The sequence below is a fragment of the Balaenoptera borealis genome (genome assembly GCF_965194805.1).
Source record: "Balaenoptera borealis genome assembly, chromosome: 8".
Taxonomy (NCBI): domain Eukaryota; kingdom Metazoa; phylum Chordata; class Mammalia; order Artiodactyla; family Balaenopteridae; genus Balaenoptera; species Balaenoptera borealis.
This window is the reverse complement of record NC_138865.1, coordinates 121,043,476-121,181,351: the sequence shown is the minus strand read 5'-3', so window position 1 is coordinate 121,181,351 and position 137,876 is coordinate 121,043,476. Positions and strand designations below refer to the sequence as shown.

General features: G+C 57.3%; 3 protein-coding genes and 1 long non-coding RNA gene across 7 annotated transcripts; all 4 read left to right on the top strand.

Moving 5' to 3' along the window:
• Window positions 1-42,592: 42,592 nt before the first annotated feature.
• NACC2 (NACC family member 2) lies at window positions 42,593-75,893 on the top strand (the record flags this gene model as incomplete). The annotated part of the gene is made up of 5 exons (XM_082401852.1): window positions 42,593-43,478; window positions 67,700-67,864; window positions 68,966-69,071; window positions 69,370-69,467; window positions 70,936-75,893. 5 exons carry the CDS (start codon window positions 42,593-42,595, stop codon window positions 71,439-71,441), a joined length of 1,761 nt encoding a protein of 586 aa, XP_082257978.1. The 3' UTR covers window positions 71,442-75,893.
• Window positions 75,894-106,088: 30,195 nt separating this feature from the next.
• Window positions 106,089-126,053, top strand: UBAC1 (UBA domain containing 1). Of its 3 annotated transcripts, none has more exons than XM_082401804.1 (11): window positions 106,089-106,397; window positions 110,474-110,594; window positions 111,446-111,519; window positions 115,263-115,370; window positions 116,340-116,442; window positions 116,719-116,827; window positions 117,809-118,028; window positions 120,983-121,069; window positions 121,813-121,951; window positions 125,106-125,135; window positions 125,483-126,053. In XM_082401804.1, exons 1-11 carry the CDS (start codon window positions 106,260-106,262, stop codon window positions 125,596-125,598), a joined length of 1,245 nt encoding a protein of 414 aa, XP_082257930.1. In that variant the 5' UTR covers window positions 106,089-106,259; the 3' UTR covers window positions 125,599-126,053. The 3 variants fall into 3 exon arrangements, with proteins under 3 accessions (XP_082257930.1, XP_082257931.1, XP_082257929.1); XM_082401803.1 differs by having other exon boundaries at window positions 106,116-106,397; window positions 125,460-126,053; XM_082401805.1 differs by lacking the exon at window positions 125,106-125,135 and having other exon boundaries at window positions 106,093-106,397.
• On the top strand, window positions 111,527-115,176 carry LOC309633256. Its single transcript, XR_014247401.1, has 2 exons — window positions 111,527-112,074; window positions 112,136-115,176. It is a non-coding gene; the product is annotated as an uncharacterized lncRNA (long non-coding RNA).
• Window positions 126,054-127,375: 1,322 nt separating the features above from the next.
• On the top strand, window positions 127,376-135,838 carry LOC309633253 (uncharacterized protein). 2 transcript variants are annotated; one of them, XM_082401813.1, is made up of 6 exons: window positions 127,376-130,003; window positions 131,343-131,414; window positions 131,563-134,402; window positions 134,590-134,740; window positions 134,851-135,056; window positions 135,394-135,838. In XM_082401813.1, exons 3-6 carry the CDS (start codon window positions 134,096-134,098, stop codon window positions 135,402-135,404), a joined length of 675 nt encoding a protein of 224 aa, XP_082257939.1. In that variant the 5' UTR covers window positions 127,376-130,003; window positions 131,343-131,414; window positions 131,563-134,095; the 3' UTR covers window positions 135,405-135,838. The 2 variants fall into 2 exon arrangements, with proteins under 2 accessions (XP_082257939.1, XP_082257940.1); XM_082401814.1 differs by lacking the exon at window positions 134,851-135,056 and having other exon boundaries at window positions 135,363-135,838.
• The last annotated feature ends 2,038 nt before the right edge of the window (window positions 135,839-137,876 follow it).

Here is a 137,876-nt window from a genome sequence, read left to right as displayed (position 1 = left end):
TTGAAAATGTGCAAGTGTGGTTTACATGCACACACGTGCACGCTGAAACTGCACCGAAGCCCCTTATCCCTGGGGACGGGTTTCTGGTTATCTGTTGTCTTCTAAAAACTTATCAACGCTTTCCAAACGTCCCTCATGAAAGAAGAAAGAATCTCTTTAATAGTTAGAAAACACAAGTGAGGAAAACAACCCGAATGTGCGAATTTGCAACCAGCTCACCGGGCGAGTAGGTTCCCACCGGCAGCGTGTACAACAGCCAGCACCCCGGCCCCTCTTCACCTCTAGACCCCATCCACACGGTGACCCCAGCCCTGGGCAGGGGAGGACCCTGGCGCCTAGTGGAGCGCTTCTTGAGTCCTGACCCCTTGCCTGGAAGCAGCTAGACGTTCTGCTCACAGGTGTTGTTTGCAGAACCCCGGTTTCCCAGGGCCCCGAGATCCTAAATAACACTTAGTAGCTAGCTGCAACCCTGGGGCTGCTGAGCTGCCCTAGGCCAAGGCATGGCCTCCCTCCCGGCCCAGGGCCTCAGCTGGTCCCCAAGCTGAGCGGGTGGCAGTTACCTGTCACTCTCTCCGTGCACCTCTTGGGCTGGGACCTCACGCCAATCCACGTGACTGTGCCGGCAACCGGTAGAGGCCCCTCAGGACAGTCAGACCGCCCTGCAGGCTGGGGCATGTGCTGGGCTGGGGGTGGGGGGTGGGACCTGGGACAAGCTTAGATCTAAGTGGGGTTCTGGGGGTGTGCCCAGAGAGTCTTCGAGGGTTCATACCCATCGCCCAGAGGGCAAGGCAGGAGTGAGCTGGTGGGGGGAAGCTTTCTGTGCAGACCCTCAAGTTGGGGGTCAGGGGTCAGTCCACGACCAAGGTCAAGGACCTACCATGAGACTGGGGACAGAAGTACTTAGACCAGGCTTCTGACCACTGCCCTAGGAGTGACCATGGCCAACTGTCCTGCAGGGCTTTAGCCCCAGCCTCTGACCCCCAAGTGGCCCAAAATGTGCTCAGCGGGGGTGGAAGTGGGGGTGGGCATCTTGCTCTTCACATCAACCCCGTCCTCCTGGTGACGCTATGTTCAGGGCCACTGTCCTGGTGCCACCCCCATTTTCCTGCCAGGACCCTGTAGGGGTGAGGGAGCCAGGAGGTCTCTAGTCTTGGAGGACCATTGCAGCCTGTCCTGACCCCGGGCCTCAGGTTAGGGTGGGGCGACTGAGGGGGACTTCTGTGAGTCCTTTCCGGTCTGTGGCTGATTTTATTTCTGCGCACTTGTTTTAAAACCTCACCTCTGTCCACAGGAGGGTGACCTCGAGCAAACCGGGAGCCACGGGGGGGCGGGGGGGCGGGGGGTGGCAGTCACTAACGGCCAGTGCACCCAGATCACTCCGGGCCTGAAGCCAGACCCCGCCGCGTCTACGCAGCTCGCAGTTACCGGGATCCGCGCAGGAGGCGCCGCGACGCGCGGTTCGCCCAAGGGCGCTCCCACGTCCCCGCTTTCCGGCCTCCGGAGCGTCGGTGGAGCCGAGGCCGCGCACCCGCTCCCGCCGGCGGCCCCACTTGGCCCAGCATCCCGGAGGCTGCCCCGTGCAAGCGCGGCCGCCGCGGGGAGGGGCCGCCCCAGGACCGGGGGCTCCACACCTCGAGAGGGTGTGGGTCGGCGCCCCTATCCTTCCCGCGTCCGGCCCCGGCTCAGTGCCCGGCGCAGAGTCGCACGCCAGGAGTTTGCGGAGGGGGTGCACGGAGGGGTCGTGGAGCGGCCGCCCCCGCCCCCGCCCCCGCCCCGGACCCCTGGGCCGGGGATCCCGCCGCCCCCGCCCCTCCCAGGGCGCCCACCTGGCGGCGGGGCGGCGCGCCCCAGGGCGGCGAGTGCGCGCGCGCGGCCGGCGCGCTGTCCCTTTAAACGGCCCGCGGCGCCTCCCCCGCGCGCCCCGCCCGCCGCGGTGCGGCCCGGTGCTGGGCGCGGCCGGAGAAAGTCCATGTGAGCCGGAGCGCCGGGCCGCCGGAGCACTTCCTGCTGCAGGCCGGACCGGGCCGGCGCCCGCAGGTACCCCAACTTCGCGCCGCCCGCGGGTCCCACCGCCGCACTTCCCGCGAACTCCGCGGCGCGCCCGCCCTCGCCTGCCGCAGTGCCCAAGTTCGCGCCGCGCGCCGCCCGCGGAGCTGGCCGGCGGCGCCCGGGCCTGGGGAGGCGCTCGCCCGGGCCGGGCCGCGCCCCGCCCCGCCGAGCGGGGACCCGGGCTCCGGGCGTCTCCTCTCCTGCCGGGTTTCTCGGGGCGCTCGGGACACTCGGTCTCCCCCGACCGGACGGACGGAGCCCAGCCCTCTGGGTGGGGAACCCGCGCGGGCTCGGCCTGGGGACACGGCCCCGGGGACACGCCCCTCCCTCCCGGGCCGTCCGAGGGAGGGACCTGTTGGGCACCCAGCCATGTGTCCCCTGGCTGTGTGTTGTAGCTGAGCCTGTCCTGTGTGGTGGGGGGCTGGGCGGGGGGAGAGCGCCCTGCGTGGGCTGGCCGTCAGGTAGAGCTGGTTTTCTGAGTACGCTGCACGCCCACCCCTGTACCCGTCTGGTCTGGTCCGGGTCTCTCTCCAGGTCTCCCCTTCCCATCCCCCCACCTTCCCCTCCGCTTCCCTCTTGAGCGCCAGACTCCTCTTCCCTCGCTCCCCCCAGTTTGCCCTGATGACAAAGGACGAGGTTCTCCTGGTCTCGGCACAGGTGCTTCTCAGCACTCCGTGCGGGGTGTCGTCTAAGCCCCCCACAGACCCCAGGAGAGGTATCTTCGAGTGTTGGCTCCATTTTAGAGATGAGAAAACAAGGAGTTAGGTGAAGGATCAAGCAGCGGGCACTGCCGTCCACCTTCCAACAAACCCCCTTCCCCTTCTCCCTGTGGCCCTCTGTGGTGTCCGCCCCTCCCAGGAGGCCGCTGGCATTCTCCCGTGGGACAAGCCACTGTTTGTTGGTACCTTGGCTGGAGCCTGAGTGAAGGAGATGGGAGGGGGCGAGACCCAGGGTGGTTGGCCCCCTGCTGTTTCGGTGAGCTGGCTGGAAGGGGCACAGCAGTAGAACAGGATATCACTCGTCCCCTCTCAGTGGCAGAGATGGGTTCTCGGTGGTCACACCCAGGCGGGGTGGGCGCCGGCCGTGGTGTCTCATACCGCGCTGACTCCGAGCTGGCTTCGTCCGGCCTCTGCCCTGCAGCTGTTCCGAGCCTCCTGCAGAATCTTGGACCAGGAGAAAAAGCTTGTGCATTTTCTGACACGGGGACACCAGGCCACCCTGGCTGCCCGCGGTGCCCTGGGTTCTTTGTCCTGGGTGTGCTGGGACGCTCAGAGAGGCTGCCTTTGGGAGGTGGGCTCGTGGGTGACTTTTAACAGAACCCTTAAAGCCTCTCTCTGTTTTCCAACTAAAACGTGAGATGCATTATTCATATAAGAGAGACGGTGGTGATGGCAAGTGCTGAGCTGGCATTTACAGCCTAGGTTCCTCGGGCACCTCTGCCTCTAGGGCTCAGAGTGCTTGACTTGCAGCCTGGGCTGGGGTGGGCCTGGGACCCCTCCTGGGACAGAAAGTAAGAAATGTGGCTTTGACCCTTTCAAGGATGTTCCCAGGGCTCCACCCCACGCCCCTTCCTCTGAGGTCTGTGCTCCCAGGAATGCAGAGCCAGGTGTGGGCTGCACCGGACACGCACTCCCTCCAGACCCCGGGCCTCCCGCTGCCATCCACGGCGCTCCCCCCCGGGGAAGCAAGTCCTGTCCCTGCAGCCCACGCTCAGTCTGCCCCCTTCCAGGTTACCCTGTCCCGTCTCGCCTGGCTCTGCTCCGGCCTGGTCCCTCCCTGGGTTCTGTTGTCCTGCTGGGGTGTGGGGGGTGAGATGAGATGCCCTGGCTGGGGGCAGGGTGGGGAACGTCTGCTGAGCCGTTTGAGCGGGAACTGCAGCCCAGATCACGGCCCTTCGCTCCTGATTCTCCAGCGTGTTTCTCCCAAGAGCCTGCAGACCCCCGTGTAACAGGCGCACCTGGGGAGCTTGACCCGGGCTGGGTTCTTGGGACGAGACAAGCTGCCTTCCAGCTGAGGATCTATCGTGTTAGCTGGCCTGGGCCTGGCTCCTTCCCGTGGCCGGTGTCCCCGAGCGGTGTCCCGGCCCAAGGAACCTGGCCTTCAGGCCCGGTCTTTTGAAGGGGAGCAACGTCTTTGGTACAGTTGGAGGGGTGTCTCCCTACACAGGGACAGGGGCCGCCAGTCCCTGGCTGGACCCAGAGCTGTTCCTGGCTGTGGGCAGCCCCACTTCGGGAGCTCGTAAAGTCTGGTTGGGTCTGGGGTCCGACTGGGGGCTGGTGAGGGGCTTCAGGGCCTCTCACTGCCTGCCTGCCTGCAGGGTCTGCAGAGAGCACTGCCCAGCCCGTCCACGTTCTGGACGCTGCCCAGGCCTCTGCGAATGCCTCATTTGCGTCCAGCACGCTTTCCCAGGCGCCCCCTTGGTCCCCCCCGAGGTGCCAGTCTGGCCCTCGGGTACTTCCAGGTGGGGCCGGGATTTAGGATCAGAGACAGCATCTTCACTGGTGTCCTCACCCCAATTCAGAGATAAGAGTGACCCCCTCACACCGTGGCCCTGGGCAAAGCCTGTGTGTCCTCCCCTGCCCTCCACACCCACGTTCCCTCTCTCTTTCCTTGTGTCCCGAGCCACTGAGGTTGTGCCTGGGAGGCTACATCCCGCCCCCCCCGCACCCCCCCCGCCCACCATCCTGGGCTCCAGGGACCCAGGCCACTGGCCGGGGAAAGCAGTCCCCTTAGCGAGGCCCGAGGCGCCACTGCCGCCCACCCTGCCTCCTGAGCAGCCAGGGATCCTGGCGACCTCTGTTTCTCTTTTAGCAAATCCTTGCTCTCACCAGGCCTGGCTCTCGATGAGATCATTTGCAAAGTATGCTTCCCGGCTGGCCCGGGCTCCCTCATTGTGTCACCTGCAGCTGCTTGCTCACTGGGAGCTGGCCTTCCTCTGCCCTGGCCTCTGGCCTTTGTCATTTAAAGTTCAGGTTTTGGAAGAAGGCGCCCTGTGGGTGAGGGTCTCAGCAGGTGGGGCAGGCACAGAGGTGTTTGGGACGTGAACTTGGGAGCCGGGCTCCCTGGGGGCCGCCTTTGTGGTTGGCATCCTCAGAGTGGGGCAGCCCCCATGAGGACACGGACAGTGGGGGACACTCATCCCTGCCCGGGCCTGGGAGCGTGTCTGAGCAGGAGGAACGGAGCTGGGATCTGATGCGACGCTGGGCTCCCTGGGGCCTGCCCCGCCCCCAGCTTCCGCTGGCTGGACCTGCGTCCAGGCAAGGAGGCACTTAGGAGCAGGATCTCTGAGGTCTCTCTCAGGTCACATCCAGCTCAAGGCTTTGTGACCTTGGGTGGGTAACTTACCCCCTCTGAGCCCCACCCTGGCCTGTGTGTTACTGCTGAGACACCAAAGGTGAGCAGGCCCGGCCTGGGGGCCCTGTGGAGATGCCCCCTCCCTGGAAGTGGACCAGAGCCAGTGAGGGGTTCGTGCCCCTTTAAGGGGAGGCTGCTTCTCCGTCTCCAGGGCGGATGGAGGCTTACTTTTCTCTGAGGTGTTGGTCTCTGGTCCCAGGGAAAGGAGAGGCTGGCTCTGGGTCTCTCTGAAGGAATCTTACCCCACCCCCTTGGCCCTGGGCCCTGGCATCCAGGAGGGCACATGGCCATGGATGGGCCGGGAGCTCCTGGGCCCCGCCCCGTGTCTGCCCGTGTGCCTGGGAAGCAGCAGGGCCGGGGGCGGGGACCGCAGGGGCCTGAAAGTGCCCATATATAGTCACTGGGGTGAGCAGTGAGCCCGGCCGGCCGTGGGGCTGTGTCCCAGGCCCAGGGCTGGCTGGCCCCCAGGTCCTCGAGGGCGGGCTGGCCCTGGGTGAGGGCCGTGCTGAGGGGAGCTGGATTTGGGGCGAAGCATCAGATATAGCAGCAGGCACAGGTTTGGTGCTCCAGGAGTGTTTGTTGATTGAAAATAAAAATCTCCTGGGCACTTGGTAGTCTGGGCCAAGTGTATTTCTTGAGACACCATTTTTGAAAGTTGGAGGCCGTAACATGTGGCTTGCCCTGTCGGCCAGAGTCACCGAGGGCCCCTCACTGTGGGCTGGGGGCGGGATGCCTGCTCGCCTTCACCCACAGCCCTTGCCCCACAGAATGCCCCCTTCATTATGGTGACACCCCTAGATGTCCCCTCCCCATCCCCACAGATGGCTGGCATTTTCCGGAAGAGGGCCTCCCTCCCTCCGCCTCCTGGACACAGCCTGGAGTCCAGCTAGTGGTGAAGGGGCAGGGCCTGCCCGCGCTGCTGGTGGTCTTTGCAGGAAGTCTGCTCCCTGTGCCCCCGGCTTGTCCTGGGTTGTCCTGGGTCCCGCGGGTGGGGGGGGGGGCCTCCCTACCCTAGCCCTGGGCATCTGCCTGTCTTCCTAACTCGCCCGTCCCAGTCTCTGCGCCAAGAAAGGAGAAGCAGCCGCCTCTGCTACATTCCGACTTTTGTGCTGTTAAAAATCACAGTGTTAACATAGTTTTGCTCCTTTAGTTTAGTTTCCTTTGCACTGCTAAGTGCCTTTGTTAAATTTTGTATATTGATACTTTTTGTTGTTGTCAGCAGTTTTTTTTTTTTTTTTTGGGGCCATATAAAGCCATTAGGGTGAGAGAAGATTAAAAAGATACATTACAATTAAAATGTTAATGAAATCTGCATCATACAACTTTTGAAACCCTTTAGGCATTAATCTTGCCTGTGTCATGTCCATTAACTTTGGCTATTCTTATTCCACACTGACCCCTGCTGAGAGATTTGTGCTATAATTGGATTTTTTTTTTTTTTTAATAAAAAAGAAAAGAAAGCTTTTAAGAAAATAGAGATTGAGTGGTGGCCCCGGCTCCTGCATGAAGAGAAAAGGAGAGAAGGGGCTCCCCTTGGGGGCGGCCGTGGGCCCCCTGCCTCCTCCAGGTCCTGGCCTCGGTCCTCTCTGCATCCCTGTGGGTGACCGGCTGCCCCGTCCACGCAGGCCCTGCCCCTGCTGCTCCCCCAGGGGGACCGGGTGTGGCCGTGTGCTCAGACCTGTGTCCACACCAGGACTGGCTCACCCGTGGCGGGAGGGTGTGCCGTGGCCGCAGTCGGGCTGTGGGTGTGCAGGGGTCAGGGATGAGCTCGCCTTCCTGGGCTGGGTCCCCGAGTCCAGGTGCTGGGTGAGGGGCTGCAATGGGCAAGTTCTGGAAGTGCCGATGGTTTTGGTTTTGAGTTCTCAGGATCCCGCGTCCGCCACACGACACGCGCCTGGAAGTCTGGTGGCGTGGGCACTGGAGTCTCCAGCACGAGGCAGGGGCTGGGGGCTGTGGGGATGGGGAGCGCCCCCCCTGGCCTACCCCCAGGGGAGTTGGGACCCCCGACGAGAGCGTGCCCTAGGTGCTCTGTTAAATTCTCTGCACGGACTCACCCTTGACCGTGGCCGGAGCCCGTGGTGGTTCAGATCTGGGCAGTGCCCCTGCTGGGACACACCCTTGGCCCGGGTGAGGCCCGGGCAGTGTGGGGCACGGGGCTGGCCCGGGCAGTCTGGGTCTCGCCTGCCCCCGTGCCGCAGTGACAGCCGTGGCGCTGGGAATCTGGTCGGGTGGTTGGCAGGGGGCTGCAACAGATTTCATGTCTGTGTGTTTTTGCAACACCTTTCTATAAAGGGAAACATAATTTAAAATATGATTACTTAGTGTTGTAACAGCCGCCTCGGCAGCTCCAGCTATGCCGAGATCATTATCAGAGGCTGATATTAACTTGCAAAGAATATTATGCAAATTGCCCGCTGGCTTCTCCGGGAAACCTTCTGCCCGGATGGGGATGTGCGTGGGGTGTGGGGCACGGGCGGGTCCCTCCGGGGCGACACCCCTGCATCGCCGGCCCATCAGCCGTCGTCGGTTCCTGGCCGTGTCTCAGGACACTGGGCCGGGTCTGTCCCCTTTCTCCACACCCGCCCTCGCCCCTTGTCTGCGTTGGGAGGAGGTGTGGGGGGGACATAGGGAGCGGTGGGGCAGGCTGGACCCAGTGGAGGCTTCGGGGCAGGGTAGGGGCTGGAGACTCACGTCCCCCAGGCTCGCCACCGGGCCCTGTGCTGTTTGTTGAGTGAGTGTTGCCGCTATGTCAGGCCCTGGCAGACGCGTGGGAAAGTGGTGGTGGGATTGGCGTGTGGCCCTGACTGCCCACTCACACCTGCCCCCTCCTCGAGTCTGAAGGTGGCTCCCTCCCTTAGCAAGGGTGGTGCATCCCCCCTATTTTGTGAACGCTGCTCTGCGGGTTCCCCGTGGGGTCCCTCAGCTTCAGGAGGGCAGCGATGTTTGTTTGCCGGTGGAGAGGACAGGCTGGAAGGGGCGTGAGCCTTGCGGTCACCCTGGGGTGTAACGGGGGTGGGGGTGAGATCAGTTTCCTGGGGTTGGGTAACAAATGACCGTAAACCTGGGGGCTTAAAGCAACAGAAATTTACTCTCTCACAGTCTAGAGGCCAGAGGTCCAGAATCAACGTGTGGGCAGGGCTGGTTCCGTCTGGAGGCCGTAGGGGAGAATCCTGGCCTCTTCCAGCATCTGGCGGTGCTGGCAATCCTCGACGTTCCTTGGCCTGTAGACGCATCACTCCCATCTCAAGATCTTAACTAATTACATCTGCAAAGACCCTGTTTGCAAATAAGGTCACATTCTGAGGTTCCAGATGGACATGAATTTTGGTGGGACCCTAGTCAACCCGGTGTGGCCAGGTGGGCGCAGAAACCCTTTAGTGCCTGGAGGGGAGGGGCGGTCTCAGAAGTAGGGGCGGCCTTGCTGGCCGTCTGGGTCCGCCCTGTGCTTGCCCAGGAGGGTGGGCAGCCAGACGCATGGGCAGTAGCCACTGCTCCGACGAGCACCTGAACCGCGGGCATGAAGGGCCAGCGCAGGCTGGGAAGTCTGGAAGGACCTTTGGCTCAGGAGCTAAGCCGGGGTCGAGGGCGGGAAATGGGGCCACTGACGGAGGAGGACTTTCCTGAGACAAGAGTGTCTGCGGTTACATAAGTTTGGGGACAGGAGGCAGAATTTGTGTTAATTGTCATAACCCAGTTTAGCGGCCCATCCTTGTCCCGGGAAGCAGCCTGGAAAGGAGAGGGAGGTGGGTCTCAGTGGAGTCCTTGGGGCTGGACCCCAAACTGCAGTGCAGACGCGGGCCACCGCGGCCCTCCAGGTCCTTCCTCGCTGTGTCTCTTCCGTCCCGCAGAAGAAAAATAACGTCATGAAGTGAGAGGAAATGGCCAAGAAATGGAGGCAAAGAGAAAGTAAGAGCAGAGATGCCTCGGGAGGAGGTGGGTGCCCAGGATGGGTCTGGAGGGGCCACGGCGTCCAGGCAGTGAGGCGGGGCACCCAGGCCTTGTGCCTCTACACCTCGGGGGCCCTGCCATTCCTGGACCGTGACCTCAGGCAGCTGTGGCGAGCCTGAGAGGGGGCACGTTGGCAGGGGGCTCATGGCATGGGCCTCAGGGTCTCTCCTGGAGGAGGAGCAGGGTCCTTGGGTCCCCCTCACTCCTCTTCCCGCCCGGCTCTGCCAGCCCAGCGGCCCCAGCTTGGTCCCAGTGCAGGTGACCGCCCGGCCGGGCGAGGGCCTGAGGGCCTGGGAGGCTCTCGTGCAGTTTTGCGCTGGGCCTTTCTTTACGTTCCCAGTAACCCAGGAGAAGTGGAAAGTCCCCCCACCAGGCCTCCTTGGGAGTTGGCCCCCAGCTCTGCTTGGGGAGCTCCTCTGTCCCTCCCCCACCCCACCCCACCAGCTGCCTGGCATGGGGCTTCTCTCCTGGGAGGACAGGCGACGTGATTTGCTACTCAAGCTCAGAAGGAGGGTCCCCGCCACGTTCAGAGACTCGTTTCTGGGGGTTTTCAGGACGTCTGGCCAGGACTTGGGGTGGACCCCAGGGGGCGGGCGTTCCCCAGGACCAGGCACCCCTTCTCCGGGGTGGGGGCACGGTGACTTGGCTTCCTCCAGCCTCCTGGCCCCGCTGTCACTGTCACAGGTCTTGAGTGTGGTGGAGGAGCCCCTACCCTGTGCCCAGCGCTGGCAGCTGGGGCCGCTAGTTCTGATGCCTGAGGAAAGGGTTAAAAGATGCACAGTGTTAAACTTACAGAGAAACTGCACGTACCGAACACAGAACTTCTTCCAGACCGTTTGAGAGTAGTGGCCCCTTATTGCTGGGTGACCCACTGAAACAAGGGCTGCCCGCTGCCCGCCTCACCGCAGCTCCAGCGGTCACTGAACGGCCCCAATGGCGCCCACGCCTGGGCCCTTTACAGCCAGAGGGTCACCGTGGAGTTCCTGTCCCAGGCACCTGTCAGGTCTGCTTTTAAAATTTTAATTAAAAAAAATTCTAGTTACTTACACGTAAAACCTACCATCTTAACCACTTTCAAGCACACAGTTCAGGGGTATTGAGTCCATTCACATTGTTGTGTAGCCGTCACCACATCCGTCTCCAGGACTCTTTCATCTTCCCAAACTGACACTCTGTCCCCATTAAACACTCACTCCCCTCCCCCCCGCCAGCCCCGGGCCCCGCCGTCCACTTTGTGTCTCTGTGGGTTTGACTCCTCTAGGGCCTCACATGGGTGGCATCACACAGAATTTGTCCTCTGCGTCTGGCTTTTGGTCAGCATGATGTCTGTGAGGCTTGTCCCTGCTGTGGCCTGTGTCAGGATTTCCTTCCTTTTTAAGGCTGAGTTTAGTCCGCTGTGTGGACGGACCCCGTTGGGTTTATCCTTCCTCCGTCCGAGGACACGTGGCTGTTTCCACGGTTGGCTGTTGTGAATGGCGCTGTGTGAACACGGATGTGCTCGTGTCTGTCCAAGTTTTGTTGTGTCTGTTAGGCTTTTTCAGCCTGCAAGATCTGAGGTCTTTTCCTTGGCTCTTGTGACCTTGCCCCCAGAGCCCAGCCCTGTTTTGCAGAATGCCCCCGGTCTGGGCACGTCTCGGACAGCGGTGCTGCGGCCGTGCCACTGTCCTGCCGGCTGGAGGTGGCCCGTGGTAGATTTTGTCCAGTCACTTGGGGGAATTTGGTGTGTGTGTTTCTAAAGCAACCCCAGCATGGGGGTCACGGCCAGGGGTGTGCGTGGGAGCAGGGCAGGATACGGGGTGTGGGGCAGGGGTGAGTAGTGGGCCGCACAGGACCCTGTGTGCGGGGAGGCGTTGGGTCTTTGGCCCTGGAACGGGAGGCTCTTGAGTGGTGAGGGGTGTCGGGTCTTATCAGCACCAGCTGCTCCCAGAAAGGTGGGTGCCGTCCTGGCTGTCAGTGGCCACGTCCCTCCAGTGTCCCCCATGGAGAAGCTCTGAGCTGGGCTCTGGGCTGCTGCTGTCACAGCCCCTGGCCCCCGGCCCACTCTTCCTCTGGGCTGTGGGGCTCTGCGAGGATGAAGTAGGAGGTGTACCCAAGCCTGGCCCCCTCCTGCCCACGAGGAGCCCTGGGGAGAAGCGGGGTCGGGGAGAAGCGGCTTCCCTAGCACCATTTCCCGTGTCTCCTCCATCTCCCGACCTGGGGCTGCACCGGGGCCATCCTGGTACTTGGCAGATGTTGTCTGAGTCTGAGCAGATCTGTCCGAAACCAGCAGGTCCCCTTTCCCTCAGATCCCGGGTCAAGGTCAGCGTCAGCGGGGCGGGGGTTGTGAGTTTCCTAGGACTGTTGAGACACAGCCCTGCCTACTGGGCCGTCTGAACCAGCAGAGGTGTACGCTCCCCCGTTCCGAGGCCAGAAGCCCCCCATCAAGGCATTGCAGGGCCGAGCTCCCTCCCGCCTCTCCCAGCCCCTGGCCACACGGCTTCTCCTGTGTCCAGATTTCCCTCTTCTTAGGACACCAGTCGTTGGTTTCAGGGCCCACCCTAAATCCTCTAAGACCTCATCTTAACTAATTGCTCCTGCAGAGACCTTGGTCTACTTATGGTCACATTCTGAGGTTCCAGGCGGACATGAATTTGGGGAACCCTATTCACCCCAGCAGAGTGGTGAAGGCCGAAGTGTCTACCTGCCCCTGTTCCCTTTTCTCCATGGCTGCTCTCCCTCCCCAGTCTTGGAAGGAACTGCCGTACTGTCCCCGTGTCTCCTGATCTCAGGCTGGGCCCCCCGCCCTCTGACCTCCTGTCCAGCTCCTCTGTTTGGCCTCTGGCTCCGCTCTCTTGGGGATGGCTGGAGTGCCCAGGCCTCCTGTCTGGTGGGATGGCCCCATTTCTGCAGCTCAGAGGGTTGTGAGGTTTCCAGCCCAGTGCCAGAAAGGCTGTTTGCCCGCACGGAGTTCTCCGTTGGAAAGAGGGCGTGGAGGGGGGTTCGGTCTGATGACTTTCATGTCAGCGTGCACGTCTAATGGAGTAGGAGTTAGGAGTAGTAGGAGTTTCGCAGCCTCAAAACACACAGGATCAGCCCTCTCGCTCCGAGGTTTGACAGGGTTGAGGCAGTCGGCATGAAACCCTGGTCAGAAGTGGTCCGTATGTGAGGGTAAAGTTACCAAGATAAAATCGGCTGCTTCTGGCAAACATGTCTGTTTTTCCTTTCGGGGAGGACAGAAGGAAACACCTGGAGGTTGGGAGTGGCCAGTGGGACCGCCCTGGCTGCAGCCAGCCTCACCTGCACGAGGATGGTGGGACCAGGGCTGGCCGCTGACAGGTGTTGGACGTAGCAGGCCGGGACCCCTCCACCCGCCGGCCTGTCTCTAGGGGTGTGGGCAGGGCCCGGCCTTCCTCCCACCGGGGGCTCCAGGAGTGGGGTTTTGTGCCAGAAGGGGAGGCACTGCGTGGGGGGCAGGTGGGGCCTCCACGCACGGAGGGCCTTGCTCTGCAGCACCCACGAGGCCTCACCTTGGCTCCTTTATGCGTCGCTCGGTGTGACTCCGAGGGCCCTGCCCCATGCTTTTTGGGTGAGGGCACCCCACGGGCACCAGGGAGAAGGCAGGTCTAGCCACGGGCACAAGGCCACAAGGTGGAGGCTTGGGATGGCCCCTCTGGCTGCTCCCTTTTATCAGACCCCCACGGCCCTTTGGGAGAAACCCCTCCACGGCCCCGCCCTCTGCAGGGAATACCAGGCGGTCATGGTCTTGCCTTGGTGGTGAGCTGGCCCAGAGCTGCTGTCAGGCCACGCCCAGGCCGAGTGTCTTTGGAGTGTCTTGTGCCCGCTCATTTCATGGGAGGAAACAAGGGCCCGAGGGGTGAGTCACAGAGCAGAGCCGGGGGTGGTGATAGCTGTGCCCGCTCATGGGTTTCTTGGGGTTCCGGGGTGCTGCCCTGGTGGGCTGTGGTGGGGCAAAGACAGCCGGAGCCCCCGGGCAGCAGCGGCTACCTGGGCCAGGTGCATCCGGGTGGACGGAGCTGGGTCAGGACAGACTGCCCCTGGGTGAGGATGGCCGCACGAGGGACCAGCAGGAAGGGGCAGCGTGTCCTCGTCCTGGGTGGGGTGGGGGTGAGGGGCCGCCCCCTCCCCTGGCTCTCGGGTATTCCTGAAGGTTTCAGTTCTTCCTCAGTGTTTCTTAACTGCGCTTTCGTAATAACTATAACTGCACAGAGCCCCCGAGCGGGCTCGTTCCGAGCCCCGGCAGCTGTGATTACATTGCAGCCACTGATTTCCAAGAAACCTCGCGAGGGAGTTTGTTATAGCCGCAGTGGACGCGGGTGCCCGGCACCGCCTTCCCGGACGGCTTGTAGCCGGGGGAGCACTTGCCCGGCCTGGGCAGGAGGAGGGGCTGGTGCTGGCCTGTTGCCCTGGCCTCGGCTGGCCTGGGTGGCCAGGGCAGTGATGCTTGCAGGGCGTTGGTTAACAAGGTGGGCCAAGGTAGTCCCTTGGGAGCTGGCCGGCCTGTGTCCACCCGGCCGCCCTTCCCTCTGGGTTTCCAGCGGCCTGGGAGCCTGGTGGGTCCCGAGGTGGCCATCCCAGTTCTGAGTTTCATTTGATCTCTCTTCTAGGGAACTCTTTCCTGTGTCCCTCGTTGGTTCCAGAACATACGAACACGTGTGAACAGACTGTTTCTTTTCCCCAAAACTATTGGAGACCCTTGACCCCGGGCTGCAGTGTTCCTAGGTCAGCCTCTTCCAGCACCTCTCTTCATCCCCGTGCCTCCTGGAGGGGCTGCTGGCGCCCAGGCCGGCCCCGCTGCCCCCAGGCAGCTGGAGGAGCAGTGCACTGGCTCCTGTCCAGGCTCACATGGAGACGGGGCCTTCCTGGGGCCACGGTCACAGCTGCTTGTGACGGAGAGGGACCAGTGGGACCTCCGGTGCCGGCCGGGACCCGGAAGTGCTGTCGTCATGGTGATGAACAGCACAGGTGTGGTTACTTAGCCTCAAAGTCATCTTAACACTAGTGCTGGGAGCTGGTCTGTTTCTCTCACTGCCTTCCAGCCCCCTCGCCCCAAAGTGCACCGTCTGGAAACGTGTGACACCCCAGATGTGGAGGGTGCTTGGCGGGTCCCGGGGGTGCTGGAGGGTCTGTGCCACCCACAGGCCTCCCCGCTCAGGCGTCTGGCTGGCGTCCTCTCCCCGAGCGCTTTCTGCTTTGGGGTATTGGAGGGCACCCCCTCCCGGGTGCCTGGAGAGGAGAGCCCCCACCTGCGCCACGCCCGGAAAAATACGACGAGCAAGGGCACCAGTGTCCTTTGTCAGCTGATTCCGTGCAGTCTGGGCCGGGCCACTTCTGCACCGACCGTGACCTTAACGACACTGTCTAAGACCCCACTCGGTGGGCTGACCCGTGGGCCGCTGTAGAGCCCACAGGGCTGGAGATGGAGGTGAGGTGGGCGGGCCTGGGGGTCCCGCAGGCCACGGGCCGGGTCCTGCTTCCAGGCTGTGCCTTGACGTGGTCACGGGCTGAGGAATCAGGGAGCTGGGCCCTCCCAGGGGTCCTGGGCAGCCCGGGGTCTGCAGACCCTGCTCCACCTGCCCGGCCCCGGCCGTCGGGCCTCTTGCTGGTAGGGAGCGTCCTCTGCCTGGAAGCTGAGGGGCGGCACCCCTGGCTGATGCCACCGGGCTCAGCCTCCGAGGCTCAGGCCCCCGCCGCGGCTCGCGTTTGGGGATCCGGCGGGTGGGCCTCCCTCTTGGCACCCTGCCCCCTTGGCCCCCTCACGTTCGGGGTCCCCCTTGCCCAGGACGGGAGGCTCAGACACACGCGTGAGTAGTGTTCAGGTTCTGTGCCCTAAATTAATATAGCGTGCACTTTGTTTTAAAAAGCCATGATTGAAGTCAAATTAACATATTTACCTTCGGTGCTCCCAGGGGAACCGTTAGGGAATCGCAGAGGTGCAACAGCAGCTGCCGCGTGCGGTGACAGTGCCGGCTGCTGGCGAGGGTGGCACCCGGCTCTCCAGGCCTCCCGGGCAGGTGGTCCTCACGAGCGCTCACCCCCAGCCTCCCCTGCAGCTCCCTTGACGCTCGCAGGGGCCCCGGGGCCCTCCTCCCCAGATGAGGCAGAGGAAACCAGGCAGGGGACTGTGCTGTGGCCCTGAGGACTCGTGACCCCACCCACCCCACCCACCTTGGTGGCTCTTTCCTCTGGGCTTTGCTCAGCCCTTGTGGCCAACGCCCAGGGCCTTCGTCCTCCTCTCTCTGGTGTCTGCTTTTGGCCCAGGAGCATTTTGTCCTGAGTCCTGTCTGTGGATGAAGAGGTCTCATGTCCACTCTCAAGATCCAGGCTCCAGTTCTCAGGCCAGTGAGCGAGTTCCTTCCCCACCCAGAGCCTCAGTTTCCCCATCTGTAAAATGGGGTAATGGTATTTATTCTGAACTTGAATTAAAAGAGGACACAGGACTTGGGAATTTAGGCCATTGAAACCAGCCCTGGGATTATTTAGGGAGCCTCCCCTCCCCCGCCCCACCCCACGCACATGTCTGCTCTTCTCAAGGAAACTGGATTCTGAGGTCAAAGGACCTGAGGTTTTCTGGATTCGGGGCTTAGGGGAGTGAGGGTCCTGGGGAGGCCCGGGCTGCCCCGCCGCAGGGTGGGGCACATGCCTGGGCCTTGGGCCTGTGGACACAGTGTCTGTGGGTAGGCGTTGCCCCCTCTGCCCCCGACACTATATTTTTAAAAACTTGTGCATGGATTTTTTTATATGCAGCACTGAAAATTTTATGATGGAAAAACTATTAAGAGTGATCGTATTTATCTGATTTTCTCCTTTGAAAAACACACCTTTGTGTAACAAAGTACAAACAAATATTTAAATTCATTGTTCAGTTCTCAAACTGCTTCTGCCTACCTTTTATTACCATGTAAGTGGATATCTTAAGCACACTTGGCCGTGTAGCCTACAGAAAAGGGCAAAGATCTCAAGCGCACAGTTTGATGTATTTTTTTTCTTAATTTATTTTTGGCTGCGTTGGGTCTTCGTTGCTGCACGCGGGCTTTCTCCAGTTGCGGTGAGCGGGGGCTACTCTTCGTTGCGGTGCGCGGGCTTCTCATTGCAGTGGCTTCTCTTGTTGCGGAGCACGGGCTCTAGGCGCATGGGCTTCAGTAGTTGTAGCACGCGGGCTCAGTCGTTGTGGCTCGCGGGCTTTAGAGCTTTAGAGCGCAGGCTCAGTAGTTGTGGCACACAGGCTTATTAGTTGCTCCGCGGCATGTGGGATCTTCCCGGACCAGGGCTCGAACCCGTGTCCCCTGCATTGGCAGGCGGGCTCTTAACCACTGCGCCACCAGGGAAGCCCCAGTTTGATGAATTTTTATGCAGCCAACACACCTGTGTGACGAGGGTGAAGGTGAAGGCTCGGCTCCCAGTCCCCCACGCCCCGAATCCTGAACCTCTAGTGGCTGGATGAGTTTACTTTTCTTGAACCTCCCGGAGACGAGTGGGCCCGGCTTCTGCTCAGAACTGAGACTTTCAGATGCGTCCCGTGGAACGAATTTGGAGGGGTCCTGGTGGGAGGTGTTGCCGGGGACTCTTCCACGATTTCAGTATCTAATCTGTTGTGGGCTGTGGGTCCTTTCCGCTTTGGGGCTATTATGAACACCCTCTGCTAGGAAGGTTACAGGTGCAGATGCTGGGTGAACACCTGGGGGAACGAGGAAGCTCCGGGGCGCAGGTGCATGCAGCTGACCCCCGCCCCCCGCAGACCCTGCCCAGGACAGGTGCGTGACCTGCCTAGAGTCTGTTTGCGTCCCCGGTGACTGGTGCCCTGCCTGCCTTCTTTGGCATTCTTTTTGTGAGCCCCCTCCCCCCTTTCAAGTCTTCGCCTCCCTCCCCCCTTTCTGAGCCTCCCTTTCTTTGACTGACTTGTAGAATTCTTTAAATATTCTGACCACACCGCCTTTGTTTTATAGGCACCACATCCCTGTGGTCTTTTCACTGTTAATGGTGGACTCTTTGAATTCTTGATTTGAATGAAATACAGTTTATCAACAATTTCCTTTACGATTAGGGCTGTTTGTGTCCTCTTGGGGACCCTTCTACCAAAGGTCACATTTTTCTTTTATTCTTGAAGTTTGATTCTTACGCTTTTCACATGTAGTTCTGATGAAGTATAACTTAAAGTTTTTTTTAATTGTGGTAAAGTATACATGACATAAAATTTACCATCTGAACCATTTTTAAGTGTATAGTTCAGTGTGGCATTAAGTACATTCACGTCGTTGTGCAACCATCACCACGTCCATCTCCAGAATTTTCTCATCTTCTCAAACTGAAACTCTGTCCCCACAAAACTCGCACTCCCCCTCCTCTACTCCAGCCGCTGGCCCCCACTGTCTCCATGAAGCTGACTTCTCTAGGTCCTCCCATGGGTGGAATCCTACAGGATTTGTCTTCTGGTGACCGGCTTATTTCACTGGACATGATGTTCTCCAGGGTCATCCATGTCGTACCCCATGTCAGGATTCCCTTCTTTTTTAAGGCTGAGTAATATTTCATGGTCTGAGCAGGAAAGCTCGATCAAAGAGCATTTGAGGAACTGAGTGTATTTATAGTCACTGAAGAAAGAACGTTGCACTCAGACTGTTCAGTTAGTTACGCAATTGCTGAGTGTCCCCCAGGCAAGAGCACCATCCCCCTTTGGGCAGTGTTCTTTGCTCCTGGGCAGAAATCATCATTTGCATCTCTTCTGGGCACAGCCTTGTTTAAGAGTTAACAGGTCACAGGCTCTGGGACATAATCAATATCAGATAGCAAACCAAGCAGAGGTACCCACAGTCCCCTGGAGAATGAAACAGTCCTGGTGGCCTCGTTGGCCGGTCCCTCCTGTGACATGGAAAGGGCACAGTCATTCTTTACCATATTTCCAAGTTTTTGATAATCATTCAGCATCCCTCTGTGATCATAATTTCCAAGTATAGTGTTCAGAAGCGGGTTTTGTGTTCTGATCCATCACACGCCGTGGTAAGAGGGCACCCTGTGGAGGGCAACACCAGAGCTGTCCGGCGCGGGGGGCAGCTGCTAAAGCTGGTCAGTTTCTCTGCATTTCACAAGGAGGCTCAGGTCCGTTTTCAAGAAGCTCACTAACCGCAGAGGTGGGTTTTTGCTCTTACTGATCTCCCCCCAGAGCCTGGGAGCCCATGCGTGTTGCCAGCGGTGGCCCCGGGTTCCGGCTCGGCTGCAGGATCGGCTTCTCCAGCTCCATCAGGGAATAAAAGAGACCAGATTCCCATGGAACTGCTGCAGATAGCTACATTGCCATGAAAGGTAAAGGGACTCTGGAAAAGTATTTGTTTCTGAATTCTGAGGCCTTGGGGAGAAAGGCACACAGTGTACAGAACGTTTTGTGTAGTTTGCAGAAGTGAATCTATTGCCTGGAGGGCTCGAGCTGCATTGGGATGGAAGAGGAGGGTTTCCTTCCCCAATATTCCAAGACCAGCCCCACAGTTAGATCTTTCTCACTGTGGTCAGCATGGACCTTGGTCAGCAGCCCATCACTTCGTGGACCTAAAGACATCTGGAGACCTGGCCCCCTTCCATGGTCGGGTAAGAGCCGTCTCAGGGCGAGCCCATGCAGGGCGCCTCCTTGGGAGATGCGCAGGTGGGCAAGTATGTCCCTCTTTGTGGACAGCCCCCTTCTGGCCTGCAGCTTCCAGGGGGCAGAAGCCGCCTGTGGGTGACCAGATGGGATCGGCTCCTTTCACAGGGCAGCCAGCAGTGCCAGCCTGGAGGAGGGGACATCCTGCAGGAGCATCGAGCGGAACCGTAGCATGAGGGTTTGCTGGCTGTTTCCCAGAGTAAGAGCATAAGTGGACGGTGAGGATGGAGACCAGCGTGGAGCTCCTGGAAGGAAACACGTGAGGATTCTGTTCCCACGGGCGGCACTGGATGGGCCAAGCTGAGCCCGGGAAGGCTGGCTCTGGATTTGACACCTCTTCCTGGGCAGTTCTTCCTGTGGAGTTGAGAATTACAGGACATCAAATCCAGCATTCCCCAATTCATCAGCTGAAAACAGTAGTTTATGATTGACTCTGGGAAACTACAGAGAACAGTCAGATGTAAAGTCTGACTTCATTTACTTCAGGGTCTGATTTGGGGAAGATGAAATCGGTATCGTTATCAGAAGAGATGTGGGTATTCGATCAAGTAGAACACTGAATGGTTTCAGCCTGGCTGTCTATTAATCAAAGGGACAACACATTAAAAAAAATAATCTTAGAAATCAGTAACACCTTTCTAAGGAACCTTAACTGCTTGGGGAGAGAAGAACGTTAATTTTTAAAAAAATATCAAGGATGTGACTAGTGCAAAGTACTGAAAGTTACTCTGGGGCAGTCGGATGAGCGGTCAGGGTGGCGGTGGCACCCGGGTCTCCTCGTCCTGCGGTGACGCAGATTCTACACGCCAGCAGCGGTCACCATTTTCACACAACACCAGGTTCTTGTTTTACAGAATATAATGCTTGGCAGTAAAGGATCCATAAGCACCTTTAAAAAATTGTCTTATGAATAAGCCCATCAAAACCAAGCAAATTTTGCCCAGATTTTAACATTTCATGGCTTCTTTTCAGACTCGTCATGTCCAGGTATTATAAAGCCAAGGAAATAAAGATTCCTCTCTGTGAACCTCCCACAGTGCTCCCTGTGTCCATCCTAGTTTTTATCTTCTCCACCCCCTTTCACGTGCTGGGGCAACCAGACATTTCACATTGGGGCAGAATGCCTCTTTTCCCCGCGATAAGGAAACACACCCTTCCGTGTGCTTGGATGTGAGCCGCGCTGCTAGTAGCCCCGTTTTATTAGTTGCGCCTTTTAACTCCCGTAACTAACTTCTCCCTGATCAAGAGGGCTGCAGGTGATAGGAGGGACATGATAGGGACCTGCTTGTCTTACGTAAACGTCTTAGCACATCAGGCAAACCCAGAGCACACCTCTCAGCACCCCCCCAACACACACACGTGCCTCTCACACCTTGTTAAAGTGGCCGGGAACGTGGACATGGAATCTGGTGAACACGCATAAGAAACAGAGTGTGTGTGTTAAAGCTCGGCTTACTGACCAGTGTTTGGATCCTATACTTACAAATTATCCATCTATCTAAACAGTAGTAGTTAATTAAATTTAATAGTAGTATAGGGTGTTAAAGTGAATGAGGATTTTGGGAATTTTAGGTTGATACACCACACAGTTGCTTTTTTTTTTTAACTTTGTATTTTGAGATAATTATAGATTCACGTGCTGCTGTGAATAGCACAGAATGGATGGATAAACAGAAGTGGTCCATCCCTATGATGGAGTATTGTTTGACCATAGAAAGGAGTGAAGTACCCTTGAAATGGGTGAATTTTATAGTGTATGAGTTATATCTTATTACAGCTGGTATTAAGAAAGATAACACTGAGAGACGCAGTGGACCCTTTGCAGGAACCCCCTGGGGCTGCCCTTTCGTAGCCCCCCACCTTCTCCCTCCCTCCCCTTTTACCCTCTGACAGTCATTAACTGCCCAGGTCTGTTTCTGTAAGCGGTCCTTCTCCCCTACACTTGCCAGCATGTGGTGTGTTGCTGTTTTTTCGTTTCAGCCATTCTGATAAGTCTGTAGTGCATCTGTTTGTAGTAATTTGCATTTCCTAGATGGCTAAAGGTGGTGGACATCTTTCATTTGCTAATTTGTCATCTGTGTGTCCTCTTTCATGAGCAGTTTCCATGACTTTAGCCAATTTTCTCTTTTTTTTCAACACGTGTATGTATATCATTTATTTTAAAAACTGGGTTCTGAGCATACATTCGGTTTTACAGTTTGGTGTCTTCACTTAACATACTGCAAATTTTTTTCATGTTATCAATATTCTCCTGTGATTTTTCTTTAATTGAAGTATAGTTGATTTATGATGTTGTGTTAGTTTCTGGTGTACAGCAAAGTGATATATATATATATATATAATTTTCCATTATGGCTTATTACAAGATACTATAATAATAGTCTTTTTCATATTCTTTTCCATTATGGCTTATTACAAGATACTGAATATAGTTCCCTGTGCTATATAGTAGAATCTTGTTGTTTATCTATTTTATATATAGTAGTTTGTATCTGCTAATCCCGAACTCCTAATTTATCCCTCCCTACCTACTTTCTCCTTTGGTAACCATAAATTTGTTTTCTATGTCTGTGAGTCTGTTTCTGTTTTGTAAATAAGTTTATTTGTATCACATTTTAGATTCCACATATAAGTGATATCATACGGTATTTGTCTTTGTCTGACTTACTTCACTTAGTGTGATAATTTCTAGGTCCATCCATGTTGCTGCAAATGAAGAATTATTTCATTCTTTTTTTTGGCTGAGTAGTATTCCATTGTATATATATACCACATCTTCTTTATCCATTCATCTGTCGATGGACATTTAGGTTGCTTCCATGTCTTGGCTATTGTGAATAGTACTGCTATGAACATTGGGTGCATTTATCTTTTTGAATTATAGTTTTGTCTGGATATATGCCCAGGAGTGGGATTGCTGGATCATATGGCAACTCTATTTTTAGTTTTTAAAGAAACTTCCCTACTGTTTTCCACAGTGGTTGCACCAATTTATATTCCCACCAACAGTGTAGGAGCGTTCCCTTCTCTCCACACCCTCTCCAGCATTTATTATTTGTAGACTTTTTAATGATGGCCATTCTGACCAGTGTGAGGTGATACCTCATGGTAGTTTTGATTTGCATTGCTCTCATAATTAGTGATGTTGAGCCTCTTTTCATGTGCCTGTTGACCATCTGTGTATCTTCTTTGGAGAAATGTCTATGTAGGTCTTTGCCTACTTTTTGATTGTTTTTTGTTTGTTTTTTTGTTATTGAGTTATATGAGCTGATTGTGTGTTTTGGAAATTAATCCCCTGTAGGTCGCATTGTTTGCACATATTTTCTCCCATTCTGTAGGTCGTCTTTTCATTTTTTTAATGGTTTCCTTTGCTGTGCAAAAGCTTATAAATTTGATTAGGTCCCATTTGCTTATTTTTCCTTTTTTTGGGAGACTGACCTAAGAAAATATTGCTATGATTTATGTCGGAGAATGTTTTGCCTATGTCCTCTTTTAGGAGTTTTATGGTATCATGTCTTATATTTAAGTCTTTAAGCCATTTTGAGTTTTGTGTGTGTGTGTGTATGGTGTGAGGGAGTGTTCTAACTTCATTGATTTACATGCAGCTGTCCAGCTTTTCCAATGCCACTTGCTGAAGAGACTGTCTTTTCTCTAATGTATATTCTTGCCTCCTTTGTTGAAGATTAATTGAGTGTAGGTGTATGGGTTTATTTTGGGGCTCTCTATTCTGTTCCATTGATCCATATGTCTGTTTTTTGTGCCAGCACCTTACGGTAGCTTTGTAGTATTGTGTGCAGTCTGGGAGGGTTATACCTCCAGCTTTGTTCTTTTTCCTAAGGATTGCTTTGGCAATTCTGAGTCTTTTATGGTTCCATATAAACTTTAGGATTATTTGTTCTAGTTCTGTGAAAAATGTCATGTTATGGGTAATTTGTTAGGGATTGCATTGAATCTGTTTATTGCTTTGGGTAGTAAGGCCATTTTAACAATATTAATTCTTCCAATCCAAGAGCATGGGATATCTTTCCATTTCTTTGAATCATCTTCAGTTTCCTTTGTCAGTGTTTTATAGTTCTCAGCATATAAACCTTTCAGGTTTATTCTAAAGTATATTATTTTTTTGATGTGATTTTCAAAGGGATTGTTTTTTTACTTTCCCTTTCTGATACTTCATTGTTACTGTAAAGAAATGCAACAGATTTTTGTATGTTAATCTTGTATCCTGCTACCTTGCTGAATTAGTTTATCAGTTCTAGTAGTTTTTGTGTGGAGTCTTTAGGGTTATCTATATATAGTATCATGTAATCTGCATACAGTTTTACCTCTTTCCTTCCAATTTGGATGCCTTTCATTTCTTTTTCTTGTCTGATTGCTGTGGCTAGGACTTCCAATACTATGTTGAATAGAATTGGTAAGACTGGGCATCCTTGTCTTATTCCAGATTCTTTTTTTTTTTTTTTTTAAACATTATTGCATTGGGGGGGTTCCAAGCAGAGGTTTTAAATTTGGATAAAGTAGTCAAGTTTATCAGTTTTTCCTTATGGAAGAATTCTTTGCATAGTCCTAGATCCCCAAAATATTCTCCTATGCTTTCTTCTAGTTTTAACTTATTTTTTTTTTCTTAAACTCTTTTAAAATTTATTTATTTATTTATTTATGGCTGTGTTGGGTCTTCGTTTCTGTGCGAGGGCTTTCTCTAGTTGTGGCAAGCGGGGGCCACTCTTCATCGCGGTGCGCGGGGCTCTCACTATCGCGGCCTCTCTTGTTGCGGAGCACAAGCTCCAGATGCGCAGGCTCAGTAGTTGTGGCTCACGGGCCCAGTTGCTCCGTGGCATGTGGGATCTTCCCAGACCAGGGCTCGAACCCGTGTCCCCTGCATTGGCAGGCAGATTCTCAACCACTGAGCCACCAGGGAAGCCCCTAGTTTTAACTTATACATTTAGGTTCTGATCCATTCTGGGTTAATTTTTGTATCAGCATGAGGTTTAGCTTGATGGTAACTTTTTTTGCCTCTGGATGTGCCGTTGCTCCACCACCACTTGCTGAAAAGGCAATCCTCCACTGATGGCTCTGCATCTTTGTAAAACATCAGTTAGGCATATTTGTGGGTCTGTTTTAGGGTTATCTATTCTGTTCATTAGCCTGTCTGTCTATCCCTATGCAGTCTTTTTTTTTTTTTTAATTACCATTTCTTCCTTATTTATTTATTTATGGCTGTGTTGGGTCTGCGTTGCTGTGCACAGGCTTTCTCTAGTTGCGGCAAGTGGGGGCTACTCTTTGTTGCAGTGCATGGGCTTCTCATTGCGGTGGCTTCTCTTGTTGCGGAGCCCAGGCTCTAGGTGCACGGGCTTCAGTAGTTGTGGCTCGCGGGCTCAGTCGTTGTGGCTCGCGGGCTCTAGAGCATAGGCTCAGTAGTTGTGGCACATGGGCTTAGCTGCTCCACGGCATGTGGGATCTTCCCGGACCAGGGCTCGAACCCGTGTCCCCTGCATTGGCAGGCAGATTCTTAACCACTGCCCCACCAGGGAAGTCCCCCCCCCTACAGTCTTGATTACTGTAACTATATAATAAGTCTTGAAATCAGGTAGACTGATTCTTCCCATGTAATTCTTTTCCAAAATGATCTTAATTATTCTAGTTTTGTTGCCCTTCTGTATAAATTTTAGAATAATCTTGTCTGTGGTTACAAAAAAATCTTGCTGGAATTTTGAAAGGAATTGTGTTAAACCTATATATCAATTTGGGGAGAATTGACATCTTTACTTTGTTGAGTCTTTCAATCCATGAACATGGTATGTCTCTCCATTTAGTTAGACCTAGATTTCTTTCAATAGTAATTTGTAGTTTTCAGCATGTAAGTCCTGTACGTGTTTTGTTAGATTTACATGTAGGTATATTTTTTTTGAGTGATTATAGATGATATTGTATTCTTAATTTTAGTAATTGCTAGTTCATAGAAATACAGTTTATCTTATATCCTGTGACGTTGTCTACGAAGACAACCCTGTCATCTGCAAACGGGGACAGCTTTATTTCTTCTTCCAATCTGTGTGCATTTTCTTGCCTCATTACACTGTGTTGAGTACGAGTGGTGAGCAGACATCCTTGCTGTGTTCCCCATCTTGAGGAGAAAGCATTAACTGTAAGATTTTTGTAGATGCTCTGTATCAAGTTGAGGAAATTCTCTGAGAGTTTTTATCTTGGATGGATGTTGAATATTGTCAAATCCTTCTAATGCGTTGAATGATACTTTCATGTGGTTTCACTGATTTTCAGATATTGTACCAGCTTGCATCCCTGGAATAAATCCCACTTGGTCATGGTATATATTTCCTTTTAAATGTTGTTAAAATATGTTTGTTAATATTTTGCTGAGGATTTTTGCATCTATATCATGAAGGGCCCTGGTAGTTTTCTTTCTTTGTATCATCTTTGGTTTTGGTATTGGGATAAATCATAAAATGAATTGGAAAGTGTTCCTTTCTCATCTATTTTCTGGAAAAGATTGTATATATGTGGTGCTAGTTCTCCTTTAAATGTTTGGTAGCGTTCTCCAGGGAAACCATCTGTGCTTAGAGATTTCTTTTTTGAGAATTTTGAAATTAAAAATTCAATTTTTAAAATAGTTATAAGACTATTTGAATGCTCTGTTCATTTTGGTAGTCCCCCGCCCCCGCCTTAGGAATTGGTTCATTTAATTTAGATTGTCAAGTTTATGTGTTAAAGTTGTCCCTATCATTGCCTTATTATTCTTTTGACATCTGCAGGGTCTGTAGTGATACCCCCAATACCTTTCTGATATTGGTAATTAATTTGTCTTTTCTCTCTTTTTTCTTCTGTCAGTCTTGCTAGAGGCTTGTCAATTTTATTGATCTCAGAGAACCAGCTCTTCATTTCATTGATTTTCCCCTGTATTGATTTTCTGTTTTCAGTCTTACTGATTTCTGCTCTTACTATTTTTCTTCCTTCAGCTCATTTGGGTTTATTTTGTTCTTTTTCTGGGTTCTTGAGATGAGAGCTTAGGTTATTGATCTGAAACTTTTCCTTCTTTCTAGTACATGTACTTAGTGCTGTAAATTCTCCTCACAGCTCTTAAGTGGTGTCCCACAAGTTTTGATATATTGTATTTTCATTTTTTTTGAATCCGATTTCCTTGAGACTTCCTCTCTGACACATGGATGAGTTAGAGGAATGTTGCTTGTTTCCAAGTGTTTGGAGATTTCCCTGTTACTTTTCTGTTATTGATTTCCAGTTTGATCCCACTGTGGTTGGAGAACACATTCTGTATGATTTCAGTTCTTTTAAATTTCTTGAAGTTTGTTTCCTGGCCCAGGATCTTGGTGTAGGTTTCATAGGCACTTGAAAAGAATGTGTATTTTGCTATTTTGTGGTGGATGGTTCTGTAAATGTCAATTAGATCCTGTTAGTTGATGTTTAGCTCTCTGTATCTTTGTTGATTAACTTTCTAGTTCTTTCAGTTGTTCAAGAGAGGGTTTTGAAGTCCCCAATTCTCTTTTCTCTTGCTACTGGTTTGTGCTTCATATATTTTACTGTTCTGTTGTCTGGTACATACACAAGATTGCTATGTCTTCTTGGTGATTGACCCCTTGACCATTGTGAAATGTCCCTCTCTGTCTCTGATAATTTTCTTTGCTCTGAGATCTGCTTTATTTGATATTAATATAGAAACCCTTGTTTTCTTTTAAGTTTGCATGATTTATCTTTTTCTATCCTTTTTTATATTTTAATTTTTCAAAGTTTTATTGAGTATAGTTGATTTAAATCAAGTTAGTTTCAGGTGTACAGCAAAGTGTATAGTTAGTTTCAGGTGTACAGCAAAGTGATTCAGCCATATATGTATGTATATATGTATTTTTTTAACTTGCCTTTATCATATTCGAAGTGAGTTTCTTGTTGACAGCATATAATTGAGTCTTTAAAAAAAAATCTATTCTGCCAATCTCTGTCTTTTAATTGGTCCATTTAGGCCATTTACATTTAATGGAATTATTGATATGTAAGGGCTTAAATCTGCCATTTTATTTTTTGATTCTGTTTTTTCTTCTTGATTGTTTGTTTCTCTGTTTTTTTCCCCTTGCCTTCCTGTGGGTCACTTGAACATTTTAAAAAATTTTATTTTGATGTATCTGTGTTTTTTGTTTTTTCTTTTAAGAAGGGTACAAGTCCTCCTTTTAAAAAAAAATTTATTTATTTTATTTATTTTTGTCTGCATTGGGTCTTCATTGCAGCACGTGGGCTTCCTCTAGTTGCGGCGAGCAGGGGCTGCTCTTCGTTGTGGTGCGCAGGCTTCTCATTGCTCTGGCTTCTCTTGCTGCGGAGCATGGGCTCTAGACATGCAGGCTTCAGTAGTTGTGGCTTGTGGGCTGTAGAGCACAGGCTCAGTAGTTGTGGCACACAGGTTTAGTTCCTCTGCGGCATGTGGGATCTTCCCGGACCAGGGCTCGAACCTGTGTCCCCTGCATTGGCAGGCAGATTCTTAACCACTGCGCCACCAGGGAAGCCCTGTGTCTGTGTCTTTTATTTTGTTATTATTATTTTTAAACATCTTTATTGGAGTATAATTGCTTTACAATAGTGTGTTAGTTTCTGCTTTATATCAAAGTGAGTCAGCTATACATATACATATATTCTCATATCTCCTCTCTCTTGCGTCTCCTTCCCACCCTCCCTATCCCACCCCTCTAGGTGGTCATAAAGCACGAGTGTGTTTTTTAAAAGTAACAGCTCTATTGAGATATAATTCTATACCATATAATTTACCCATACAGTGTACAAGTCAGTAGTTTTTAGTCTATTCAGAGTTGTGTAACCATCACCGCAATCAGTTTTAGAACATTTTCATCACTCTGAAAGAAACCCCCTGTCTTTCGTCAGTCACTCTCATTTCCTCCATCCCTCCCTAACTTCACTATTCCTAGTTTTAGGCAATCACTGGTCTACTTTATGTCTCTATAAACTGTTCTGGACATTTCATATAAATCGAATCATACAACATGTAACCTTTTTGTCTAGCTTTTTTCAGTTAGCATCATATTTTTGAGGTTCACCCATGTTGTAGCATGACAGTACTTCATTCTTTTTCAGGGCTAAACAATATTTCATTGTATGGATAGACCACATTTTGTTTATCCATTCTTCCACTGATGGACATTTGGGTTGTTTCCACTTTTTGGCTATTATGAGTAATGGTGCTATGAGCATTCAGACACAAGTTTTTGTGTGAGTATACGTATTCACTTCTCCTGGGTAGATACCTAGGAGTGGAATTGCTGGGTCATGTAGTAACTCTGTATTTAACCGTTTGAAGAGCTGGCAGACTGTTTTCCAAAAACGGCTACACCATTTTACAATCCCACCAGATCTTCACCTGCATTTTTAATGTGATTTTTATTATAGCCATTCTAGTGAGTGTGAAATGCTATTTCATTGTGGTTTTAATTTGCATTTCCCTAATGGTTAACGATGTTCAGTATCTTTTCATATGCATATTGGACGTTTATGTATTTTCTTTGGAGAAATGTCTCTTTACATGCTTTACCCATTTTAAAATTGGGTTATTTGTCTTACTGTTGAGTTGTCAGAGTTTTTTTTATATATTCTACATACAAGTCTCTGGTCAGAAATATGATTTACAGATATTCCTTCCCATTTTTTGTTTTTTCACTTTCTTTGTGGTATTCTTTGAACCACAAAAGTGTTTAATTTTTGTGAATTCTAATTTATCTTTTTTTTTTTTTTTCTTGTGCTTTTGGTGTTTAAGAATCTACTGCCTAGTCTAAGGTCACAAAGATTTAGTGTTTTACAGTTTTAGCTCTTAACATTAAGGTCTTTGATTCACTTTAAGTTCTGTGTATGGTGTGAGGTAAGGGTCCAACTTCATTCTTTAACATGTGAATATCCAGTTGTCCCAGCACCATATGTTGAAACACAGTTTTTCCCCCACTGGATGGTCTTGGCACCCTTGTTGGCCATAGACACATGGATTTATTTCTAGACTCTCAATTCTGTTTCATTGATCTATATGTCTATCCTCATACCAATACCACACTCTCTTGATTACTGTAGCTTTGTAGTAAGTTTTGAAATTGGGAGGTACTAGTGTTCTTTGTTCTTCCTTTTCAGTATTGTTTTGGCTATTCTGGGTCCCTTGCATTTCCATATGAATTTTAGAACTGGCTTGTCAATTTCTACAAAGATGTCAGCTGGGATTTTGATTAGGTTTGCATTTGCTCTGTAGATCAATTTGGGGAGTAGTCCCATCTTAGCAATATTAGATCTAATCCATGAACATGGATACCTTTCTATTTATTTAGATCTTTAGTTTCTTTCAACAAAGTTTTATAGTTTTCAAAGTATAAGTTTTACACTACTTTTGTTAAATTTTTTCTTAGGTATTGTGTGCTTTTTGTTGTCATTATAAATGGAATTTCTTACTGAATTTCATTTTCAGATTGTTCATCGTAAGTGTATAGAAATACATTTGATTTTTGTCTATTGATCTTATATCCTGCAACCTTGCTGAACTTGTTTCTTAGTTTTAATAGTCTTTTGGTTGATTCCTTAGAACTTTCTTTGTACAAGATCATGTCATCTGTGAATAGAGATAGTTTTTCTTTTCCAACTATATGTCTTTTATTTTATTGTCTTGCCTAATTTCCCTCACTCAAATGTAGAACTTGTACAATGTTGACCTCCTTGCCTTGTCCTTGAGATTAGTGGGACAGCATCCAGTCTTTCACCATGGGCTATGATGTTACTTGTGGGTTTTCCACACATGTCCTTTATCAGATTGAGGAAGTTCCCCCCATTCCTAGCTGGTTGAGTATTTTTTAGGTGCTGAGTGTTTTTATGTGTTATTTATGTGCTGTGCGTTTTTAGATGACAGATGTTAGAATCATCTGACAGGTTTTTTTTGTCTTGTTTTGTTTGTATTGTTGTTGTTTTGTGTTGTTTATCTGACAGAGGTTTTCAAGCAACACTGCAGTATTCCAGTATTACATAGTCACAATTAATTTTGATATCAGCTTGTCAGAATTCTTCAATATAGTTGACTTTATAATTTTATAGTTTCCATGATCTTGAGCATCATGTAAAAGAGATGCCAGCTTCTCTGGTTGAAACAGTATATGGAGTTTAGGAAATTCAGATTAACTCCTTTCCTCATGAGAAAACACATCTAGATCTTGAAAATAAAGTATGCGCTGGATTTACAAATCAGGGAAAAGACATTGTGTTGTCTTTTTAACCCATTATCAAAGCAGTCTGATTTGCCCAGGATTCCCCTTGATTGCAGGAATTTGGGGTATTACATGGAAGTGCTTTTTGGTCTAGTGGTTTCTCTGAAAAGGGTCCCCTCCCCTTTACATGCTAGCCCATTTAAAATATTAGAAGTTACGTTTATGTTCTGGGAATTCGGAAAATATTAGCTTATAAAACTGCTCGTCTATTAGCCCGCGAGGACACAGCTCTTAAGAGTCTGTAATTCATGGATACCCTTCAGAGGGAGGAAAAAATTCCACCCTCAGTGTGAAGGTAGGGCTTCCTTCGAGTCTAGACACAGGGAACCCTCCGCTTCAGCCATGGGTCAGAAATAAACATGGAAAATGTCTCTTCTTCATGTCTCCGAGAGATGTTTTCCTTTGCAGGGGACATGAGCTATTTCTTTGATTGACAAATAGACAAATAGATGACCGGTAGGGACAGACAGGACCCCATCATCCTCCCTACAGAGTCTCCCCATGGTCAGAGCCAGCCCCCCCTCGCTGCCGCCCCCTTGGGGTGCTCTGGACAGCGTGGCTGAGACCAGCCTAGAGGTCCCAGTAACTGCTCATCCCTGGTCCTCACCGCAGAAGAGGGGCGTGGCCCGAACCACACGTTAGGATACAGGTGGACTGACAGACTTTGCCACCAGCCAGCTCGGACCGCTCCTGCAGGCGAGTCCACCTGCGTACCTGTCAGGTGTAGTTGTTTAAAGGTTGTAAACAGGACCCTCGTACAGATATAGAGAGAGTGCATGTCAGGGCTGTGTCTACGTCGACGTGAAGGAGCCGGCAGGGTGGGTCCCCCAGGGAGGGGGAGGGACGTCCTGGACCTGCCGGGCCTGACCCTAAACTGGCTAATGTCCTGCAGGGCAGAATCCGTAGAGATATCTACGGGTTCTGTGTATGGTGTGAGGTAAGGGTCCAACTTCCTTCTTTAACATGTGAATATCCAGTTGTCCCAGCACCATATGTTGAAACACAGTTTCATCATACTTTGATATCTCTCTCTACCTGGAGAGATATCTTTGCATCTTTCCTGGACAAAAAACTGAATGAGTGTGCACGTCACCGGACGGAGCCTGGGCAGAGCACGAGCAGTAGGGTGGTCCTTGTCCTCGGATCATCCCCTGGGCAGCCCCTGTGATGGTGAAGGGTCGAGCAGTCGATAGTTTGCTTAATTTTCAAGTTTTTAATAATCTGTGACCCGTCGCCCACCCACCTGGAACTGATGTTCGCCTGTCCCGTGAGCTTGCCCCCCACCCGGCTGCCTGCCCGTCATGGGGCAGGTAGAGCCTCTCCATCCGGCCTTTCCTGACCTGGTGGCGTCGGGGCCAGGGGCCGGGGTGGTCTTGCTGGAGCGGGTGCTGCAGGGGCTCTGCCCGTCTCTCTGCCCCCAGCCTCTCCTGCAGGCTGGGCTCCCAGGTGGCGCCTCCACGGCCAGGTCCCCGTGAGGACCAGCCTCGTGCTCTGTAGAGCGGGGGAAGCATCTGAGTGAGGCGCGTTCCCAGTACCCAGCGGTGTCGGTCGCAGGGCCCTCACTGTGGTCCCAGTGGCTGGGGGGACCTGTGACCCACTTCAGTGTGCCTGGCGTATCGGGAGCACCTCCCACCCCGCCAGGCAGCAGGAGACCACCCAGCGTCCGGCGGGATATGAGTGTGTGGCTGCGGCTTCCCGCACCTCCAGAGCGGTCAGGGGAGCAGGCCTGGGGCGGAGCTGACCCACCTGGCATTGCTTCCTCTTCCCGAGCCCCCCAGGGGAGGGGCTGTTCCATCCTAGAATGTGGTGGGACCGGTGGGCCTTGTCCCAACCCAGTGACAGCTCAGGATGAACCGTGTGACCTCTGGCCAAGGGATCAGGGACATCTCTCTCTCTCTCTCTCTCACACACACACAGATGCACACACGCACCTCCCCATCCCGGGCTCCCCTTCCACCTGTGCACACCCCCCGACACCCACAGCCTCTCAGGGCGCCCAGTGTGTCTGGGGCTGGCGGGCTTCAGGATGTAGAGGGGGAGGTTCTGGTGAAGGCGGCTGGATAGCGGATACCTGCATACCTGGCAGGCGGAACGAGCAGGGGAGGGCTGGGGAGGACACGCCCGGGGCTCCTGAGGGTCTGCAGGGGCTTGGTGCCCACCCAGACGCGTCTTTGATGCTTTTTACCCAGGAGCGATCTGGCTGTTTGTCCTCTGTCCTGATCACATCTTTGAGGCCTTGGCGAGCCTGTGAGCCTACAGGACGGCCCTCGACCTTGGAGGCCAGGAGGCCTGGGCCTGACCCTGGTGGACCACACGTGAGGCCTTTCAACCTCTCACCTCAGCCAACCAGCTTGTCCTGGGGGGACTGGCCCTTCCCGGGGTGCCCACGGAGCCCCCCCCCCCCCGTTCCCGGGCAAACCCAGTTGGCTGGTCCCCTCCCTGGGCCTCGGTTTCTGGAGATCTGGGTCTCCATGGCCCCCACCTCCTGGCTTGTCTTGGGAACCACATGAAACTCGGGGCGAGGCAGGGAAACGACAGAGCTGTGGCCGTGGCCAGGTGCTGGGAGAGAGGCCCCCGGTCCCCGCCTGGCGCCCCCCAGCCTGCCCCGCAGAGGAGCCGCCTCCACGGGAGGGGGAGAGGGGGATCCTGCCCCCAGCCTGGACCCACCTCTAGCAAAGAGCACGCCACCCAACGTGCTGTCAGTAGCTGCCGGTGATCGGCATTCCCCGGCTGTAAAGTCGGGTGTTTGTATTTATGGTCTTTATTTTTCATATCGGTAACTGCCTTTTATGGCCCTGCTGTCGGCCTCAGCCTGGGCGCTGGACTTCCCTCCTCACCCAGGACGCGTCCGCGTCGCAGGGCTGCTTCGGGGAGATCTGGTTTTGTGGTTGAGATTCTCACGCTGGAGCACGAGAACAATTATGTGTAGCTTTTGTTTGGCCCCCAGGATTCTTACTGCATTATCCGTATTTCCTTTAATTTGTGGGATTTCTAGCAAATGGGCTTAAAAATAGGTCTGGGCGTGATGCCAGGCAGATGCGGGCAGCAGGCATCTCTGCGTCTCTCTGTAAAGGCAGAGTGGGGCAACCCCCGTGTCACTCGGGCCTGTGTCTCCTGCGGGTCCCTCTGGGGGCCCCGCCTCTGCACCCCAGGACAGGCAGAGGTGCACCAGCCCAGGGGCCCCGACTCCAGGCTGCGTTTGGGGGGGCCGGGGCCAGGGCTGGGCAGGGTGTGTGCCGAGCGCTGGTGCTCGGGGCTGCCCGGGAACGTGGGGGCCGGGGGTGCTGGGGTCTGTTTGAAGGAAGGGAGACAGACGTGTGCTCTGACGCAGGCGGGTCACCTGTTGTTGGCTCCGCACCTCCTGGGCAGCAGCTGTGCCCCCAGGTGCCCTCAGTGCCCCAGCTGCACCTCAGCCCCCAGGGACCCTGAGACCTGGTGTCAGTGCCGCCCACCAGGGCCCCGGATGCCCCTCTGGCGCCCACCCGTGGGGACTGGTGCTGTGTTGGGCTCTGCGTTGCCCGGAGCCTTCAGTTCTGTAGCCCCTACGCTGTGTCTCCCCGCAGACAGGGGGACTGGGCCCCGAGGGCAGAGCCGAGGCCCACGTGGGCCTCTCCTGCGCGTGCAGGGCTGGAGCCCCCTCGGGGGTCAGGGGGCCCACTGTCACGTCCAGTCCTGTCCCCACGCCCTTCAGTGGCTTGGTGCTCTGGCTGTGCCTCCTGCCTGCCAAATTCCATCCCCAGAGTGGGGCACTGCCTGGGGCTGGGGGGCACATCTGCTCTGATTCTCCTCTGCTGTGGACTCAGATCCCTCTGGAGAGCTGATTAAATGTGGATGCAGGGAGCCCAGGAACTGGGCCCCTGGGTGGGGGGGGTGGCTGGGTGTCCCCCAGTGGGGAGGGTAAGGAGGCGTGGTGGTGGGAGCCCCTCGGGAGAAGGTGGGACAGGCTGGCCGGCCCCAGGGGAGGAGCGGCGGGGTCCCTGAGGTGCCGCGGGCGTATCCCCTGCCCCACGCTTGTCTCTTTCTTTAGGGCCGCCGGGGGTGAGGCTGGCTAGGGAGTGGCCTGGGGCACTGCCGCCCAGCGCCAGGCCGGGGTGGGCGGGGGCCTGGGCCAGCGCCCGCCAGCAGCCACCTTGGCGGGAGCGTGGAGGTGGGAGCCGGTGCGCCGTGACCCCGTCTCAGCCTGTTTGCCCCCCCCTCACCCCAGCAGCTGATTTAGTATTTCTGTGTCGGTCTGATTTACATTAGATTTTTAAGCATAATTAGAAATGCAGGGGAGCTTTGTGTCTTACCTCGACTATTTATGGCATGATATGCAGATGAGGAGAGCTATGAATATTAAAGATGGGAGTGCGTGCAGAGGCGCTGTCGTTAATGAGTTGGGTGACCGGCCCGGGCCTGGCACGCGCCCCCTCCACCTGCCGCCCGGGACCCCCGTCAGCCCTCGGAGGGGACAGCAAGGTGCTGTAAGGCCGAGGGGGGCGAGTCTGGCCCCAGGGGCCCAGCTGCCCAGCCCGGGCAGCCCCTGCTCTCAGTGCCGGCCCCCGAGTGCCCCCAGCCTGGGTGCGGGGTCGGGGGGAGACCCAGCTTCAGCCTACGAGGGAGGAGTAGGGTGCTGTCTGCAGGCGCATATCTGGCTTTTTAAGTTACTAAATGATTCCCGAGGGGCACACTCTTCAAGCTTATGGTATTGAAGTTACAAATACGGGTGAGAGAGATTGTCGGCTCTGTTCAAAACACTGCTTAATTCGTCTCAAGCCTTCTGGAACCATTTGATGGCTAGTCCATGGACTTGGTGGGTGCAGGGTGGGCGGGTGGGCTCATGGGGGCCACTGCCCTCCCTCTGGGCCGGCCGCTGCTGTTTCTTTAGGTTCACGCCCTGTTTGTTTGGCTCCGACCCCCTCTCCGCACGAAATATCTGAGCGGAGGGTCAGAGGCTGGCGTGTTGGTGGCAGGCAGTCATGCCTGGTAGGCGGTGGCATGTCGGAAGGAGCCCCAGCTGCATTGTCCCCCCGCACATGGGATGAGCTGGGCCACCCAGACCCCTAGGCTGGACCCTCTTCAGAGCCCACCGCATGGGCCACGTGCTGTGTGACGCAGGGCCCGCTGTCCCATCTGGGAGGGCGTCCACCCAGCCCCCGCCCAGCCCCTGTGGTCCTGCAGCCAGTGGGGCTGATAGGGCCTGGCTGTGGGTGCCACACCCAGTGCCCTGGGCCCTCGGGGGGCTGGGGGTGCTGTCTGGAGGGCCGGCAGGGAACTTAGGTGTGTGCTCCGTCTCTCTGAGGACCAGCCCTGCATCTGTGGCTCTCTCCTTGGGGCGGCAGGGGACGGACTGATAAGCACGTTTTTGAATTTGCAGATTCTGGCAGGCTGCCCTTCTCTGGTTGAAAGAAAAAAGCTTCTAGGCAAACATTTGTTAGTGCAGTTAAAACCGGCTTTTATGCCTGATGCCGGTCCAGGCTGTGGTCTGGGTAGGGCTGCCCAGGTGCCTGGCTGAACACAGGAGGCCTGTTGCCTCTGCCTGTCAGGCTGGGGCTCAGCGAGCTGCGAGGGGCGGGGTGTACTGGAGGTGTGGCCGCAGCCCGGGGCCCGAGTGGCCCTGAGGTTTCGAAGGCCTGTGCGCCCCCTGCCCTGGGCACAGGGGACTCCAGGACAGCCAGGCGCAGAGGCCGAGGTGGAGTTCTCATCTCTGCAGCAGAGGCCTGGAGGCCCGGGGCAAGTCCAGGCCTCAGCGTCCCTCTGTCCAGCAGGGTCAGTCCCCACCCTCTTGATGACCTCGGTTGCCCGGGATCGTGGGTGTTGAAAGCAGGCAGCTGGGCAGGGTGGTGACTGGCCGGGAAGCTCACCCTCTGGGTACCTCAGCCTCCTCGTCTGTACCCACCTGGAGGGGGTGGGGCTGGGAGGCGAGCACACAAGTCGGGACCGTGGGGAGGGGCTCCGAGCAGCTGAGACCCTACCCTGGAGCCCTGGTTCCCTGCCCGGGGCCTTCCATTAGCAGCCTGGCCCCCTGACAGCCCAGCCCTGCTTTGTGGTGTATTAAAAGTTTCATGCAAACCTGAGGCTCAAGCAGGCCGGTGCCTCGCCCGGCTTTCAGGGGGCCTGGCACGCCCGAGCCGGGCAGCCTTGCTTCAAACAGCCGCCTGGACCTCCGAAGGGTCAGCCCCCAGGCCTCTTGCCCCTTGCCCCTCGGGGGAGCAGAGCTCACAGCCGAGCCAGAGCATCCACGGGGGGCTGCAGGTGGGGGTGCCAGAGAGCCTGGTAACGAGCCTGCGCCGCGATCGGAAAGCAAGGCCATGGCTCTGATGGCTGCTGTCCGGAGTGACACCCCGCCCCGCCCACGCTCTCCTGAGAGCCTCCGCGGGGCCGCCTGGGCGGTATTCCTGATGCCCCGACGCGCCCACGTGTGTTCATGCCGACTCGGTAACCTGCCCACCTCCCTGCAGGACACGGCCCTGGGGGATGTGGCCGCTGGGGCCTGGCCCCAACTCCGGAGTGCCCTGCCTTTTAGGAGGTGGCCTTGCTGCCCGGCCGGCTTCTCCCGAGGTCCTGAGATGGCAGGGCTTGGCGGCCGGGCAGCGGGGCTGCCACGGGGATGGGCCCCCGGCTGGGGGCTAGGTGCTGGGGGTGAGAGGGTCTCCTTTTTCTGCTGCCAGAATGTTCCCTGGCACACCTGCCCCCTTCTTCCCCTGCGGTGGCTGTGTTTAATGGCTGTGCGTTTGCCGAGGTCCAGGCCGCTTATTAGATTGGTAAAATTAAATCCTGCAAAATAATTTAATTTAATTTAATTTGTCTCGCCTCCCTTTCCCTCGCTGGTGGTGCTCCTGCAGAAATTAGACGCTGCGTTCCCGCGCGGCGCCGTGCCCCTGCCGTAGCAGGCCCTTTAGGATCTGGGGTGGCGGGGGGAGGCTGGGCTCTGACGCCCCCTGGTCCCCTGTGCGCGCGCGTGTCTGCCCCTCTTGGGGCTCGTAGCCCCACATCCTTCTCTCGGCCACCTGTGGGTGTGCGGCCCGCCGGGGGCTGGGAGGCATTCTGGTGGACAACCCATAATCCCAGCTGTCCCCAAGGGAGGGTCCACAGAGAAGAGACCCCCCCCTCCACTTGTTCCTGGGGAGGTCTTAGAGTCTGTGTGGAACGGGCCTCCCCTGAGGCTGGCACAGATGCAGGGGCTGGACTTTGGCTTTGTTATGTCCCAAAGCGGGTTCCATTCTGAAGGGCGTTATGAGGGGGAGGGTTCCGTGGTGCAGTGGCTTTGAGGATGGCCAGGATGAACAAAGATAGGATCTCGGATGTTCCTCCCGGCTCTCCAGGACTTTCTGTGAGTGGACGGCACAGGAGTCTTGCTGTGGCGGGAAACAGAAGAGGTGGTGCTGCTTGGGTAGCAGGGGGTGGGCAAACAGAGGCACAGAAGGGGAAGGAGGTCGTGTAGGGCTGGGCAGGGGAGGCCAGCTCAGGCCCCTGGCCCCTCTCCTCTCCGGCCACTGCCCACGGATCGGCCCTCGGCACGTCCTGCTTTCACAGCCCTGGGTGTGTAAGCCAAGCCTTTATTTTATTCTTTTCTCCTAAAGTTCAGCTTTGTTCTCGCTCCGGCCGAGGCTTCTAAGAAAGCAACCTGAAACCAGCTCGTGCCGGGCTGTCCTGGGCTGGCTGTGGGGTGGTGGCCTCAACCCACACAGGTGGCTTGAGGACACGGCAACAACAGGGCTGGTTGTCCCCATCCCCGGGGCCAGACGGCCCCGTCACCTTCCAGGGGGAGGATGGTCCCCTCTCTGGGTGAACGGTCTGGCCACAGCCCCAGGGGGCAGGCCCGTGAAGCGCGGACGGGGCCTAGGCGGGCGCCGGTCTCTAGCCGTGTGCCAGTCTCTAGCCGAGCGCTTTCCTAATAACATCGTCTGCCTCGACCCTGTGGTCACCATCGGAGGGTGAACGTGACCCCCCTCCCAGGCGGGCATCCCAGACGTGGAGTCCTCTGCTGGAGGCCATAGGACCTGCATTTGAGGTGGCTGGCGCTGGGCCTGGCGTGGGGGGTGGTACCCAGCGGAAGCCAGGAGCCGCTCTTGGAAGGGTCGGCTCCGCAGACCTCGCTGTGCCCTGCTCTCAGTTCAGAACCTGGCTGCTCCCTGCCCAGCCCTGGGCAGTTGGGACCCTCTGGGGGCCAGTGCACTCTGCGCCTTTGCCGCTTCCGCCCACCCCAGCCAGGCTTGGTCACCCCCTCCCCTCTCACGGCCCGAGAGCCCCCATGTGGCTCAGGAGGCCCCACCTCACTCTCTGGGAGGCTCCCGGTGGTGGGTGAAGGGGCCCTCCCCACTGTGCTGTGTGTCCCTGGGCCGCACAGCTCCTCTCTTGCGGCCCTCCCTGGCTGTGCCCAGCATTGGGTGAAACGGCCATCAGGCATCGGACAGACTTTCCCAGCCTCGGCAAGCTCCCGTGTGGCACCTGGGGGACTTCCCTGCAGAGCTGGCAATGAAGCAGGGGCCTGACGGTGGCAGCTCTTCTCCACCCAGGGAGGGCCTGGGTGTAGCACAGCGGAAGGGAGAGCTCGTGTAGGGCAGTGGAAGGCTGGGTGTCCTGCACCCAGGCCAGGGTTGGCCCCTGCCCTTCCCTACCCATCACGGGTCCCACTGTCCTTGGGCCTCTGAGTGTCCCTCTGTTTCTCCACGTTGGCTCCATGTGTGTGCAGTGTGCCCCCCTTTGTGGCTGGGCAGGGACACGAGGCTGTTCCTGCACCCCCCCCCCCGCCCCCCAAGGCCCCAGTCGCTCATCTTGGGGCTAGTGGGCTTCTCCGGGGCCCCAGGAAAGGGGGACCACCAGGATGGCACAGCCCAGTCTGGGGGGCCTGGCAAGGCTACCCAGTGGGGGTGAGGGGAGGTGTGCAGACCCGGGCGTCCATGTGGACCCGAGAGTGCGGTGCGTTAAGGGCCCTCGGTCCGTCACCTGGTGGCCGAGGCCAAGCCAGGACGTGAAACCTGGCTGGTGCTGAGATGGTGGCCACCCCACATAGGCCTCAAGCAGGAGGAGGCCCAGCCAAGCCCCGCTCTCTCTCCCCACACAGCCCCCGGGTCCCCAGAGCACCGCGCGGGGACCATTCTGTTAACGCTGCACGTGCGGGCCTGTACTGCCATCACCCCTCGAGTTGTCAGCAGCCCCATGCAGGAGGCACCAAGCCGCCTCTGCTGGCTGGCCGCTGCTCGCTGGGCGGCTTCCCTACACCTGGACTTCTTCCCTCTCTCCATTCAGCAGCTTTTTATCTGGTCTCGGAAGCTGAGCCCACGGTGTGTGAATGGGGAGGCGCCAGATGGCTCTTTCTTTCTCTCCGGATGCCTCGGAAGGGACGGTGGGAGGGGTGCTGCCTGTCGCCCCCCCCCGCCTTGCCCCAACATCACCTGATAGTGGCGATGCTGGGCGCTGCAGGAGACAGACCTCCCCTGGCCCTCTCCACTCTCAGCCCTGCCCCTCTCCACTCTCAACCCGGCCCCTCTCCACTCTCAGCCCTGGCCCTCTCCACTCTCAGCCCTGCCCCTCTCCACTCTCCTCAACCCTGCCCCTTCTTGCAGGCTGCCACAGTTGGTGACAAGCAGGGAAACTGAGGCTGGGCAGGCCAGTGATTTGCCCCAGGGCCCACGCGGTCCAGCAGGTGGGGGCTTGAGCCTGGAACAAGGTGCCATCCTCTGCAGCAAAACAGGCAGTGCACACAGCACGGCCGCCCCTGCCCAGGAGAGGCTCAGTAGACGGCGGACACTGTGGGCCCCGCACCGCTGGCCCGGCCACGCGGGTAACCTGGGGGCAGTGCCTTTGCTGCCACCTCTCCGGGGCAGGTCCATCAGGGACTAGGGCAGGTCCTTCGGGGGCTCCTGGCTGATGGCCACCACGGGCTTGGCCCCCGGTTGTAATCACAAAGTTGTACTCCTTTAAGAGAGCTGCCCCGGCTGGGGAGTTGGGGGACAGGGTGAATACCTGGGGTTTTGGGGCCAGACTAGCTGGGCCTGCTGCTGTGGGACCCCAAGAATGGGGGAAGGCGGGCACTGGGGCCTGCAGGGCGCTGGGGGAAGGGGGGCTGGGTCTCTTCCTCCCTGGCCCCTTGCTCTCACCTCTTTCTGCCTCATTTTCTCATCTCCCTTCTTTTCCTCCCCTGCTCACCCAGCTTCTGCCCTGTCTGCCCCGACCCCCTGGCCTCCCTGCCCCCCTCGCCGGCCCCCACCCGACACCCCGCCGCCTGCCCTGCAGGAGTTAGGCTGCTCTGCCAGCCCTGCAGACTGTTTGGCATAGTTTAAATGCTTTGACACTCGGGCTGTACTGGATGGCAGGGTGGCAGTTTACTGGGTAATTCATATGCAAAACTGCACTATAAATTTCCAGGCTGTCTCAGTTGCCGTGGCACCACGAAGCGTCTCTCCACGTACAGTACAGTATTTCTGCCATCTTTGTTTGCATTGCAGTGAGTCATCAAAAGTCTGTCTTGTACCAACACCCGGAGCCCTGCATTCCTCTGGCACCAACACTCCACTGTTTTTAAAGCCGGGGCTGGGAGCTGGCATTTACTTCGGCTCCCAAATCAAAGGCGGCTATTCATTCCCGAGAGCTGCCTGAATGTCCGTCTGCATCCGGCCTCTTCATTTAGATGCTGTGCGCTGCCCCGGAGAGCCGGGCTGGGTGCAGCTGAGCCGAGGCCCAGCCCAGCCGAGACTCTCTGTCCCCCTCCTCCCCCCATCCTCCTCCTCCCCCTCCTCCTCCTCCTCCTCCTCCCCCTCCCCCCGCAGCTCCTCTCGCCCTCCCCACCCCAAGGGCTCCCGCTCCGTTTGCTGCATTCCCGGAGCAGCTGGCGGCTGCGGGCGGCCGGCGTGCGGGCGAGCCTGCCCCTGCCAGGCTGAGCGGGCAGTGCCGGGGCCACGGCGGCAGCGGCCAAAGGTAGGTCTCCCCTGCCGCCGGTGCCACCCGCCAGGCCGGCAACTTCTCCGCAGCAGGGGCACTGCGGGCCCTCCCCCCGAGCGGCCGCCCACCTGCTCAACTCCTGTCGGCGGCCGGGCCGGCGCTCCGCCCTCCTTCCGCCGGCCGCCCGGCGCCTCTGTGGCCGCCCGCACTTTCCTCCCGCGGGACCGAGCGGCCCTTTGTACGGGCGCCGACTGCGCAGAGTTGGGCCGGCGCCTTCTCCGGCCCGTCCGTCCCGGCCCCGCTTCTCTGAGTCGGACACCAGATCCACAGCCCGGGAGCCCCATCCCCAGACCCTGCGGGCTGGCGGCATCCGACAACAGCCAGTCCCTTGCTCGGCTCTCCCCTGTCTCCCCACGACCTCTTTAGTCACCTGGGCTGGGAGCGAGCCAGCAGGGATCGGCTGGCGTCGGGAGCTGGGGGGCCGGGAGGGCGCGCAGGTGGGGCTGCGACAGGCTCCCAACTCCTGGGCTGGCAGCCGGGTCCCCGAGGCAGCTCGGGCTGGGGGAGCCGGGCGCGGCTCAGAGCCCCTCTGGCCCGAGGTCTCCTTTGCCTGGAGGGCAAGCAGAGGTGGTGGAGAGGCTGAGTTCTCCCAGCTTCCGCTCACTTCCCTGGGCAACCGCTCCTGCCCGCCTCTCCCGAGGGCCGAAGGGGCGGCTTCTCAGCCGGCGGGGCAGAATGCCCCCCCTGGCGGGCCCTCCGCACGGCTGCTCTAGGGAAAAGGGGAAAAGCAAACCGAAACCAAAGCCTCCGAGAAACCGCCCCCCACGAGACCCCCGCCACACACACCGCGGTGCCCTGCCCCTCGCTCTGGGTTCGGGCCCCTCCCAGGGGACAGGCGGCAAGGGGCTCCTTTGCTGCTAACTTTTTCCTGGGAGAAGAGTTGTGCGGACGCGGGCCTGCCGCCTTCGCCCCTCCAGTGCTGTGGGTGGACCGCCCGTCCCGTCCTCCCGTCCTCCCGTCCTTCCGTCCTCCCGTCCTCCCGTCTGTCCGCCGCCTGCAGGCCTGTTCTCGTCTTCTGCCAGGACAGGGTGTCTCCTGGACCCGCGGGCTTACGCGCTCTGCTGGGTGGCCTCTGGGAGCATCCCAGGGTGGCGTGGGGGCCAGCCACCCCCACCCCGGCTATGGAAACCCAGCTGGGGCTTCTAGCATCCTGGGCGGCACTGACGGCCCTGCCAGGGTCCCACCGTCGGCCGGGTCTGCGGCGAGACCTTGTCTGGCTCGTTGCGGCTGGAGGGTCTGGGGGTGCCCTGGAGGGGGGCCCGGACACTGGGGCAGGGCGGGGTGGTGCGGGGCTTGGCCCTGCCGGTGGGCCGCCGGACGTCCAGGAGCCTGACCCTGACCGCGGCGCCCTGCGCCCTCTCTCCCGCAGATGTGCCCCGCTCGGCCGCTCCCGCACTGAGAGTCTGAGGCCCACCCGCCGCCCCCGCCCGCCATGTCGCAGATGCTGCACATCGAGATCCCCAACTTCGGGAACACCGTGCTCGGCTGCCTCAACGAGCAGCGTCTGCTGGGCCTCTACTGCGATGTGTCCATTGTGGTCAAGGGCCAGGCCTTCAAGGCCCATCGGGCCGTCCTGGCCGCCAGCAGCCTCTACTTCCGCGACCTGTTCAGCGGCAACAGCAAGAGCGCCTTCGAGCTGCCGGGCACGGTGCCGCCCGCCTGCTTCCAGCAGATCCTGTCCTTCTGCTACACGGGCAGGCTGACCATGGCGGCCAGCGAGCAGCTCGTGGTCATGTACACGGCCGGCTTCCTGCAGATCCAGCACATCGTGGAGCGCGGCACGGACCTCATGTTCAAGGTGAGCTCACCCCACTGCGACTCGCAGACCGCTATGATCGAGGACGCCAGCTCCGAGCCCCAGAGCCCCTGCAACCAGCTGCAGCCGGTCACCGCCGCGCCGCCCTACGTCGTGTCCCCCTCCGTGCCCATCCCGCTGCTAACCCGCGTCAAGCACGAAGCCATGGAGCTGCCGCTGGCCGCAGGCCCAGGCCTGGCCCCCAAGCGCCCGCTGGAGACGGGGCCCCGGGACGGCGCGACGGTGGCGACGGGCCCCGCGGTGGCGGCAGGCACGGCCCCTCTCAAGCTGCCCCGGGTCTCCTACTACGGGGTGCCCAGCCTGGCCACCCTCATCCCCAGCATTCAGCAGGCGCAGTACTCCCAGGGGGAGCGGACCAGCCCGGGAGCCAGCAGCCTGCCCACCACCGACAGCCCCACCTCCTACCACAACGAGGAGGACGAAGAGGACGACGAGGCCTACGACACCATGGTGGAGGAGCAGTACGGCCAGATGTACATCAAGGCCACGGGCAGCTATGCAGGTAACGCGTGCTGGGGGCCTGTCCCCACGCCACCACTGCGGCCGCCTGCCTGCGGGCACGGGCGGACCTCCGGGCACCTCCTGTGTGGGCACCGAGGCTAACCTGGCCTTACCCCGTGGCACTCACAGCCTGGCAGGAAGACGGGCACGTCTGGGGGCCAGGGCACCCCGGGGGCACAGCTCGGGGTGGCCACTGTGCTGCAGGTGTACAGGGACAGTCCCCAGCCCAGACCGGGCAAGCTGGCAGGAGCTGACACCTGAGGCAGGAGCAGGACCCAGGTCCGTCTTGCAGGGCCTTAGCTAAGGACTTTAAACTCGATCCTGGGTGAGATGAGAGGCCACGGGAAAGTTCAACCACAGCGTAGCGTGTGGGACGGAGCCCTGGCTTTCACCGGACCGATGAAGAGACTGAGGGCCTCAGTGGACCAGGGACCTGCCTGAGGGCTCACAGGGCAGTGTGTGACCCAGACTGGTCACTCACCTGCTTGAGGCCTCAGTGTCCCTGTCACTGAGGTGCCTGCCCCAGCAGGCCCATCTTCGCTACCTTTGACCTCAGCCCTTTCCCCACCCATGTGCTTTTGCCTTCGCTCTGACTCAGGGAGGCCAGAGAGTCCCTTGGGCCCCTCCCAGTCGCGGCCGTCTCCCTGGGGCCAGCACCAAGCGGCAGGCCAGAGAGTGCCTCTTGAGCTGAACGTGTTGCCCCTCAACTTATTTTGGGGGGGGACTCCCGCATTTGGGATCTATAAACCCAACACGCACTGATTTGCGATGCCTGGTGTTGCCTGTAAACTGCATCACAGTCGCCAGAGATGGTTCAGGATTTGCTGCGTGAAGGGTCCCGTAGTTGAGGCCCCAGGTCAGGTGTCCCCTTGCCTTCTGTGTTCCCCGAAAACTGGCTGTGTGCCTGGGCCCGCTGCCTGTCCTGATTTGCATGCGGGGCCCGTGTCCAGTAACTGGCCCGGATGCATGCTGCCAGTGGGAAGTGGCATCCCAGAGCTGGGGCCCCAGAGGGCAGTTTGGGGACTCTTTCCGCCCCTGAGACGCACCACGTTCTTGCGCCCTGATGGGGCCGACGCTGCCCCTCCTCTCCCTCCCCCTTCCGCTCCTCCCCCTCCAGGCGGGCACTGGTCCATCAGTCCTGGGGGGCGGGAGCAGAGGATGCCTGGTGCACTGGCCAGCTCGGGCCGTTGGGACAGCCGGTCCCCGTGTGGCACTGGACGGCTGGGTTTCGGTCTCTGGTCTGGCCAGCGTGGGCCCTTCTCAGCGTCCCTCTCAGAGCTGTGGGGGAGGCACTGCCCTGGGCAGCTCCCTCCAGGGGCTCTGGGCCTTGGTTTTCCCAGAACTCATGACTTTATTTGAATGCGTGTTGTCATGTTTGTATGAATCGTGCAGGATACTAGCACACAGACCACCTCCGTCTGGACTGGGTATTTTCCGCTTAGTGGTAGGGGGTGGGGCTTGGTGTTCCTGACACCGAGAAACCGCAAGCTCTGGTGTGGGTCAGGCCTGGCCGGGACCCCGGGAACCACCCATGTGCGGCTTCCTCTGCCCAACCCCGCCATCTCCCTGACAGCCCCCAGGGGGTCGAAAGATCCGCTGGCACCCAGACTGGGCCAGAGGGAGCTGGGGTGGCTCCCAAGCCCCTTCCCCAGGAAAACAGGCTACACGGACTCAGGGCCAACCCCGCAGCCCCTGAGGACCGCCCCCCCCCGCCCCCCCAGTGCCAGCAGCTGGACGGGGCTCAGCGGAGGGGTCAGGACAGAACCTGCTGAGGGCCCAGGGGCGGGGCTGCCCACCGGTGGTCCCTGGCGGTGCAGTGCCGAACCAGGAGAGGACCCTAGTTCAGGTGTCGCCCCAGGGTCCTCCCTGTATGGCCCCCTTCCCGCCAGCGTGGCCTCGGGCCTTGGTGTGTCCGAGACGGTGAGAGACAGCACAGGTGCTGGGATTGCCGGGTGTGGGTGCAGGGCGGCAGCCCGTCTGAGGGCACCTGCCCCTCTGGCTGCATGAGCCTGGACCCTCTCCTCACCCGGACAGTTGTGGCCCACCTGCGCCCTTGGATTTTCCAAGGAGCCAAGGGAGGTGGCCGTGGACAGCCCGGGGTGCGGCTTGGGAGACGGAGCTGCCCCACTGCCTTGACTGGGACTGGGTCTTCTCACCAGCCCCTCCCGCACTGAGACCAGCTGCTGCGTCCTACTGGGGCCGGGCACGGCTCGGCCAAGGCCTGTGAGCCCCGCACCCCACATCCCTGGCAGCTCTGGAGGTGGGACGGGGTGGAGGGAAGCTGCGAGACTGGGGGCGGTGGCCTGGGAGCCTGTCTCCAACAGGACTCGGGAGGCTCCGGTCTGGGTTTTCTCCTCCCTGAGCCCGTAAGTGGGGCAGGGAGGGGGAGTGTGATTTCTTGGTTAAAATCTAGGTTATCGGCAGTGACGTTGCTGGCATCACTGGGCACCGGGCGCGCTGGGAAGAGGGTTGGGGGGAGGGTCCGTGGGGGCCGGGCAGGCAGAGAGGGGCCCGTCCCCAAAGGCTGGCTGCTCCTTGGGCGCTGGTTTCCCGTACCCCAGGCTCTCTCTGCGTTGGCCTGGTCTGGCCAGGGGGCATCCTCACACCCCCCATGGGCAGCCGAATAGCCAGGTGCCCCGTGCCGGGGCCTGGACAAGGATTGGGCAGGGCTCTCGAGCTGGTGGAATCTGGAATGTTCTAAGGTGAACTGGCGCATGAGGGTTCTCAGGAGTCCCTTCTCCTTTCGGTTTCCCCACCTGCCAAGGGAGGGGGTGGCCTGAGTGACCTTCAGGGGTCTTCTCTCCGGCACGCCGTGTGCAGGAAAGCGAAGGATGCAGAGCCCTGCACTGGAGACCCCGTCCCCACCCTCATCCCTGTGAAGACCTGTTAACGGCTCCCACGTGATGGGCTTCTTGTTGTGGACATCGAGGAATTGAATATTACAGATGAGTGGATGGACTCTTGATCCCTCCCCCCAGCAGCCCCCGCGTGGTTTCCTGTTTCCGTCCTGTGTGTTCCTCCATTCTGTCCAACTCCTGTGTCATTGTCCGTTAGTGGAGATGCCGTGGTTGATTTATACACTTCCCTGTTGGAGGATATTGGGTGGTTTCTAATTGGTTAGGTTAGGAGAGGTGCCACTGGGAAGGCCCTAACCATGATGGGGCCTATCAGACTCACCCCACATCGCAGTGGGCTCAGCCCCCCACCCCGGGGCCCAGGGCAGCTCCTGCTGCAGCTCCGCAGGGCCCAGAGCCGGTGGGCATCTTTCTGCACATCAGCCTCTAGCCGGGAGTGGAGCAGGAGCGAGGGGCCACCCCGTCAAGGCAGCGCGGGTCTGGGGGGGTTGGTGTTGGTTCCGGGGGTGGGCAGGGCACAGAGGGCACTCCGCCGTGAGGGGTCCGCTTCCATGGTCTCTACTTGTTCACGCTCTTTGGGCACATCTGTACCCACAGGCTGCGAGCAGTGATGGCCAGGAAGGGCGTAGTCCCTGCCCTTACCTGCTGTGGACACACAGAGACACAGACTGGACCCTGACGCGGTGTTTCATCGTGGCGGGGGGCCACCGTCAGGGCAGGCTGCCCCTCGGCCCGGGAGTGAGGCTATGGGGTGCGGGGATGAGCCGACAGAGGGCATGGAGGGGGAGGTTCCCACGCCATCCCGGGCCCCCTCCCCTGCTCTCTGCGGTTCTGACCACCTTCTGGCCTCCGGGCCCGCCCCCCTCACTGGGCAGATGTGCTCCCTATGGGCTTCTGAGCCACAGGCCCGCCTAGGTGTTCACGCACCAGCCCCGAGCTTCCACCTTCACGCTTTCCCGGGAGGGGACCGCCGCGGGGTGCCCTGCCGGTGTGGCCGGTGAGCTGGTGGCCCTGTGTGGCCCTGCTCTCCCTTCCCCTCCGGGTCTGCCCGCTGTCCCCACGCCTGGACGCGGGACGGACCCTGGTGGTGCGCGGGAGGGGGTCCTGGCACGCGGCAGCACGTCTGTTCCCGGGTTCCGCCGCTCTGAGCAGGGGCCGCAGAATGGCTCCTGCACGCGGGAGGATAGAGCCCTGCCGCGGGCCAGGCCGTCCCAGCATGGCCTGTGAGGTCAGCGCGGCTGCTGGCCCATCTTAGCCTGCAGCGTTTCCCCCCCCCCCCCGCACGGCAGGGCGTCCCTCCAGCAGAGCCTCTGGGAAGCCTGGTTGGCGGCTGCTCCCACCCACAGCTCAGAGCTCACGAGCTGTCGCTTGGGGGTCCCACAGAGAGGGAGCAGTCAGCATGGGTTCTGCGAGCCCCACTCCCCGCCACCCACGCTGCCTCCTGCCCTGGCCCAGGAGCGTCCGCACCGTTAGAGCCCAGCACAACCCCTGGCCTGGCTACAGTGGCGCCCAGGTGGGGGCGGCCTGCCAGGCTCGGGGGGTTCCCGCTCTTCTAAGGCAGCATCCTGGCAGCTCAGGCCAGGCGAAGGAGGTGCCAGCGCCAGCGTGTCTGTCCCACTGTATACCCCGGAGGCTGCCCTGAGGGCTGGCCGGGCACCCCAGGCGCCATCTGGGGCTCATCCCTGAGGGCCTCCAGGAGTGGCCCCCTGGCTCCCTGGCCTCAGCTTCCATGCAATGTCACGTTTAACCCTCACACCCCCAAGCACCCTGAGATTTCTTCTTAAACCAGTTTTATTGAGGTGTAACTTACATACCTCGGTGACACGGGTATGAAACTACCCATTTGAGATCTGGGTGTGGGGCCATTAGCACAGTCAGATGGAGAACGTGTCCGTCACCCTGGGGGCCCCTGCGCCCCTTTGCTGGCATCCCCTCCCCCACCCCCAGCCGTGGGCAGCCTCGGATCTGCTTTCTGTCCTCTGGATACTTTTGTCCGCCACGTAAACAGAGTCAGGCTGTCTGCACTCTGGTCCGGCTGTCTCGTCAGCAGAATGAGTTTGAGACGTGCCTGTGCTGGGTGGGCAGGCCTGCCTTTTTCTCCCCCTCTTTTTTATTTATTAAAGCGTTTACACACAATAAAAAGGGCCAGTTTCAAGTGTACAGGTGATGAGTTTGGCCATTGTAATCAGTCAAGTACCACGGTCAAGATACACAACAATTTACTTCCCTCAGATGTTTCCCCGCGTCCTCCCCACCCCATCACACCACCGCAGCCCCCGTTGCTTTCCATCACTATCATTTTTCCTTAAGTGGGATCACACAGAACGGAGTCTTTTATTTTTGACTTTTTTCATTTACTGTATCTTGAGATCGATTCATCCCTGTGGTTCTGAGTGTGGGTCCTTGGTCCTCATGGTTGATGGTATTCTCCCATGCCGTGGACATGCCACCAGTGGCAGTCGTGTGTGGCCGTTATCATCGTGCTGCTGTGAACATCCACGTACACGTGGGACTGCTTTTTTGTTCATCTACTGAAATTATTATGTGGGTTTTCTCCTTAATTTTACTGATGTGGTGTATTGCATCAGTTAATTTTTAAATGTTGAGCCACCCTTGAACTCCTGGGATAAATCCCACTTGGTCATTATGTTTTATTGTTTTATATATTGCTGGATTCAATTTGCTAATGTTTTCTTAGGGAATTTTGCATCTACGTTCATGAAGGTTAATTATCCATAGTTTGCCTGTAGTATCTTTGTCTGGTTTTGTAGGAGGATATGCTAACCTTATGTCTCTTCTCCTTAATTTTCTGAAAGAGTTTGTATAAGTTTGATGTTATTTCTTTCTTAAGCATTTGATAGAATTCATTCACCAGTGAAGCCACTTGGGCCTGCAGTTCTGTTGTTGTTTTTGTTCCTTATGGGAAGGTATTCAATTATACATTCTGTTAGTTTAGATGTAGAACTGTTCAGCTTTCTCTCACATCTTGCCCGAGCCGTGGTAATTTGTGTCTTTCAAGGAATTTATCCATTTCTGATCTATGCAGGTATTAATATAGCCGTGCCAGCTCTCTTATGTTTACTATTTACCTGGTGTTGGCTGTTTTCATCCTTTTACTGTTAACCTACCTGTGTCTTAAAGCTCAATTCTTATAGGTAGCACATGATTGAGATCTGCTTTTTTATCCAGTCTGACCACCTTTTATTGGGAATCTTTCGACCATTTACGTTTAGTGTAATTTTCAAGGGGGTTAGGTTCAGGTCTGTCATCTCACTATTAGTTTTTTATTAGTCATGTTTTCTTTTTTTACTCTTTTCCACCACTTTCTGATTGAATTTTTCCAGAGTTTCTCTTTAGCTCTGCTGTTGGCCTAGTGGTTAGACATCCCCCCCACACCCCCGCCATGCTTCGGTCATCTGGAGCTGACTCATGAATCTTTGACTTATCCCATCAACCTTCTCAGGTGTATCACCCCCTCCTGTGGAACTCAGACTTTCAAAACAGTGTGTTTTCATTTCCCCTCTCCGGTCCTTAGTGAAATTGTTGTCATGTATTTTACTTCTTCATAGGCTATGAGCCTTATGATGATGTTATTGTTTTTACTTGAAACAGACAGTTGTCTTTTTTCCACTTTTAGTCACTTTTAAAATTTAAATAGAGTAGAATTTACTGTTTGGGGCAAATTGTTCTCTGAGTTTAAACAAATGTATATAGTCATGTGATCACTTCCATAATCAAGATACAGAGCAGTTACCTCCCACATTTTGTCATCCCCCTGCCTCCCCTTTGTAGTCTTTTCTTCCTCTCCCCCAACTCCTGCGACCACCGGTCTGTTTTCTGTCTCATCAGTGGAATCACACAGTGTGTGGCCTTTTGAGTCAATGCATTTGAGGTTCATTCATGTTGTGTGAGTTTGTGGTTCTTTTGTTTTTTTTTTTTTTTTGGACTGCTGAATAGTATTCCCACAATGGGTTTATCTAGTTGCCAGTCAAAGCACCTTTGGTTTATTTCTAGTTTTTAGTGGTAATGGATTGAGCTGCTACAAACATGGCATCTAGGTTTTTGTGCACCCTTGAATTGTCAGTTCTATTTGGTAAATTGGCCTTGGAATGAGGTAGTGGGTCATACGGTAAGTGCATATTTAACTTTATAAGAAATTGCCCAAACTCTTGTCTAAAATAGTTCTGTCACTTTACATCACCACCAGCAAAGCAGGAGAGTTCCTGTCATTGCATGATCTTGTCAGCACTTGGTTTTGTCTTTTTTTTAAAAGCCATTCTCATGGTCTATAGTGGTGTCACACTGCAGTGTTAATTTGTATTTCTCTAATGTCTAATGATGTGGAACACCCTTTGTGTATTTATTTGCCATCTGTATACCTGCTCTGGTCAAGTGCCTCTTCGAGTCTTTTGCCCTCTTTTTATTGGGTGGTTTGAATATTGAGTATTGTTGATATTGTGTATTCCTTATACATTCTAGGTGTGAAAGTCCTGTGTTGGATATGTGACTCGTAAACATTTTCTACTAGACTGCAGTTTGTCTTTTCTTTCTCTTAGTAGTGTCTTTCATAGACATTTAAAAATTTTGATGAAGTTTATTTTTTAAATTTTTAAATTTTACTTTTGGCTGCGTCGGGTCTTAGTTGTGGCACACGGGCTCTTCTTTGCAGCAAGCGGGATTCTCTCTAGTTGCGGCGTGTGGGCTCAGTAGTTGTGGTGCGTGGGCTTTGTTGCCCCACGGCATGTGGGATCTTAGTTCCCTGACCAGGGATTGAACCCACGTCCCCGCATTGGAAGGCGGATTCTTTTTTTTTTTTTTAAAGAATTTCACTTTTATTTATTTATTTATTTTTGGCTGTGTTGGGTCTTCGTTTCTGTGCGAGGGCTCTCTCCAGTTGTGGCAAGCGGGGACCACTCTTCATCGTGGTGCGCGGGCCTCTCACTGTCGCGGCCTCTCTTGTTGCGGAGCACAGGCTCCAGACGCGCAGGCTCAGCAGCTGTGGCTCACGGGCCGAGTTGCTCCGCAGCATGTGGGATCTTCCCAGACCAGGGCACGAACCCGTGTCCCCTGAATTGGCAGGCAGACTCTCAACCACTGTGCCACCAGGGAAGCCTCTGGAAGGCGGATTCTTAACCACTGGACCGCCAGGGAAGTCCCCTGATGAAGTTTAAATGGTCAGTAATTTCTCTTACAGATGATGCTTTTGGTGTTGTATTTGATTCTTTACCTAACAAGATTATAAGAATTTTTTCCCCTATGTTTTCTTCTAGATGTTTTATGGCTTTGGGTTTTACATTTAGTCTGTGGCCCATTTTGAGTTAATTTTTGTATAAGGTGTGAGACATGGATCGAGGTTCTGATTTTTTTTCCATGTGGATGTCTAATTTTTTTTAAGAAATTTAAAATATGAAAAAAAACCTATTATGTTTACCCACATATTTACCTTGTCCAGTTCTTCATACTTCGTATAGATTAGAGTTTCCATCTGGTGTTATTTTCCTTCTGCTTGGAGAATTTCCTTCAACCTAGTGATGGACTAGTAGTGAATTCTGAAAAATTACAAAGAGGTCTTTATATCACCTTTTAAAAAAATCTGCCTTATTGAAGTATAATTTATGTATAATAAAATTAGTCAGTTTTCATTGTACAGTTGTCACCTTCATTCTTGAAGGGTATTTTTGCTGGATGTAGAATTCTAGGCTGACTGTTACTTTCGGCTTTCAGTAGACGTTCTCTTGTCTTCTGAAATGCATTGTTTTTCCTCAGGAAATCATAATCATTCTTCTCTGAGTTTCTCTGTATGAGTTGTGTCTTTTCTTTTCAGGCTGCTTTTATTTCTGCTTATATTTTGTTGAGCTTTTTGGACGTGTGCTTTTATACCATTATTCCTTCAAATATCTTGTGCCCCTCCCCCCACAACTCCAATTAAACATGTTTTTGTCCCTGAGGTCCCAAGGCTCTGGTTATTTATTAGTTTTTAGCCTTTTTTTCTGTTTAGGCTTTAGATGGAGTAGTTTCCATTGCTGTTTCTTCATGGTCGCTGATCTTTTCTGCAGTTCCGTTTTGCTCTTATTTGTATGTTCCATTTCTGCCCTCATCGAGTTCCTGCTTTTACATTTTTTAAAAAGTTCTGATTGTATTTTATAGCTGGTTTTAAAGCCTTTGCCTGCTAATGCTGTCCACTTTGTTATTTCTTGGTCTGTTTCTACCTACTGATTTTTCTCCTCCTTTGGATCACCTTTTCGTGGTTCTTCACGTGTCTATTAATTTTGTAACAGGTGCTGGACATCGTGGATGTTGAGCACTAGCTGTCTTGTCCTGAGTCTCTCATAGTGGAGTTAAGTGGAATTTCCATAATGAGTAATGATTTTGAGCACTTTTCCATACTCTTGGCAGCTTGTCTGTCTTCCTTTGTGAAGTGCCCATTTAAATCTTCTTTCCCACACTTTTGTAGAGTGAGTTGTCTGTCCTTTTCTCACAACTTTTCGTGAGCTTCTAAGTACTCTGAATAGACCTCTTCTGTCAGACAAGTGTCGTAAATATCTTTTCCCACTCTGCAACTTGTCATCTTCTTAATATAATTTTGATGTAGTAAGTTTATTAACTTTTTTCTCTTTATCAATAGCTATTCTTATATCTTGTTTAAAGAAATCTTCCTTTACCTCCAGATCAGTGTAATGTTCTGCTATGTACCTTAAAGTTGTCTTTTTGATTTGAAATCATTTTAAGTTTGCAGAAATGTTTCAAGATAAGCACAAAGAACTCCCGTATACCTTTCCCTCAGACTCACTAGCTGGTAGGAATTTGCCACATTTTGCTTTGTCATTCTTTTTCTCTTTTTATGTATAGGTTGTTTTTTTCCTCTGAACCATTTGAAGACAAGTTGCAGATGTTATGCTCTTTTACCCCAGAATACTGAGCATTGCTTACAAACAGGACATTCTCTTGCATAAACACAGTACAGTGTTCAAAACTCAGGAAATTCAGGGTTTTTTTGTTTTGTTTTGTTTTGTTTATTTATTTATTTTGGCTGTGCTGGGTCTTTAGCTGCAGCACGTGGGATCTTCGTTGCAGCATGCATGCAGGATCTAGCTCCCTGACCAGGGATCGCACCCGGGCCCCCTGCATTGGGAGCGCAGAGTCTTACCCACTGGACCACCAGGGAAGTCCCCAGGAAATTCAGTTTTGACCCAGCACTACTATATAATCAACGATGCTTAAATTTCCATGCTTAAATTTCTCCAGTTGTCTCAGTATTGTCCTTTGTGGTCATGTTGGGTTTTTCTGATCCAGTATTCAGTTCAGAATCACACATTGCGGGCTTCCCTGGTGGTGCAGTGGTTGAGAATCTGCCTGCCAATGCAGGGGACACGGGTTCGAGCCCTGGTCTGGGAAGATCCCACATGACGCGGAGCAACTCGGCCCGTGAGCCACAATTACTGAGCCTGCGTGTCTGGAGCCTGTGCTCCGCAACAAGAGAGGCCGCGACAGTGAGAGGCCCGTGCACCGCGATGAAGAGTGGCCCCCGCTTGCCGCAACTGGAGAAAGCCCTTGCACAGAAACGAAGACCCAACACAGCCATAAATAAATAAATAAATAAATAAATAAAAGAATCACACATTGCATTTCTGGTTATTCTCTTTAGTCCTTTTATTCTGGAATAGATTGTCAGCTTTTATCCTTCATGAGACTTTCCTTTTGAAAGACCATGGGCTGGCTGTTGTGCAGAAGGTCCCTCTATTTGGGTTTGCTGGGTTTCGTCTCACGATTGGGTGCCTGGTGTGCGTCTCTCCTGGAATTCCACAGGAACAATGCTGTGTCCTTCTCCAGCCACGACCCTGGTCTGGCTCAGTGTTGGTGATGGCCCCTTAGGTCATTTGGTCAAGGTGATCTCTGCCAGGTAGAGTCACTGTGAGAAGAGAAGGTGTGTCATTAACCTTTCACCCAACCCTTTTAGTGTTTATTGATGATTCTTGCCTGGATTGATCACTACTCTGATGGTTGCAAAGTGGTGATCAAAACTCCATAACTCCTACATTTATTAGTTGGTGGTCTTTTGTACGGAAGAGCTTCTCCAGACCCCCTACTTATTTATTTTATTCCTTCACTTGTTGTTTGTCGTTTATTTGGTGTTAGTATAAAGTTGCTTTTTTTTCTTTAAGCATTTTCATGTTGTCTTTTTCAGCAAAATATCCCAGGCTCATCTTATGCTTTCTGTTCCCCAGCCCTGGAGTCAGCTTTTTTCCCTCTGAGTGGGGAATGGTATTTAGGAACCAAGATCTGGGTGCTACGTTTGCTTATTGCTACTAGGGTGCTGTTTTTATACCCTTTTAGTAGTCAGAGCTAGGAATTTATATATTTAAAAATCACGAGTTTGTACTGATATCTCCAAATTTAACTCCATGTCCTAGGCTTCTCCCAGCCTCCTCTCTTCCTTACGTCTGTTTTCCCCTCTAACAGTCAAGATTCAGACTCTCCTGCTTTCTTATTAAGGCTTTTCTCTCTGTAGTATATCTGGAATTGATTTTTTTTTAATGTGGTGTGATATGGGGCTCAAGATTTACTTTTTTTTTTTTTTAAGAGGATTTTAAAAAAATTTATTTATTTATTTATTTATTTATTTATTTTTGGCTGCGTTGGGTCTTCGTTGCTGCGTGCGGGTTTCTTTAGTTGTGGTGATCAGGGGCTACTCTTTGTCGCGGTGCACGGGCTTCTCATTGCAGTTGCTTCTCTTGTTGCAGAGCACGGGCTCTAGGCACGCAGACTTCAGTAGTGTGGCACGCAGGCTCAGTAGTTGTGGCTCGCGGGCTCTAGAGCACAGCCTCAGTAGTTGTGGTGCACGGACTTAGTTGCTTCGCAGCATGTGGGATCCTCCCGGACCAGGACTCGAACCTGTGTCCCCTGCATTGCCAGGCAGATTCTTAACCACTGCGCCACCAGGGAAGTCCCATAAGTCTCTTTGCTTTTTCTTTTCCTTTTTTAATTTATTTATATTTATTTTTTGCTGCGTTGGGTCTTCATTGCTGCACGCTGGCTTTCCCTAGTTGCGGCGAGCGGGGCCTACTCTTCGTTGCAGTGTGTGGGCTTCTCATTGTGGTGGCTTCTCTTGTTGCGGAGCATGGGCTCTAGGTGCGCGGGCTTCAGTAGTTGTGGCTCGAGGGCTTAGTTGCTTCGTGCATGTGGGATCTTCCTGGACCAGGGCTCGAACCCGTGTCCCCTGCATTGGCAGGTGGCGGATTCTTTTTTTTTTTTTAAATGAGACCTTTTATTTATTTGTTTGTTTATTTTTGGCTGCATTGGGTCTTTGTTGCTGTGCGCAGGCTTTCTCTAGTTGCAGTGAGTATGGGCTACTCTTCGTTGCGGTGCAAGGGCTTCTCGTTGCAGTGGCTTCTCTTGTTGCGGAGCACGGGCTCTAGGCACACAGGCTTCAGTAGTTGTGGCACACGGGCTTCAGTAGTTGTGGGACACGGGCTTAGTCGCTCCGCGGCATGTGAGATCTTCCCAGACTAGGGCTTTTGACCCTGTCCCCTGCATTGGCAGGCGGATTCTCAACCACTGCGCCACCAGGGAAGCCCCAGCCTTTTCTTTAAATATTGAAATGGTCGTATAGTTTTCCTCTCCTGCTCTGTTGATGTTATAAATTGCTTTTTCGAATATTAAAAAACCTTGTGTTTCTGGAATAAGCTCAACCTAGTTGTGATGTAGTATCCTTTTTACATACCTCTGGATTCAACTGCCTAATTTTTTTGCCCTTTTTGGGGGGGCTTTCTGGAGCTGTGACCACCCCCAGTCAGTGTTCATCTCCTAGAAGGAGGCCTCAGGTGGGTTGCCAGGTGTCCAGCAGTTGCTAAATCGAGGGAGCCACTCCCATCTGGCCACACCCTGAGCGTGGAGCCCCTGCCTCTGCTGGGGGTGCCCCCCTGCCCCCCACAGAGCTCCAGCCTAAACATTGGGAAGCCTGTTAAATGCATACCCCCCATCCACACAAGGCACACAGTGTGGGCGCCAGTGTAGGTACCCCAAACCCACATCAGAGGAGCGGGAGTTTGGACCCAGCGCCTGGACCACTGGCTGCGTGGGACAAGCCCATGCTTTTCATATTGCCTCATATTTTCTCTAGGATTTTTGCCACTATGTGGACGAGAGAGGGTACCCTCTAATTTTCCTTTAAGGTAATCTCTCCCTTTTTTGCTAGCAAGGTTATCTGGCCTCATAAAATGATTCGAGAATTATCACCCCTCCCCCCTTTTAAAAATGACATGGAAGAGTTTGTATAACATTAGTCCATTTCTTAAGTATTTGAAGTAATGCCCAGATGAAGCCACTTAGGCCTGGAGTTTTTTGCAGGACGGTATTTATTAGATTCATGTCTTTATTAGGTCCAAGTTCAAATTTCTTTTTCTTCTTGTGTCAGTGTTGGCAAGTTGTGTTTCTCTTCAAGTTTACAGGTTTCATCTAATTTTTAGATTTATTGGCGTGAATCTACTACTTATATCCTCTTAAAATCTTCCTAACGTTTATCAGAGAAAGTGGCAAACTGTGACATGGGGCACATCTGCCCCATGGCCTGTTTTGGTAGAGCCCACAAACTAAGGATGCTGTTTATATTTTTAAAGAGATGTTTACAAGGAAAAAAAAGCAAAAACGAAGGATATTCAACAGAACCCAGCCTAAAAGATTGACCCTCTGGCCCTTTACAGTAAAAGTTTGCCAACCCCTGTTCTGTAGAATCTGCTGTGTCATGTTAATACAATATTAACAATTAATATTGTTAATTTGTGTCTTTTTGCCTCTGCCTCATTATCCTTCATTCAATCTTGCTAGAGAGTTTCCAACATACTAGTCTTTTCAAAGAACCAACTTTTGGATTTTTCCCTCTTATGTATACAGTTGACCTTGGGACTGCATGGGTCCACTTATACACGGATTTTTTGTAATAAATACAGTAGCTGTAAATAAATATACATTTCTTTTTCACATTTTCTTTTCCTTTTTGATGTCTAGTGCTGGTAACACATATAATACCTACAGTGTTCTGTATCATATAAGACAATATCGATGCAGGTACTGAGAGACAGATGATTCGTCTTGTAAACAGATGATGTAAGCTTACGATATTCGGTGAATACAGTCTAGTACTGTAAATGTATTTTCTCTTCCTTATGATTTTCTTAACATCTTTTCTCTAGCTGACTAAGAATACAGTACAAATACATGTAACATACAAAATGTGTGTGAACTGACTGCATATGTAAGGCTCTGGTCAACAGTAAGCTATTAGTAGTTAAGTTTTGGGGGGGAGACAGAAGTTATATGCAGCTTTCCGACTGCTCAGGGGTTTGGCGCACCAACCCTCTCACTGTCTAAGGGTCAACTGTACTTATATATATATATATATATTTTAAATTTCAATTTATTTCTACTTCCTCTGAGTTAATCAGCTATTCTTTTCCTAGTTTCTTGATCGATTGATTTCTCAGCCTTTTAAAATATATGCACTTTAGGGCTGTCCATTTCCTGGTCAGCACGGCTTAATTCTACCCAACACATTTTGATACGTTGTATTTCCATTATCATTCAATTAAAAATATTTCCCAGTGCTTTCGTGATTTTTCTTTTCTTGACCCTTGGGTTATGTAGTGGTGTGTTGCTTACATTTTCAAACATGTTTTGGATTTTCCGGTCATCTATTTGTTGTAATTTCTGAATTAAATTTCCTGTGGTCACAGAATATATTCAGACCACTTCATTGCTCTGACGTCTGTTGAGACTCTGTGCCCCAGCAAATGTTCCATATGCACTAGACAAAAACTATGTTGCACCAATAATTAAATCAAATCTTGCATACTCTTTCAGATTTGTTTTTATCTTCCTATGTTGGCTCAAGAGATGGGGCGTTCAAATCTCCAAGTAGGCTTATAGATTTGCCATTTCTCCTTTTAGTTCTGCTGGTTATTATGAAGTTTTGATTTGGGTGCCTATCAGTTGCAGGCTTGTTTCATCTTCCTGTTGAACTGGTCCTCTTATCATCGTGAAATATCCTGTAGCACCAGGAAAGCTTCTTGCTTTGAAGTCTGCGTGGTCTTACATCAGCAGAGCTGCCCTGTGTCCTTCTCTTTGATGTTCACCTGGTGCACCTTTTCCGCCATCTTTCGCTTTCAAACTTTCTTTTGTTTGAGATTGTCCTTTTGTTTAAGATTGTCTCTTGGGTTTTGTTTTTTTAATCCAGACTTAACAGTTTTTCACTGGAGTGTTTAGTCCACTTACATTTCATGTAATTACTGGTATCTTTGGGTTTCATGTACCATCTTAACTATTTTCCCTTTGTCCCCTCTGATCTTCTGTTGTTTCTCCATTTTTTTCCCCTTCTTTCAGGTTAATCAAGCATTTTACTCTATTTGCCTTTCCATGCCTGTTGTTTGTCTGCTGGTCTCTGAAGGGTTGGAGGTTTCAACATTCATCCTGACCCGTAGCCTTCCTTCAAGGAGCCTCACAAAGGCCTCCATCACTTTAGCCTCTTTGTGCCCCCTGTCGCGCTGGTTGGGGTTGTTTGCATGTTTTGAGCTGCACCAGCCCTTTTGTTGTTGTCATTTTAAATGGTTGTGTTTATACTTACCTGCACATTTATTTTATCCACATATTCCTGCTTTACCCTCGCCCTCTTTTTTGGGGGGCACCGCACCGCGAAGCTTACAGGATCTTAGTTCCCCAACCAGGGATTGAACCCGCGCTCTCGGCACTGAAAGCGCTGAGTCCTAACCATTGGACCATCAGGGAATTCCCTACCCTCGCCCTCTTATCTGGGATCACTTTCTTCATGTGGCTTCATGTCTTTAATCAGTTTGGAGTTCTGGGTCATTATAGCTTCCCACATGCACCCGCCCTCCTTCCCGGGCTCCCGTGACACGCGTGGTGTGCATTCACCGCGTCCTGGGAATTCCAGGTGACTTTTATTCTGTTTTATGACTTTCCTATTTCTTTTTTCTTCTGCTGCTTTAACCTGGAAGTTTTGGATTGAATTATTTTCCAGTTCACCAATCTTCTCATCTGCTCTGTTTAATTTCCTTTTCAACCAATCATATTTCTAGGATTTGATTGTTTTTATTGATTCTAGTTTTCTGGTGAAATTCTCCATCTTGTACATTTCTTGCACAAATTAAGAGTCCTTATTTGAAAAGCAGTGTCTGCCTGTTTAACCTGTTACAGATCGCCCATGGGTCTGATCAAATGTCTCTTTGTAAATTGTGGGGTTTTTTTTTAATCATTTGGCTCTGCTTTCTTGTATTGCTGGTAATTTTTTATTGAATGCTTCACATTGTGTGAAGACATTTTGGAAGCTCTAAGCAGAGCTGCTCCAAAGAGGGTCCGGGACCTGTTAGAGGTCTGCCTGAGCGGCCGTCGGATTTATCAAGCAGTGATGTGACCTCCTGGAGTAAGTCAGGCTGGGCGCTCCTGGTTGCCCTGCTCCTGGGCCCTGGCTGTTCCCGGGTCTCGGCTGAAAGCCTGGGTGTTCCCCAGAGCACCGCCTGCTCGGCAGGCCCCAAATCTCAGTGTTTGTCCAGCCCATACGTGGGACGCCACATTCTTTTTTGAATTTATTTATTTTATTTTTGGCTGCGTTGGGTCTTCGTTGCTGCGCGTGGGCTTTCTCTAGTTGTGGCGAGCGGGAGGTACTCTTCGTTGTGGCACGCTGGCTTCTCATTGCGGTGGCTTCCCTTGTTGCAGAGCATGGGCTCTAGGCGCATGGGCTTCAGTAGTTGTGGCACACGGGCTCAGTAGTTGTGGCTCACGGGCTCTAGAGCGCAGGCTCAGTAGTTGTGGCTCGTGGGCTCAGTAGTTGTGGCACGTGGGCTCAGTAGTTGTGGCACGCGGGCTTCAGTAGTTGTGGCACACAGGCTCTAGAGCGCAGGCTCAGTAGTTGTGGCTTGCAGGCTCAGTAGTTGTGGCGCACAGGCTTAGTTGCTCTGCAGCATGTCGGATCTTCCCGGACCAGGGCTCGATCCCCTGTCCCCTGCATTGGCAGGTGGTTTCTTAACCACTGTGCCACCAGGGAAGTCCCCGTAAGTTTGTTTTCTATGTCTGTTGAGTCTGTTTCTGTTTTGTAAATAAGTTCATTTGTATCAGTTTTTAAGTTCCCACATATAAGTGGTATCTCATGATACCACTTTCTCTGTCTGATTTACTTCACTTAGTACGATAGTCTCTACTGGGCAACTTTTTTGAACGCAGCTTTTAGAGTTGTTCTTGCTGAGGGGCTCAGTCCACTATTGGCTACTGCCTCCTACTCACAGTGGGCGTCTCCGGGGTATTTTACAAGTTCAGTGCATTTATTTTTGTGTAGCTAACGTGTGCTCGTTATCTTAAGGAATGTAGAACGATCATACAGTGAAAAGCCGTTCTCCCGCGTGGCCCCTCTGCCTCCCACTCTGGTTCCCAGAAGCATCCACGGTCAGCCTGGCATCCACGGGTGGGCAGGGAGGCTGCGAGCTTCTCAAGGTCGGCACTGGGCAGGAGGATGGAGAACAGAAACGGGACAGGGTCAGATTGGCGATAGAAGAGCTGCCGGCATCACTGTGGTGGGTGTGAGGGGACCAGGCAGGGGACCACTGGGGTCTCCTAGGGCCAGATTTGGGCGCAGGAGACAAAAGAACCCAGAGCCCTGGGCCTGGGGAGGGGCAGCACCAGGTTTCATTGGGACGGGCTGAGTGGGAGGGGGAGCTGCCCAGAGGGAGTTTCAACTGTACCGAGCTGTGGCCCGGGGGGCCAGTCACCAGGTCTGGTGGCCGCGGTGCAGGCTTGCACTGGCCGCAAAGCCCTGCTGGAGCACCGTCCAGGGACTGGTCTCTCGGCCCTGCGTCTTCCCCAGCAGCTATGCCTGTAACTTCCTGAGCACGGGGCCTGGAGACCCGCTGTGTCTCTTTGTGTCCTGGCAGCTGGGGTTTACACACAGGTCCTCCCGACTCTTGGCCTCGTGTTTCTGTTTCCACCTTTATTTTTCTTTCTTACTGGCTTTCCCTGCCAGACTTTTGCTATTTTTTACCCCACATGCCAAATTGCATTGGCTCTTGGATGCATTTCGTGCCCCCGTTTTAGATCCAAGAAATGGGATGCATCTTACAGCCGGTGGTGTATCACAGTTACGTTGCTGTCACGTAAAAGACAGAATGATGCCCGTGGTGACCCCCCCAGCCGCCTGGGCCCAAGTGCACCTGCAGGAGCCACCACCTGCCCTGCTCCTGGGATGCTGATACAGGTGTGCCCAATGCAGATGCCCTTCACGGGTGTGGCCCTTTCAAAACTGCCAGTCTGGTTGGCACTGAGCTGGCAGCTGCAGAGATGGGCTAGATCGCCCACCCGTGGTGCGTTTGTTATGAGTGGAGGCCGCCCGGAGCTGAGCGGAAGGGGGCTGGGGAGGGCTGGGCGGCCGCCTGGGCACGGAGTGGTGTGGCCTGAGTGTCCACCACCCAGAAGAGCTCCGTCAACCAACCCCCAGGGCCCCAAGACTCCACCGTGCTGCTCCGACAGTCACTCCCCAACCCCATCCCCTGGCAGCCACTGTTCTCTGTCCCATGGTTCTGTCTTTGGAGTGTGTCCGACACATGGACCTGCCCAGGAGATAACCCTGGACACTGGCCCCTCTGCTGGGCGCAGCGAACCTGGGATCCATCCAAGTTGTGCATCAGTAATTTGTTCCTTCTTGCGGCCCTGTGGTGACTATCGTGTGGACGGCTTCCTGGCTGTCCCTTCCCCTGACGCAAGACATTGGGTGTTTCCAGTTTGGGGCATCTGTGAGCAGAGCGGGTGTGGACATTTCTGTACAGTGTTCGTTGCGTCCAGCCCTCATTTCTTTCTTCTCCTGGGTAAATACCTAAAAGTGGAATTGCCGGCTCAGCTATGCATACGGTTAACTTTATAACAAACTGCCACATGGTTTCCAGTGTCCTCACCGCCGGGACGAGCATTCCAGTGGCTCCGTGTCCTTGCCGGCCTGTGCTGTGCTCAGGTCCCGCTGAGCCGTCCTAACCGCGAGCAGTGGTGTCTCAGCACGGCTTTAATTTCTATTTTTCTAAGGGCTCAGGATGTTGAACATCTTTTCATCTGCTTATTTGCCATCTATGTGTTCTCTGGCGAAGTGTCTGTTCAGATCTTTTGCCCATTTTTTTTTTTTTAAGCATCTTTATTGGAGTATAATTGCTTTACAATGGTGTGTTAGTTTCTGCTTGCCCATTTTTAAAATTGGGTTTTTCGTTTTCCTTCTGTTGAGTTTTGAGAAGCCTCCCTGGAGGCACGTGGTTTGCAGATCTTTCCTTGGTCGGTGGTAGCTGGCTTGTCTTCTCGTCTTTCATAGACAAGAGTTCTTCATTTTGATGAAGTTTAGTTTCTCATTTAATTTCTTTTAGGGATTGCGCTTTTGGAGTCACGTCTAGGCTTTTAGCTGAACCCAAGATCACAGATTTTCTGGTGAAAGTTTTGTAGTTTTGTGTTTTACGTTTAGGTCTGCGACCCACTTTTGTTCATCTTTGCATAAGGTGTGAGGTTCGGCTCATGGGTTTGTGCCTGTGTGTGACCTGTGACTTGGCACCGTTTGTTGGGAGGCTGTCACTTCCTTCTTTGGGTATGTGTGCATCTTTATCACAGATCGGCCAGCGTACTTGTGTGGGTCCGTCTCTGGACCGTGCACTGTGTGTCTGGCAGGCCTGGTCACTGTGCTGCGTGGGGAGCCAGTGTTCGGTGGTGCGGTGCAGCTTTTTTCTTTCCATTTGGTTTTCAGTTGTATTTTTCTCTATAATTAAGAACTAGGGGTTCGGTTTCTTATGCTGCCATCTGAACAAACGGCATACACTTCTGTGGAGTGGGGATCACCCTTATTGTCCTCTGTCCACCCCACCCAACCTCAGCAAAGCTACACTGCGGCTGGACCAGGGCGGCTCGGGCACCTGCCGGTGGTCACCCACATTGCCGGGGCTCCCGGGGGCGGGGGCTGCTTATGCTGTCTCTGATGGTGATTCCCTAGGACACACTATGGATTTGGGGACGGGAACAGGGGCCCTTTGGGCCTTCCTGGACATGACAGCATCCTGTGGTCGGGCGTCTTGGTGTGTGTTGCCCAAGGAGAGGGTCCAGCAATTTCTTCAGATTCCCAGTCTTTGACCCTCAGGAGGTTAAGGAAGTTCAGGACTGAGATCAATGTGACCCTCCCGGTTTCCCTCCTTCCATTCATTCTTTTTTTTTTTTTTTGGCTGCGTTGGGTCTTGGTTGCTGTGTGCAGGCTTTCTCTAGTTGCGGCAAGCGGGGGCTACTCTTTGTTGCGGTGCGCGGGCTTCTCATTGCGGTGGCTTCTCTTGTTGCGGAGCACGGGCTCTAGGCGCACGGGCTTCAGTAGTTGTGGCACGTGGGCTCAGCACTTGTGGCTCACGGGCTTAGTTGCTCCACGGCATGTGGGATATTCCCAGACCAGGGCTCGAACCCGTGTCCCCCTGCGTTGGCAGGTGGATTCTTAACCACTGTGCCACCCGGGAAGTCCCCCGTTCATTCTTTTAAAAAGAAAATTTTTTTTTATGGTGGTAGAGTGTAGCTAATATAAGATTTACTGTTAAGACCACTTCTGAGTGCACAGAATCAGGTACATGCACATTATGCCACCATCACCACCATCACCTCCAGAACTTTCTCATCTTCCCAAACTGTCCCCACTCGACACTTGCTCCCCTCCCCCCGCCCCAGCCCCAGGCCCCACCGTCCACTTCCTGCCTCCATGGGTTTGACTCCTTTAGGGACCTCACACGAGTGGGTCCTGCAGGCTGTGTCCGTCCGTGTCGGGCTCACCTCCCTTGCGTGATGTCTCCCCTGTTTGGGTTCAGGCAGGTGTCATGGTGGGGGCAGCAGGACCCTGAAGGCACAGCCTGGACCCCTCCTCCTCTCCAGCTAGAGACCCTGCAGGGCCCACCATGCACCCTGTGAACACACTGGTGTTTTCTTCGGCTCTTGTGGTCTGAGGGAAGCTTCTGCCTGCCTATATCCCTGCTGCCCGTTTGCCCAGATTAGCTGCTGTTCCAGATCGTTCCATCGGGACCTTTACGACCGTGACTCACCTTCCCTACACACAGAGCGATTGCTCACCCCCCGATACAAACAGCTAATTGCTTTCACGCGCTTCTCTTCAAATTTCACGGGGCCTAAATATTTGGAGCCCACGATCCTAGAAACCAACATTATAAAGGGTTATAACCGGGGCCGTTGATGATACAGGCGGCCGCCCCGGTCCTGGGGCAGCAGGAGGCCGCCGGGTCCCCCGGTGCTCAGGGAGACCTGGGTGTGATCCGAGGGATCTCTGCAGGCTGCTACACCCCTGCCCACAGCCCACCGAGGGGTCTCCCATCACCCTTGCCGTCAGGCACTGGAGTGACCCTACCAGAGGCCGCCAAGGAGACTGGAGGGGCCCCGTCACTATGTCCTGGTGCACAGACTCTCCTGGGTTTCCAGAACCTTTTGTAACTCGACACCACTCCCTAGAAGGAGGGCGCTGGAAGCTTGGGCCGTGGTGGGTAATTTGGGGCTGGGGAGGGACGGGGGCACATGAAGCAATTCGGAACACCTTTCCAGATGAGCCACCACTCTGTTGAGGGTATTTTTAGCCGGCGCAGTATCCGGCACATGGCAAAGCAGAAATAGAAGTGGCTCTTTTGGTTCTTCTGGATCTGACAGCCTCTGGCTCTTGGGGAGCCGTGCTGGGGCTGGGGGGGGGCGGGTGGTGGGCGTGCGGAGCGCAGACAACTTCTGCTGTTTGGAGAAACATTGTGGCCGAGGAGTTGTAGATGGGGATTATTTCTGCTGGTGAGCGCTCTTTATGTAAATGCCACGGCGCCAGCGTTGGCGCCCTGCTCCGGAGTCTGCGAGTGTAATCACAGCAGGCTTGGGGGGGGGGGAGGGGGCGGGGCGGGCCGGGTAATTATGTTTTAAAATATCATCCGGGTTGTTTTTCCTGTGCTCCCTGAGCCCCTGGGTAATTCCGGGTTTGGAAGATTCTGGCGGCTCTCTGCCGATCTGCCCCCAGCCCCTGCCAGCGTTCCCCAAACATGCCAGGTGGGAGATGCTGCCCGACCCCCCCGAGCGGCCACCCTTCTGACTTCTGCCCTGAGCTGTGCTGCAGCCTCGCCCAGGGCTTGGCTGATTCAGGAAAACTCCCTCCTTTGACCTGGAACTGGCCGCCGCCAGGCCGAAGGCACCGCGTGCCACCCTCGTCCTGTGCGTGCTGGCAGGTGCCTCCCTAGGAACGGCTGAGCCCTGTGGGGACGGGGAGGGGTGGCCTGGGGGTCCCCTGGTGGGGACGGGGGCTGACTCCGGAGCGGGTGATTCCAGACCCTGGCAGGGTGGGCTAGAGCAACAGGTGGGTCCCCAACCCATCCTCGGGGCTGGAACTGACCATCCTGCCTTCTCCCACGGGACTCGCCCTGTGGTTTGGGGGGTGCTGGCCCTTCAGGGACTGGGCAGCCCTGATCTTTCCCCCACAAGAGCTTGGTGCAGAGATAACTAGGGGCTAATTCATGCTCACACTGTACCAGGTCTGGGGCTTGGGCACCCTTGTTTGCCAACCTCCCCCTCCTGAAGGGCTTCCAGGTCCTTCTCCCGATCCCCGCCTGGCCTCCCCCAGACTTAGGTGCCTCTGCTGAATTTCCCTGTGACCCCAAGGGAGTGTCACAGTGCAGAGGGGATGGGACACTGGCCAGCCCAAGGGGCTGCCTCTGACCATCTTGGAGTGGCCTCGAGACCTCCCCAACAGTCTCTGCCACTGAGCCCCTGCCCTGAGCCTGCTGGAGGAGAGCTTCCAGCCCAGCCTTGCCCTCTGGGTGTCTGAGCCCTGGGAGGTTTTACAAGCCGCGCTCTCCCCCCACCACAGTGGTCACTGAGGCTGCTAATGAGAGCCGTCGTCCTCAGCAAGGAAAACCCAACCCCGAGTGGCCATCAGAGCAGCCCGGAGCCTTTCCGACCTGCAGACCCTGCCTGGGTGCCCGCGTGACGGGGGGGCGACGGGGGGGCGGGCCCTGGGGCCTTCACCTGCGGGCCTTGCTGCTCAGCTAGGTGTGTGGCGTGGGCCCGCCCTGGAGCAGCTGTGATTTCTCAACAACGACAGCTGCCGGGAGCAGGTGGCCTTCCCAGGAGTGGCCCAGGATCGCCATGTGCTGGGGACACAGAGGAGGGAGGCCGTGCCCCTGCCCTGTGTCTGGCCGGGATGGCTTGAGTGTGGGCCGCAGGGTGAGGGGTGCTGGACGGATGGCCGTGTGTGAGCCTGAACGGGGAGGCCGGCCTGCGGTGGAGCGCGGCCGGGTACGGGCCTCCAGCTGACCCTGCAGCGGGAGCCGGGCCTGTGGTGCTGCCCGGGCTGCTGGCGCCGGGCAGGAAAATGAGGAGGGGGCGGGGGGCAGGCGCGGGGCGGGAAGTGGGGGCCTGCTTGCAGGGTCTTGGGGCGCCGAGCCTGGTGAGGTGGGGTCCTGCCCACCATGGGGGCCTCCACGTGGCCGCTGCCCTCACCCAGCCTGGCCGCCCGCTGAACCCTCTGGGCTGGGCGCTCCCTGTGAGCAGGGGACAGGCCCTCGGCCTCCCAGCACCTGGGGAGGCACCTGGGTGTGCTGGGTGCCCAGCAAGTGCCCGATAGACCAGCCTCCCACCATGAGCCCGAGAGGGAACCCCCGGCCCAGCCTTGAGCCCCTCCAGAGGGCCCGTGGGTAGGTGGGTGGCTAGGAGGCCAGGGGGCGGGGATGGGGCCGAGACGGTCCTCTGCTTGGTGTCCTGTGCGTGGTGCTTGCGCTCAGGGTGTGACACGGGGACGTCAGAGGGGGCCTCCCCCACTCCCCACCCCCGCCGCCCCATCATAGCTGCAGGTGCTGGCGTGCCTGGGGGTCCCTGATGACCCCCAGTAGTGGTTTGTCAGCAACATTCCCAGACGGCCCGGAGGCCTGGAGCCGGCGTGGAGACAGCGTTGGCGCTGCCCGGCTGTGCCACCGCCTGGCTTTACTGTTGGCGAATATTGATGGAGCTGCTCTTGGCCAGGAATAATGCATGGTGCAGCCTCTGGGGGCGGGGTGCCCACGTGCGGGGGGCTGCGTCCCCCCCACCTGTAGAACAGGGCTGCTGTGAGGAGACAGGCTGGGGAGCGGTTGACAGTACAGGTCTATTCCCCTCCCCCGCTCTGTCCTTCCTCTGCCCGGTCCCCTTCGCGGGCCGCTCCCTCCCTGCCCCCACCCCCAGCCCTGAGCCCTCATTCCTGCTCGCCCTGCAGGCCTCAGCCTGCTGGACACCCCCCCCGGGCCTGGGTGGGCAGGAGGGGAGATCTGCTGTGTCCCTGACCGGGTGGCCTCTGGGCCCACAGTGCAAGAGAAGCCGGAGCCCGTGCCGCTGGAAAGCCGTTCCTGCGTCCTCATCCGCCGCGACCTGGTGGCCCTGCCCGCCAGCCTCATCAGCCAGATCGGGTACCGCTGCCACCCCAAGCTCTACTCCGAGGGGGACCCCGGCGAGAAGCTGGAGCTGGTGGCAGGTGAGGCCTCCCCCCACCCTGTCTGTTGTATGCAGCTGCCCCGCCTGTGTTTTTTCTTCGGAGCTATGAACAACGGACTCATCACCAGTCAAAAAAAAAAAAAAAAAGAACATCTTTAATTTCCTCTAATTTCCTTTCAGAAGAAAGTGTCATTAAGAGGAGTTATTCAATTGAATTAATTTAGCATTTTAATTGAATCCCCTGGGCTGGTCGTGCTTCTGATTGGCAGGGGCTGCAATCATGATTGTGTTTTAATTTAGGTCGCGGATAAAACCAAGTCCCGTACAGTTTACTAGCGCCCCCCCCCCCACCCCCAGCTCCCCAAGTGTCCAACTGCCTCGTTCGAGGGGTAATGACCAGAGCTTCCAGACGGCAGCTCCCAGGCAGCAATGGACTTGTTCATGTTTTCCAATGAGGAGATTCAGTACGTGCGCTGTAGAAAGTCAGATCGTAGGCAAAGGCCCAGATGAGGCCCTGCAGGCTCCCGAGCGGGGCGGCATGTCCTTGCCCTTCAGTGTTCTTCACGCCGGCTGACTCTTGCGGAAGCTCCTCTCTCCACGGGCAGCGTCCAGGGGAAACGGAGGCTCCTGTCGTCCCTGTCCTTGGTTGGCCTGAGCCCTGGTGGGGACCCGGCCTGGCCAGACTGCGGGGCTCACTGGTCCCGTCTCTGCCCCGGGCTGGCTCTTCCCTCCCGGCACCGGGAGCTGCAGCCCGACCTCCATGACTCCAGCTCCCGTCACTGCCCGCGGCTCTTTGGTGTTCAGGGAGGACTGAGGCAAGATGAGTGTTTCCCAAACCCAAACGCAGGTCATCAGCTCCAGGCAATCCCCTCGAGGCTGGGAGGGCAGTTTGGGGACAGCCCTTTGAAGCATGTGACCAAGGCTGCCTGCTTCTGGTGACAGGGCCCCAGTGCAGCGAGGAAGGCCTGGAGCGTTGTTCCCCAGCCCCTCGGGGTCCCAGGCCTGGAGGGGGGCTGCCCCATACCCTCCCCCACCGACCCCCTCACCCGTGGTCCGCCCGTCCTGGCCCCAGCAGCCCCTGGGCTGCCCGTGGCCCTGGGTCTGGGGTTGAGGGCCTCCCTTTTGTGTCTGGCGGCCGCAGGCTCTGGCGTCTACATCACGCGCGGGCAGCTGATGAACTGCCACCTCTGCGCAGGGGTGAAGCACAAGGTTCTGCTGCGGCGCCTCCTCGCCACCTTCTTCGACAGGTAGGTCCCCCGCGGGCCCTGCGGTCTCTAGAATCTTCTCTAGACAAGGCCGTGCGTCCAGGGTCCCCCACCTTCCCGACCTCACAGGTGTCAGCCCGAGGCCATCGGCCAGACCTGGGTCTAGGGAGGGCTTGTGGACCCCCCCACAAAGTGAAGAACCACACCGGCTCCACGTCACTGTTGGTGGGGGGGGCTCCTTTCCCTAAGGGGCGGCGGGGCATGCAGGCAGGGACCCCGTTCCCGTGCGTCCCCTCCAGCCGGCAGCCTCACGCTGCCCCCCTTACTGTCCCCCCGCCAGGAACACGCTGGCCAACAGCTGTGGCACGGGCATCCGCTCGTCCACCAGTGACCCGAGCCGCAAGCCGCTGGACAGCCGCGTCCTGAACGCTGTGAAACGTAAGAGGAGGACTGGGGTCTCGGGGGTGGGGAGGCGTCTCAAGGAGCTCCAGGAGCCCCCAGGCCCTTGGATGTCAGCCTGGGAAAGGTGGCTTCTCCCCAGGAGCAAGCCGGGCCGCAGGGTCGAGGGGGAGAAAAGAGCAGCTCGCGGGGGCCCGGTCTCGAGGTGTTAACATTCTTGGTAGGTTTCCAAGCGTGATGAATTCAGCTGCGAAACTATTTTAATATGTGAAATAGATCTAATTTTCCTTTTGGAACAAAACCGCTTATTTACATTTTGGGGTTATTTTGAGCCTTTGCCATCTGCTTGGCCCGCTTCTGCCTCCCGCTGCTGGGCCCGTGGGGGCGGAGTGTGGTCCATCTCGGTGGCAGACCGCCGCCCCCGTCCCCCCCGCACCCCCCGGACGAGGAGGAAGCCACCGGTGCCCGGCACGAGCCAGTGCAGCCAAGAGCACGTCCTCCTGTAGCTGTCGGCACGCGAAACACTGTCTTAGTTTTCTTGCTTAAAAAATCTCTCTTGTGAGGCTAATTCTGTTTTAGAGCAAAGAGGGGCCTTTGCAGCCAGTAATCGCATCCCAAAGCATGGGTGGGGTGCTGGCAGGGGCTCTGGGAAGATGCCGAGAGGGGGTGCAGCTGGCGCTGCCCCAGAGCAGGGCTCACAGTGGAAGGGGCTCACCCTGGGGGACCCGCCTCTGGGTTCCGTGCTGTTCGGAGAGCTGGATCTTGTGTCTCCTGGAGGAGAAGCGGGGAGAGGGCGTATTGTTATTACTGCTGCTGCTGATGCCACTGCTGGGCTGGGGTCTCCGGGCCGGGGACTGGGCTGAAGACAGGTGTCAGCCGGCCCCCGCCTCACTCCTTGCCAGCCCTTTGATCGGGCCCAGAGAGACCCGAGCCTCACAGCTGAGTGGGTGCCCAGGCCCTGCCCCGATTCCCACTCCACCAGGGCAGGGATTCTATCAGGCTTGTCTGACCAAGGATGCAAGGTGGGTGGGACAGAGTGGGGAAGCGAGGCCCAGAGATGGGGGCCCACCCAAGGCCACACTGCCAGGCAGTGGTCAGGAGGAGCCAGAGCCCCCTGGGCCCTCTGTGCTCCTGCTAGAGCCGCAGGCTGGGGTCCTGTTTGCTCTGACTGCCCCTCCCCTGAAGGTTCCCCCAGGCTGTCCCAGAGGAGCAGGGCGGGGCCTCCAGCAGCGAGAAGGGTGACCGCTGGTCTTCAGGCTGACCCAGGAGAGGCCTCGGTGGCCCTGTGGTCTCCCGTGCCAGAGGGGAGCAAGGTGGAGGAGACCCTGGAGGTCCCTGGCCTGCCCCACTGGCCCCGCGGTGGCCTCTCCAGCCCAGAGTGCTCTGCCCCCTGGCTTGTCCAGGGCATCTCAGTCCCACGGCCCCTCAGGAGGCGGAGGGCCGGCATCGTGGGACTCCTGCGGGTGGGTGGCCGCTCACGCCACCTCCCGGCGCCCTGTCCTTGCAGTGTACTGTCAGAACTTCGCCCCCAGCTTCAAGGAGAGCGAGATGAACGTGATCGCCGCGGACATGTGCACCAACGCCCGCCGCGTCCGCAAGCGCTGGCTGCCCAAGATCAAGTCCATGCTGCCCGAGGGCGTGGAGATGTACCGCACGGTCATGGGCTCCTCGGCCGCCAGCGCGCCCCTGGACCCCGAGTTCCCGCCCGCCGCCGCGCAGGTGTTTGAGCAGCGCATCTACGCCGAGCGGCGGGGCGATGCCGCCAGCATTGTGGCCCTGAGAACTGACGCCGTGAATGTCGACCTGGGCGCCTCCACCAACCCCACCTTCGAGGCCGGCTCGGAGGCCGACGGCGCCGGCCCGGTCGTCCAGGAGGTGGCCGCGGCCGAGCCGCTGCCCGCCGAGGGCCAGACCCCCCCGCAGCCCTTCGAGCAGGGCAGCGCCAGCAGCAGCCGGCCCGCGACGCCGGCCGCAGGGAGGAGACCGGAGGGCCCGTACGCGGGGACCTTGTAGGAGCCCGAGGCCGGACCGGGCGCCGAGGCGGGTACTGAAGCTGCTTGCATGCGTTACTAATACAGACAAATGTGATCAAGCCACTTACCTACTGAACTGCTACTGTTGCCTGAAAAAAATGTGATTTTTATTCTGCTTGTATTTAAAATTCATGAAGGAAACAAATGCATTCGTTATACTGTAAACGATTAGGCCCCTGGCGACCTAGTTGCGAGGAAGGTCCCGGGGCTCCTTTTTGATATTCAAGAGGTTAGTCTCCACGTTGTAGCTTTCCCTCCCCCTGTGCGGGGAGGGGGCGAGAGGCCGCCAGACCCTGGTGCCCGGCCTCCTGCCCCCACGGCTCCCTCTGCCTGGGGCGAAGCCAGGGGCCTGTGGGGCGGGAGCATGTGTCTCGGGACCCTCGTTCCTTTCCCATGGGGATCCCCCCACTCCTCCGGGACCACGGGCCAGGGCTGGGCCCCCAGGGGCCAAACTCCTTGTTCTCCCTTCTTCCTGAGACTCGGGGCTCAGGCCCGCCGGGTCCGCCGTGCGTGTGGGGTGTGGGTGTGTGTGCGGAGCGTGTGTGAGCGTATGCGGGGGCGGTGGTGACGGCACAGTGGTGGGCCGGGCTGGTCACTGTGGGTGGTGGAAGCGATCTTGGCTGCGTCTGCTCTCCTGCCCCGCGCCCGTGGGGTCTCCCCGACCCCTGAGGCTCCACGGACCCTCGGTCCACCTGGGACCCAGGGCCTGGGCCGCCGGCCCCAGCACCTGCTGGCTCCAGCCCGGCCACCCGCCCACCATCCTGTGAGGTGGGGCCCCTGCCCCGGGGCAGCCCACGCAGTCTGCAGCCACGTTGGGTTTATGTTTGTTTGTTTATTTGTTTTCGTCTTAATTCAGATCTATTTCATGTATGGTTTGGAAACTTTCAGACCCAAAAGAGCAAAAAAATTAGGATTGGGGTCCCTGCCCCCACCCACTACGGCTTGGGGGTGGGTCCACCTGGATACCGTGTCCCCCAGCCCCCCGGCCAGGTCCCACTCACCTCCTGTGGAAGTGCAGCCAGGGTGTGTTCCGGAGGAAGGGAGCCGGGGGCCGGGCTGGGGCTGGAGCCAGGCCCCTCGGTGCTGGGCTCCCCCATACGCGCTCCGAGCCCTGGGGTATGCGCGCCTCTGACGTTGTGGGTGGGTGGTGGGCACAGGCCTGAGCTGGGGCGGTTTGCAGGTGCACGGGTTCTGGAATGCGTGGCGGGGGCGTGGAAGTGTTGGTTTGAGGCTGGAAAGCTCACTGTGAAGTTTAATTGCTGTTTGCGGGGAGGGGCGCAGGCTTGTGCGGAGTGCTCGTGTCCGGACGTCCAGGGGCTGCCTTCCCTCGAGTCCCAGACAGCCCCCAGGCCTGGCCAGAGGCACACCCCACCCCCAGACTTGAGCAGGCCTGCTGCTTCCCCCCCTCTCGTCCCCCTGTCAAGCAGGTGTGGCTCAACCCCCCTGACCCGCAAAGTTGAGCTGTCCTAGTGGGTCCCAGCGGGGGGCAGCCTGGGGGGCAGGGCAGGGGGCTTAGGCACTCTCCCCCCCGGGCTCCTAGTCCTGCTGACTGCGGCCCTCCCTTGTGGAGGGCCCTTGGGGGAGACCTTGGGCGGGAATGCCTTCCAGCCAGGCCAGACACGTGCCTGCCCTCCAGAGAGCGCTGGTGGCTCCGGGCCGGCGTCGGGGGACCCTGGGTGGGCACGTGGCGCAGGGAGGGCCGAGCCCTGTGGTCCCGGCCCCGAGGGGCTGCAGCTCCTTCCTGCTGGGGCTTTGGACCAACCACCTGGCCCAGAGGCGGGCCTCCTCTGTCTCAGGCCCAGGTGGGGTTGGAGCTGGCAGGGCACCCCCCAGGCCCACAGCCCACCAGGGGCCAGGACCAAGTCCTCCTGGAGTTGGGAGGAGGCCACACCCCCTAAGCTGTCAGGAGGCTGCGGGGCGGGGCGTGGTGGGTGAGGCAGACCCCACCGTCCCCTCTCCAGACAAGGTCCCTTCATCTGTCCCTGCCCCACGTTTGCACTTTCATTCCACCATCCTGGGGACCTTCGGGGGCTGGCTGCCCGTCCTGGCTGTTGACAGACGGGCTCGCTCTTCCCCTCTCCTCCACTCCAAGGTGGGCACGGCCCTCACCCGAGGCCAGGACAAGGAGGGGTGCCGCTGGTCCAGCGGGGGAGGCGGGGACCTCCCAGAGATGGCCTCACCGCCGCTCAGGCTAGCACAATGTCCCGTGATCTCTGTCCTTTAATTGTTTATAATCGCCGTCTGTTTTGTTGTTCTGGGTAAGGAAGGCAAGAGCTACAGGTGAAACTTTAATAATAATCAAATGTGAATGGGTTCTGAGCTCTCCCTGCGCCCCGGGCGGGCCAGGCCAAGCGTTTTGCACTAATGTGTCCCGCGGTGGACGTGGGTCGAGAGCGTTGCAGACGGGCGTGGCTGATGATTGTATCTGCCGGGGCGCTCCCTCTGCGTCCTGAATGTTCCTCGGGGTGGGCGGCGGCGGGCCTGGGCTCGGAGGGGCCTTCCAGAGTGCCTTAGCATCTTTTGATCATTTTTCCCAAGGAAAACCAATTAAGAGAACCGGACCCTCCCCCTCCTCTGTTTACAAGACGACTAATTCCTGTCCTGTGAGCATGATCCTGACTCACCCAGATCCTGTAGACCGAGAGACAAGCCACTCAGTATTTATGAGATGTCTGCACCTTTATCCCTAAGCTTGACTATTAGCAATACGCATATAACTACATAGAGTCTATTATATAGAGCTAAGTCCTATCAGCGCCTTTGGAGGAGAGGAGGACTGGGCCGGTCCCAGCGGCTGTGGTGGGCGGCTGGCCTGGGCTCCAGCGGCCGCCCGCCCTCTCCTGCCCTCCCCGGCGGCCGGGACGTGCCAGGGAAGCAGCTGGGACGAGTGCAAAGGTCCAGGAGAAGGGACCGGGAGATGCGACATACTGTGAGCTCGGTGGGGCCGCCCGCCTGGCCGGCGGCCTCGGTACTTGAATCCCATCTTGCTTTCTGCACTGTGTCTGGTCTCGCCCAGAGTCCTCTGTGGTTGCTTAACCTTGCACTTGATTCGATCGGCTTTCCTTGCCCCTGAATGTGGACGAGAGGCGAGGGGAGAGGTCTCTGAGGTGCAGCCCTTGGCCCCTGCCCGCTGCCCCGGAGCCGGGCCTGTTTCTCCTCCGTGAAAATGCATTCCTCGGCGGCCTTAGAGGAAGGAGGAAGGCAGAGAGAGGCTCGGCCTGGGAGGGGTCTGCTGTGTGCCCGGCCCTGACCTGTCCCCGTTTGACGGCCGGAACCCTCCAACACTGGCCCCGTGCGTGCCACCCTAGCCGTTGACGGCTTAGATGCCCCTCCAGTGGGTTTATCTTTATGGAAATATCTTGCTGCAAGTAGAAAAAGGCCTGTGGCCCATTAACCAACTGAAAACTCAGAGAAAACCTCTCTTTGCCTCTGCCAGCAGTAAATCCTAAACACAGAATTGAGAGTTCAGAGCCGTCTTGAGCTTTAACTACTGTTTCCAAATGTTGCTGCTGCATAAATTTGTCATTATGTCATCCAGCCAGCTCCGGGCGTGTCACCCGCCGGTGGCCGGAGACCATGGGGGGCGCGGTACAAGGTGTTTCTAACATAGCAAGGGCTTCTGGGTTTTGTTTGTTTGTTTGTTTTGTTTATTTGAGAAAAACGGAAAGGAAAATGAGGCAGCATCTAAAGCATTCAGATTGGACAACCTGCTTGAATTCTGATCAATGCTTCATTGTTAGCGTTTTGCACATGATTGTAATTTTTATGTCAAAAGAAGCCAAAACTTGCAATACTATTTTTAGCAGACAAAAAAATAAAAGAACTAAATATAAAATGTATAAATATTTTTGACTTGAACATTTGGATGGCACTGGGTGCAAATAGACCATTCATCCTTTGGACGGAATGTTTGGGAAAAAAGAGACTTTTAAAAAGGAGACGGTTGCTGTGAAGAGTCTGTGGAGGGGTTATGTAGTACTGGAACTCACGACTGTTAAAAATAAATCAGTAAATTGTCCCGTGCTGTATAAAGGAGGCCTGTTTCACAGTAACACTGAGTTCCATTTCAGCCGCAGAAGAGGCTGGCTTTTTTTTTTTTTTTTTTTTTTTCTTTTTCTTCCTTTTCTTTTTTTTTTTTTTTGTTTTTTGGAGAAGAAGGAGGAAACCTCTGTTTGCTCCTCCTGCACCTCCCTCTCTTCCGTGCTGCTACTTGGCAGAGTCTAGACTGTTGCTTTTTCGCCACGGCTGACACCGTATCATAACTCAGAAGACACATCGTCCGCCAGCGACCAGGAAACCGAGGGCTTGCAGTGCGCTCAGAGCCGTTTCAGGAGGTGAAATCCGTTACAAACAAACAAAAGGATGTGATCGTTCATTGTAAAGCGCTTTGTAAAATTCACATTTACAGAATAATAAAGTCAGTTCAAACCCAGGTTGCCTGCATCTTGCTCGCCCAGTGGCGTGTGGGGGGGGCGACACTGAGAAGCCAGGGAGGGGGTGGGGTGTTGGGAGCAGGGTTACCCTCGGGACCCAGGAGCCCTGGGCGGGGGAAAGGCCATCCCCAGGCTCGCCCACACCTGACCCACTTACCTCCCCCTCCCCCCAGTATCTTACAAGGGAAGGGGGCTGGTGGGTAGGATGTCCTTCAGGTCCAGTGCCTGGGGGAGGGCCCTGAGCTCCGGGTGAACTGGCGAGGCTCTCCTTTTCTTTTTCTTGTCTGCAAACTGGGGCCTCCACCTCACCTGGCTCACCTGCCTGCCACTCCAGGTGTGCGGCTGCCTCCCTCCCCTTCCCTCCCCTGCGCCTGGGCTAGGTCTGCCCCCAGGTGGATGGAGGGGGAATTGCACATGGGCGGAGCAGGTCACCTGGCTCGACTGGGGGGCCCCGGGGCCAGGCCAGGCCACCCCATCCCCTGACCATCTCTGGAACCGTCCCTCCAGGCCAGCCTAGGGCTGGGGTTCTCTGATTCAAGCCTGGCAGCTCTGTCCCCCCCTGCACTCCTCTGCTGTACCCACAGGACCTTTCTGGGCTCCCCTGGGCCCCGGTGGGCGAGGCCTTGCATCAATGTGTCCCACAGACACGGGTCAGGTCTCGGGCCCTCACGCGCGATTCCGACGCTCGGACACCTGGGTGAGGGGCTCCTCATCTCTCTCCTGCGAGGTCTTGTCCAGAAGGCTCACCTCTGACCTGCTTCTCAAAGCACTCCCGGCCTCTCCCGCTTTCTCAGGCTTTGTAGCAGCTGCTCTGCCCAAGCTAGGGATGGATTTATTTGCTCACTTGTTTATCTTGCCTCCCCTAGGGGCAGGGGTCTGTAGGTCTGCTTCGTGTGACTTTCCCAGAAGGGGGTCCCCTGGAGCCGTGGCCAGCATGGAGCAGAGTCTAAAATGGGTGGGCGTGGTTTCCAGATGGGCCCCTGCGGCAGTGGGTCTGCTGGTTTGGGGTCGCCCTGAGCCGCCCCCTCCTTCAGGGGCCACATCACACACAGGGGCCAGCCTGGGGAGAGCCAGGCGCGCCCGCTGACCCCAGTGCCGAGCCCTGATGCCCGGAGCCCAGCTCACCCGCCAGCTTGGCCTGTACAAGCCCCTCCCCCTTCCTGCCCGGGACCTCAAAGCTGTTAGATCGGTGGATTCCAGGTCACCCACCTGGGCTGGTGGAGACACCCAACCTTGGGGCCACAGGCTGCACCCCGGAAGGCCCCCAAACGCCATCATAAGCCTCAAATGCCCCCGCTCAGGCGGGCCCCAATCCCCCAGCGGCGGGAAGACCTGGGGCCCGGGGTGGGGGTGGGGAGGTGGGTATCGTGAGGAAGGGCTCCGCTCTGAACCCAGGAGTCCTGCCGGGTTCTTCTGGCTCCAGGCGCCCAGCCCAGCCCAGCCCCTTTCCCCGTGCGAGCCTCCCGGTGTCCTAGGAGGAGGGGATTCGGGCACCTGCCAGCCTGACTCTGATCCCTCCAGCCTCCGTCCTTCAGCCGGCCTCCCTGCCCTTGTAGCCTCCACAGAAACTGGCTGAGGCATCAGAACCTTTGCATCCCACTCCTTTGTCCTGCTCTGGGAAGGGGTGCGGAGTCAGCAGGACCCGGAGGCTCTGCCGGGAGCCCTTTGTCCTCGGGAACAAAGGGTCAGAGCCCGGTGGGGGTGGGGTCCTGAGCCCGCGGGGGAGGGGCGCCCCCGTCCACGCCCTGAGAGTCTGAGCCAGAGGCCGGGTGAGGGCCTGGCCAGCGCAGGGGTGACCACCGTCATGCCCACGCCTGACCCTGATGGACAAACTGAGTGCTGTGTCCTTCACGACCCCCTGGATGGGCACCGGCGCTCCCTAGATGGGGAGACTGAGGCACCCCATGCCATGCTGGCAGCAGCCCAGCTTGGGGGCATCCTGACCTGTTGCCGGCGAGGCTTGGGAGGTCAGTTATGGTTCTGGGTTATGTCCAGTCCATCAGGAGGCCAGCCAAGAGGGTCTACTCGGAAGTAGACACAGACGTTTGTCAAGGCACCACTGGGGGGTCTTCACCTGTCAAGGGAAGGAGGCGGGAGCAGGTTAGGGCCCCGCGTCAGGAAGGGTGGGCGGGCAGGGCAGGAGGGATGGCGCCTGCCTCTCTGTGCTGCCCCGGGGCGCCCAGCTCTGAGACCTTTTGGCCACCTGGGCCCCCCCGACACAGGTCCGGGCACACGGGAGGTGGGAGAGAAGCAGAAGGTGGATTCGGTGATGTTGTGTCAACAGGACTCCTGCTGTGACAGAGTGCGGGGTTCAGACCACGAGGTCATCTCCCCCCTCGGGCCCGGCTGCTTGGGCTTCCCGGGGGTGTCTGTGGCCAGTGGCCGGGCCTGAGGGGTCTGTCCTGGGGTGGTGCTGGGGGTCCCGTCCGGACGCAAAGCCCACCCCGCCCTCGGGAAGCGGGCCTCGCTGAGCAGAGAAGCAGCCGAGGGGAAGCTGGTCCCAGCCTCCTGGGACCGTAATTTACTAACAGCTCCAGACAGACAAGTGGGGCTGGGAGATGGATGGCGCATTGCCTCGCGGGGAGGGGCGCGGAGGCCCCAGTTTCCAGGAAAGGCAGCCTGATTCTCCAGGGAGGGCGGTCAGGGGTAGGGAGGGGAGAGGCCTTGACCAGGCCAGGGCAGAGCCCACCTGCCCTGGGCTCCGGGCCTCAGTTTCCCCTCCTGCCTGAGGGCGGGGCTGGCCCAGGTGTGTGGCTCTGTCCTGGTTCCATCAGGTAAGGACAGAGTGGCCCTGGGGAGGAGCCAGCCAGGTTTGCCCCGTGGCCTCCCCGCGGTTGGGCTGGTTCCTGGTAGCACAGGGCCCCTTGCGCAGGGCAGCTAGGGCGCCACACCAGCAGGCAGCTCTCCTGGCCCAGGAAGTTCCAGGGCGCCCCGCACCGGTACCCCAGACAGGCCCCGGCTGCTGGTAAGCCATCCCCTCTCTGGCCCTCACTCCGCTCAGGCCCTTGGCCTCCCTCCCCTGGGGCAGGGGCAGGGACAGAGACAGAGGTCATGGCGCCCAGCCGGGGGGCTGCACTCGGGAAGGGGGGGAGGGGAAGTCACTCCTAATGGTAGGTGTTCAAAGCTGGCCCCCGGGGAAGGATTTCCTAGGCAGTCCCCCTGGGGACAGCCCCTGAGGCAGGAGTGGGGAACTTGACCTCCAGAGGACCTGCGGTCTGGGTCTCCTTCCTGAGCTGTCTCCGACCAGCATGCCTCGGGCCTCACGGGGGTGGAGGGAGCTTGACCCCGGCTAACCTCTGCCCGATCACAGCCCGTACAGGGCCTCACTGGAGTCCCACCACAGTCCTGTGAGGTGATCCAACTATAGCCCCATTTTTCAGACGGGGAAACTGAGGCTCAGAGAAGTTTATGAAGTCACCCGGACATAGCTGGAAGGGGGAAAAGCCAGCGTTTGAACCAGGCCCCTGCCTGGGCTGACCTCACTGACCATGCCCCTGGGCAGCACCCCCTGGCTGAGGGGAGGAAGCGTCCCCAGGCTGGCAGGTTGGGTGGGCTCAGCCGGGACCAGCAGAGGGTGGTCCGGCTCCTCCCACCACCAGGTGCCACCTGTCCATCCGCCTCTCCAGTCAGACCACGGCGTGCACGGCCCGAGCCTCGGCCCCACCACAAGGGGGGTCCTCGGCCCTCCCTCTGAGGTGACTAAGGGCTCTTGAGAAAGAGGAGCGTCACGGGGACAGGAGCCGGCTCGCGGCCCGGCCCACTCGGGACACCTGTGGGGGGTGAGGGCCCAGAGCTGAAGTCCCCTGCCCTGGGCGCCTGCCCACCTGGGGCTGGTGGGAGCAGGGGAGGGGCAGGGTCCCCAGCAGTGGTCCCAGACTTTTGCTGCAGGCCACACATCCTTGCCCGCTCCTCGAGGCTGGGGTCCCGGGAGCCCCCGGTGCGGGCGGGGGGTGGTGCACCCCTCTCACCAACACCGGGGCTCGACGGGGGGTTTCAACTTTCGCCAGATCGGTTAGGCTGCAAACCACACTCTGCTCGCTCTAAAACTCTCGGGTGTCGGCCCCGTTCATGTCTGCTGGCCACCGACCGACCCCCGACTTTGGTGAGGTGTCTCCCACCCCTCTGCCCATTTTCTGAAGGGGGGGTTACCTTGTCCTTGTGCATCCGAGGAGCCCTCGTGTAAAGGCCTGCTGGCCCACCCCCAGCCAGCTGTGTTCTCTTGGGGGCGGGGGGCGGGTGATGGCCAAACAGAGGCTCTGAACTTTTATATCCACTCGCCTTGGGGTCCTCCCCCACCCAGGACGGCAGAAACGTGCCGGGCGGCTTCCTCCCAGACTCAGATTCCGGCCATCCCAGTCTGCTGAGCTGGGGGCCCTTCAGGTGGGAGGGAGGACCAGGCACCCCAAGGCCCATCCTCTGGGGAAGGGTCTCCCCACTGGGCTGCTGACTACGGCAGCAGGATTTACTGCAGGGCTGGGGCCCCACCGCCTTACTTACATGGCTGCACTAGAGCTGGTTCTGTAGACCCGGAGCTGCCTGCCGGAGGTGAGTGGAGGGCCGGCTGGTCCCGGGGAGGGGCTGCTCCAGACCCATCTTAGTGTCACCACAGGCTGATCCACCGGTGGGGGCTTTGCAGGGACCTCGGGAGGCATGAGCCCTCTCCTCCTGCAGGACAGGCCCGACGAGACCACAGGGTCGAGGGCCAGGGAGGGCGTCTGGACCTTGACTCAGAGGGACATGGCGCCCCTCTGCCCCAGGGTGTGGGGCAGCTCCGTCTCAGCTGGGACCCTGCGCAGACGCCTGCACCCATATTCTGCTTTCAGTTTCTGGGATCGGAGCTGAAGTCCCGGAAGGGAGCCTGGGGCCTCAGCTGAGGGTCAGCAGGGATGCTTTGACGGCAGCCCTGCATCTGTTACAGAACTCTGGACCCTGAGCAATCCCTCTGGTGGGGGCCCTGAGGGCTGCCACTCAGCCCCCAGGGCCCCCATCAGTTCCATGGGGTCCCCAAATCCACAAGTTACCCTGTCCCGGACAAGGAAACGATCACCTACACTCACACTCCCCCGTTACACCTAGCAGACTGGAGCCTGAGGCCTGCAGAGGGGCGTGGCCGTAGCACACAGCTGGCCAGCTGTGTGGGAAGGAGGCCCATGCCCTTGACCCCTGCCCTGCCCCGTGGAAGCCCACAGAGCCCCTGCCGGCCACACCAGGCGTCCAACCCCGAGGTCTGTTAGCAGGGGGGGCGAGCGAAGGGGCTGCCTCAGGGCACCTGCGCCACAAGGCACCCCATCCCTGTGACGAGGGACACGGGGTGGGGAGCTGGGCGGGAAGGGTGGCCCTGGGCCAAAACAGACTCTAACCCTCGGGGAGGGGCTCCGGGCCTTGGACTGGCCCACCCAAGTTGGGGAGAAATGAAGCCCGCTGAGGGGCGGGGTGAGGGAGCAGGATGGGGAGGTCGGGGCTGGTAAGGGCCCCTCGGCTCAGGGACTGGCTGCGGGGCTCCCGGGAGCTACAGAGGGCCGTGGAGCTCGGCGCTGGGCTGTCACTTGGGGTCAGGACCTCCACCTGCCCCTCCTGCAGACCCAGAGGCAGTCTGAGCTGGAGCTGACTCGGAGCCGGCTCTGCGGCCTCCCCAGTGCTGGGGGTCCCGGGAGCCCCTCCGGAGGGGAAGGGAGTCACAAGCAATGGGCAGAGCAGAGCGGGGACTGGCCTCGGCAAGGCGGCCTGGCTGAGGGGCGGGGACAGTGGATCACTCGGACCCCACCCGACCGGACCCCGCCCGACCGTGCTGAAATTCAGATAGGCCGGGGCGTGGCTGCAGACCCACTCCGAGCGGGAGCACAGAAGTGATTAGGCCTAAAAGCTCGGGCCATTTAGCTTTTACACGATTGGCATCGAGGCCCGCGGTGCCCTCTGCTTTTTGCTGTTTGATTATACATTGGTGCTCAAAATACTGTTCCTGGAATGGAAATCAATTTGATTAGAGAGCAGTCAATTACCGTGAGGACGAGGCTGCCATCCAGCTTGGCAAAGCACGGGGAACTCTCCGAGGAAATGCCCACGGGGCAGGGGGGCTCCAGGAGGGAGGGGGCGGGGTGGGGGCAGGGCTGGCCTCCCCGGGGGCACCCCAGCCCCGCCCAGCACCCCGGGTTGGGAGGGGTGGAGGGGTCCCGAGCTCACTCCCTGCTTGGCCTTGGTCAGTGCTCGGTTTTCTCCTCCGTAAAATGGGATCGTGCTGATGCCGCCTCTCAGGGTTTGGGGGCCTCAAAGGGCCACGCCCACAGGGTGCACATTGGTGCCTGGTGCACGGTGCACGGTGTATGTGAAGTGAATGCTGGCCCGGGGGGTTCTGTGAGGGCAAAGCAGAAATTCAGCTCCCAGCACACACACGCTCAGAGCCCTGAGGGGTTTCAGCTGGTGATTCTGTACCAAGAATCCAGGGAGAGCCAGCCTCCCGCAGAGGCTGGGTCTGGGCTATTCTGGGGTCCAGGCCCTCTCGGGCCTGTGTCTGGCCTCCACTTACTCCTGCGTCAGACATGAGCTGTGCCTGTGTCGGGGGTGGCCCGGCAGGGGGTGGCCCGGCAGGGGGTGGCCCGGAGCTCCCCGGGTAGGCCTGGCAAGGTGTGGGCGCCCCCAGGACCTGCCCAGGCCTCCACCAGACCTTGCAGTGCCTCTGTGCTGATCTCAAGGTGCCTGATGGAGGGGACAGAATGGGGACAGGAGATTTGCTCCGTCCATCCCCCCGGCCGGACGTCCTCGTGCAGTGAACAACCTGAAGACAGGTACACTTCGGCCCTGCACTCGGGAGCCAGATGGGCCTGTGACAGGGTCCCAGCTCCATCCTCTGGCTGGGGAACTTTCTAAGTCACTTGTGTGAGGTTTTGTAAAATAGAGAGAACAGTTTCTATCTTGCTGGGGTGTCGTGGAAATTAGAAATCACCCCTCCACTCAGTATGTATAGAGCATCTACTCGGTGCACCAAACTCAGTGGCTGGTGCCTGGCAGTTGCCCCCGGACAGGAGCTCCAGTGTTCACGGTTTCGCTGGCCAAGGGGGACGCAGGGTCCACTGGGGGCACCAGCCCGGCACGTTCAAGAACAAGAGGCTAGCGCTCTGCAGGCGCACAGGGACTGTGGCCCCCGCGTCAGGGCCACGTGCAGAGGGCCTTCCACGCGGCGGACACCACCCCCTCCTCACTCTTCCTCACACGCCCGAGAGAGAGAGAGGTGATGGCTTCCCTTTAACAGATGGGAGAATCCAAGGCTGCCAGAGCCTGGCTCCAGTCTCACGGCTGGTGACGCAGAAGAGGTGCAGCCAAAGTGGAAAACAGCCTGGCAGTTCCTCAAAACGCCGAACATAGAATCGCCATGTGACCCAGGAATTCCGCTCCAAGGCTTACACCCCAAACACTTGAAGACAGATGTTTAAACAAAATTGCACACCGTTGTTCACTGCAGCATGTTCACAGTAACCAAAAGTAGAAACAAGCCACCTGTCCATCAACAGGTGAAGGATGAACAAAATGTGGTCCCTCCACAAGATGGAATAGTATTCAACCATAAAAAAGAACGAAGGGCTGATTCACGCTACCCCGTGGATGAACCTTGAACACATGATGCTGAGTCAAGGAAGCCGGGCACAATATTGTATGATTCCATTTGTATGAAATGCCCAGGATAGGCAAAGCAGATCAGTGGTTGCCAGGGGCCAAGGGAGGGAGGGAAGGATGCGAGTGACTGCTTGATGGGTACAGGGTCTCATTCTGGGGGGAAATGTTCTGAAACTAGATAGTGGTGTTGATTGCACAACATCATAAGGAATGTACTTAATGCCACTGAATTGTTCAGTTTACTATGGTTAAAAATGGTAATTTTTATGTTTTGTGTATTTTATTTATCACAATTAAAAAAAAAAATCCTCATGGCCAGTGAGTGACGGAGCTGAGATGGGAAACTGAGTCAGGCTGGCCCGGGTATCACCCTCCACCCAACACACCCCGGACTAGGGGCCCACCTCGCAGGTGGGGCGCCTCACGAGTGCAGGTGGGGGTCCTGTCGACCCCAGGGGACGCTGTGACCAGGGGGACAGTGGGTTACTTTGCTTCCCAGGCGGGCAGCCCAGTGGAGGTGGGATGTGCTTCTGCACTAATTGAGCTCGTGTCTGATGAGAAGTCTGCTCTGCCAGAGCTTCAGGGTCAAAGCAAAGGGCTGAAGGTGACTGGCCCACGCAGGGGGACACTGTTATCACGGGAGGAGCCAGGAAGGGGACGTGTGCTGCAGTCCGGGGCTGGCCCAGGGCGCTCTGATCCCAGGAGGGGCTACCTGACCCCCTTCCAGACCAGGGGTGACCGGGACGCAGTTGGGGGGCTTCCAGGGCAACTTCTAGAAACGTGAGGGGGCAGGCAGGCCAGCCAGGCAGCAGGGGAAGGGGAGGAGGGACTGCAGAGTCCGCAGTGGGCCCACCCCCGAAGCCCACGTCCACCCGTGGACCTCAGGCCCCCAAACTGCGAGAGGAAGCGGCTCCCATCCCCCCAAGCCCCTCAGCCACCCCGGACGTGAGTGTCTTGTCCCCTTTACGGAGGGGTCTAAGCCACATGGATGTTTGGAGGAGAAGCCAAGACCCGACCCAGGGCTCTGAGTCCAGCGCCCACGGACACCCATAACAAGTCCCAGAGACACCCTGGCACTTGTGAGGGAGGGGCAGAGGGTCCGTGGGCGACCTGGACAGTGGCCGTGGGTCGGGAAAGGCTTCCTGCTGGCAGTGCCCCAGAGTGGCTCCGAAGGAGGTGAGGGCAAAGGCACGGCCTGAACAAAGATGGGGCCCAGATCCAGCCGCTCTGGGTCGGTGGCCGAGTGAGCCTCAGCCCTGGAGAGACGGGAGGCTCCTGCGGCCTTGAATGCTGGGCCTGCGACATCCGTCTCTCCCGGCAGACTCCTCAGCTGGCTCCGGGGGCGCCGTGCCACCCGCGGGCCAGCCTGGGCGGGAGGAGGGCCCGCCCCCAGGAGTGGCAGTTGTGCTGTCAATCCCAGCACCTTGGTTCACGTTGCTGCCCTGAGTCGCGTGCTCCCTGCGTTTGTACTGAGAGAGCGGAGCAGACAGTGGGGCAGCAGCACTTTAAATTAAGGATTCCAGAAGCACGTTACATTTAGATTTAATAAGACAGCTATTGTTTGGAAATTAAAGACCCATTGATTATTCTCAGAGTATTGAGGGGCGGCCGTACCACGTCCAATCACTTACCGCGTTAATTGCGGGGAATCTCAGGAGGGCGTGTAGGGACCAGGGGCGGCTTTCCCATCCGGGCACCCCATGGCCCCCACTTTGCATGGGCCTCAGTTCCCGAAGCCCTGTCCCCCTGTCCTCACTCCAGAGCTGAGCACAGCTCCCGTGCTTGAGCCCCACGAGCGGCAGTTGCCACCCTTGGGCGGGCGCCATGGAATCCTCCAGAAGCAGCTCTCACTTAGTTCGTTTTGCAGGAAAGGAGACTGAGGCTCAGAGAGGGAAAGGGACTCGGTTCAGGCCCCTCTGCGTGGCTGGCTGGGACCAGGGGGCAGGGGGCGGGGAGGGGCGGGAGGGACACGCAGTGGCCAGGAGGAGATGGCCCTGGGAGGGGACCTGCGGGGGGTTGGCTGGGTGGATACGGAGCCTGGTGAGCGAAGCTTTGCTGAGCACAGGCCACTGGGGGGAGAAGGACACCCCCAGCACCTACCTCCCCCGGCTCTCCCTCCCCCTCCCCACTATCCTGCCCCCTCCGTGGGAGAGGAAGGGGCAATTCCGGGAGTACTCTCCCACCTCAGCCCCCAGAGCCCCCCACTGCCCCTCAAACGAGGGGCTGGAAGCTGCTAAGTGCCCGATGATCTCTTGTGGCCGCAATAAATCTGGTCACTTCGTCCCTCCTGAGACAGAGGGGAGGGCCCTCCGGTCTCCACACTGGAGGCAACCAGCTCTCTGACCTCCCCCAGGTTAACGCCCCGCGCCGCGTTTCCTGTAACTGGCAGCCACGCTATTAATAATCTATAATAATCTATCAGTTGGCCCTAAAAGCGAACATTTATCACCTGCTTCAGGAGGACAGGAGCGGCCTCTGTGGGTGGCCCGGAGGGGAGGCTGGGGACGCGGGACCTACCTGAGGCCTGCAGCGGGGCCGCCACTGCTGGCCGCCGGACACAAGGAGCGGGGCTTCCGGGGACAGAGTCAGGTCCAGTGTTTCCTCTATGAAAGGGGCTGATTGGCTCGGTGCTTGCCTCTCGCCCTTGGTCCCTCCAAGAAAGGACCGTGGGGTGAAGGAGCCGGAGAGCCAGGAGGGAGGCAGCTGCCCTTGGTGTCTACCAAGCAGGACCCCCGAGCAGGGGCAAGATGTGGGCTGGGGGTCTTCCCTGCAGCAAGGTGGGCGCCCCGAGCGCCTGTCACCCCTGGCTAGGGTCGCCAGATTTATCAAATGAAAATACATAACACCTTGTCAAAACTGAATTTCACACTCACAAGAAATAATTGTTTTAGTATAAGTATGTCCTATGCAGTTTTGGGACGTACCTATACTTTATACTTTAAAAGATCATTGTTTATTTGAAATTCAGATGTAACTGGGTATTCTGCATTTTATCTGGCTCCTCCTGGGCAGGAACGCCCATCTCTGTGCTGCTAGCCCTTCACTCCCTGTGGTCTGGCCTCCCAGCCTCCCCTTCTGTCTTTCTCTCCCTCCTCCTCTGCTCCGCACTCCACCGCCCACCCCACATTGGAGTCCCACACCCTCCGGGGTCCCCCATCCCTCCAACACCGCCATCCAGGAGGCTAGTGCTCGGACGGGATCCCAGGCAGTCTGCGGGCGGCAGAGCCACTCCACACCCGGACACACACACACACACACACACACACACACACACGGGCTGGAACACTCAGGGAGACTGAGGCCCCCAGGCACCCCCCAGCGCGGGGTGGGGGGGGCAGCGGGCACCCACCCACCCACCGTGCAGTGCCATGGGGGCCGTGGTGGAGAGTGGTGAAGGCAGATCCTGGGACCCAGAGGGTCTGCTCTAATTCCTTCCCAGGGCGGGGTGGTCAGCCCACCCCCGCCAGGGAGCCCACCTGGGGGAACGCCATCACAGGGATCCAAGGCCCCCAGATCTCTCCCAGGTGCCCACGGTGATGCCCGGCCCCGCAGCCCAGGCTGGCCCCGCCCTCGGTCTCTGCCTGCTGGGGATCTGCCGTGGGCACTGCTCCCTTCTTCTGTTTAACCAGCGAGCTTTCAGCTGGGAAACTGTCGTCCGCAGTCTGCAAACAGCCCTTCCCGCCCCCCCGTGCCGCCTGCCAAGCGCCGCCAGCCGCCAGCTTGGCTTACAGTCGGCTCACGCAAGCTGCCCGGCCTGGCACCGGGCTCCCGCCGGGCTCCCTGGGGGGCTGGCTGGGGAGGGCTGTCCCCACTGCACTCGGGGCCCTGCAGCCTCACGACGGAGCTCCAGCCCCCCGTGTCCCCCCAGGGGCCTCTTCAGTCCCTAAGGCCCCACAGGCCCAGGAGGAATCCGGGACCACCTCCCTCGCTGGGAGACAGCATAGGAGGAATTCCAGAACTACGGGGAGACGGTAAATCTGGGGAGCGCTGAGGAGCAGGTGTCACCGAGCCTTGGGGACAGGCTGCCTCTTGAGGTCAGCCCTGCGCCAGGGCCCCAGTCCCTCCAGCAGCCCTGGTCTGCTCTCGGGTCCCCTCCACTGGCCCCTGGTGGCCGATCAGGGTCACAAGCACCTGGGGTTCTCTTGGGTGTCCCTTTCCCTGTGCAGACACTGATACCAGGACCCACTTTGGCCAGAGGAAGGGGTGCAGTCCCGGGACCCTTCTCATCGGGTGCCCAGGCCGACCACTCCTGTGCTGAAGGGGCTTTCCCCATCCTTTTGGGAAAGGTGCGGCCTCCATGCCCGAGTTGGACCCAGGCGCTTGCTGGCAGGGCAGCCTCTGGGGGCCCAGAGCCCGGGCCCCACTGGCTCCCCTGGTGCCCAGACCACACCTGGTCCTGCAGACCCCGTCTCCCCAGACCCTCTGCTGGCAGGAGCTTTGGGGCCCCCTGGAGCCCCCCAGGAGCCCCGCGGCAGCTCTCAGGCTCAGTCTTCAGAAATGAGTTGCACAATTTAAAATTAATAATCGTGCTGTCTCGTGGCCTCATAATTAAGTGTCTGTTCATCCCGATTATTGTCAGAGAGTGATTTGTTGCTCTCTGGGCAATAAAAATCAACCTGCTTTAGGCAGGAGCCTGGGGCAGCCGGTACCCCCACCCCCAGCTGCAGCCAGGAGCCCAGAGGAGGGGCCGGTGCCCACCTCTTTGGCTGGGGGACCCTCGGCCTTGGCTCCGAGGTGACATTTGGGGGCAGGGGGTGGGGAATTGCAGGGGCTCAGGGTTCAACGAGAGAGTGTGGGTGGCTCCAGGTGTGCCCCCGATTGTGCACACGCGTGGGAACAGGTCATATTAAGACGGAAAGGCAGGGACTTCCCTGGCGGTCCAGTGGTTAGGACTCCACGCTTCCACTGCAGGGGGCACTGGTTCAATCCCTGGCCAGGGAGCTAAGATCCTACATGCCGCGTGGCGCAAAAAATAATTTTAAAAATCTAAAAAAAAAAAAAAAAAAAGAAGACAGAAGGGTGGCTTTTGGGGCTGGGGAAGGTGCTGCAGGTGGGGTGCAGATGGGGGTCTTGGGCCTGTTAGTCTTGGCTCTTCCATCAGGAGCCCCACTTGGGCCTCAGTTTTTCCACCATCAGAAATGGGGTGACGATCTCCACCCTATCCCGTCTCCTGGGTGGGAGGGACAGAGGGGGTTCTGCCCAATGGTGGGAGGAGCCAGCGATGTGCCCCGCCCCCACACAGTGGACCTTGTAGCACCTCCAGCCACTGGCCGGGCACGCGGGGCCAGGGCCACCTCGCCTGCCCCTGCAGTCCCTCCCTGAGTGTGTCTGGGCGCCCGCCTCCTGGGGCCCCTGGTTTGCGAGCCAGGTCACCAGGGAGCCACCCCGCAGGGTCCACTGAGGCCCACGCCTCCTGTGTGTCCAGCACAAGACGACTGCAGAGCCCCCCGCTCCCAACCAGCAGAGGATGTGCCCATTAGTTTTTGCAGGTGTCGGTGAGGACAGTGCGGCCCAGAGGAGCTGGACGTGGCGCTCAGGTCCTGGGGGGGTGGGGACAGGCGGACCCTGCCTGGGCGCCAAGGCCAGGGGACGGGGCTGCTCGTCCCGTGACCTAGGGGTCATGCCTCAACGTCCTCACGGACTCCAAGGGGCCCCGGAAAGGAGGAGGACCCCTGGGGGCTGACGTTAGTCAGTCTGCCCCCGACGCTCTCGCCCAGGCCGAGGCCGGCAGGGGTCTGAGCCCACGGCCCGTCCCACACCCGCAGATCCAGCTCCAGGCCCAGGGCTTGGCTGTTTTCCTTTGAGCATTTAAAAAATTAGGCCAAAACGCACATGCAGAGATTTTTGCGAGGGAGGGGAAAGTGTGAAATAATGAGCTAGCAAAAGAAATTTGGTCCAACATCATCTTCTAACAAGAATTGACTTTAAAGTGATGGTTATTAGCCATATTTCCTTTCAGGAGCAGTTAAAGATGCCTCGGAAGGTGAGGCAATTAATTTTTAAGTTTATGCTGAACATTATAGCACAGCGAGCCGTTAACCAGGTGGAGGCATTAACCTTCCTGTACTTGGCAAACAGCCGCGGACACTCTCCAGACGGGCCCAGCACCAGACTCCGCCCGGCGCCTGGCCTGGCCTGCGGGTCCCCGAGCCCCGGGAGGCAGAGGACGGCGTTGGGTGGGCTGCCCAGACCTTCCTGTCACTGCATGTCCGGCAGCTCGATAGACACAGGCGAGTGTCCAGTGGGATGCAGGGCTCAGTCTGGGGAGGGGTCAGAAGTCAGGTCGGAGGTCAGAGGCGGGCTGGCGGGCCCCTGCCAGGGCCCTGTCGCCGACCTGTTGACCGGGAGCCGCAGCGCCCTGGCCGCTGGGACACCGCCCGGCTCCAGGCCCCCGGACCTGCACAGCTAACGTCCTGGTGCGGGAGGGAGGGGGGAGCACTTGCAATGCCTCGTCCCATCACCCCGCCTTCCCGGTGCTGTGCTGGGCTCAAGGTCACGGGGCAGGGCCAGCACTCCCGCCTGTCTCTGGGCCTCAGTGCCCCCCCTCCACCTGGGGGTCCTCTCCCACCTTTACCTGCTGCTGGCATCGGCCGGGGCAGGGACGCTACTCCAACTACAGCTCAGGGGGCCCTGGGGGCCAAGGTGGGGGCCGCATGGGACTTTCCGTAGCCTCGCCCCCCCTCGAGGTACACCCGGTGCTCCCTCCGCAGGCTCTGTGCCCGGCTTTCCCTCGGAGGGGGCCGGGGTGGCGGGAAAAGGGGTGTGGGTGAGCGTCTCGTGGCCACACGAGTGATGGTATCTCAGAGCCTGACGCCTGAGCAGGAGACGGCCTTGAGTTGAGGATGAGGCACAGCTTAACCAAGAGGGCAGCCCGGGGCTCGTGGTCCGGGCTGGGGGACAGGCCTGCTCCTGGCCGGGTTTCTTGGCCTTTGGACAAGTTCTCTGGGCCTAGGTGGGAGGGATGCCCACCACCCGAGGTGAGCGCCGCAATCACCCTCACGCGGTTCTTATCTGGCATCGTCGGGTTGGGGGGGCCAGCATTAGGGGTTAGTGCATTTCCTGAAACTTGGCCCCTTTAAATACTAGACCCTGTGAAACTGTTTTTGTTGGAAGCCCTTCTAAAAGCCACCTCCTGGTGCCCTGCCTGCGCAGGAGGGCCCGTTGAGCACCGTGGACAGGTCACCATGGGGCAGGCCCAAGTTCCCGCTCCTCCGTCCCTCCATCTGTGTCCTGTAGCCCCCTCTGTTCCTCAGCCATGGGTGGGCGCCCAAGCCAGAGACCTAACTCAGCCTGAGAAAGTCTCTCGGGTGTGGGCCGGCCCTTCGCCTCACATCTCTGGCACTTCCTGTCTGGAGCCCTGAGGCAAGCTCCCCCGTCCAGGCCCTGCTTCCCGAAGCAGCACCCAGGCCCCTCCTCCCCACTAGGGTGGGTTCGGGTGAGGCGGTGCACATCCAGGACCTGCTTCGGCCCCTCCTCCCTCCCAGGGCGGGTGGTACGGGTGGAGAGGGGGTCCCGGGGGCCCCCAGGATTTGCCACGGGCTTCTCCCGACGAGACTCAGATGGATCTGAGGTGAGCCTACAAAGTCTCATGCCTATAACTTTAAATTAAAAAAGCCATGTGCTGTTTATGGGTTCTCCCAGCAGCTCAGCGAGGCAGCCCCATAAAGATCATATTATAGTACAAGCCATTATGCGCCGAGTTGACTATATATACTTTTCTAAATGGTTCGGCAAACAGCAGCCTACTTATGGGCAGGGAAGGAGAACTGGTTCATTTGGGGTAACAAATGATCCTTGATTTGATTTTAAATGCAATGACAGCCAAATTTATTTCTTATTTAATCACTTCCCTGTGCTGTTGAGAGGAGGCTGATATTAAACTCTACAATGCGGAGCAGACTCTAGAATCAGCCGAAAGAGGCAAGCGAATAGATTATGTTTATAGGACAGAGGGAGATGCGGAGCGAAGCACATAACCAGCATGGGTATTTTTGTCATTTATACAGTAGGTTATATCATTATTTCTTCCTGCTTCCAAGGTTTCAGTAATAAAAATATAGGCAATGTGATTCTCTTTGCATTACAGATAAACCATCTTGATTCTTCATTAAATATTTTTATTAATCTGAAGGACTGCAAAGCGTTCTTGCCGATAAATCAGGCATGGAGCAGTCATCCCCCCTCTGCTGGCTCTCTGAGACGCAGCCTCCTTTAAGAGCCTGCAACCCCAAGGAGGCAGGTTTCCATATTCATGGCCCAGCACCCCTCTGTCCCCGTTTATGGCCATGTGTACCCGGCAGAAGTGGCGCTAACAGGATATTCGTTCTTCAATATCCAGTCAGTTTGGGTAATCGCTCCGCAGTCCTCAGTTTTGTGCCTATTTAATCGGGAATTACTATTCCGGTGTCACTTGCAGGCGTCAGCTGGGCCAGGAGGGCCCTTTCGGCCCATGCTGAGGGCTGGCAGGAAGCTGGGGGGGTCTCGGGGGCTCCGGGAGAGGCGTCGGCCCCGGGCAGCTCCCAGCAAGTGTTTGGGGCCCAAGAGACCACGGAAGCCACCCGGGCGTGAGGTGGAAGACAGGTCAAGGGTCAGCTGCAGCGGGGGACCCTGGTCCCAGGGGTGGGGACAGCCAGGGTGGGGCCTCTCGGGAGCAGAGGGGCCAGCTCCGGCCCGATCCCCCTTCTCGGGTGGCCCGGGCTGAGCTTGCCTGTCCTCCCACCGTGGTGAGGGACGTGGGTGAGAGCGGACTGGCTGGGGTCACCAGTGCAGGCAATTTCTTGCTGGAAAGTTTTTTCCCAGCCTCTGCCGTGGACCCAGCCGGAGCCGGGAGGGTCACCTTGCCGGGAAGCTGTAGGAGGTGGTGGTCCCTTGGCCCCCACCCCGCGTGTCCTCCGTCCACCCCCCCAGACTTGTTCGCTCCCCGGGGGATGGTCAGCTGTGCTTCTGGCTGCTCAGGCTTTGACAAGAGCACACTGGTAGGGACCCTTCCTAGGGGTCCTGAGGGGTGTCTGCTCTTGGATGGGGTGCAGATCTTGGTCTGTCCCAGCTCAGGGTGGCGTCTGGGAGGGGTGGTGGCTGGGCCAGGGCCTGAGGGGACTCCAAGGGTCTCCCAGGCTGGAAGGGGGTTCAAATGGCTCTGGGGACGTCGCGAGACGGCTGCTCAACGGCCCGGGCGGGAACGGCAAGCGGACTCGTGCTGAGGCCGTGATGCTGCCTGCTGTTCACGGGCCACGGCGCAGCCGCAGCCGTTCTCCCCAGCGCCCGGGCCCTTCCTGTCCAGCCACCCCACCCTCGCCTCCCAGCCCACCCCAAGTATGAGGAGGCCTGGCGGCCCTCGCCTGCGGGTCCCCTGGCTGGCTGCAGCCGGGGGCTCTCCAGTCTCCGGCTCCTGAATCCTCCCTACATCCTCAGGCCGACTGACCCCACATTCAGGGCCCGAGTAAGGCTTGAGTCAGGTCCCCATTCTGCCAGCCAGGGTCTGGTGACCTCAGACAAGCCCACACCGCAACCTCCACACCCACCTTCTGTCCTGGCAGTGGTGCTGCGGGTCCTGGTGAGTGCAGGTAGGGTGAGCCTCTGGGCGGGAGCCCTGTCGCCTACGCCCTGGAAGGACACGCCAGGCCCACCTCGGCCAGGTGATGCTGGGGGAGCAGTCTGGGGAGGCTTCATGGAGGAGGTGCTGTGGAGAAGGCCCTGTGCCCAGCACGAGCCAGGGCCGGGGAAGGAACAAGCCTGCAGGGGGGATGCAAGGACTGGGGTGGTTGGGAGCAAGATGGAGAGGAGCCCTGGGAGGGGCAGATGGAAGGGACCTCGGAACGCGGGTTGTGCTGGGCCCGCAGCTGCCTGAGGGGCCCCGTGCGGGAGGAACAACCCCGCAGCGCTTACCAAGCACGGCCTGGGGACGGTTACATGCGGTTGCCCAGCCCTAGACATTCAAAATGACCAGTGTCCCCGCGAGAACCTGAGACGTGCGGAAGGGGGCAGAGCCAGCACCAAACCGGGGTCAGCTCTGACACCCGAGCTGGCCAGACCCAGAGGAAGGAGGGGTGACCTGGAACCACGGCCCAGTCCAGCCCAGGCGGGTCGGTGGGTTCCTGGCACCCCACTGTCCAGGGCAGGTGGGACCCACCTCCATCACCTCCTTGGCTTACAGGCCGGCCGGGCGTCCGGGCGTCCTCGGGGCCTGCGCTGCGGGCAGCGTGTGTCTGGAGGTGGGCAGTGCCCGAGGACTCGGCAGCTGCTGCTGCAAGTGCCCTGCCGGGGGGTGGGGAGAGGGAGGGCAGGCGGGCTGCCTGGCCGGGCACCAAGGGAACGCCGTGTTCCCAGCGCCTCCGCGGCGGGGACCCTTCTAAAGGCAGCGCATGTGGTCCGCGGTGGCCGGAGTCCAGTGATGCCGGGGCGGGGGAGGGGGGGGAGAATGGGGTCGGCTGTGGGCTCGTCCGTGACTGTTCCGAGGGGCAGGGGCGCCCCTCATGGCAGAATCATCTGACTGAGGTGGGGCCTCTCAGAAACCCGCCCCCTCCCTGAAAGTTCCGGTGTTGCTGGAGGAATAGGGGCCGAGCAGGGGTGGGAGGGGGGAGCCAGTTAATTTTAAGGAGCCACCCCTCTCTGTGCCTCAGTTTCCCCTCTTAGTGGCCTGGCGCCCGAGGCAGGAGTGGTGCCGCGTGAGTGGCAGGGATTTGCGGGTGCAGCTGCATGTGTGGGACCGAGGTCACGAGGTCACGGCACTCTGCCCGCCCCGCCCCCAGTTTCCAGCTCACTGCCCACCCGGACGGACGTGGCAGGGGGCGCCCTGGTCTTGAACAGACTTGCTCCACTCTCGCACCCCACGTCACAGAGGGCCCCCCGCATGCAGGGACGGCCTCACTTCAAGCCCCACCCAGCCTGAGTGCCGGCTCACCCCAAAGGCTCTGGTGCGGGACAAGGGCTGGCGGCCTGGGCCTTCGCTCAGTTTTGATTTCACGTTGTGAGACGTTCTGCCCTTTACAAGGCGCACCTGCATCCTTCTCCTGGGATCCGCCCCCATCAACAGCCTGCCGGGGAGGCGGGGCCAGGCTCATCTCTAGTTAGAAGGTGGGAAGACAAAAGTCTGGGCGGAGAGAAGCATCACCGGGCGGGGCTTGGCCCCTGCAGCCTCGGGTCCAGGCGCCTCTGCCGGAGGTGAGCCGTCTGTGGAGGGCAGACCCCTGGAGGGCCACCCTGAGTGTGCATTGGCCCCGGGGGGTGGGGAGAGGGGAGAACCAGCACCAGAACTGTGCCCAAGTCCCTTACCTGGTGACCGGGAGCCCCTGGGGACGCCCAGCTTGGCCTGAGGCTGCCTGTGTGTCAGCCGAGGTGGCAGAGGCAGAATGCTGGCTCTTCTTGGTCACCCTCAGCGTGTCCTCGGGCCAGACCTCCAAGCCTGAGTTTCTCCCAAGGGGTGCGTGGCGATGACGCTGCAGAGCCAGGCTGGGGTCTCTGAGGTCTCAGCCGCGGAGGCGGGGGGCGACCCAGGGCACCTCTCGGGCAGGCGAGCCCCTGTGGGGAGACCCCTCTGGAAGAGGCCGTTCATTCCCGGAAAGAAGTTAATTTTGTTTCGTTCAAATCATGCCTGCCGGTGGTGTGTCTGCATAGTGCCTCTCAAAGTGTCTCAACAGCTCTGGTTTGTGGGATGTTACAATAGGAGTTTGGAAACTTTCCAGACACTCTAAGGCACCATGGGGGCTGGGGGCTGCTCCTGGGGGGCACGGAGCCAAGGCTGATGTGGGCCCCCCGGAACCTGAGAGCTGGGGCCTGGCCAGGTGGCTTTGCCCGCCACCACCCGCCCCGACCCCCCCGGATGAGGGTGCAGGAGTCTCCTCGGTGGCCCCCATCCCCAGGCCCAGCCCCCCTCAGCGACACCTGTGCTGAGCTGATGACAGCTGTTTGTGGAAGCAGGTCAGCCAAGGCTCTCCTGGGGGAGCAGAGGGTCCGGGACAGCCCCCTCCGCCTGCATCTCGGGCTTGCCTGCCTCCCCCAAGGGTAGGCTGCCTTCCTGGGAAGTGACGGATCCTGTGGTGGTCAGTGAGGGTGCAGGCAAACAATTCCGCATTAAAAGGGAGGGAATCCTGACACCGTAGAGCATGGATGGACCTGGAGGACGTCGCGCTGAGTGAAACGAGCCCAACACAGCAGGACGAATCCTGCAGGATCCACTCACGGGGAGCCCTAGAGGAGTCACATCCACAGAGACAGAAAGCAGATGGCGGGGTGGGGCTGGGGAGGGGGGGATGGGGAGCGAGTGGCTAGTGGGGACAGAGTGTCAGTTTGGGAAGATGAGGAAGTTCCAGAGACGGATGTGGTGATGGCTTCACGACAGTGAGAATGTGCTTCATGCAAGAGAACTGGACCCTTCAAAACGGTGAAAATGGTAAATCTTGTTATGTGTATTTTACCACAATTTTTAAATCTTTAAATATATATTTTAAAAATTCCCGGGGGAGAGAAAAGGACCCACATTCGCGGAGTATGTTAAAGGACACAGGAGCCCTGAGAGCCACACACCGCGCCCCCCCCGGGGCCAAAGCTGGGACAGTAAAGCAAAAAGTAATGCAGTGTGTACTCCCAAGTGCAGAACAAGCGTCCGCATGAGCACACGGCCGTAGAGAAATGGCTGAATAGACGCAGAAAGGGGAGAGCAGGGGCAGCCCTCCGTGCAGAGCCCCAGATAACACGTGCAGACACGCTGGGGGGCAGGATACCCCCCCAGGAGTGGGCTGTGCGCAGTCTCCTTCCAGAGGATAAAACATGCAGAGGGAGGGAAGGAGCGATGTACAGGGAGAAAGCTGACTACACCTCAGCCTGTGACCAGGGTCACCATCGGCAGTGACAGGTCATGGTGATGGCCTGCACCCCAGGTCCCATGGCGTGAGAAGGGCACCTCACCTCTGAGGTCTCCCCCAAAGCCACCACCCCAGTCCAGTCAACACATCAGACAAAGCCTAACAGAGAGACAATCTACGAGATCCCTGCCCAGTCCTCCTGCAGTCAAGGTCATCAAAAGCCAGTGAAGTCTGAGAAACTGTCACCGCCCAGAGGAGCCCCAGGAGACATGAGGACCAACTGCCATGTGGGTCCTGGGACAGGAAAGGGACTTAGGGAAAAGCTAAGGAGACCTGATAAAGGATGGACTTCAGTTCATTTTAAAAAATGTATTCCTGGGGAGTGCCAGGTAGCTCTCGGGTAAGATGTGACCTTGGGCGAGTCGTGGCCTCAAAGGCTGGACGCCTGGACCAGGGCCTGTGCAGGTCCCTCCAGCCCCAGACCCCAGGACACTGCGCAGGTGGGGGACAGGGCAGCCTCCCCACCCCCCATCCTCCCGCTGGCCCGGAGCCGTCACGCACGCCTCCATCTGCGTGTCTGAGGCCCTGTGGCGCGCAGGACCGTGAGCGAGTGGGTGGCGTCCATCACGGTGGAGGGGAACCTCGTTTAGGACACGTGGCGCTTTCAGGCCTTCAGGGAGAAGAGTCAGGCAGAGGGAGGGCTGAGTGGGCTGGCGCTCAGGAGGGCGTCCAGAGAGAGAGTGACCGGAATAACCACATTTTAACCCATCAACCTGTGGACAGTTTTGTTATGAAAAACACCAGAAAGCCATTAATATAAATCATGAAATATTCAGCAAGGAAGTCGCTTAAATGTCTCGTGTTCCCAGAAACGGTGCCGGATGCTTCCTGCATCAGGGGCGCCCAAACATCAGCTCTTTTGTGCGTCTTCGGAGGCTATTATCTCGGGACTGGGAAGTGTTAGATCATCGCCGAGTGTGGGGTGGACGCCGGGAGAGGGAAACGAGGCGCTCCCGGGGCAGCGGCCACGGCCCCCTCCATGTAGCCACGTCCACGTGCTCTCTGGCTCCCGGGCCTCCCGCCAGCCGCCCCCGTGATCCCGGCTCACGTGGAGGGACCAGCCCCCGGGCCCCCGTGTCTGTCTTCAGAGGACACGGGTGGCTGGCAGAGCCTTGAGCACTGCTGGCCTCTGGTGGCCTGGCCACCCCATGCCTTCCCGGCTCCCGGCCACCTGTGTGAGCCGCCCAGCACTAACGTCCTCCGGGGACGCGCCCTCCTGCCCTCAGCGATGCCGACACGCTCTCACACTCGCACTTTGCTGGGCTCCTTACGGGCAGTCTCTCGTGTCACCCTGACCGCCATCTCAGATCCCGTAGCTGGCGAGCGTCAAGGTGAGGATTTGGATCCAGATCTGTCTGGCTCCAAAACTGTGCTCTCAGCCATCTTCCTGCCTGCCTCTGAACAGTTCCTGTTGCAAAAACACGAGACGAAGCAAAACAAAAAACACCGGGCGGGGGAGAAGATGAGGATGTGCCCATTGGGATGGCTTCTGTCAAACAAGCAGAAAACAGCAAGGCCGGTGAAGATGTGGAGAAGCTGGCAACCTCGTGCGCTGCTGTTGGGAATGGAAAGTGGTGCAGCCGCTGTGGCAAACAGTGTGGAAGGTCCTCAAAAAATTGCACAAAGAGTTACCACACGACCCAGCAATCCCACCTCTGGGTAGGTACCCAAGAGACTTGAAAGCAGGGCTTGGAGAGATATTTGTACACTGATGTCCAGAGCAGCGTTATTCACAATAGGCAAAAGTGGAAACAACCCAAGTGTCCCCTGAAGGAGGAATAGATAAGCAAAATGTGGTCCATCCATACAAAGGAAATTATTCAGCCTCGAAAAGGAAGGAAACCCTGACACAAGCTACAACATGGCTGAACCTTGAGGACGTTATGCTCAGTGAAATGAGCCCAACACGGAAGGACAAATACTATGTGATTCCACTCATGTGAGGGCCCTAAAGGAGTCAAACCCATAGAGACAGAAAGTAGACGATGGGGCCCAGGGGCCGGGTGAGGGGAGGGAGGGTGAGCGTTTAATAAGGACAGAGCGTCAGTCTGGGGAGAAGAGAAAGTCCTGGAGGCGGACGGTGAATGAACTTAATGCCACTTAACTGTGCACTTAAAAATGGTTACAGCCGTAAATTTTATGTTATGTGTATTTTACCACAATTTAAAAAATAAATGAAAAGAAGATAAAGATGGTGAAGAGTGTGGATGAAGAGGCTGCGTGTGTCCAAGGAGTGATGGTGAGACAGGCAGCCTGTGGTCGGAGGGACCACGGCGGCCAGGAGGGCGGCCGGGGCCACGGGAGTATTTCAGCACCTCGGAGAGAGACACCGCACCTGGACCGCCAGGAGGGAACGTCTGGACTGCGTCCAGGAGCAGGAGGTGCTGGGCCCTTTCTGAAGGCAGCCTGCCTGCTCCTTGCTCTGGTGGCAATAGGCAGATAGGCCGATGCTTGATGAGACGCCCCAGGACTTTGCACCTCTGGCTCCACAGGGCTCCCCTGGGAAGGGGTGGGGAGGGGTCTCTTCCTGCCGCTGCGCTCGGGAGGGTGGCTCCAACTCCTCGTGGGGAAAGGGGTGTTGTAAAAGCCCTCAGGGGGCCGGGATCCATCGGCTCGGCGCCAACCCCGGTGACCTTGGGAAGCCTCCTGCCCCTCTCTGTCCCTCCTGACTCCACCCTCGTCCACTGGGGCTTCCTGGAACCAGGGGGTCCGCCCGTGACGAGGGCAGGACAGGGAGGAGGGGAGGTCTGGTTTCTTTTCTTGTGTGCGCCTGGCCTGAGACCTCCTTACACCAACATTCTCGCCAGGGATGGTGTGGCCCCCAGGCCCCCTGGGAGCTCATTGCTCTTGTCACAAGGGGACGAGGGGTAAGCTATTGACCACACGTGTGAGCCAGCTCGGCCCCCTGAAGGACAGCCCCTCCCCTACAGGGCCGATGGTGTCCGTGTGAAAAATCAGCTGCAAGTCTCACAAATGCCATTTCAGCAAAGAGCGCACAGCCTTCCGGAAACTGAGCCTCGGGGGCGGGGCGTGTGGCGGACTCAGCCACTCAGATCCTCTGTGACAAGATTCCCAGGGACACAGTTAAAGACGTCCGGTTACAGTAAAACTGCTCCGGTCCTGATTCAATAGCTTTCACGGGGGCGTCATTGATGCCATATGTGTGCCCAGCTGTCTACCCATCGGCTTGTGCTTGCCCACAGCGGGCTGTGCTTCGTACAGGGAGGGTGAGAGGACCACCGCCTGAGCCCCTTAGGAGCGTCCAACCCACAGGGTGTGGACCTTATGCGTTAGCCCCACCCCCGGGGCCTGCGTGGCAACACTTTGGCGGCCGGCAGAAGGCACCATGGGCCCCTGGAGGTCAAATCCCACTTCTTTACCCGTTGTCTGTAGCACTGTTCTGAACAGCGATTGTGACACGATTCTCCATGAGGCAGGCGTTCTATTAGTGGACCACACTTTGTAAACCACAGTATTTACCTCTGTCAGGGTGAATCCTCTGATATGAGTTCATTCATTCATTCATTCATTCTTTCTTTCTTTCTTTCATTCAAAACAAACAGAAACTTGGTGACCGCCTGCTCTCACAGGAGCACTGATTTAGGGGCTGGGGTCCAGGAAGCAAGATGACCTGTCCTCAGGGGACAGGGGCAGAAGTAAATGTGGGGACACAGGAGACCTGAGCTCTGATCCCAGAGGACATGAGCTGGGGGGACACCCACAGGGCCCGAACCCCAGCCTGGTGGGGGGTCAGCCAGGATGCTGGAGTTGAGTCTTGGGGGCCGGAGAAGCTGGGGAGGGGGCTCTGCGGGGCAGAGGGTGAGAAAGCCCAGGGTGGTGAGGAGATGGGCCTGGGGTGCAGGGCTGGGCCTCCTTGGTGGCCAGCCTGGAGGAGGCACCCCTCAATCGGCAGGGGCGGCTGTGGTGGGGGCCTCTGGGGGTCTGTCTGGTGACAGGCCGGGGGGCAGGGAGGCTGGCGATGGAGAGGCGCTGGCTCTGAAGAGAGCCCTACCCGCCGGCTGTCACCCCATCTCTGAAGAGGCGTTCCTTCTACAGAAAAATTAGGGGAGGGAGTCAGGACATCTGACCTTCCACTTAAACGTGTGCTCGGTGAGTTGCTACGGTCTATTGGGCGCTTGGAATGGCCTATAATTGCATCAGGCGACAGAAATCGCAGGGGGAGGGCGCTCCCGGGGAAGCTGCTGGGCGGCACTGCCCCCCGTTCATCTCTGGGGTGTCACTGTCTCTGCAGAGACCTGTGCAGAAAGAAGATCCAGACTTCGGGCCAGCCCTCCCTGGTCACCGTCTCTCCGGACCTGAGCAGGCAGAGAGGGGCAGGAGAACACAGGCTCTGGCATTAGCCTGGGGCCAAATCCCAGCTCAAGACTCCCATTTCACAGATGAGGAAACTGAGGCCCAGAGAGGTGAAGTAACTCGCCTAAGACCGCACAGCATCAGGATTTGAACTGGCATGTGTCTGACTCCACAGCTAAGCTTCCCACCCTCTTACCTGGCTCACAGACGGTGACGCACCTGCGGCCCAGCACACGGAGTGGCCGCAGAGACACGGAGCGGAAGGGTGGGCCTGCTTAGAAACTGTGAAGTGCCAGGCAGAGGAGCGGAGGGTGCAGCCCATTAACATCATTCAGCGACGGCCCCCTGGGCTGACGGCACATCTGGAGCCACTGGCAGCAAGGCCTGACGCCCCCCTCCCTATCCCCCACGGGACAGGGACCGGCCCCCGGGAAGTATCTGGCTAACCAGCACCGTCACCACCATTTCATTATTTTAGGGGCCGGAAAATTACTATTCATGACAGTAAACTTAAAGATGAAATAATAAGTCTGTCCTTTCAAAAAGCAAATTGCTCCGCCAGAATATTCATGAGCTGTGACTTCATGGGAAATGATAGCAGCCGGAGGATGATCATTTGGTTAAGTCAGCAGCTAAGGAATTTAGGGAAATGCACTTGTCACTCTGAGGAAACGGGTGATGAATACTTTCCTGTTTGCGGGGGCCCTTAACAGGCGCATTTTTAATGTACTAATTAATTAACCTTGGGACCACTCACATTTCCCAGGAGGCTGAGGCCTCCACTCCTCGAGGGCGGGTGCCACCAGGCAGAACCGACCTCCAGGTGGAGCCAAAGCTGGTGAAGGTCGGTGGGCAGCTCTAGGCTAGGGACGTGCCCCCCACTCCCCGCTAGTAAATGCCCGCGACTTCTCAATTGGGGGTTGAGTCCCCCCAAAACTCACATCCACCTGGAAGCTCAGAATGACTTTCTCTGGAAATCAGGTCTTTGCAGACGTAATCAGTCAAGGGTCATCCTGGATTTAGGGTGGATCCTCAGTCCTGGGTTTAGGACTCGTGTCTCTGAGAAGAGGAGAGACACAGAGACACAAAGACAAGAGGGAGATTTGGAACAAGGGGCCCCCGTGCAGGCAGGGGCAGCAACCGGAGGGAGGTGTCTCCCAGCCAAGGAACCGCGAGGCTTTCTGGCGATACCAGAAGCTGGACAGAGGCCTGGAACACCCTCCCAAACGGCCTTGGAGGGAACCAGCCCTGCTGGCACCTGGAGCTCGCACTTGTGGCTTCCGGAGCTGGGAGCCGGTAAATTCCTGAATTCCTGTTGTTGTTTGAGATTCCCCTGCCCTCGACTTGTTAAGGCCGCCCTCTGACCCACCTGCATCCGGTTGGGAGGTGCTGGAGGTGGCCTCTGCCGCGGGTCACTGCAGGGCCCCTCCTCTCTCTGGGCCTGGGGTCTCCCGCTGCAGGGGGCTGGGCCAGAGCTGTGCTTTTCAAACTGGGTTCCCCGTGCACCCACAGGGGCAGTGGGGGCTGTTTCTTCTTGTTGGAGCCCCTCAGTTTCCTCCCCCCACCCCTGCTTCCTCCCTTTTGCTGCCTGGAGAGCTTTTAGTCCTCCCTTAGGGCCCCGTTCTATAACCCTCCCGGGACTGGGGGAGAGGATGGTGACCGAGCCGCTGTGTCCTCAGAAGTCACTCCCCGCCACAGGCTCTCTGCAGGGGCCTTGAGGGGGCCCCCCAGGAACCGGCTGGCCACCTGCTCGCGGGACCGCGGCTCACCCCGCCCTCTAGTGGCCGCCTCGCGGGACCGCGGCTCACCCCGCCCTCTAGTGGCCGCCTCGCGGTACCGCCGGGCAACCCAGGCAGCAGGTTTGGGCCTCGCAGGGGTGGGCGGCCCTGGCGTGAGCAGAATGCCAGGGTGGCCGCCACTCCTGGCCAGACGTGGAGCCCTCTTTGCTGGGAGACCCTCCCCAGGCTTTGTGGCCCAGGCACGCCTGCTCGGGGTCCAGCGGCCGAGTCCAGGCAGGAGTTGGCAGGGGTAGGAAGACCGGGGAGGGACGGTCATCCGCTTGGCTGCCACCGGCCAGGGCAGCTCGGGCCACTCCCGGGGACTGTCAGTGCTGGGGTGGGACCCAGGGCCGGGCTGGGACAGTGGGCTGGGCCCTGCCAGCTCAAACCGGGCCTGGCAGCCAGGGCTGGCTCTGCCCCACGCAGGGAAACCCTTGGCGCTTGCTGACTCCCAGCTGGGCCTGGGCCGGACACGCTCAGACCACCCGGCCTTTCTTGTTCCTGAGAGCGACAGTGATCTTGAGAACCTCCCAGAAGGGGTGAAGGTGTGGGCGCTCTCGGTCTCTCTGCCTTATTCCTGCTGCACCCCAAGTCCCTAAAGCGGCACCCAGCACATAGCAGGCGCTAAATAAACACATGCTGGGCGGCCAGGTGAGTGCGCCAGGTGGGGTCTTGGGAAGCAAGGCTGCGTTCAGGTGCACGATGTGCTTTAGGGACCAGCACCTGTTGGATGGGGTGGGGAGGCTGCAGGGTTAGGCCAGCTCTGGGCCGGGTCCCCCCCTTCACGGCAAGTGTCTGGGTCTTTACACGCCACTTAGCCCAGCCACCCGGGAGGGCCGTGACCTCACAAGGCCACTCTCTGCGGCTGAGACTGCAGGAGGGGCTGATGGCCCGGCATCTGCTGCCCACTCCCCGAAGCTGGGCAGCTGGTCCTTCCTTGAAGGGGGCCCTCTCCGGGTCCACATGGAAGCCTGATCCTTATGTACTAGAGGAGACGGAGGCTCAGAAGGGGAGGAACCCACCGAGGATGTCCAGGGAGTCCTAGGACATCACCCGGCACTGCTCCCAGTGGATGGGGCTGGGGAGTGCAGCGTGGGAAGGGAGCCCTGCCCCAGGCCCGCCGCTGCACCCCCAAGGGGAGAATCATCACTGACTGGCCTCTCGGAGGAGGAGGAGGTGCCGCTGATGGGAGACCACTTATTTACATCCAGGCTCCTCAGAAATATTTTGTCAACACATCACTAAGGACGTCCAGCCTGCAGGGGTCTTGCTCTGGCACCGGGGTCAGCCATTAGAGGGGTGGGCAACTCACAGCATGCTAAGTGGTGCCCCAGAGGAGGTGCAACCGGGGCGGTCTTCCTGAGGGAGGAGGTCCTGCGTTCTAGGGAAAGGGCTGGGTTTGCACAGGCTGCAAGGTCAGGAATTGGTAAGTCAGTGGAGACGCAGTGGATGAAGGGTGCTGGGCACGCAAGTCCTGGCCGATTTGGCTGATAAAGGCCCCATGAGCTGCTTTTGGATCCAGGCAGTTTATTACTGACATAGTGAAAGGATGTGGGCTCCTCGGGCCTTCATCCCACACACGCAAAAAGATGACTTTGGAACAGAAGAGGCCACTGACGCCAACAAGAGCTGGGACACCCCACTGTCGAGGAGCCCCCCCATCGCCCCAGCAGTCAGAGCTATACCTGGCCCCCAAGACAGTCTCTCGGAGTCCATGGGTGGCATCTCCAGTTCTCCCACAGGCTTTCATTTTCTCCTGGAAATCCCCCCTTTGGACTCCATGGGGCCACAACCAGAGCCTTAAGGTATCCTTATCCCTCAGTTTTCTCCACAGGCTACTCTGTGTAAAGTGGAGGCGGGGGAGGGGACCACAGTCTCAGCCACTGCCCTCGAGCTGACAGCTGCCCTTGACTCCAGCCCTGCACACTCAGCTGCCCCTGGCCACCTCCACCTGGAGGTCCCCCTGCGCACCCAGGTCAGCAGGTGCAGGGCTGCGCTCGACCCCCTTCTCAGCAGCACCCCCTCCTCCAGGAGGTGGCACGGCGTGCACCCTGTCACCCAAGCTGGAAGCATTCCTGTCGTTCTTCACTCTGTTCTTGTTTACAGCTGCCCCCCGCCCCGTCAAGGCTCACCTCGCGTCCTCCTGCCACTGTCTTCCCTGCCCCGTTCAGACCCTCACCCCCACGCCACATCACTCCTCTGCAAGCATGTGGGAGCTTTCTGACTTCCTCCTGCCTCCAGACCCCCTCCTGTCCTCCTCCTACCCCCACCTCGCTCGGTCACCACCATCCACACTGCAGCTCCCCACAGCCTCACGACCAAGGCCAGATGCTTCCGTAGAGCTTCTTCTGACCCGGCTCCACTTGCCCCCCGCCCCGTCCTCCCGTCTCCTCCCCTCAGCACCATTCCCTTCCGTTCCAGTGTGCTCCACGGGCTGCCCATCCTATTATTCTCCACTCCTCCTCCTCAGCCCTCACATGCCATTGTGTCCCATAAGCTCCCCTGGTGCTACCCCACCAGGCCCTGCTTGCCCCCATGGTCTCCTGTCTTTTGAGACCGTGTCGGCACCACAGCCAGCACTTGTATCTGCTGCGTGAGAGCGCCCATTCCCAGGCTATATCCTGGTCTCTAGCCTTAATCATGACTATGTTTTCGGGGAGCAGCAGAGGGTCTGGCTCATGGAGGCTAAACTGGACAGAAGGATTTGGGCATGGTCACAATGGTCATAGGAGAAATGAGGTGTGTATAAAATGGTGAAGGCCTGAGATGCTGGGACCACCAGCCTCCGAGAACAGGAACTCTGCCGTATCCATCTCTGCTCAGCAAACGTTCTTGAATGAATGAGATGGGAGAGTGCAGGTCAGTCACCTGGTCTAGGTCTGGCCCAAACTGCAGCGTTCATATTTGTCACCCCACAGAAATGAGTGTACTGAGGCCACAGGTCAGCTCCCTCCCATGTGGGTGCTCACGAGCCCGTCTGAGTTCTGCAGCCTGAGCGCTGGGCCGCACCCTGGAGTCCCTGATAGCGGGAATAGGGGTGGGACGGGAGACCCCGCATTTCTAACAAGCTCCCAGGTGCTGCTGGTCTGGGGACCACACTCAGAGAGACTCTGCTTTAGGGCAATGCAGTCCAAAAGAAACACGACAGCAGCCATAGACAATCTAAAATCTTCTGGTAGCCAGAACTTTAAAAAGGGAAAAGAAACAGGTGAAATCGATTTCAACATACTTTATTTAACCCTATACATCCTATTATTTCCACATGTAGCCAATAGATAAACATTGTTGAGGTATTTTTCATGCTCTTTTCCTCCCAACTGTTCAAGATCCGGTGTGTACTTTACACTAAGAGCCCGTCTCAAAACGGACTCGCAAGCTCCCGGCTCCCGCGTGGCTGCCGGCCCGCACCGCAAAGCGCGCGCAGGTGCGGGACGAAGGAAGCGGCCCGAGAACTACACCTCCCGGCACGCTCCGGGGGCGCGTCCAGTGACGCACTTCCGGCGCGGCGGCGCCGCCAGAGGCGCGGCCGCCGGAAAACCACATTTCCCGGCATGCTCTGGGCGCACCCTGTGACGCACTTCCTGCGCGGCGGCGACAGCGCGCCCCCGGCGGCTAGGCGGCGGGGCGCAGCGACGGCTCGGGTCGCGGCGAGTGGCGGGCGGCCGGCCGACGGGAGCCGGGGCGGGGCGGCGGCGGCGGCCAGCGAGGGAGCGCGCGGGCGGCCTGGCCCCGCCCCCGGCCCGCCCCGGTGACCTTCAGGGCCCGGGCGGCGGGCGCAGGCCCCGGCGGCGGCGACGGCGGCGCGATGTTCGTGCAGGAGGAGAAGATCTTCGCGGGCAAGGTGCTGCGGCTGCACGTCTGCGCGTCCGACGGCGCCGAGTGGCTGGAGGAGGCGACCGAGGACACCTCGGTGGAGAAGCTGAAGGAGCGCTGCCTCAAGCACGTAAGGCCGGCCGCGGCTCCAGGCCTTCCCCTCCCTCCGCCCCTTTTCCCGGCCGCCCCCGACACCCTCTGGACGCGCCTCCGCGAGCCGGGTCCCAGGCTGGGCGCTTTACCCTCTCCCCTCTGGTTTAACTCCGACGACAGCCCGGGCGGCGGGGCGCTTCGGGAGCGCAGGCTGGGAGAGGCGAAGTCGCCGCCGGAGCGAGGCCTCTAGCGTTTCCAGCATCCGCGCTTGCTGCCGCGGTGCGGTTCCCGGAGCTGGGAATTAGTGCCCGAGGACGTAGGGACCCACGGGAGAGGTGCCTTCTCCTGACCTACGGAGCCGGCTGCTTGGAGCTGCTTCCTGGGGCTGGCATGGGGGCCGGGGCCTGGCCCTGGCCACTGGTGCCCCGTGGCTGGAATCACTTAAAACAGTGAGGCCGCGGGACTCGTCCCTGCGCCCCTGCTTCCCAGCGGCCTTTACAGCGATTGCGTGGGTAGGTCCGGGAGAAGGGGCTTCTCGCCGAGAGGGCCACTTTCTAAAGTTTGTTCCCACGAAATATTCCTTGTCCGGTTCCTTAGGTTGCTAGTGTTTGGAACTAGTTCTTGGCTTTACCTCTGTAAGCTCCTCGACTCCGTAAGGCAGGCCAAGACATCTATCTAACTGGCTGCCTAAGGAAACTCGATCCTTTGCACCATCTAGTGTCTCCATGTCAGAATTTAGGACAAAGAGGCCACAGCCTCTTGGTGTGCATTCCATGTGATAAGTGATGTATCTATTAGTGGGGTCTCCAAGGATAAACTTAGAGTTACTGTTCTAGTGGCTGCCTATAAAATACTGTTGGGTCCCTCTTGGGAGTATGGTTCTGTGGAGTTGTTCTGTAACCGTCAGACGACAGGCCAGGGAGCGTTCTGGTTGCCAGTCCCCTTCTGGAACACGCTGGATGTGAATAACGGTCTCGGTCTCACAAAAGGGGGGGAGGGGGATCCAGGCTCACACACTTGGCTGCTTTCTTCTTTTACTTCTGAGCCAGTCAGGTGATTTCACCATCTAGAAAACCACCACGACAGCAGTAAGCTGCAAGGCTGGGAGCTCCATAAGCATGCAGGTTCTTAGAGCCAGGCTCGTTGCTTGTCCAGTACATTTTTTAAAAACCTCCCTGAGATGCTGTGTCTCACCCACTCAGGACGGAAGCTCCTTGAGGGCTGGATTTGTATTCACACGCCCAGGGCCAGACTCTTGGTGGGCCCATAACAGACGTGTGGATTAGTACCAGCACACTGCTGAGATACTGCGGGTTCCGTTCCAGACCGCCACAACAAAGCGGCCAGCACAATAAAGCTAATCGCACGAATTTTTTGATTTCCCAGTGCATATAAAAGTTATGTTTACACTATAGTCTGTTATGTGTGCAATAGCATTATGTCTAAAAAAGCAATGTACATACCTTAATTAAAAAATAATGCCATTGGAAAAATGGCACCAATTGACTTGTTCAACACAAGGTTGCCACAAACCGGTAGTTTGTAGAAAACACAGTATCTGTGAAACGAAATAAAGCAAGGCACAATAAAACGAGGCGTTCCTGTAAACGGAAATAGATTGTCAATCCAGAGGTGCATGGCCATGGCATGTCACCTGCTGAGTCAGGCCAGGAGAAGCGAGTCGATAAATTGGTGTGGCGCTGAGTTAAACTCACTGATGGTGAGGATTGGCGTAACTATCCTAACGTTGTCTTATGGAGGGGAACGAAGTGAGAACTCTTTGATTCACGGACACTCGCCGAGGAGTTTCAGGAGCACTCAGGGTTAACGAGGCAGCCGGTTTCCATATGGTGCTAATTATTATGTTCCTGATAACTGGTTATTCCCGTCGCTGTTGGGATGTATCGCTCGGGATGTTTTCTGGCATTGCCCTGCTTTGACCTGAGATTTTATCTACTCTGCAATCTCTCCAGGTACGGAGACCCGAGCAGCAGGGGAGTTTCACAACCAAAGAGCCGACATAAATTATGGGACTCAGAGCTGAGCTGTCAGAAAGTACTCCCACCTCCGTGCCCATCCCATTCTGCGGGCAGCGTTCGCTGCCTCATGAGCCAATCAGCAGGCATCAGTTAGGAAAGAGAGTTCTCAAGTTGTGGACTTGAATGTCACCCTGGAAACCAGTCCCTGAATGGTGTCGCTGCTTCGCTTCTGTTCCTCCTTCCCGGTTTTCCCCTGGTGCCTTCTTTTTTCCTTCCTCTTTCCCCTCTACCTTGAGGGGACACTGGGGGTTTCTTCCCCCCACAGTACTCCTGGGAGTCTTATTATTTTTTATACTCTTTTATTACGTATATATGTTTAATTAATAAAGTTGCTTTATTATTGAGGTTTATTATCATAACTCTTACAGAAAGGGATCGCTATTGTAGCCTTTCCCTTCTTGGTATTATAGAGGTTGGGACCACCATGGTGGAGAAAGGGGCAAAGTAAACCATCTTGTGTAACAGGAGGTTCATGATTTTAAGGGAGTTACCTCTGCGACGTGGTAGGCGTTTTCTGTGTGTGGTAAACCTGCGTGAAGTTGCCAGTACGTAGCCTGCTAGTATGGCTGTTAACGTTTCTTAGATCACATGAAGGTGTATCTTCAAATGACACGTGACATCAAGGGTAAGAGAAACTAGTCTCCGCTCTTGTGGGGAGGAAGCGCTTCACTGGGTGTCAGAGCCTCCCCCCTCCAGCGATGGGCTCTGCTGGGGCTTTTTTGCTGTCACAGCCCAGCTTGCTCCATTGCTTCTGCTGAGAACAAAGAATGAAGTAATCATGCATAGTACGGGTGACTCATGCTTATGTTTTGTTCCTGGCGCCTGTTGACGCGCTGCAGAGTACAGTTTTTTTCAGGAACCAGCATGAGGATTATTTTGGAAAATTGTGTTTCATAGACTGTATTAGGAACTTGGCAGATCAGCTAGCCTGCAAGTTTTAGAATTAGAAGCAGCACACCCAGTACTTCTGGGAGCAGAGCCATTGTGAGATTCCAGGGAGGGGGGCGTTGTCTGTCATAAATGGTCAGAGTGTGTCCTACTATTGGCTGGATTCCACTTTTGTGTCCCCCCACCCCCGCCCCAGTTTTGTGTGCATCTGTGACAGCCCTGAAGCCCTTACGATCTGTTTTTCCTGTTTTCAGTGTTAGATTGCTGAAAACTCCAGTTGCTCGTAAAACGCCAGTGTTGAGAGGTGAAGTACAGGCTTAGCTTCTCTCTTTGGGTGAGCAGTGACGTGTGCAGGGTACCTTTGGTGGCAGAGGGAGGTGGTAAGGCGGCCCCGCTTAACTGAGGAAGGCTGTGAGGACCCTGGCACCGGGACCCTGGGGTGGGCATGTCCCCAGTGTCACAGCGGCCTCCCTCCAGCGTGGACTTCAGCATCACCCCCTCAACGTGTGTTCTGGGGTTTGTGGGCCGCTGATCAGTGGGACACAACCACATGCCAGGTGACCCCCTTCGGGCTCCCAGGAGGGGCCCCGCCAGCCACATCTGTAGCTTGCTTTGGGGCCTCTGTGGCCGTCGCTTGGTGAGCTGGGGGCCGAGTCGAGGCTAGTCGTGTCTCCTCGGGGTTTTGTGGGTGTTTAAGCGGTCAGGCCCCTACTTCTTGCTCCCGGGGACCGGCTTCCTCTCTGCTGTGTCTCTCGGCTGCCTCTCGTTTACCTTGGAAGGAGGGAAACAAGTGCACAAATCATACTTAAATCTTTAGGTTCTTGGGAAACGACGGCCCTGCTATTTTCACTTTTAAATCACTCTCCAGATCTTTCTAGACTAAGGAAGCAATTCGGGTAGCCAGTAATGACCAGCAGGGCGTTCTGTGTCAGAGCCGTGAGCCTGTTTGGAAGCACTTGGCGGGTCGGTGGCCGGGTGCTGCCCTCGGGGACCAGGTGCTGTGGCGTTTCCTTTGGCTTCCACCGTTGCCAGGGATTCTCTGGTTTCATCTCTGCTTTAATTTCTTAGCTAGTAATAAAACCAGTAAGTCCTTGGTGCGGCTTCGGGTGTCAGGTCCTGTGTTATTACTATCATGATTTGTTTTGATCTGCTGTTTTGAAGCGACGTCTATGGTTGTTTCCTCCAGTGCGCTCATGGGAGCTTAGAAGACCCCAAGAGTGTGACCCATCACAAATTAGTACACGCCGCTTCGGAGAGGGTGCTGAGTGACACCAAGACACTCCTGGAGGAGAACGTCCAGGACGAAGGTAAGGGCATCTCGCGGGCCGGGGGTGGGCACGGGTGCAGCGCCCTCAGAGAGGACGTCCCGAGTGGGGCTGAGCAGGGAGACGCGTCCGTGACACGGTTCCATTTTCCTTTATTGAGAGAAAGTGTGCGCCCTGGAATAAAACAGCAGACGCTGAGGCTGAGCGAGCAGCGCGCATCTGGGAAACCAAATTGAACTTTGTTATTAATTCTGTTTCCAAGCAAAACCAAGGTCCCCAGAGCTGCTGCAGGCTTTATTTTGGGGGCTGGAAAGTACAACCGTGGCGGTTGTTTCAGACATCTGGGAAGATGCTCTTAACGTACACACAGCCATTTATTCACTCAGAGGCTTGTGTGTGGAGGCGCTTGGGGAGAAAACTTTGGTTTTCTTGTCTTTTAAAGCACGATTTTAATTGTGGGATTCCCTTAAGTAGTCTGTTTTGGAAATGCTGGAATATCGTTTGCAGACCTCCATAGCGTCTGGTTGGCAAGCCCAGAGCCGGCTGGGCGCCGACCACATTGTGCACTGTGGCCTAACCACAGCCCAGGTGCTTAGCTCTGAGGGTGAGACCAGGCGCTCCGACCTCACAGACTTTCAAAACAAAAAAGCCCTTAGAACGAGAATGCTGGTCCCCTCTGGTGACCCTCAGCCAGGTTCTTGCGAGGCCTGAGCCTGTAGGTGAGCAGGGGCGGCGGACGTGGGAGCCGAAGGAAGGATGGGGCTTGTGTGGATACTCCGTGGAAGAGGAGCCCGGAGGGAACCCCTGCTTTTCGGTCCTTGGGTCGCCTGCCACCCTTTTGCCACTTTATGGATGTAAAATAATAACCAGCACGGTGGACTTTTTTTTCCTAGATGTCTTATTGCTGATCAAAAAGCGTGTTCCAGCCCCGCTCCCCAAGATGGCTGATGTCTCAGCAGAAGAAAAGGTAAGTTTCAGAGTTTGGAAGTGGATATCTCTGTGAGGGGAGGTCTCCCACATTGAAGACTTGAAAAGAAACATCTGTACGCTGGTTGTCTGTGGACCCTGCCGGTCCCGTGGTCACAGGAGGTATGGTCATGGGGGTTTTCTGTTGTGGCCGGTTGGCCAGTTGACCGACGCCTTTCCTGGTGGCTGGTCTGATGACCGGCTGTGCTTTCGGTGCTGCAGAGAGGAGATTGCGGCACGTTCTCGGGGTCGGGTTTAATCTTGAGCTCCCGTCCCTCCTCTCCTCAAGCAAGTCCTGACAGAAGGAAGTTAGGAAGTCGCTAAAGACCACCCACAAAACAAGGAATACGGATGCAGGGGCGGCAGCAAAGGCGCCCGGGAGCACCGGCCTTCGCGGAGTCAGTCCTTGGAGTTGCCACTTGGCTGAGTCTTCCCTCTGGTGCAGGCGCCCTGGGGAGACCGTGCCGGTCGTTACCTGTGTGGTGGCCGCCCTGGAAGCTCACTCCTCAGAAAGCCTGGTTTAGGAGGCTCATCTGTACGTGGAAGATGTACTCTTGTCAACAGGCCTTTTCCTGCCCTGGGGCCAGGTGCCCGGCCTTTTCCTGCCCTGGGGCCAGGTGCCCGGCCTTTTCCTGCCCTGGGGCCAGGTGCCCGGGACAGAGCAGTGCCGCGCTGGGGGGCAGCCTCGTCAACGCCCGTCTTTCCTTGGCTCCAGGGGTAGAGTTTCTTACTTACGCTTCAAAACGCTCGGGAGCCTTCACCCCAGAGAAAGCAGGCCAGACTCTGGGCCGGGCCCCGGGCCTGGTGGTGGAGCGAGCTATTTTGGGTCTCCTGTGGGACAGGCGGCCGGGAGGAGGCCCTTCTTATCTGCAGCCACACCTGCCTCGGCATGGCAGGCTGCGGGCACGGCTGCGGGCACGGCTGCTCACTCCGTCGGGGCCTGCCCCTGAGTCAGCCCTGTTTCCCAGAACTGCTGGGTGGATCCAGTTCTCGGGTTACCGTTTTGGTCGTTGGCAACTATGTGAACCTTGGTGACTGAGTGAACAGCGGGTTCCCATCACCCCCACGGCTCTGGGTAACTTGCAGGGCTGTGGCCCTCACCTTTTTTTCTGTGCGTATTTGTAAAATGTAATATTGTAAAATGTTAATGTCCGTTTTGTGAATTATTATTAATTTTTAAAGTCAAAGTAGCACGTGCATTTAGAACGTCAAATAATACTACAGATATTCTAATAAGAGTCGGTAGCCTCCTGTCCGTCCTGAGTCACGCACTCGAAAGGCAGCCCCTCGTAATTCTTTAGGCTGTGATTCTCTTTCTGATTTCTAAACAACACGTCTTATTGTTATTTCTTGGATTCTCCACTTCAGGCGCTATTGGCTGCTTCTTGGTGGTCTGGGTAGCCCCTCCCCCAGCCTCCCCCCAGCTCTTCCCACGAGCGTCAGATCATAACGTTGGTCAAAGATTCAATCCCTGTTGTTGTTGCTATTATGTAAGTGTTGCTTTCTGCAGTGAGCAGCTTGCTAAGGTTAACTGTCTTTTTTTTATGTAGAGTTTTGTTTTTCCTGGAGTCAGTAATTGCTTCCTTGTTTTGTTCTCTGTAGGCTTATCACTGATATTTCAGATTCTGCACCAAAATTGATAAACCCCTCTGAAAACAGGGTCACAAGTGTGAGGCTATCTGCCGCTCCCCCTTCCTGGGAGATGCCCCTCAGATCCTTCCGTCCGTCCACCGCATCAGTTGTGCAGCCCAGGCTGGCCCGCCTCCCTCTGTGCTGGTCCTCCTGCGCCCCCCGTGTCTGCATGTTCCCTCACCGCGGGCCTGCCGGCTCGAGCAGCCCCAGGTGGTGCACTGCTCACTGGGTCCATGGCGGGTGGGCTCAGCTGGGCCCTGAGCTTGGGAGTTGTTGTCAGGTCTGCCTCCCTCTCTGGAGGCTCTGGGGAGGCTCTGCCTCCAGCTCTTTCAGGTGTTTGGCGGAATCCAGTTACTGCGGTTTGGAGGGCTGGGGTCCTGTTTTCCTGCTGGCTGTGAGCCGGCGCCACCCTTGGCTCCTGGAGGGCGTCTTCAGAGCCAGCCGCGGGAGGTCTCATGCGTTGGATCCCTCTTGCTTTGAATCTCGATGGCCAGAGTTAGCCCCGTCCTGATGAAGGGCTCGCCTGATTAGGTCAGGCCCACCGAGGGTCACGTCCCAAGTCACTGTGCCCTGTGATGTGACCTAACCCCAGCGTGAAACCCACCCGCTCGCAGGCCCAGGGCCGTGCAGCCGTGGTTGCCAGGAGCAGGGTCACGGGGTGCCTTGGAGCCGTCTTCGCCTTGTGCCTGCTGTGGGGTTGAGTGTCTTGCTCTTGACGTGTTCTTGGCTTGGTGGGGCCAGACCCCCTCTAGCATCGAGGAAGAGGAGGGGGTCTGGAGGCCCTGCGTCCAGCGTTCGGTGGCTGCTGAGCGAGCGCCAGCCTATGCGTGGTGGAGGACTTGGCCCTGTCTCCCAGGTGTCTGTGTGGCGAGTGGGAGCCGGTCAGCTCTACTTTTCCTTCCTCTGTGCGTGGTCTGTTTTCTCTTTCCTGATTCCATCTGGAATTTTTAGGATCTCCTGGTAACTCTTCAGAGGTCTGAAATTTCATGGTTCGCTTTGATGCACGTCTTTCCCCGTTCACTGTGCCTGGCACTTGGAAGCTGGAGTTTCTGGAAGTTTTCTGGATTGTTTTGGTTAATTTCCTCCCCTCGTTTTGTCTTTTCTCTTTCTGGACCTCCTGTTGGATGCTGGACCCGCTTTCTGAGAGCTTTTTAAATTTTCCAAGTAGACTCTTGCTCTCAGATGACCCCCCGCGGCCTCCTGTCACACCGCTGCCCCTCTGAGTGCTGCGTCACAGCGCGCTGTCTCTTCAGGCGCCTCTCTTTCCTGTCCGCCTCCTTTCTTCACCCTCTTTTACTTCTCCTGCTTCTGTTTTGGTCTCTGTCGTTCACGTCGCAGGCTTTCCTCACGTCCCCGCCAGAGGCCCTGGGAGCTCACTGGCTGCTCAGTGCCTGGCGGGTCGTGCCCGCCCACCTGCAGCTGCCCCTCCTGCCCAGCGTCCTGGGAGCCGAGTGGCGTGGGGCTGGGCTTGGCGTCAGGGTTAGGACAGCGCCTCTGCCCCCTGGGCCCCCTGGCTTGGGCTTCTCGGCTCCTGCAGCTCGCTCCCCCTCCCTGCCCCACCCCCTCCGGCGTGGCCCTCGGGCCCCGGGGTCGCCCAGGCCATCCTCCACGCCCTCCGTCTCTACTGCCAGAGCTCTCCTCATCCCTCCAGCTGTTTGCCGTCCTCTGAGAACTCGGTGCTGTCTCTCCCAGTTTTATTTCCTTTATTCTTTTTGTTTCTGCCATCTCTGTTCCTTCGCCGTCGCATGCGGGGGTTCCAGAAGGAGCAAAGGTGAGTGCGTGTTTCCGGCCAGTCTGCGCGGTCCTCTGCGGTCACCCTTCCAGCCGTCACTCCCATGTGATGGTCATTCTGTGGCCGCAGGAGGCAGTGTCTGTCTTCCCTGTGTCCCACACGGCCACACTCCAGCGCCAGCAGGCCGCGATTGTGTCCACTGTCCCTGAGGCCATGCACAGAACCCTCCAGAAGCCTCCCTGCTCATCAAGGGGTGTATGGCTCCAGCTCCCAAGGACACTCATTCTTTCCCTGGTTAGAGCTATTTATTCAGCAAACATAGTTTTGCCTTTTGTTGCCCTTTACTCCTTTCCGACTTTCCAATTACTTTTCTGTGTTAGAAAAAACAAGAGCAGAAAGCCCCGGATAGAGATGCTATCTTCCGAGCCACCGCCAACCTGCCCTCCTACAACATGGACCGGGCCGTGGTGCAGACCAACATGAGAGACGTGAGTGCCCGCGGGGCCTGCGGCCACCGCCTGGGAGCCTTTGCCACCGCGTGGGGCTGCGGGAGTTCCTGGAAGCCCCTGGGGAGCTGGGCAAAGGGGACACAGGAACTCTGTGCACTGTTTTGGAGCTTCTTGTAAACAAATGAATTCAAAATAAAAAGTTTGAAAAGACGTAGAAAGGCAGGACTGAAAGGATAGATACTATGGGAAAAATGTTAGTTTTGTCCTAAATTTGGTAAAAAGCTTTCAGAAAGAAATCTGACTCTTGTTTATCTTGGATTGGAAAGTTCTAAGTTAACAAAGCTGAGTGCTCCTGAGTGAGGGCTGGGCGGCAGTGGGGGACGGCCACCCCCGGGACTGAGGGCCAGTTGAACGTCTCCGCCTCAAGCCGGTTCGGTTCAGGAACACGCCTCTCCAGGATCTCTTCCAGAGAGTTCCTTGTTGATCAGGGCATTGGAACCCGGGAACCCGGGGGCACTTGTCTCTTCCCAGCCTGTGTGTGTGTCTCTCACGATGGCCGAGACTTATGGGGGTGGGGGGAGGGGGCTGGCGGGGGGGGGTTCTAATGACATTCCCAGCAGCCCCCCTTTTTGAGAAGATGAATCGGCTGCAGGTGAAAATTAGAGACCTGCGTCTGCGGAGCCCGTCTGTAGAATCAGTCACTTTTCTTCAGTGAAGCCAAAGGAGGGCCCTCAGCTCACTTAGTGACCAGTGGGCCAGACGCCTTCCTCGTGGCCTGGAGGGCTGAGCGACATCACCAGGTGTTTGTGTGTCTGTGTCACCGGCAGGAGGCCGTGTCACAGCCCGTCCGTGCCAGCCAGAGCCTCTCCTTCGCCCTCCTGAGACGCCTCGTTCCTGTTCTCCTCAGTTATCTGGACATCGTGTGGCTCACAGATTTGGAATTTTAGGACAGGGCATGTCATCTCAGATCCAAGTAGCTTTGTTGGGCATCTTTTCCTCTCTCTGCAGTTCCAGACGGAGCTCCGGAAAATCTTGGTGACTCTCATCGAGGTGGCACAGAAGTTGCTGGCGCTGAACCCGGACGCGGTGGAATTATTTAAGAAGGCAAACGGTAGGAGCAAGCCCCAGGGTGGACGCTTACCCTCGGCCGTTCCTTGCACCTGGAAAGGGCCAATAGGTGGAGGCTTGGTGAGCCGCTCTCACCGCCGTCCCATGTTCATGCAGGCGAGAGCTGATGGTCCTCTCTTGGGTTTTCTGAGCTGTGAGGGATTTGCCACAAACGCCTGGTGCTCAGACGCGGCGGCGGCCCTCCGAGGGGCCCGGGCGAGCACCCCTCACGCGGCCGGGCGCTGCCTGAGGCCCTCACAGTGCTGTGTCTTGCCCGCAGCCATGCTGGACGAGGATGAGGACGACCGCATGGACGAGGCGGCCCTGCGGCAGCTCACGGAGATGGGCTTTCCCGAGAGCAGAGCCGTGAAGGCCCTGCGGCTGAACCAGTACGTCCTCGCTCGCCAGACGCGGCAGGCTTGGTCTCATGGGGTCCCCCGTGGGACCCAGACCCTTTGATTGAATTGTTTCCAGTGTGTGTGAGTGTTTAAAGAGGACCTGAAATGCACGTCCCGGAAGTAACTTGACTGGGCATCTCCAGGTGTGTCGGGGCAGTTGGAAATCAACCACTTATTGGGAATGTGACGTATGATGATGGTTCTGTGCGTTTCACTGGGCTGTTGTTTTATGGGAACGCAAATCGAAGCCTGTTCACAGCAGGGCCGTGGACAACTCTAGAAGTGTACGTGGTGGTGTCCTCAATAGTCTCCTGTAGTTTCTTTTTTTTTTTTTTTTTAGTTTTTTTAAATTTATTTATTATTTTGGCTGTGTTGGGTCTTCGTTTCTGTGCGAGGGCTTTCTCTAGTTGCGGCGAGTAGGGGCCACTCTTCATCGCGGTGCGCGGGCCTCTCACTGTCGCGGCCTCTCTTGTTGCGGAGCACAAGCTCCAGGCGCGCAGGCTCAGTAGTTGTGGCTCACGGGTCTAGTTGCTCCGCGGCATGTGGGATCTTCCCAGACCAGGGCTCGAACCCGTGTCCCCTGCATTGGCAGGCAGATTCTCAACCACTGCGCCACCAGGGAAGCCCTCCTGTAGTCTCTTGTTTCTAGTTACTTGCCCTTCATTTATGTTCAGATCTGAAATAAATCATCTGTAACTGACGGATGGTCAGTGGGGCTATGTTCTTTTTTGCTTTGGACCCAAACTCTCGTGTGTACTTCCCAGGTTTGGTTTCCTTTACTTTGCCCGCGGGTTTCCGGGCCCTCAGGGCAGTTTGGGGCAGGGCCAGAGCTCCAGACATGCTAGATTCTCATTACAGGGGTCGGCAGCTCGTGCTAGGGAAGCCGTGAAGTCGGAGAGGCTTTTCTTGGGGAAACAAAGGCCCTGGTTCCCTGGCCTGGGGGTGCTGCACAGAGCCCGTCTTACCTTGCAGCATGTCGGTGCCCCAGGCCATGGAGTGGCTAATCGAGCACGCGGAAGACCCCGCCATAGACACGCCGCTTCCAGGCCCGGCCTTGCAGGGAGAGGCGGGCGCCGAGGCCGCCCCCGCCGCTGCCGCCGGGACCAGCGCGGAGGACGAGGAGGCCAGAGACGAGCTGACGGAGATCTTCAAGAAGATCCGGAGGAAAAGGGAGTTCCGCGCAGACGCCCGGGTACGTGTTGACGGGCCTGGGTCGGGCAGGTGGAGGTGCTGGTTCTCCCGAGGCTGCGTCGTGCAGAGGAAACTGCGGCCGCGTTGGCGACCGCAGGCTGAGCCGCCGGCCCTGTAGGAAGCGAGGCCGGGGGAGGAGTCTGCAGACAGGCCTGGGGCCCCTTGAGTCCCCGGGTTCAGCTTGAAGTTTTCCTCACTGGCATCCAGGTGGCTGTGTGTTCCTCCGAACGGTTAGTGCACACACCTGTCATCTTCTGAAAAACTCACGATCGGGTCCTGTCCGTATTATAAGTGTCCTCGAGCCGAGGGCTTGGTCGGGGGTGCTGCCCAGAGACTGGAGGGCCACCTGCCCACCTCGTGGGACGGCCTTGTGAGCAGGGAGGCTGGTCAGGCTTCCGGCCGCCAGGTAACCCGGCGTCTGTGGGGTTCAAGGGCCCGGGGTCGCGATGCCCCTGGCTGTACTTGGCCAGCTGACCTTAGTGTGCATCTTTACGGCCACCTCTTCACTGTCACCTCACGTTTGATACTTTTGCGTCTCCCTGTTCTTTCTCACTGTTCTCTTCTTTCGTTAGGGTTTAATTTTAATTTAACCTTCTTGGCTGTTTTTCATGTTTTGAGGATGTTCTGTGTTTTTTTCAGATCGTAGCTCTGTCAGCTCCAGGCGTTAGGGCTCCGGTTCCTCGTGTCCTCCTGATTCTGCCTGTGGCCTGGTTTTCTCAGGGTGTGATGCCTCATCGTGGGCTCGCCTGTGGGCTTGTGTTTCTGTGGGGCTCCCCAGTGGCCGGGCCGTGGGGTGCCCTCTGTGGTTGATTCAGAGCTTGCTTCTGCGGGGTTGAGCGGGACCTCGAGTCAGGGGCCAGCTTTCGTGCTAATCATCCGGCAGGGCTCCTGGGCCATGCAGAGTGTAACCCGCGGCGCTGGGATGTGGGTCTTCCCCTGCCCCTCTCTCTGGGGAGGCAGACCCTGCTCAGGGTCCTGGTTTGAAGCTCCAGCCCCCGCCCTTGCATGGACCCAAGGTCGGTGTCCTGTGTGTGATGTTAGGCCCCAGCCCCGCCCTGATGAGGCCTGTGCCCCCCATTCCCCCAAGGCACACCCTCTGGGAGGCTAGTTTGTTGTTCCTTTCTTTCTGTTTCTTCGAGATTTTCCCTTTTTGAGTTCTGCTGTGTGTTCAGAGTACCTGTGTCATTTTAGTCCCGAGTTTCTCGGTCCTGAAGGAAGTGTGTCTCGTTGGCGTAGTCTTTGGGGGAGCCCAGCCCAGGCCTGGCACTTGGGCCCCTGTTCGGGAAGGGCAGCCTCTCCGTGGGTGGGTCCTTGTGCTGTCGGGCCCCACGCTTTCTCCTGTGGGGGTCCTGCGTGGGCCTCGTCAGGGCCGCCGCCGGGTAGTTCATGGTCTTGGTCACCGACTTAAAGGCCTTTCCTCCTCTGGGTGTCGTTCTTGACCACCTTAACATGCTCAGTTTCCCAAAAGGGTGTCAAGGCTTGAGGGGCAGGGCCTTTGATCCTGTGCCAGTCAGGGGGATGGGCCGTAAGGATCAAGACGTTCGTTTAGATCCTGGGGAGACTGGATTGGACAGCAGGGCTTGGACTTGGCACCCAAACAGACGTTTTGCTGCCTTGCACCCCCTGCTCCTAACAACCCCCCCCAACACCCCCCCCAGCTGTAGACAGGACAGTGACCGAGCAGAGCCTGTGGGCACAGGGCCCCTCGCCCAGTGCTGGGAAGAAAGGCGGGCGGGGCATCTGGAATCACCCCCAGATGTCCTGGGGCGTCATTTCCTGGGCTGGGACAGAAGTCTGGAGAGAGGATGGTTTTTATTGAAACCAGTGGCAAAGGCCATCCTGTGCTTGGGTTTCAGAGTAGATTCCGGGCGATTTTGTATGACGTTGACATCAAAATACTGCCGCCTGGGGGGCTCTGCTCCTTGTGCTTGCTCGCGGGGCCCTGGAGGTAGGAAGGGGCCCAGGGAGGCTGAGGAAATGGGTGCCAGGCAGGAAGCACTGACTTCAGAACTCGCTGCACACAGTGGGCTCCAGCCGAGCACCCGTCCTGACCCCCCGCAGCTGCTGCTGCTTCTGGTGGGTTCTCCTTCCAGACCGACAGCACAGTGGAAGGGGTGGTGTCCCCGAGGCCAGAGAGCGCCGGGGCCGCACGAGCGTCCACACGCTGACCCGAGGGGCCGGCGGCGTGAGGCCAGCCGACATCCGCGCGCCAGCGGGGGGAAGGTGACGTCAGGGCCTTAAAGGGCGCGGTCCGACCTTCAGAGAATTAAGAGAATCCTTTGAGACGTTGATGAAACCTTTACCTTTTTGTGCAGAGTTGAGCCTTTCAAAGGTTGTAGAATAAAAGTCAAGGATAAAGTGAAGGAATGTGTCGTTATGTGACTCTTGTCCGAAAAGTGTACCCCCCAAACATGGGGCGCTTGGGTCATTGTTCCCTCCGAAAAGCAGCATGTGTTTAACTTGCAGCTTAAATTTTGTTAAATACGTTCAGAATTAATCTTAGTTTCATTTTTTTTTAAAGATAAAGTGTGTCAAAAGTCACTGACATTTTTGTCTCCGCTCAAATGCGAATTGCTGATGTGGCCTTTCTCTGACACGCTCGTCCTGGATGACGAGCCCTCTGGAATAGGCTGCGTGACGTTGTGAAGACATTTCTACCCAGACAGTCACGGGGACACACCTAGAGGGACCTGGGGTGGGAAAGCGAGCCTCTGGCCAAGAGCTGGCGCGCCCTCCACCTCCCGGCTCTGTCCCTCTGTCGTTCAGAAAACCAGGAAGCGTTTCAGTAAAGCTGTAGAGAAACAGAGTCTTGAGAGAGAAAACCCCATGGTGTTGCTTTAAAACACCCCCTGCCAAGGTGCCGCTCGTGAGACGTGGCTCAGGTGGCTCAGCCCCATAGCCGTGCTGCCGGGGCCCCCGTGAGCATGGCACTGAGGCCTGCGGCTTCTCCTCTAGGCCGTCGTTTCCCTGATGGAGATGGGATTCGATGAAAAGGAGGTGATGGACGCCCTCAGAGTGAGCAGCAACCAGCAGAGCGCCGCCGTGAGTACCCGGCGCGCCTCGGTGACGCCGCGTGCGTCCTGAGCACGCGGTGTGCTTGGTCACTTTCCCGCGCAGTCACTTACTTGGCTTTTGAAGTGAAACAGTGGGGTAGATGGTTCAAACAGTATACCATTTTTTACATATTGAGAAAATCCTGGGCTTTGCCTTTCAGAAAAACGTACATGTTCTGTGGGTGACTGTGTTACACCAACGCTAAGATGGTTCCCATCCTGTGCACACGCGCCCATGGCTGATGGAGAGCTGCCTGGGGAGGGGCTGGGGGCGACAGCTTGGTCCACTTGTGGGAATAGAGCCAGTCTGGCCCACAGGAACCAGGGAGGCGAGGTGGGCCTGTGCTTTAGCCGTTCCTGACTCACTGATGGGCCAAGAGGTGCTTGCTCACGCCCAGGGCCGCTTCCCGCGACAGAGCCCAGGTGTGTGGTGCGTGTCTTAACTTCTCCCAACGCTCGGGTGGGTGAAGCTGGCGCCCGGTTCAGGGCCTGGAGAAGCTGCAGCCGTTACCTTGCGCTGCGGCGCCAGGACCTGCCAGGAAAGCCAGGCTGGTGCCTCCTCTCTGCGGCCCGTCCTGACGTGTGTAGCACCCGAGTCCGGGCTGGGCTTGCTTTCCTGTCAAGGCCCCTGACGGTCAGGGCAGCCCTGGGAGCTGCCCAGGAGCCCTGGCTGCAGTGTTTGGGTTGATGGGGTCCGGAGGGCACTAACAGCTGTCGCTCTTGTGTTTGCAGTGCGAGTGGCTGCTGGGAGACCGCAGGCCCTCTCCTGAGGAGCTGGACAAGGGCATCGACCCCGACAGCCCTCTGTTTCAGGCCATCCTGGACAACCCCGTGGTGCAGCTGGGCCTGACCAACCCTAAAATCTTACTAGGTGTGTGCCTTCTTTGCGCTTGTGCAGGGGCGGGACCTGCCTGCCACACAGATGTCACCGGACGATACCACAGCCGCCACGCCCCAGCAGCTGCCCCTGCAGGGTCCCGGGCGGCTGCAGCCCGAGTCACTGTAGGGCCTGGAAATCAGGTTGTGCTCGTGGTGTGACAGCCTCTTGTGCGGCGACTCCATTCAAGGAGTGAAAAACCAGTTAGAGTGGATTATCTAGTCTGGCAGAGTGTAGACGGTGCCCAGCAGCTTAGGGCCGCGTGTGAGAAGCTAGCTGTTGGTTGACTGTAGCTCTTACTCTTTGTAAGCGTTTCTTTGGCACTTGTTTTGACTGTGAGATAGAATATACATACAAAAGCGTACATAATCTTTGTAACTTTGAAGAGTAATAATAAAACTAATAACCGTGTTCCTGCCACGCGACTTCAGCCTAGAGTCCCTGGGGCGCCCCCGCCCCCTGCCGCGGTGACCACGCGAGCGTTTGCCACTCCTCTGCTTCCTCGGCCGTGTTGCCGCAGTGTCTGCGCGCTCCTGTGGCCGCTCCTGTTGCAGGACGGTTTCCGCAGGCCTTGTGCCCCGGGCCGGGCTGGCGGGGCCCAGGCGTGTGTGTGTGTGTTGAGCCTGCTTTCCAGAAAGGGCACCCCCCCCCCCCGCCCCCATCCACAGCAGCTCATGTCCCCTGCTGCTGGCCCCCCTGGATCAGCCGCCCAGGCAGGCACAGGTGCTTCTGCGTGCTTGGCTGTTTCCCTGATCTCTAAGGCCCAGCCCCTTCCAGAAGTTTCAGCCTCTTCTAGGACCTCTGCTGGGAAAGGCCTTCTGCCTGACTTGTGGCTGCTTTCCCTGTTGGATCGTCTTCTTATCACTCAGAAACTTCTTCATGCCTGCCACGCATTCATCCTTTAACAGACATTTAGATGTCAAAGATCATTCGTTGGTTTCTGGCTTCTTTATTTATCACTTTGATGAACAGATGTCCTGTATTTTAATGCAGCTGAATGTGTCGGTTTCATTGATGATGTAAATCTTTAAAGAAAGCCCTCTGATCCCAAGGTCAGGAAGACCTTCACCTTTATCTTTTTCTAGTAGTTTTAAAGTTTCTTATTGAAGTCCGTGATCTACCTGGAGGTGTGTGTGGCATAAAGTAGGGAATTTTTCTCTTTGTACCCACATTCTGTACTTCCGTGATGTGTCTTATCGTGAGTTTATTTTCGTTCTTTGTACCAGGCGCTCGGCAGTCCTTTCCACACCGAAAGCACCTTCCCGCCCTCCTGCTCCTCAGTGACCTCAGGAGATTCATATGTTCTACCTGGGGTCTGTCCAAAGCCTTTTCTAAAGCGATTCTTTTAGTACCTGACCACTGAGTGTGTGATTCGCTGTAGGCTTTTTTTTTTTTTAATTTCTGAAGATATAATTGGTCAGATTAAGGAAGTTCCCCTTTCCCTCCAGTTTAGACGCTAAGAGTTCTTAATCATGGATAGGTGGTCAGTTTTGCTGGATGCTTTTTCCCTATGTATTGAGATTACCGTGTGGTTTTACATCTGCTAAATTGAGTGTTTCTCCCATTTCTAAAACAAACCACACGGAGTGAGTGCCACCCAGTGTGCAGGCTCTGAGTCGGTGACCTGGACAGGACACACACTGGCCCAGAGTGCTGCCCCCTCAGGCCCCAGGTCCCAGGCCTCTTGCAGCCGCCAAGTCCCCAAGTCCCCGCCTGGAGAGAATGACCTGCCTGTGAGGTCACCGGCCTGTGGGCACCCCTGCAGCTACACACTTCTCTCAAGACATTTCCGGTAGGATTTTTAATGACCTTTATCTCTTTAGATGAAGTAAAATAGTCATTATAGAACATTTGGAAAGCACAGAAAAGCTCGAAGGAGTAGAAGTCACCCCTCCCTCATCGGGGGGTTTCCTTCTGGTGGTCCTGCGGGGTCTGGAACAGATGCAGCCACACCGCAGGGCAACTTCATCGTGCTTATTTTCTCATCCCATTTGATGCCTTTTCTCTTGGTGCATGTTTTACTCTTTTAAAAATGAGATTTTAGTGGGTACAGGTGTTTCATTCTATAGATGTGTCACGTTATTTAACAAACACTGTTGCCCTGTTTCTGGTCGTTTAGATTGTTTTTCGTTTTGTTGCTTCTGAACCTACTCCTACTCCACCTGCTCTCTGGGTGCAGCTCCTGTTCCCTAAGGACAGGTACCTGGAAGTCACATGACCCGGTCAGAGAACGCAGACGTTCAAGCTCTCGGTGACGTCTTGACAGCTTACGGGGCCTCTGTCCGGCTGAGATGCCCGCCCTCAACCCCACTCCTCGCACAGGGACCCAGAGGCTCCGTCTGTTCCTTCGAGCACTTTTCTTCCAGCCGTTGGTGTTCTTTCACTTGTCCCCTCTGCACCGTCCATCCGTCGTGTTTCAGCTGCCTTGTTGATCTTAGAGCTTTGTTAACGGCTCTTTATACATTAGGAGCATCCTTGGTCGCATGCCGCACTTTTCATTTTTAATGCATGAGACGTGCAGAAGAAAGTCCTTCCTCAGATAAATCTTCATCTCTGGTTTTTCGTATTTAATGCTTTTTTCATCGTTTTGTGCAGCTCTCTCCTCCTTCTGGAATTACTTTTGCTAAATCCACTGTATATTTCGTTCTCTCAGATGCCACGTCATCTTTCTGGATTCTCTTTCTGATATTTTTAACTGGTTTGCAGAGGATTTTAATCAGGAGGGCTGGGGGGGGACGGTGGGTGTCAGGTCATAAACGTAGCGCAATCAGACTTTCGCGCTGAGCCCTGTGCCCTGAGCGGCTGTGAGCACCTTGAATAAATGCTTCCCGTGAAGCCCGTAAACTGGGACCACTTTCACTGACACGGTGTGACATTGGCGGACGTGACAAGGTCTGGCCTAGAGCCCTGCTTCCCAGACGTGAGGGCGACCGTCCGCCCTGCGGCGCTGGTGAGTCTCCACCAAGTCGGCTGCCGTGTGTCTGGGCTGTAGAGCTGTTTGCTGGGGGCACCTCTGTTTGTGGGCGGACATTTTATGGAAGTGTTCAGAAATTCAAAGTTTTCATTACAAAGAACTGCTCATTTTTAATGTGCTAGCTTTTTTTTTAAGTCATTCCTTAACATTGAACATTCTGATTTTTCCAATTAGGTATTATTAAATTGGCAGCAGTATCCTTATGTAAGTCTTTTCTGCATCTGACTGTTTTGTCAGGGTAGGACTGGAAGTGGAGTTACTGAGTCACAGGCTGTCACTATTTTAAGATTCCCGGTAGCTGGTGCCAAACTGCCTTCCAGAATCGCTGTGCCCGTGAGCGCGCGGGCACGCCGCCCTGCCCTGCCAGCAGCAGTGCCCTGCGTCAGCTCCCTGCGTCAGCTCCCTTGATCCGCAGACTAGACACTGTCGGGTGGCGGCTAGAAGGGGTTTCTGGGCCCCCGGCTATAGAGGGCGTCCCCTTTAGTTCCTGCAGCCGCACGTCTGGGTCTGCGGGGTGCGGTCCCTCAGGCAGCCCCGTCGTGTCCCCGCAGCCTTTGAAGACATGCTCGAGAACCCGCTGAACAGCACCCAGTGGATGAACGACCCCGAGACGGGCCCGGTCGTGCTGCAGATCTCCCGCATTTTCCAGACCCTGAACCGCACGTAGGCCGCGTGCCCCAGCCGCCGGGCCCAGGAGGGCGGCCTCTTACTTCCCAGCCAAGGGCTGCGAAGAGCGGCCAGACCCCGGGGTGCCCCTGGGCTGGGGAGGGGAGGAGGGCGGGCCGGAGGGGGCCCCAGCCTGGGTGTTGGGCGCCCGGCCGCACTCGTGCTTGGATCTTCCTGCTGAAAAACCTCTGTGGCGGCAGCGCGCTCGGCCGTGCCTCTAGCCTCTGACAGTGTTTACAGACAAGGCCGTCACCCCGGGAAGGGGTCACCTCCCTCCAGTGTCCCTCTGGGCTCTTGAAACGCTACTTGAATTGACCTGTAGGCGCTGCTTGTCGAGTCCACGTGTTATTTGGAAGCTGGCATGTGTCAATCCGAAGTGTTCACGTCAAGGGTACTAACTTAAGTAGGAGAATTCGCAGACGACTTTTCTTTAATAAATAAATTCCCCTTTTCCAATTTTCTGTCTCGGTCTTATTTCAGTGCCAGAGAGGAAGCTGCGTGCGTCCTGGTGACGTTCGCACGCTCGACACAGAGCACGCGCACCGCCTCACCCGGGACGCTTGCTGCCGCCCCGCTGACGCTTTCTTGGCAGACTCGCATGTCTGACTTGGAGTCGAGGGCCCGTGCCGTCACCTCGCCGGCCTGCGTTCCCGAGTCTCCGACGGTGGAAGCTGGGCGCCACAGGGACTTGCCCTGCCTGTCTCTGGCCGCCGTTGGTTTTAAACATTATCTGCGTTTTTAAATGAGAAACTGACCAGCTGCGCCATCCGGGGCTGGCCTGGTGCGCGCCAGTGCGGACATGTGTGGGTGCAGATGGGCCTCAGACTCACCGAGGGCGCCTTCTTTCCTGGCAGATGTTTAAGGGGGTCCCTCGGTAAGAAGAGATCAGTGCGCAGGTCAGATCCCCCTTCTCAGACGCCTGTGCGCTGGCCACTCGTTTTGGTCAAAGAAATCCTGTCCCTTTTTTTTTTTTTAAAAGAAGGATATTTGTTTTACTTTTTTTTTTTTTTAAAGGAATTCCTTTATTTTTATTTTTTATTTATTTACTTATCCATTTCTGGCTGCGTTGGGTCCTCGTTTCTGTGCAAGGGCTCCCTCCAGTTGCGGCAAACAGGGGCCACTCTTCATCGCGGTGCGCGGGCCTTTCACTATCGCGGCCTCTCTTGTTGCGGAGCACAGGCTCCAGATGTGCAGGCTCAGTAAGTGTGGCTCACGGGCCTAATTGCTCCGCGGCATGTGGGATCCTCCCGGACCAGGGCTCGAACCCGCGTCCCCTGCACTAGCAGGCAGACTTCCAACCACTGCGCCACCAGGGAAGCCCCGAAATCCTGTCCCTTTGACTGCCCTGGACGGCCAGCCTCCTGCAGACACAATTCCACGTTGCTTCTTCCAGGTTGGAGGGAGGGGACCGTGGTAGCTAGGCGTCTCCCGGGCGGCTGGCAGCCCGCCTGGGCTCTTGCTCCTATGACGTTTCCTTCGCCGTGTGGGGCCCCGCGCTGCGGCCGCCCTGGGCCCACCGCACCCGCCTGCAGGGGCACACCTGTGATGAGCCAGCCCGTGGCCCTGCGGTTTGATGCCCTTCACCATGGTTCCTGGAGGACCTTTTCTTCCTGGGAGCCTCACGCGGGTCTCAGGTGGCCCCTGGCGGTGTGGGAAAGATGCCCAAGGGAGGCCTCTGCAGCCGGGGCCGGCATGCAGTCCAGGGAGCCTGGGGTTGGAGGCTTCTGTCCCGGTTGGGGGGTGGGGTACTGCCCACGGGTGGCCAGGGGTGGGCGGGAGCGTGGGGGCGTGGTGATGGGGGGGGGACCGGGCTTTGCAGCCCTTAGGACTCACACTCCCTTTATAACAAATACCCTTGAATGCCTCCTTTAGTGTCTGTGGTGAGATTCCCAGAAACTATAACCTAATTACATGCCTAGTTTAAAAAGTCAATTTAATGCCGTAACAGGAACGTGAGATTCTCGGGCACAGCTGTTGTAGAAGGAAAGACGAAGTTGTCCATTCCTTACAGAGCGGGGCCCCTCTGCTCGTGGTGGTTGACACATCAGACCAAGACAGACGTGGAATTCTGACTCAGATACTGGGGAGGATTGCCCTTGGTGACTGACTCAGGAGGGGCTTCGGGTCTTGATAAAGTCACGAACACTGCAAAGCACATTTTTCCCATGATTTACGCAGCAGTGGCATTCCTAGAAAATTCCTAGAATTAAGAATGTGTGTGACTGACGAAATGTTCACACGTTGAGGTGTGGGGAGGTCATTTGGCTCATACGTGATTTGGCTTGAACTTTGCACTAACAGCCTGTCTTATGGCCTCTCAAACACACGCATCTGCTTTAACCATTGAAGAAAAGGATGCATTTGACAATCAAAATGGAGCCACTGTGGTTCAGGCTTTGAGGATGGAGCTGGGGGCCATTGTGGATGTGGTTTCAGACAGTACCTGCTTCACTGAGAACTTGAATTTTCTTTTTCTTTTCTAAAAAATATTTACTTATTTATTTGGCTGCGTTGGGTCTTAGTTGCGGCACACAGGATCTTCATTGTGGCGCGCAGGCTCAGTAGTTGCGGCACGTGGGCTTCTCTCTAGTTGTGGCGCACAGGCTCTAGAGCGCGCGGGCTCAGTAGTTGCGGTGTGCAGGCTTAGTTGCCCTGCGGCATGTGGGATCTTAGTTCCCCAGTCAGGGATGCTACCTGAGTCTCCTGCATTGGAAGGCGGATTCTTTTTTTTTTCTTTTTTTTAAATTTTATTTTATTTATCTTTTATGGCTGTGTTGGGTCTTCGTTTATGTGTGAGGGCTTTCTCTAGTTGCGGCAAGCGGGGGCCACTCTTCATCGCGGTGCGCGGGCCTCTCACTATCGCGGCCTCTCTTGTTGCGAAGCACAGGCTCCAGACGCGCAGGCTCAGTAGTTGTGGCTCATGGGCCCAGTTGCTCCACGGCATGTGGGATCTTCCCGGACCAGGGCTCGAACCCGTGTCCCCTGCATTGGCAGGCAGATTCTCAACCACTGCGCCACCAGGGAAGCCCGGAAGGCGGATTCTTAACCACTGGACCACCAGGGAAGTCCCAAGAACTTGAATTTCCTTTCCTTTTTTTTTTTTTTTTATATGTATGTATTTATTCATTTATTTGGTTGCACCAGGTCTTAGTCGCGGCAGGCAGGCTCCTTAGTTGCGGCATGCGAACTCTTAGTTGTGGCATGCGTGTGGGATCTAGTTCCCTGACCGGGGATCGAACCTGGGCCCCCTGCGTTGGGAGCGTGGAGTCTTAACCACTGTGCCACCAGGGAAGTCCCGAGAACTTGAATTTTCTGACCTGTATCAGACTCAAGGTAATCACCAGCTGTCCTCAAAACAGTGTTTGCTAGTCGCTGCCACCTGCACCCTCACAGTCTCAAGGTCTCCCTGGTAACTGTGCATTCTGAACCCCAACCGACCCAAGCACCCTTCCTTCTTGCCCGCTCCAGTCCTAACTCTTGACAAACAACTGATGCGATTTTGCAGGTTTTCCCTTTACAGGCCTCCCCCCTCTTATAGTCTGGGGGACACAATTCGCGTGCTTCTTGAATCTGTCTCCCAGGCTATGGTCCTCAGTTCGACTTGAGTAAAACTCCTTTCCATTCCTGTTACCGATTGTTTATTGATTATTTCCGTCCACACAAACAATGCTGAGTTTGAAGCAGAATTAGTTTCTAGTCCCGGATAACGTCATGCGAGGCCTCAGCTGCGTGGTGCCCGGTGGCCCGAGGAAAGCCACACAGGTCAAGGAAGCTGCTCAGGGTTTGGGACCCGAGGGCAGGGCCGGGTGTATGGAGGATCCAGTGTTAGAAGAAACAGGAACGGAGGAGGGTAGTGGGTTCACCTTCAACGTCCTGCACGCCTAACGCACCTCCCGGAGGGTCCCTTCCGTTTGCCCCCGCGCTGCACAGCCTTGCCAGGCGGAGGTGGCTGTGACTGCTCTGTGGGGACCGTCAGAAGGAACTGTGGACGTCAGGTGGATGCTCTAGTTTTCCAGGTCATGAAGCTTGACAGTTACTAGTGACACGCTGCCCTGAAGTTTCCTTAGAGGCTTACATCAACCCGATAGGAGTGCTTTTACGGCCGCGTAGCCGACGTGGAGACCCAGTGTCGTTCCCAATCCAAACGTTGGGTGCTTGGCGTTAGGAGCGGGGAGAAGGCAAGGCGGCAAGCCGAGAACCTCCCCAGTGGTCAGCCTGCAGACGCCGTCCTGTGCGGCGCCACTCAGAGCGCACAACCGCGGCCCCACCTGGCCTCAGGCCACCTGCCGCTCCAGGACCCGGGACCAGGGCACGGGGCCTGCCGCCCGCCCCCTCTGGGGCTCTGGGTGGGCCGAGGACTTCCTCTGTGGAGGGTTGAGTCAGGGAACCGTCCGGGCTCCGGACAGGTGAGTCCTTGGAGAGCGTTCCTGCGGGGACTGCTCCCCGTGCCCAGGCCCCGGCTGGCGCTGTCTGCTGCCGGCCCTGCGACCTGGAGGCCCTGAGCTTGCTGAGCGGCTGAACGCCCCCACCCCGCTTTGGTGACTTGGGAAGCTCAGCGCGCTTGCTGGTCTTTCCTTGGAGAGAATGAGTTTGCCACTCCCGGTGGGCTCTTCCTCCCTGGGCCTGCGTTCGGCCACGCCCCTCCGGGCCACGCCCATCAAGGCCTCGCCCCCTCCGGACCGCACCCCCGGCCACGCCCCTCCGCGCTCGCCGGCTTTCCTCCCCCCCCCCCCCCAGGCCTGTCCTCACGAGCTAGGCCCGGGTTTTCCCCTGCGTGGTTTTAACGGGGCTGGGGAGTCGTGGGAGGAGCTGCAGCGGGGAGTAAACGGCTCCTGCTCTGCAAGGGCTGTCCAGAGCCCTGTCGGTCCCCTGACCCAACCCTCCACAGAGAAAGTCCTCCTCCAACCCAGAGCCCGAGAGGGGGCGGGCGGCAGGCCCCGTGCCGCAGTTCTGCTCCTGCACCCGCCCCTCAGGGGCACTCGGAGCCTGTCCTCCGGCATGTGGACAGGTGGCCCGGCCCCTGCAGCAGGGCTCGTGGCCACAGGAGTCTGAGGGCAGAAGGGGCCCCGCTCGCTCTCAGCAAGTGGGTGGGGAGTGTCCACCAGGGCTGGCCTCTGTCGTGCCCCCATTCTAGGACCAGCGGGCCCTGGTGGCACTCAGGGAACGTTTGACGGGACGTCTGGCCAGGCAGCACGTGGAGGCCGTGCGTAGACTGGGGGAGCCCTGGAGTTGGCCTGTTGCCGGATTGCAGTCCGACCCGGTGGGTGTGGAGGCCGGTGGGCCGCAGGCCCCAGCTGCGGGCTCTGCTCCTGGACCCTGCGCCCTGCGCTGCCCTGTGCTGGGAGCTCAGTCTCCCCTCCGCACCTCGCCGCCCCCTGACAAGCTGCGCCTGCGTCGGTGTGTCTTATCGGGCAGGGCCTGGGCTGGGGGAAGGACTCGTAGCTTCGTGGGCCCAGCAGCCGGTGTCTGGGAGGTTGCAGGTTTGAAAGGAACCGTGTTTGCAAACGGGACCCTCGTAGGTGATCCTGAGCGGTCCAGGCCTCCTCACTATTCAGAGGGTGCCTCCCAGGCTGTGGGGTGACCGGGGTGCCCCACCCGTCCCAGGCTTTCCTGGGATCAGGGGCTGGGTTCGGTGTGGCGGCCGCTGGCACCTGGGGGGGAGGTAGGATGGCACTGGTGCTCAGCGCACCCACCGATGGCTCTCCCTCTGAGAACTGGAATCCAGCATCTTCCTGCTTCACCCAGGCCCCGTGGGCAGCACAGCCCAGGCCCCGTCCCCTGGCCGCATCCCATCTCTCGCCATGTGTAGGCAAGCAGGTGCGCCCGGTGTGAACCACATGCCCCAGGGCCGCAGGCGAGGGTGGGCAGAGGCGTCTGGCCCGGCTGTTGTACTGGGACCGCAACTCTCCCAGCTGGGTGTCGTGGTGTCACCTCTATGACCTCTGCTTCCTCACCCTCACTGCAGAGTGACTGCCGTGTCACATTGGCGAGTCCAGCCTGGGGCCGGTCTCAGAATCAAGAAGAACAGCCTGCTGGGCAGGAGACGGTGTGCTCAGCCCCACCCGCTGCTGGCAGCTGCACCCCAGCCCGGGCACCTCCTTCCCGATGACGACAGTTGACAAAACCGACCTGTCCAGAGCATGGCTCTGTTTCACCAGAAGTTTCTTTCTCCCTAGTCTGGCCGAAGTGAGCTCCGAAGTGGACTCGCCCAGGCCATGTGCGCGCGTGTGTGTGTGTGTGTGTGTGTGTGTGTGTGTGTGTGCTGTCCCGGGGGAGCGTCAGGGCTGAGTGCCAGGCATGTTCCCAACCTCCAGGCTCCCCCAGGCCCCCCTCCGCGGTGATCCAGGGCCTCTGAGCAGCTCTGGACCCCAGGTGTGGGCGGTGCCAGCCCTGCTGAGGTCACACGTGGGACCAGGGGCCCGGGGATTTGGTGTCACTGGGAAGGAAGCTGGGGGCTGAGATGGGGCAGGCCAAGTGGGCAGAGCCCCTGGAGAGTGGACAGGGAGCTGGGCATCGGATGCCCGCCTCTGTCTCAGGGTCTCAGAAAGCCCATGAGGCACTTCAGGGTGGGTCCCACTCCCTGGGCTGCCACGGGGACGCTGGAGCCAGCAAGGGCAGGCTGGACCAGGAAGAGTGGGGGGTCCCGGCCAGCTCTGCCCCCCAGTTCTGAGGCCTGGAGTTAGCCCCTCCTCCCTTCAAACTGTGACTCTGACCCTCCAGGTCCTGGGGGACCCATGGCCACAGATTTGTGGGACCCCCTCCTGTGGAGCAGGGTCTCTGACACCCACCTGAGGCTCATGTGTGAGCCGTGGGGTCAGCAAGGTGACCGCCGGCCCCCCAGGGCGGTCACGGGGGCCACCCTCTTGCCAGGATTTGCTCTTATCCTGAGGGCCACAGAACGAGCCCCACTGCCCCGTGGAAGCCAGGCCGTGAGAATGCCCAGGCCACGTGCAGGGACCATGTGGGGCACTTAGGGGACGGCCAGAGTCCCCCACCACGCTGGGCGTGATTCTGGCCCGAACATCTGCACCCCAGCTGCCCTTCCCGCCAGGACCCCGGCTCTGGAGCAGGGCCGGCCTGTCCTGACCCCCGGCGGCCAGCACGCTGAGAGGCCGCGAGCTGCGCCCGGTGGCTGTGTGCGGGGCGGTCACTGCAGCCCAGCGCGCACTCGCCGGCCTTCAGGACGGAACTTTGGGCCTGGCCTTGGGGCTGGCCTGCCATCTGCTGCCCCGGGAGCCCGGGACGGGGGCTGGGGACCTGGAGACGCCTGCACTGCTGGCTGCGCCCCGGGGGCAGGGCTGGGGTGAGCGTGGGCCCCACCGGCCTCCCTCCCACCCTCGCCCACCTGGACCCACAAGGCTGCCCAAGGAGGGGGGCCTGCGGGCCTTGCTTCTGAGAGCCCATCCCGCCTCCTGTGAAGAAGAGAAGGAGGTGCTCTCCCTTCCGCCCCCAACTCTGAGCCTTCGGAGCTGCTCCTGGCAACACTCAGAGCCCGCATCGTGACACGACTGCTTCTCGTTCTCCAAGTGGCAGCTCCTGCACCGAGGCTCCTCAGATTGGTCCGAGGATGGAAACGGCAGCTTTCAGAGAAGGCTGGGGCCCCGCGGTGTCCCTGGGGCTCCCCACGGGAGGGGCTGATTCTGCAAGCCACCCCCCCCCACCCCGCCCCCACGTGTCCCTCAGGCTGCTCTCTGCCCAGGCTCCCGCACCATGCCCCAGGGCAGCCGTCCCGCCCTGGGGGTGGGCCCAGAGGCCTAGCCAGCAGACACTGGGTGGCGTGGGTGCTCAGCCCCTGTTTACAGCCCAGGGATGGGCAGCAGCCAGCCCGGGCCAGCAGGTCTGGGCGGGGCCTGAGGGCTCCAGGGCAGGTGCAGTGAGACTGGGGACTGGGCAGGTTGGAGGGTGGGGCAGAGATGCCTCAACACGTGAAATCTTAGGCTGGGACTCCTCTGAAATCTTTAGCTTCTTCCAAAGAGCACAGAAACCTGTCAGAGGCTGTTACTTGATGATGGGGGGCAAGGGTTCTGTCACTCACCCCCAAGGGTGGCCCTTGATCGTGTGGCCTGCCTGTTCCCCACAGCGGGCACTGACCCCACAGTGCCCACTTGGGCTGGCGTCCTGCCCCCGTGTCTCTGCGTAGACCCAGCCCCTCAGGGATGCTCGGCCGAACCAAACCTGGGGCCCCCAGCTCTTGGCCCCATTCCGATGCCCAGTGATCCTATCTCGAGACCCTCAATCACATCTGCAAAGACGCTTTTTCCATATGAGGTCACGAGCACATGTTCTGGGTAGACGTGAACGTCTGGGTCACGCAGCAACTTCTCCGCAGGGGACCCCTGTAACCACAGGGACAGGAGCTTCCCTCCACCCCCTTGCTGCGGGGTGAGGCTGGGGGCTGTGTCCCCCTACCCTGGGCTGTTTAAAGCCAGCTGGGCTTTCTCCCCCCAGCTGGGCCTTCCGGCCAAGAAGGCGGCGGGCAGGACGTGCCTGCGGAGGCCATGGGGGCGGCTGTTCTCGGCAGCGTCCTCTTCCTGGAGAGTGCCCCCCTTCAGCCCCGAGACCCCAGGAAAGGGCCCTGGCACCCCAGCCCCGACCAGCAGCGCTGCCCGTCGTTGCTGACGGCAGACACCCTCTCTCTGGGGTCCAGGCACCCTGCTTGCTCTCTCTCTGCTCCTCCTGCACATCTTCCCGCCGCCGCCGAGTACAGGTGTAGGTGCCCAGCCAGCCTTCAGGAGAACAGCCCCCAGGGGGTGCCTGACACACGGTCAACTCGCGTGTTTGACGCGAAACCCTTACCGCCTCCAGGTACTCACACGCGCTCATGGCGGCTCCCGGTGCCCCTGTGAGAGCCCCTCCCCCCTCCAGGCAGGGCCCCCACCCCCCGAGCTGCATCCTGTCACGCGGGCGGGCGGGAGCAGCGAGGTGCGGGCCGCCTGCCCAGAATCCGAGAGTCGGCTGCTCTCAGCGTGATTGTTTCAAGATGTGTCTACAGGGCCTCCGTGCCGAGAGTTCACGCCCGTGGTCGCCGGGCTGGGATCCGCTCATCCTCTCCCCGCGCGCCTGGTGGGGGCAGCGCTCGAAGCAGCTCTCGAACTCCGACCTGTGGCTTCTGGGGGTTGTCAGGGATGCGGCGGCCTCTGGAGGTGACTCAAGGGGCAGCCTCTCTGCCGGCCCGTGTCTGGGGAGCGGGGACCCTGTTCTGGGCGGCGATGTCCAGTGCCCAGGGCGCTGTGCTGACCCTGCCTGGGTGCAGGGGACGCCTCGAGTGTGACCCACTGGCCACCTTTGGGGCGGGGAAGCCGTGGTCCCGCAGCTCCCCGGCCCACGGTGTCCCCGGACGGGCTGCAGGCGGATGGGCCTGGATGCCAGAGCGAAGAAGCCGGCCACAAAGGGCCGCACGGCCTGTGAGCCCGCTTACACGAAACGTCCAGGACAGGCACATCCACCGCCAGAAAGTGGGTCAGTGGTTTTCGGGGGCTGGGCAGGGGGTGGGGGTGACCGCTGACAGGAGGGGTCTCCTTGGGGGGCGATGCAGATGTGCTGGCACTAGAGAGAGCTGGCGGTTGCACAGAACCGTGAGTGACTGAGACGCCGCTGAACTGTGCGCCTGAAAGCGGTTAATTTTATGTCTGTGAATTTCACCCCCAAATTTTAAAAAAAGAGAAAAAAAGCCTAGATTGCTTCCAACTTTCTTTCCAGTTACAACTTTTATGATTTTTAAACCCATTCCACCTGTATTTTTTACCTCCTTTATTGACTAATCAGTGTCATCAAACTGATAAATTCCATCTCCCAGGAAGTTCATGAACAAATGACAAAGGGGAAAAATCCAGAGCGGAGCCCAGGGAGGCTGGGCTGCAGCGTCCGGGAGCCTCTCCTGGGGACAGCCGGCAACGGCCATGTCTGCAGCGGAGGCTTGGGGAGCAGTGAGGACGCCCAGGTGGCCAGGGCCGGGCGCTGCCCCTGAAAGGGCGCAGGACAGGCTCACAGTGAGGAGGCCGGACCCCAAGCTGCCTCTTCCAACCGCGGTGGAAAACGGCAGAGCAGAAAGTCTGGAAAGAAGGCACCCGGCGCGCCGGAGTCTCCCGGGGGCAGGCCGTGGGCTACCCTCGCTCTTTCTTTGTACTTGTCTGTGGTTTTCAAATTTCCCACCTGGGCCTGTAATGCTGTTATAATCAGAATGGTTTATTAAGCCCAATCTGCATGTTTCCTCCTAGAAGAATAGTTTCTAGTTGGTGATACATTTCTAAGAGCGATGTTTTAATACCGTCAGGCGGGCGTGTCGTGGTTTTGTCTCTGCACGTTTAGACGTGGAAGTAACGAGGCTGAGGGGCGTCTGTCATGGGTAGAATACAGAGCCTGGACCAGAAGGGGCTTCTGGGGTGTGGGAGCTCACCCCCGACCCCAGGGACCCCACCTCAGCTCCTGGGACCTGCCTCAGGGCTATGGGGGAATCAACATAAAGCATCCACATGGAGGAGGGGGGTCAGGTGACCAGCCCTCTGTCCCCGGAGCACCTGCAGAATATGACACCAGACCCGGGGTTCCTCAGCAAGCCAGGCGTTTGGGACCCACTTCCCCCAATTGGTCTGGGGATGGGGGTGGGGGCGCCTGCTGAGTGATAAATGTGTTTAATCTCTGACGACCTTATGCGGTTATTTAAAAAGCTCACCTCAGGGCAAAAACGCACCTGCCAAATATTGTTAGAAACTTATTATTAGAAAAAATGGTGATGTGTTGAAATTACCTTCTTGTGATGAGGTGGCCAGGCTTTGGCCTTCCTCTCTAAAGGGCCTGGTCCTTCCCACTCGGCCATCCTGGAGTCATGGAGAAGGTACAGCCGCAGGGACACAGGCTGGACCAGGGTCCCCTGGGGCTCTGTCCCGACGGAGGCTGGCGGCGTCCTCACTGCCCACCCCCATCCACGCCCACAGGCATCCTGCAGGGCTCAGGTGGGGCACCCAGGGGCTCCAGGGCCGGACAGACAGGTGAACGGGCGCTTCCATCTGGGCTGCACTGCTGAGCGGGACGTGAGCCCAGGGCGTGATAGAGCTGGGGGGAGAGGAGGCTGAGGGGGAGGGCATCAGCAGGAACTGGTTGCTGGGGTCCGTGGATGAAGGAGGGAGGGAGGGGGTGGGGAACAGGGGCGTCAGCAGACCGCAGGCCCTTTCACCTGGAGCTGGAAGGAGAGAGGGAGGACCACCGACCTCACCAGCGCAAGGAGGGGCAGGGCCCAGTGGGGGAGCAAGTGTGTCCACCCGGAGGGGGCTGGACGGATCAGGGCCCGCCTACAGGGACCCTGTGTGGGCAGCCGGCTGTCTGTGGGCAAAGGGCCCAGGCCTGCCTCTGCCCCGCCGTCTCTGGCCAGCCTGCCTGGCTCTCCTCCCGCCCTCCTGCCCCGCCCACCCTGCCATTTATAAGCTCCCACTCCTGGCCCGTCTGCGGGGGTGGGCCTGGGACCCAAGCGAGCCTTAAAAAGGAAGGAAATCCCAACACAGGCTGCACAGTGGATGGACCTTGAGGACATTATGCTGAGTGAAGTTGGCCTGTCACAAAAGGACAAATGCTGTAGGATCCACTTATATGAGGTCCCTAGAGGAGTCACATGCATAGAGACAGAAAGTAGATGCTGGGGTTCAGGGGCTGGGGGAGGGGAAGGGGAGTGAGTGTCTAGTGGGGACAGAGTGTCAATTTGGGAAGAAGAGAAAGTTCTGGAGATGGATGTGGTGACGGCCGCACAACAATGTGAATGTGCTTGATGCCCCTGAGCTGTGCACTTAAACATGGTTACGATGGTGGATTTTATGTGATGTGCATTTTACCAGCATAAAAAGGGGGTGCTGCTGTGTGTACCCCGAAACCTCTTGAGGGAGGGGCGGAGGGAATAGGTGCCCTGTCCTCTTGGTGATGCTTGGCAGAGAGAAGGAGCAATGGCTGGGGAAGGGGACTCACGGGGTCGGGTGCCCCCAGGAAAGCCTCAGTCACACAGGGGACGCCCGGGTGGGGGGAGCCCCGCCTGCCGCCGGCCTGTCCCTCTTTGTCTGGCGCCCAGGACCCGGCACCCACAGCTGAGGCCCCGTCCTCACTCCCTCAGGCGAGGCTGTTTGCCGAGTGGCCTGCTCTGTGCTGCGTCCTGTCTCCTGCCAGCTCCGCTTGGAGGTCCCAGGCTCGCCCCAGGGCAGGGGAAGGGCCCCTGAAGTGCACCTCTCTCCCAGGCGTCTGAAGGATGCCGACACGGTGACAGTGACACCGCCCTCCTCTCTTTGTCCTGGGGGGTGT

What these genes read in the sequence shown, in the direction of transcription:
- LOC309633253 (XM_082401813.1), top strand. Translation starts at nt 134,096, where the DNA reads ATGGGGGCGGCTGTTCTCGGCAGCGTCCTCTTCCTGGAGAGTGCCCCC. An exon ending in GAAACCCTTACCGCCTCCAG is followed by an intron (nt 134,403 to 134,589) that starts GTACTCACACGC and finishes ATGTGTCTACAG; the next exon opens with GGCCTCCGTGCCGAGAGTTC. An exon ending in GGATGCGGCGGCCTCTGGAG is followed by an intron (nt 134,741 to 134,850) that starts GTGACTCAAGGG and finishes GCCTGGGTGCAG; the next exon opens with GGGACGCCTCGAGTGTGACC.
- UBAC1 (XM_082401804.1), top strand. Translation starts at nt 106,260, where the DNA reads ATGTTCGTGCAGGAGGAGAAGATCTTCGCGGGCAAGGTGCTGCGGCTG. An exon ending in ATTATTTAAGAAGGCAAACG is followed by an intron (nt 116,443 to 116,718) that starts GTAGGAGCAAGC and finishes TCTTGCCCGCAG; the next exon opens with CCATGCTGGACGAGGATGAG. An exon ending in AAGGCCCTGCGGCTGAACCA is followed by an intron (nt 116,828 to 117,808) that starts GTACGTCCTCGC and finishes CTTACCTTGCAG; the next exon opens with CATGTCGGTGCCCCAGGCCA.